This window comes from Eleginops maclovinus, chromosome 23 (assembly GCF_036324505.1).
Source record: "Eleginops maclovinus isolate JMC-PN-2008 ecotype Puerto Natales chromosome 23, JC_Emac_rtc_rv5, whole genome shotgun sequence".
NCBI classification, from domain to species: Eukaryota; Metazoa; Chordata; class Actinopteri; order Perciformes; family Eleginopidae; genus Eleginops; species Eleginops maclovinus.
The window spans coordinates 17,300,947-17,442,577 of NC_086371.1; the positions used below are offsets into that span (position 1 = coordinate 17,300,947).

Below are 141,631 nucleotides of genomic sequence, written 5' to 3' on the forward strand. Positions count from 1 at the left end.
TGTGTGGTATACCAGTCCCTTTCTTATCAGCAGGCCACATCAGCATCTCTATTATACTACAATAAGCATTCCTATTGATAAAGACTGGCAAGGTGTTCAGGGCTAAATATAACCCACAAACCGATACCAGACATTTGGCCAGGTGCTCTTAATGTTATATACCCTCCAGATGTGGTGCTGTAGGTCTTTGAGCTGCCTCTTAAAGATGAAACAGCATTTTGTTCAATCGGGCACATGCACAGCCACAGTCTTAGCTACTGGTCAGACCTCTAATTAATTTTACTGCCATCCACATCAAGGAAAGGGGAAAACACTTTTGTCCCTCTGGACGAACAAATTGGGTTCTGGTTTCAATTACCATGCTCAGGTTTTGATTAGGAAATCATAAAACTGTGTTTTACAGTGACTGGCTCCTCTAACGAGAGGTGAGCCGATTAAGATTTACATTCAGGATAGGACTTCCTCTGCTGCTCTGGCGGTCTGTGGCACCCTCCAGTGGTTTACAGTAGTACAGTGTGCTGCTTCAAATTTACAGCAGACACATCTTTATTAGCTAAATGAATGTTTTCCCTGGATTACAAAAAATATGGAGGATAAACAAGATTTCAAAACCCTTCGTTAGGCTTCAAATTTACACTAGATCAGTACCAAAATCACTGATTGATATAACGTGTAATTCAATGTTGCTGTTGTACAGTGTTTAAAGTTACAGCGCCCTCTAAAGGCTAAAGGCGAAACCTCTAAGGTTTTGCTGCGAAATAACAGTCCTTCCGTGCAAACCCCACATTGTTGCCTTTTTCATATTGTATAATTTTAGGATATTGAAGTGTGTCTGTACACATGGCCAATGAGACACTATTCCCATTAAGAGTCACTCATGTACAATTAAGCCATATCTCTCACTGAGGATTGCATTGTTTATCTGAAAAACAGTGACTCTCTAATAAAGTTTGTGAGTTTGTTTACATATTTTAAGACTGTATAACCGTATCAAGAAAGCTACATAAATGTACATGTGTAGTATTACCTACATAATAGTATTTTAATTAATAAAAATAATAAAAATAAAAAGGTGTCATGGTATTTCATATGTGATAACGTTTATTGGCATTTTCATTGCAGACATCAGGTGCACAAACTCAATCATCCAAAAAACACAATTACAACATAAATATGAGGTTCTTTTAAAACAGTTTTTTCAAGTTTTGTTGAGATGTTTGTGTTAAAGATGACATATCGGTAAATCAGTTAACAAAATAATGTGTAGTGCCTCTGTGCATTACCAGTGATGTTATGTATCAAAAGTGACAAAAAGTGTAAAGATCATTTTAAATTTAGGGAATAATTTTGAGAACACCTCATAGAAAAGGCTAACTTTCTTGTTTTCAAAACCTTAAACTCAAGAATGATATATCGTGCGCTATTAAAACAGCCTAGCACAGAACAAGCAGCAGCAAATACACAACAACCAAAGAATGAATATCTTCAGTTGCAATGTGAAAACTCAAATAACATTACAGGCTAACATTAGACACCCCCTTTATATACTGTGTATTTAAAACCAACAGGCTCCAGGAAGGCGGCCTCTGTCCTCTATTTCAGGACCTTTTCCCCCCTGTTGGGGGTAGGTTGGGGGGGTGTTTGTGGTAATAGTCTGGTGGGGTGGGATTGGGACTTGCATTCATCCCTGTGGGGACATAATACATACTCTCCAGGTAGCTCTGGTCTAGTGGTGGATGGTTTTGGGGTTCTGGCTTGGGCCCCTGGCCGGAGGGATTTCTGTAGCTGACCCCAGGCCCCCCCGGGTGCATTGTTGATGCAGCTTCAGGATATCGAGGAGGCTGAGGCTGTGCCTGGGGGTGGGCTTGGGGAGGAGGAGCTGCATAGGGCATGTACTGCGGAGCAGGAGCATACATGTTGGGGTTGTGGAGAGATGTGTAGGGGGCTGCTGAAGGAGGATACAAGCCTGAATGGGACATTGCTTGCTGCGGGATGAGCACTTCCACATATTGGCCAGTCTCAGGGTCAAACAACATTTTCCTTAGCGGCTGTACAGGCACTTCAATGTAAAAATACTTCCCTGTCTCAGGATCTAAAAGCACTCTGCGAGGTGTCTGTCCATAGTTACTCTCTGAGTATAAACTGGAGCTGTCGCCCCCATATTCAGAGCCATAGGAAGGCCCCAGACTTTGCGGGCCACACAGGTACTGGGGATCCATTGGAGGAAGGCCGGGAGAGTGGTTGTGGCCAGGATCACTGTAAGGTGCCCCAGCCATGCCAGGCGGCTGTTGCTGAGGGGATCTGTGAACAGGGGGTCTTCGAGGGTCAATATGCTGGGTGGGCACAGCAGGGCAGGTCTGCATAAGTGATGGATGGGGTGGGCAAGGAGCGGGCTGATGGAGAGGCTGGTACATGGTCTGGGGCTGGCTTGGACCAAGTGGACTTGATTTAGGAGAGCCACGCTGGTAGCTCATCTGCTGAGGGTCAGGTCTGCACTGATGGGGACGAAGCGGGGGCTGAGCCACTTGGTAAGGTAGTGCCTGGCCTGGAGAGTGTGGAGCAGCTGGAGGAGTGTGGTTATGGGGGCTGTGGTGATGGTGAGAAGAGGTGAGACCAGGGTGGGAAGGGCAGCCAGCTGTGCAGGAGCAGGGAGGAGGGCGGGAGGCGGGTTGATAGCGATTAGACCTCTTAGCTGTCAGATCTGGGAGCATTAGGGGACTGAAGCTCTCTCTTTCATCATAGCTTGGCGGGTCATCGGAGGCGTAAAAACGCAGGTCATCTGTCCATTGAGAGCGCTCTCTGGAAAGCGATCTGCGGTAAGGCTGGTGCATGTATCCTGGCACTTGTGTTGAACCAGCTGAGGGATGTCTTGTATTGTTTGAAGTGACTGGCATAGATTGTTCATTAGAGTATGCTGCCCGGGAATACTGGGGTTGGCTTTCTGGATCCATAACAGCTGGCTGTGTTGGCTGGTTGGCTCCAGCTGAGTCACGGACAGGGACAGGGTTAACTTGTGGGTCAGACACTAGACCTGGACCTGAGGTTAAAACTGGCCCTGTGGCTGATATTGGAGCTGTAGCAAATGTTGTGGGTCTTTGCGTATATCTGGAGTTCTGAGGCAACGCCCCTGGCTTTTGCTGCTGACCTTTGTCTTTGGATGCCTCTGTCTCTGATGGGGCTGTTGAGGGGTTTGAGGGATTTGAGATGGTGGTTGCTGTTGCTTTGCAAGGTGGAGGTTTGAGGCTGGAAACTGCAGACACAGCAAGTTTTCTCGAATAGTTTGATGTTGATGTGGAGTCATTGGATATCTTTCTATAGATTGTTGGTGAGGACACGACAATTGTTTGAGGCCTCTCCTCTCCATGTGGTTTGACAGTAGATGTTGTTCCTGATGGTCTCTGTGCTTGATTTGGCATTGCTCCTAAATCTGCAGGTATAAACTTGCAGCTTGGTTTTGGAGGCACCACTGGCTTTTGAGAATTTTTAGCTATAGATTTAACTTCAATGGCTTGAGGCCTGCTGTTTCCTGTAGAGTTTGTGGGCGTCTCTTGTTTCTGTGTTTCTTTAGACAGTGACGTAACCTCAATTGGTTGTGGTCTAAATCTTCTAACTGCAGGTGACCTTGGGGGGAAAGTTGGATCTTGTCTTTTTACTGCTTCAAAATCTCCATGTTCCTTCGCTTTGGCGGTAGATGTTTGCTCCTGCTTATTCCTCAATGAAGGAGCATTTTTTTGTATTTCAGTGTCTTTCACGGTAGGCTTACTGCTTATCATGTCATTTCCTCTGGTTCTTGTAAAAGTGTCTGTGTTGTCAGATTCTACTGAGGGCCCAGATGTGGTTGATGAGGAGGAAAACGTCCTCTCTCTATGAGACTCGATCCGACCACCATCTGTAGGAGTGGTGGTCTGAAGAGGGATCTCTAGGCAGTTCACATGCTTATGGGGAACACATTTATCTCCAGGTGCATTCTGGTTGTCACCCTCCACTGCTCCAATGTCAGCGTGGAAGCCTTTTTCCTTTAATAACATGGAAACTGAGTGTCCACTACTACCTGTGCTAGTGAGCCCAGGTGAAAGTGAAGCAGCTTGGGCTTGGAGTGGCGTGGGCTTCTCAGCCCCAGCTTGAGATGCAGGTGTTTTGGTTGTGCTGAACCCATCCCTTATTAATACAACAGCAGTGGAAACCTCTCTCTCCTTACTGGGCATTTTGGGGAGGCTCCCGAGCATGGGAGGTTTCCTGTCTGTTCTAACCATCGCAGGTTTGTTATCATCGCCTGGCACTTTATGCATTTGTGTCATAGTCTCTTTTGTTTCTTCTGCCATGTTTGGAACATGTTGACATGGCTTTGCAATTATTTTATTTTCTGAGGTGTACATTTTTGTGTTTACATTCAAAGGGGATTGTCTGCTTACCTTTGTGGTGAGCTTTGGAGAAGCCTCTGGTTTGTCGCATTGATTCTCTGAGTCTTCCTTGCTACATGGTTTTTTATGTTTGCCTTCTTTCCAGCAAACAGCTTTGTATTCTATTTGCATTGGCTGTGGACGAGAAAGAGGACTTCCTTTCCTCTGAAGAGGTGGAGATAAGGTTGGCAGCTTTAGGTCTTTTGCGCCCTCTTTCTGTTCCTTCGTCCTCTCCCCCATTTTTATCTCTCGTCTTGCCTCTCTCTCCCTCTGTGCAATGATCTCTTCCCTCCTTTCCTCTTTAATTTTTTCCTTCCTTTCCTCTTTTAAAATGTCCATCCTTTCCTCATCCCCATTTGATGGCAATACAGCACTAGTTGCCTTGAAGGAAAGGTTATATGTATTTTTTACAAGCCGCCTCACATCTCTAACTTTGTGAATGGGGACCTTAACTTTATTAACATCATTTTCATCTTCTTCTTCTTCTTCTGATTTGTCATCTACTATAGTGTCCAGACTACCCTCTTTTATATCTGGGGAAGAAGCCCAAGGTTTGATTTCTGCCTCAGGTGTGAGACAGACATTTAGGGAGGTTTTCTTTTTTTCCACGGCTTTGAGTGTAATCTCCTGTGTTTGTGACATGTAGGAGCCTTTGCCAGCCTGTTGAAGTTGTTTATGGTCCTCTTTGTTTACACATTCCTGGTCTCTGTTTGTCACCCTGGCCTGCGTGCTGCTGGCTCCAGTGGCAGAATGAGCTACTGTTTTACAGGCGGTGGCATTTGCTAAATCACCATCCGACGTTCCGTCCCATGTTATACTTTCATCTGCTCGTTTTAATCCAGTACTTGACTGTTTACTTTCAAATGGCACTTTCAATTCTGATCTTATTTCAGATTTCAGTGAGGTTGGATTCCTGCTTTGAGAATCACCATCTTCACTCTCAGACTGTGAAAAGTTAACACTTCGACTGCTGCTGGATGAACTTGGCCTATTACTTGATCTAACTCCAAAGCTTTTTGTTGGTTTAGCTTCATCCTCTGTGTTTGGTTCTCTTCTTACAGGAGGACCCTCAGATATATACTCTGACTGAAGACTGGAACTCAACTTAGGTTTTGGTTCATTGTTTTCCTCAAAAGCAGGGCTTTCTTCTTCTCCCGCCTGCTCATTAGAATTTCTCTCAACAATCTGCATCTTCTTGGACAACACACTTTTGATAAGACAAGTGGCCATCTTGGTTTTGGTGCATGTTTCATCCAGAGAAGCAGATTTCTTGAGTTTGGATCTTCTGTCATTTTGTTGAATGGGCTCAGGGCTTGGCTCAGAAGGGTAGCATTCTTGCATTGCTGCTGGTGTACTGTGTTGTCGAATGAATGTCTCTCTGGAGTGACTCTCTAGAGAGAGGCTTTCCAACATGGCTGGTAAAACAGGACTGCTATTTTCACTGCTCTCATCCTGCTTCCCTTCGGCATTATTCTTTTTCTTCAGCTGGATCTGTCTCTTTGGCACTCCCCTTCTCACCCTTCTGGAGTCCTCTCTTTCCACAGCCACGTCTACGCACTCATAGCTGCCCAACTCAGAGTGCCTTGATTGATTGAGGCCCTCTGTGTAGTATGCAGATGGTTGTTGGTGAAAGAGTTCTTCATTGTCCAGCTTGGGAGCAGAACCCCTAAAGTCAGCATAAGCCGGCCAGGAGGAATTGACCCCAGCTGGGCTCTCCTGTGTGGATGGTTGAGAAATGTTGGTGGATGAACGGTGGCTAGAGTTGTACATGTCAAGGTAATCCACCTCAGAGCTTGACAGGCTGCTGAAAGCCAAGTCTGAAAACCACTTCACCTCATCGTCTGCCTCATCAAGCTCACTTCCCATGCTGGAGCTGGAACTCCGTCCGGGCCTGTTTGCAGCCCTGCGCCCAGGGGCAGTGTTCTTGTTGTGTGGTGCTGAAGGTTGAAGCCGTCTGCTGGCACCACCACCCCTGGTGTCTTGTTGGGAAGCAAGTCTGAGCAGACTCTGTTGTTGCTGTAGCTGTCTGGTGGAAAGCAAGCTCTCTGAATAGGAATGCACTGTTGGCAGTCCCTGACGAGCCTCTCTGCTTGTGGGAGCTGCGTTGCGACTCGCAGGCCCTTTTCTATTCCTGGCATTGAATGACAGCTCAACCTGTTCCCCTCTGTAACTGGCGTCCCCCGGCCAACCCTTCCCCTTTTCAGGAACCAGCTCCTCCCTCTTTTTCCTCTCTCTTTCCATCTCCCTGTCCATTTGCCTCTCCTTTTCTAACTCCCTATCATCCTCCAGCTGCATTTCCCTCTCCCTCTCCATCTCCAATTGCCTTCCTTGCCTGACCCAGTGAGCCCGGCTATTATTGTCTACATGGGCAGTATTGGGGCTTTCCCTATTTGTCACCGCTTTCTTTAAATTACCACTTGGGGAGGATGCTACAGCCTGAGAGGGGCTACGGCTTCTGTTCTGCCACTGCCTGTATGGTTTCTCAGGGGCTATAATATGGACAGGTGTAAACCTGGTGATTGGCGGAGAGGGAGTCCGCCTTCTGTTTACATGGTGGGCCATGTCCTCTGTTATCCTCTCTCTGTTTTCACGTCCAACTTTTGCTGAAAGCCGTCTTCTCGCAGGCTCAGGTGTACAAGATGATTTTAATGAGCAGCAGCTCTCAGAAGTTGGGGAATAAGTATTGAATTGAGGCTGTGAGTTTTCCAGTCTCTGTACAGGTGAGTTAGATGAAGCCCTGTGCACAAGTTGAATAATTGGACTCTCAACCTTAGAGACTAGAAGATTAGAGGAGGGACACTTGATTTCTATAGGGAGATTATTAAAAGTGTCTTCTTTCTGGACAAAGATGGGGCTAATGGTTTGTTTTTCCTCAGGAAAAGAAGATAAACTCAAATGTTCCTGAAGGTTATCTTCCTTTGGTGTTGCCTCTCTCTCAGTGTTTTGTTTTTTCAGTGAACTATCTACCTTTTCCTCAGCTAAGAAAGATGAAGGGGATAAAGGTGACTGAACTGCCACAACTGCCAAACTGCTTTTGATTTCAGCTACAACTGATATGTCTCTCCTATCTAGTTCAAATAAGGGTGACACACTTTTGTTTTCTAAATGTGTGGGATATTGAGTTATAATATCAACCGATGTGGTATCCTCCTCAACCTCAGGTGTATTTCTTAGAGGAGGAGTAGGTTGTGTGTAGTGAGGACTGCACCCAGTGGAGAGGGTTGCTGGTGAATGCTCAGGAGATAGAGCAACAGGTGATGGATCTCTACTTCTATGCTGAGATGAGGGACTTTGAGACTTGTCCGATGAAGCAGTAGGATATCTTGGCTCAGGAGAGGGATTGTGATGTTTTAGCTGAGGGGAAGGTGTTTGATACCTGGGTTGGTTCGACAAAGTTTTTTCAGTCTGAAGAACAGAGCTTGTGAAGCCAAATATGTGAGGGGAGCCTCTTGGTGTACCAGTGGACTCTGCTTTACTGCTCTGAATACTGCCTGTGCTTGGGGTAGGGCTCTTTGTTTCAGGGGACACAAGTGTCCTATCAGGCTCAGGGGTGGAGAGGCCAAAGAGTTCAGCAAACGAGGAAGTGTCCCTGTCCTCAGGCTGAACAACAGAATAAGAAATCCCTGTTATATGAGGAGACGAAGTGCGGCTCTTTGGTGAAGCAGAGTCAGGGTGAAGCTCTAGGAAAGGAGATGTTGATGTTGTCTCCACCTCAGAAGACCACTCTCTCCTACTGACCTCAGGTGAGGATGCTGTAATCCTGATTTCAGGTGAAGGAGCACCAGTGTGTCTGTGCTCAATGGGAGAGTTGTTGCTTTTAACTTCTGGTGATGGAGATAAACTGTGACTTACCACAGGTGAAGACACCTGGGTACTGCTTTCAGAATATGGTGAAATTCGTCCTATTTTATGTGAGAGACAGGGAGATGGAGATCTTGTCCCTGAAGAAGTTACACTGAGCTGTCCAGGAGACGGAGCTGTGTGTCTTGATTCAGTTGAGACACTGCTCTCATCAATTTCAGAAGATGTTGATATTGAAATGACAGGTGATGGCGATGTGTATTGTTGGCCAGGTGTAGACACAGTACTTACAGTTTCAGCAGACAACTTTGGATCTTGGCTCTCAGGAGTAGTCACAGTGTCTTTTTCTGGAGGAGAGGGATCTGAGATCAGCTCAGGGGTGAAGGGAGAGTCTTCAATATCGGGTGTGGAGCCTCTGCTGAGGAGATCAGGCAGGGATACCCTCCCTCTTAGCTCAGAAAAAGGTGATGATGTTTGAGTCTCAGGGGAGTAGGGTCTATTATTCAGCTCAGGAGAGGCCAGTGTTTCTCCTGACTGGGATAATAACTCTCTACTACTGGATGAATGTAAAGGAGATGAAAGGCCAGGTCGAGTTTCAAAAGCAGATTCTGTAAAATTTAGAGAAAAATCTTTGGATGTGGGCTCAGGTGAGGGACTGCTGTGTTGACTAAAGTAGATATGCCTTGACTCTGGAGAGCCTGCTGCCCTCAACTCAGGTAACTTGTTGTGTGTGTTCACTGATTCAGAGTGGGAAGATCTGACACGGTTCAGAGGTTCAGAGGAGGGACTGTTATGTCTATCTTTGACAGTTGGAGTGGTTGTCCTTAATTCAGATTCTCTAGCACTAGGAGAGGATGGTGAACATCTTTTTTCAACTGGGGAAGAAGACAAGGATGATGCTCTGCCTTCTGTACTGTGGGTATAGGGGCTGTTTTGTCCAGAAGAGGGGGTCCTCTCACCACAGTTTAGGACTTCAGGTAATGGGCAATCTGTACTAAGCTGAGGTGCCCGTGATTCACTTTTTGTTTCTAAATTTGGGCCACTCTTCTCAGAAACGTCTGACTGTCCTGTGCTTATTTTTTCGCCCTCGAACTGCCTACTCTCTGAAGACTCGCTCTGCAACAGGGGGCTGTAAAACCTTTCTCTTGAATCTTCAAAGCCCTCCTCTCCTTCACTAGAGCCCGGTGCAGTGTGGTAGGAGCCTGAGTCGTTCAGATCATCCACCAGAGGTGATGCAGCAGCTGTCCCGTACACCTCCCTTTGGGAAATGATAAAAGCTCCTGCAGCAGGGCTGCTTGAGAGGGAGGGTGACTCACAGTCGTCTCCAAATATGTCACAAAGGCAGGTTGTCTCAGAAATGGCACTGCGCTGAGGGACGTTTATGATGTCAAAGATTTCAATGTGGTTTGGGGTGCCGTCACGATGACACAGGGAAAAGTTACGATGGGGTGCACTGCGCAGGAAGGAGTAGCTGTCCCCCTGTAGAGTCCAGCTGTCCATTGCTCATCCACAAGCTCGAAGTTCTCACTGTGGCCAGTCCAGTTTGCTCCTCTTGCCTGCTCTGGGCTCTGTTCCTGGACTGGAAATAAGATATGGTAACCTGGAGGGTGTGTAGCTCATTCATTTATATACCCAGTAACACTGTTGAAAATCAAATAGAGGCAAAAGCCTATTTATAGCTAATAGAGACCAAACTGTGCATTTCTCCTGCTTGTTACCTTGCAAACGGCAAATTTGGCTTAATTAATTAATAAATACATGTTCAGAGAATATAACAGAGACATTTAAACTTCCAAAAGTGGATCAGGACAAAAATACAACACTGTCACTATGCCCTTAAAAGCACTATGGAAATGATCACAACAACACAATACTAAAACTCACTTTAAGTTTTCCAAAACATTCATTTGATACCACAAAATCTGTTTATCTTTACATGTGCTTAAACGCTTACAAGAATACATCAATACATTATTTTGAAGTACATTTTAAACATACAGTAAGTGGAAAAATTAGCTCTGCCAAATGCCCTTTCTCTAAACTGTCCACATGGCTTTGTGTAGGACTGACTGCTCCGCATGCAAGAGGAGAGAGTCTAAATGATTGGTACTGTACCTTTGGCCAATGATGAGGCTTTCCCGAGGGCATGGAGTTCCTTTTTGTTGCAATATCTGCCCCTCATTCACAAAACCCTCTCTCAAAATCAAAAGCACATTCCCTGTTTACAAGACCGCTGTGCACATGGTGAATCCAGGACAGAGCAGCTTTGTACAGTCCAGTCTTGCAGAGCCACCCTGGCTAGACAACCTCAGAATGTAAAAGACACTGCCATCAGACTTGAGTAGAAAAAGCAGAGAGGGGCATCTCGCTCAGACCCATTACATCTCTAATGCTTCCATCTCTATTTCTGCCCCTCCCCTGTCCCCTCTTAGCTGGCCTCGGGGCAATTTTTTTACAGTGTCCAACCTGGATCTTTTTCTTTTCCAAGCTGGGGTTTGGTTGGACATTGGCTTTCATGTGTGATCTGGGCTAGGGGGCGGCGCTGGGGGTGGGTGGGTTTATAGTTAGCAGCAGGTGCTGATCCAGCCAGGACGGATGAGTGTGCCTGGAATCTGACACTTACAGCCAGATCACAGGGCTCCTCTATATATAAACCCATACTATCAGGGCCAGATAGCCATAGCTTTAGCCTGGGAATGCTGGAGGGGAAAGAAAGGGGGAAAACAAACCTCAAAGTACAGCCCACACAATGTCCACATAACCTCTACTTGTGAGATTATACTTAAAATGTAACGTTTTTTTAATGTCTTGTGTTTTTGTGTGTCTCTGTGAGTGCATGTGTATGTGTGAATAGTACTGTAAGGGTTAGCTGGGGTACAACAGGTCAAAAGTTAACATAGACCACCCAACTTTGACAGCTCACATGCAGAACTCCTGTGCTACAAGGTCTCACATGTTGTAGTTCATGTTTTTCTTTCCTTCTGCCAATGAAATATTTAAGCTTTCACACACTTCCAAGTATTTGATCAAAGGGGATAATAGTATTTTACTGTACTCATTGCTACAGAAGCCATACCTTCTAAGCCACAGTCTGGGTGTCTGAGTATGTTTGATGGTAGGGAGTTTGGATAAGCCATCTGTCCATAACTTAATTCCTTTTGAGATTATACCATTCATTCTCAGTCATTAAGTCATTACTGGAATGACACCGACTGAATGTGTAAAACTTGATCATTTAATCAACTTTTTCAAAGGTTAGAAAGAAGACCAAGCATGCATGTGAGTGCTGTGAGGGAGATAGTGTGAAGGACAGTGTGTAGAAGGGTTGATATATTTGAAACTCTAGGGTTATGGCACCACTGTAGACAGCAGGAGGACTCAGACGGAAAGAATGATGAGCACCTCAGTTATGGGGAGCTTTATTCTACATCACTGATAGATTATTCACACCAGCCCACTCAAGTCCAAAGACCTAACCCACTCTCAGCAATGCAACACACTATTAAGCAATGTGTAAACAATATGATGTTTGGGCATCTATGAGCAATCATACAAGAAGCTTCTAAATCAAGGGGTTTGGCTGTGGAGAGTTTGATGCTAATCCAAATATTGAGCAAATTTTAAATGCAGTCTGGCACAATAACACCTGTCCAAAGATAAATACAAATGACTTCATTTCAAAATTCATTAATGCTACTTTTCCTGCTTGTGTTCTATCTCTAGGATATGATACTAAACAAAGTTTCAGTTGAATGATTATCATAATTTAGTTGCTGGTATTAATGACAGTAAGAATGTAAACACAAGATCACATTTCAAATCTGTCTTTTTTAAACTGACCTAGTTAGTTAAGGTCAAGCTCTATATAAGCCACTTCTTATAACATTCAGTTTTAGTTTGGCACTTCATTTTTTCTGTCTAAAATACTGTCACATGACATCAGATAACATTACAATTACAAACATGCAAAAACACAACAGTAGAAACAAAACATGCATTATGCATTAAGGCGGATAATAGTACTTGTTAAAAAGCAACATCATTGTTTGCAAAAGACCTAAAACTTTTTCAACATGTCAAGAGTGGGTATTCCCAACTAAAAAAGCTTGATCAGAACTGCTGGGAGACTAGCAATGCTAGCCTTTATACTTTATACTGTTACTCCAGACTTTCAGTAGAAAATATTGTATTTGTATATCCATAACATAGAATTGACGGCTTACATGTTATTTTGTGGATCAAGATTTTAGAACATATGATTGAAAATATGATGCATTGCTAGATATGAAACTACCATTAACTAATATTTTAAAGTAGAGTTATACTGACCAGCTCTAACATTAAAATACGTTACGTGATGATTCATAAGTATCCTTTATTTGCAGACCTTTATAGTATTATTTGTGACAGCTTCATGTGCAAGAGGAACATCACATGCTGAAACTCATTTATGTACGCTAAGAGTGGTCTGATGGTTTGATGTCGCAGAGAAAATCACTTTTATTGTGAAATGTCCAGTTTAGGAAGAATGCGACACAGGAAGATCCGCATTACAACTGCTGGTGAAGTGTTGCCATAACAGGCAAGTGGCTAACGCTAATGTTTGCTAACTAATTAGCAGGAGAGGTGAGTGGCTTTTATTCAGACACACCTTATAATTCAGTTCAAAGATGGTAGATGTTTTTAGCGTTGGGATAGTAAACAATATTGTAGACAAGCGGGTTGTCATTGTCTCCTGAAATGAGTTGGGCCTTGTCAGTCAGCAGCGGGCTAACTTCAACTAGCTGTGTAGCTGCTAGCAATGGCGAGCTTTTGTAGCTAACCAGCCACCGTTTGTTTATGTTAGCTCTGCGGCAGCCTTCTTTTAGTATTCACCGCATCTAATCAAAACACTTGGTTAAAAGTGTGTGGCACTTTGCGTATATCATTGTTAGTGAGTATAACAAATGTGAAATGTTGCGTTTTAATTAAATTAGGAACTATAACTTGCATTTATGTTGGTTAGCTCTATGACGTGAACTGCTAGGTGGACATTTTCTATATTCAGCTTATAAACGGTCAGCTACGGCAACGCTACACTTATCAGGGATTTTCTCTAATAAGAAGGTAAAACTATCTGAATTCAGACGAGATTTTCAAACGTGAACACTGATCAACACTCTCTTTATAGGATTAAATGATATTTTTGTGTGGTTGAGACACTAGTGGTGACTGACGTTAGTAAACACCAGGCCGCGGAGTACACAGTGTGCCTGCATTTAACATTGTTAAGGCCTTGCTAGTTGTTAGCAGAGTAACACCAGGCTAAACTTTTAATATGGGCAGTACTAGGACGATTCGCCAATTACCTCCTGATAATATATAATATCTAGTGCCTGCCAACTGTCGAAGGTCAATTTAAAACATGTCTGAGTCAAAAGACAGCTGTGAGGAAATCATGGTGTTGTCAGTTTTCAGTTTTGTCAAAAAATGGTTTGTGACATTGAATTATTGGCAGGATTTTCTTTAAGGTTGATTCAACTGCAGCCACTACAGCAACATTAATTATTTGGGCTTGACCAAAACATCAGCTGGGCTATTCTTTCACTATTGTTTTGTCTGTTGAGCTAGTTTAAAAGCAGTGTTGCCATTACTATGGACTGACAAGTTTGTTTCTCAACACTAAAGGGTCACGCCCTGGTGTCGTGGTCACAATTGTTTAGAAACATGATTTAATAAACTTTTTTATTTAGGCTTGGGCTTTAAAAAAATAGTATTCTTTATTTTGTAAATCTTTTTTGACAAAAAAAGAATTAGGAAATAACTGGCAAATAATTCTACAATAAAAATAACTAGTTAGTTGCACCCCCCCACAATTATAAACAAGAGGTACAGTCATCAAATGTTCTCATATCTGGAATGGCCTTAAAATAAATCAGTATTAAGCAGGCTAAATTACTAGTTCACCGGCTTGACCTGTTTTTCTCCGTTGACCTGTTTTTTCTTATAAATCTAGGTGTTGTTGTGTGTGTGAGTGTTCCAGTCTGAATCATGGAACAGTGTGCGTGTGTTGAGCGGGAGCTGGAGAAAGTGCTTCATCGCTTCGTGATGTACGGCCACCAGTCGGAGGAGAGACTAGACGAGCTCCTGCGCAGCGTGTGTGAGATACGAGGACAACTAGTTGCTTTTGGTAAGAAAAACTGATGAACACAACGTGACTGAACACCACAAAGTGATGCTATTTAATATTTAAGTGCATAATAGTAATCTTATTGTCATAGTTGTTTTAATATCTTTATATTTGGAAGTAAATAGTTATTTGTTAGTTATGCTTTTTCCACGCTCTATTGTCATCTTTTGGCACATGTTGTTATAAACATGCAGAGTGAAGACTTTTCCTTTTTCTCTTTTGCAGGAGTACAAGATGCCGATTTATCAGTCCTATCCCAGACTATGGCACAGTGTTGTAAGAATATCAAAGAAACAGTGCAGATGCTAGCATCGCGACATAAGGATATCCATGGCAGTGTTTCAAAAGTGGGCAAAGCCATTGACAGGGTAAGGACAGGTAGCAACTTTCGTTAGCATTTAATTGTATCTCTTAAGCATGTACTTTAATTTTTGATATTGTTCTCTGCAGAATTTTGATGCAGAGATCAGTGCTGTGGTGGCAGAGACGGTGTGGGACACCCCTGAGAGACAGAAATACCTGAGTGAGACTATTGTGGAGCACCTGTACAGACAAGGGATGCTCAGTGTAGCAGAGGATCTTTGCCAGGTATGTACCAAGTGCCTTCATCATATTTACACGTAAACACAGCCTGAATGGATACAATTCTTTTAGGAAAAACCTTAAGGCTTCAGATGTAGTTTAATCTTTTTGCTTATAGCTGGATAATTAATGGAATAATTCTTGATAATTCATCTTTACCTTTGTCTGTTTTCTAGGAGTCTGGTGTAGTTATAGATATGAGTATGAAGCAGCCTTTCCTGGAACTGAACAGAATCCTTGAGGCTCTGAGGATGCAGGACCTCAGGCCGGCACTAGAGTATGTATTTTGTTTTTGTTTTCTACGTTATCTAGGCCTGTCAGGTTAACTACCTTTGTTGGACAATATATTGCCATAGAAATAAATGGGATTATTTATATTGTCGTCATTTTAAGACATTTTCTATCACACTGATATAATGATTTTAATAATAATGCAAAAACACCCATTCAAAGAGCTGTTCATTAGGCTTAGGCCATTAAGAAAACAATTAGGCTACACAAAATCCTTTATTCTTTAATAGATTCTGCCATTATCTTGGCCAAACCACACACATAAACACAATGGGCAACATCGAGATCAGAAAAGATGATCAAGGTCATATACATACAGCTTAACAATCTTTACAGACCTATATCTATCTATCTATATATATCTAACATGGTTGACTGTACTCAACTATGTCTGTCCCTCTTCAGATGGGCTGTGACGAATCGGCAGCGTCTCTTGGACCTAAACAGCAGTCTAGAGTTCAAGTTGCACCGGCTGTACTTCATCAGCCTGCTCAGTGGAGGAATCGGCAACCAAATGGAGGCCCTTCAGTATGCCAGGCACTTCCAGCCCTTCGCCTCCCAGCACCAGAGAGGTACACAGTATGCATTGGCATCTAATGCTGCGCGTTAAGCAGCCTAATCTGCTCAATCATTGCTGTGACAGTCCTGGAACAAATGCACAACGATGCTCAACTTGATTTGTTTCACTGTTTTGTTAAAAGGGCACATACAGTGGGGCAAAAAAGTATTTAGTCAGCCACCAATTGTGCAAGTTCTCCCATTTAAAACGATGAGAGAGGCCTGTAATTTTCATCATAGGTATACCTCAACTATGAGAGACAAAATGAGAAAAAAAAATCCAGGAAATCACATTGTAGGATTTTTAAAGAATTTATTTTCAAATGATTGTGGAAAATAAGTATTTGGTCAATAACAAAAGTTCATCTCAATACTTTGTTATATACCCTTTGTTGGCAATGACAGAGGTCAAACGTTTTCTGTAGTCTTCACAAGGTTTCCACACACTGTTGCTGGTATTTTGGCCCATTCCTCCATGCAGATCTCCTCTAAAGCAGTGATGTTTTGGGGCTGTCGCTGGGCAACACAGACTTTCAACTCCCTCCAAAGATTTTCTATGGGGTTGAGATCTGGAGACTGGCTAGGCCACTCCAGGACCTTGAAATGCTTCTTATGAAGCCACTCCTTCGTTGCCCTGGCGGTGTGTTTGGGATCATTGTCATGCTGAAAGACCCAGCCACGCTTCATCTTCAGTGCCCTTGCTGATGGAAGGAGGTTTTCACTCAAAATCTCATGATACATGGCCCCAATCATTCTTTCCTTTACACGGATCAGTCGTCCTGGTCCCTTTGCAGAAAAACAGCCCCAAAGCATGATGTTTCCACCCCCATGCTTCACAGTAGGTATGGTGTTCTTTGGATGCAACTCTGCATTCTTTCTCCTCCAAACACGACGAGTTGAGTTTTTACCAAAAAGTTCTATTTTGGTTTCATCTGACCATATGACATTCTCCCAATCCTCTTCTGGATCATCCAAATGCCCTCTAGCAAACTTCAGACGGGCCTGGACATGTACTGGCTTAAGCAGGGGGACACGTCTGGAACTGCAGGATTTAAGTCCCTGGCGGCGTAGTGTGTTACTGATGGTAGCCTCTGTTACTTTGGTCCCAGCTCTCTGCAGGTCATTCACTAGGTCCCCCCGTGTGGTTCTGGGATTTTTGCTCACCGTTCTTGTGATCATTTTGACCCCACGGGGTGAGATCTTGCGTGGAGCCCCAGATGGAGGGAGATTAGCAGTGGTCTTGTATGTCTTCCATTTTCTAATAATTGCTCCCACAGTTGATTTCTTCACACCAAGCTGCTTACCTATTGCAGATTCAGTTTTCCCAGCCTGGTGCAGGTCTACAATGTTGTCTCTGGTCTCCTTTGACAGCTCTTTGGTCTTGGCCATAGTGGAGTTTGGAGTATGACTGTTTGAGGTTGTGGACAGGTGTCTTTTATACTGATAACGAGTTCAAAAAGGTGCCATTAATACAGGTAACGAGTGGAGGACAGAGGAGCCTCTTAAAGAAGAAGTTACAGGTCTGTGAGAGCCAGAAATCTTGCTTGTTTGTAGGTGACCAAATACTTATTTTACCGAGGAATTTACCAATTAATTCATTAAAAATCCTACAATGTGATTTCCTGGATTTTTTTTCTCATTTTGTCTCTCATAGTTGAGGTATACCTATAATAAAAATTACAGGCCTCTCTCATCTTTTTAAATGGGAGAACTTGCACAATTGGTGGATGACTAAATACTTTTTTGCCCCACTGTATTCTGCTCCCTTTCAGGTTCATACTTGTATTCTAAATTTCTACCAGAACATTTTAACATGCTTTAATGTAAAAAAAAAAAAAAAGGACTTTATAATTGTCTGAAATAATCAGTTTCTGCACCTGTCTCTTTAATCAGATTTTTAGTCTGCTCTGATCTAAGATGTAAATTATTTGTGTGTCTGACCCGTAGCTTCATCAATTCATGATTTGTGCACTTAAGATCGAAGAAAGACTAAAAGTATTTTTCAGGCACTTATGTGATTTTTCCGATGCTTATCACACAAAACTAATCTTTGATTTTGTTGTTTTTCCACACCTGTTCTTTTGGTCCCTGCAGATATACAGATCCTGATGGGCAGTCTGGTGTACCTGCGTCATGGCATTGATAACTCTCCCTATCGCAGCCTGCTGGAGACGAATCAGTGGGCCGAGATCTGTAATATCTTCACCAGGGATGCCTGCGCTTTACTGGGCCTCTCTGTAGAGTCTCCTCTCAGTGTTAGGTTAGAAAACCATGAACAACACACACAACCTCACCTTCGAAGTGTAACTTAATTTAAACCAAGTTGATATTAAAATATTTCAACCACAGTCAGACTCATTTATCGCTGTTATGTCTCTTTCTCTGCAGTTTTGCATCAGGCTGTATGGCCTTGCCTGTGCTAATGAACATCAAGCAGGTGATAGAGCAGAGACAGTGCAGCGGCGTCTGGACGCACAAAGATGAGCTGCCTGTAAGTCCCTCTGAATTCATAAAGAGCATCTATTGCGCCTCTCTCCTTCTTGTTCACCTTTCAACTGATCACACCATGTCTGCTCCTGTAGATTGAAATTGACCTGGGGAAGAAATGCTGGTACCACTCTGTGTTCGCCTGCCCAATCCTCAGGCAGCAGACCTCAGAAAGCAATCCTCCCATGAAGCTCATCTGCGGCCACGTCATCTCCAGAGATGCCCTCAACAAACTGACTAATGCTGGGAAGTAAGTCAGCAGTGCAGCCTGGTTGTTTGATATGTGCAGGATTAGGTTGTATAAAAACGTGTGATGTATTATCTTTAAACAAAGCCTTTGACTCATTATACATGCTTATTTGTGCTGAATGATTCCATGTCATCAACCAGTGGAAAAACATACTAACACTGTTGCTGTAGATATTGCATTGTAATTTAGATCTATTCTCCATTATATCTGAAAATCATATATACCCGAAAAGCGAACATGAACAGTGGGGCTCTGAAAAAAGCAACCATTTTTTAAGCCTAAACTACTGTGGCGAAATGAATGGAAACCGATGGCTTTCTTTAAATTAAGTTATCAATCCAAAAGTGAATTGTTAATGACTGAAAATGGCCAGGTACATTTGTGTACTAGATTAGAGTTAGTCAGCGTAAACAAGAAGTATCATCCTTTATAACAAACACAAACTGTAACATCCTGTTCCCTCTTTCTCGCCCTCAGGTTGAAATGTCCGTACTGCCCCATGGAGCAGAACCCGTCACATGCCAAGCAGATCTACTTTTGATACCGCACACTTTCTTCACGAGTAAGGATGAAGTTCCCTGGAGCTCTTTGCATTTCCAGGACCATTTGCTCTGGCCCTTTTTCCTCTGTCCCTGGCCTCTTGGCCTGTTATTGTAAGCATTAAGGTTTTATCCCAGTGCTCCACTGGACAGCCTTGGACACCCCGTAACCCACCTCGGACCCTTCAACTTTGCGTAGTATACAGAGTCCAGCGGGGATGGTCCATCTACAACCGGTAGTAGAGTGAGGAGCAGTAATGAGAACATCCTCACGAAGAAGCACCTCTGGAAAAGGTTCATTCATTCAAACTCATTTGCAAATGCCTGCAGCGTTATAGGCTTATCTTTTTAAAGTATGTAATACTTTTATAGTGTTTGTTTTCTCAGCTTTATCGACTGTTTGAGTTGGATGACTGCTTCTTTTTTTCTTTCTCCTTTTTTGTGACAGAAGCAGTTGAATGATAATGAATGGGTGCGTGTGGGTAAACGGTATAGATAGGCAGTTTCTCATTTCAGAAGGAATTAACTTTATTATACATGAGAAAACGACGCAGAAAAACAAACCCGAGTTGAAGGAATACTATTTGCTGGTGACAGGAACTGTGGAGGTCTCCGGAATGGAACTCTGGATTGTGTCCCATTACTCCTCTATAATGTAAAAGGCCTCACTTAGCTTCAAAGTCACTTTGGGCTGATGTTTCCGTTTGATCAGTAAAACATTTAACTCATCAAAGGTGGAACAGCTTTTTTCTTTTTGTTTTGTTTGCGACTTACGGCACCAGCAAGATTTTCCTCATTGTAGAAGCCATGTGTCTTGTTCTATGTATGTATTTAACAAACAGTGACAAAAAAGGAAACAAAAATATATACTACTGTGAAATGTGCTTTGTTTCTATTTTTCATTGCAACCGCCACAACGGCTCATGTAAAATAGTAAATTAAACTGAACAGCAACATGCATACTCAACACTACTGCGTAACTCTCAGAACTAGCGACTCTACAGTTCACACCCTGGTTGTGCCATCGCCTCGCTCTGCCCCACATTGTGTATCCTAAGCTTGCAAGCCATGTGATTTGGAGATGTAAAATGGTGTGACGGTAGCCGTTTGGTCTGACTTGCAGTGACTGTAGGCTTGTGATTCAGCTTTACTCGTCGTGGGTGGGGAAGAAGTCCTCTGATCATTGTTGTTTAATATATACTTAGAAAATGCCTCTACTGCGTAGCTTTTATTTCAGATGGAGTCAGAATACAAAACATTAAAATCAATGCATTTCCTCAGGGCTCATTGTAACAGTTCATACCACACCTTGCAGTTAGTATTAAAGTTGTACATTTATATAACGAGTCTTGAACAAAGATGACACATTTCACTGATGGGGCTGATAGTTTGGGTGTTGTTGGAGTTTGTATATATTATTCAGCTGGGGGGAAAGTGTGTCACGAGGTCCAAGGATGTACAATACAGTTAGTTTTAGGTCAGTACTAATAGTGCAAGTTCCCGATGTCCTCTTGAAAAATGGTGATGTCAGCTCACATTCAAGTGAGGCCAATTTGTTTTGCGAGCACCGCACCAGCATAACTCACACTGACAATGCAACATTACACTCATTCAGAGTTTAATATAAAGGCTTTTATTTTGGTTTTTATTTGGAAAAGGGTTAAAGCACATGTTTTGTGTGGACTTTCACTGATTTTCCTCAGTTTGTTTTCCCTTTGGTTGACAATCATTCATTGCTTCTTTGAGTGTTCCTTCAGATAGATTGCTAGCGCTCCGTACTCCTGTGGTATTAATTTTGTTGAATGTTTGCATTTCCTGCTTTTGTGTGTTATGCAACTTTTATTGTAAATATCTATCCTCTAACATGTTTCATATACTTGCATCTGAAATGAAAATAAAAATTTATACTCCAAGTCACATTTGGAGGTGTGTAACTTGGGCATTTGTTGATGTTCCCCCACTATAAATCATTAACCATTTTTCTTTATGGTTTTACAGCTGCTCGGCCCTGCTTGGTCATCCCCACTTGGTGGCACTATTGCTTTATTATCCGTACTCAGACTAAAAACCCTTTAATTCTATTAAATCCTAATCTAGAGGTTTTAATTTGATCATGCTTCACAACCAGGAACTATCTTTTCCTGCACAAATGATACGCTAATGTTCAACAATCACTTGATTTCATCAGATCAACAGCACTGATGGCATTCAGCGCTGCAGCCCTCCTACAGTGATAACATGAGGTAACAATCCTTTATCATCCCACTTTAGCAAACCACTCGGAGATGTGCAGTTATATTAAGCCCCAGTTTATATAATCATGTAAATGCCAAAGTAAGGGCCTTGTGAGTCAGCCACAGCTCATAGCTATTCAGATAATGACCGTTTGAAACCTGGGTTATGGACTCTTATGTGCTATCTCTTACTTTCCTATCATTTTATTTATAAACTCACTTATGTGAAGCCATAAACATTCATCCAAGTGTTAAGCTTTCATCTCTGCCAAGATATCCTTGGGCCTCCGTTCTAGTTCGCACATTTGATAGTTTCCATAGTGGTGCTTATTTTCTTAAGCAAACAGACCCCCCCCCCCCCCCCCACCCCCTGCTGTCTGTCCTACAGGAGATGGTATGTGAGGACCGGCTGGGGTAGAGCAGGGAGGGCCTAAGGGAGAGGCTGAGATAAGGATTCAAGGCTCAACCTCTAAAGGCCACATTAGTCCCAAAAGCCTCTGCCGCTTTGTTGTTCATTCTGTCATAAAGCTCCTGTCCTTGGGTTTTATTGGCACGCTCTCTGGACATGTTAAGCCCTTTCGGAGCAGGCAGGGCATCTGAGCCCTCGGGACAATGCCATCAGTTACACCACTAACATTTTGACAAGTGATTTCTGGTGAGTTTCATTGAGTCAACGGTAGACAGAAAACCACTTTGCAGCCATAATTTAGACCACAACTAAACACATTTCACACTTCATAAATGTTTATTATGAATCCAAAAACAAACATATACATTTATACTGTACAGTTTTAATTCCAGTAAATAGACAAGAGTCACAGTATGTTGAAAGATCGGTTGACAGCTGGCTTTTGAATGTTCATAAGTGAAAAATAAACAATACAAGAGAACCACTTCACCTGTGTCATGCATTTTATTGTTATTGGCTGGGGATGTGCAACAGATCGCACCAGTAAGCAGGGCAGTCATGTTCAGCATCCTGTTGATCGCTTCCATTGCAATCAAAAGACAATATGAAAATGTGCCCATTTTAAGACAACAGTGTTGAAATACAATGACAAAAGGCCAAAACAAATTGCATTATGTACAAAATATATAGAACTCACCTGACAGGAGCTGAAAGGTGAATGAGAAAAAGTTTCCAGTTTCTTCAGTATAATGCACGGTTATGTTGAAGGCAAAGACGTAGCATTAGTACCTTGGCACTAGATCACTTAAGTCCTTGATGCTTAACCCACTGATGCAGCTTTTCTCACAGAGCCCAGGCGAATCCACTTTCTGCACACACCTAACGTGTGCTGATGAAATGTTACCAGCCCAAACTAAATTTCCAAATGAACATAAAAACAGGATACCAATTTGCTCATTTACAGGTTTGTGGTTGGATAGCAGGCAGTGTTTTTTTTTTACAAAATTGACACAAATCGTCTGCTAGGACAGGTTCTAATATTTATGTGCAGCGACCATCGGCATTAGTGTCTTCTGTTGGAGATTATTGGTTCAGTCTTTGGGCTTTGTTAAAATCAACAAGGATTAATAGAGCATAGAATGGCAAACAGACAGGAAACTATGGAAGCCGATTTTTACCAGGAGAAGAAGAGTATATAAAAATAAATGTATGATTACATTTAAAATAATCATCAAAGTCAAAAAGATTGGACATTAAGTCAGACCTTTAAAATATTATTATATTAGCCCTGACTACATGTGTAATCATTTTGAAAAACCTTTAAATATAAAGATCAGGAATTTGAGCTTTGCCCGCCTCATTTTGGTAAAGAAATGATTTTAATAAAGCATTTAAACTTAAATTAGTCCTTTACAAACTTGGAATCTTGTAATATAAAGATGCCTTTCAAAATGTATTGGTGAGTTAAAAAGTTTTACTTTCTCATCATTTTGTTAACTCTATTATTATCCTTTTCCTGGCAGGCACATGGACTCCTGTAGAAACCACACGTCAGGGAGAAAACAGTTTGCATTGTAAATACTGGTCTGTCACATTCAAATTTCAGATGATTCAATTCGGTCTATCCACGGCAAACCAGAGGAAGGTCTGTCATCTTGTTTTGCAGCCTCTCTCTCACTCCTCAGCTCTGGCACTTCTCTTTCCAGTGTCCCATTTCTGCTCCCTCCTGCCTGCTCTTTGCCTGCCCTCAGCTGGTGCAGTTCCTTCTCCAGCGCTTCATTACGGTAGTACATCTCTAAGTAGCTGGCCTGCAGCTCCTTCTGGTAGCGGATGACCTTGTCCTTTTCTGTCTGCCATGTCTGCCTCTCGTCTTCGAAAGCCATGGCCTGGCCCTCGCTCTGGCGTCGCTCCAGAAGGAGCTCTGCGCGCAGACGCTCCTCTGTGGGGCCCCCGCAGACTCCTGCAAGTAAGATGTTTGCATGGCTTCAACTACAGTCAACAGAGCCGTAGTGGAAATATAATAAAAGACACTGGCTGCTTTTAAATGGCCTGCTCCTGACCTGGTTAGTCAAATAACCTGATTTTGGTCCAAGTATGGAGGCTTCATTAGTCTAAAATAACTCATAAGAACTGATAAGAAACACAGCTTTAATGCCGTACTCGCTGATATAAAACAGGCATCCCTGACATACAACTATCTTGCTTCTTTTCCTTTTTTCCCTCCAATATTCCACGTATGTCAGCTTGGCATCTGCAGGCTTTAGCAAGTTTTAGATACTTATTATTTTGGCTTTTTTTTTTACTGTGGTTGACAGGTTGTGAAAATACAGTTAGTTTTATGTAAAGTCTTTTGGGAAGTGCTTTGCCAACAAATAAACTTGAACTCTTACCTGTGCTTGTGATATGACTAAATCAATGATGATGACTATCACTATGATCAAAGCACGTAGTTCAAACATTGTCATAAGACACACAACTAAGAGATAGAAACACAAATCTACCTGTTGCCCCAGCTGACGGATTCTCCTCTACTCCTTTTCCATCCTCATGTGCGGGCTGAGAGGAGCACCTGCCACGCTGTGTCCCCTGCAGGACAAGCTTCAGTGCCTCTATCTGGCCCTCTTTGTTGCGAAGATCTGTGCGCGTCTCCCTGAGCTGCGTCTTCAGCTGGAAGATCTCACTCAGCTTATGGGTCACCTCCGCCTGGGAGTCCCTCAGCTGCTGCTTCAACAGGGAGATCTCCCCTGACTTCTGGCAAACCTGAGAGAAAATAAGGGATAGGGGCAGGAGAAATATACATTTTACTGACTCTGCAGAGCTGTTTGTACACATTTTAAAATCTACTGTCCCCTGTAATCACTACGTGAGTGCACTTTACGACACGTGCTTCTCGCTGTCGTAAAGTGTCCCCTCCCTCCATATCCTCCCAAGGCCTTACCTCCCACTGCGTCTCCTCCAGAGTGGGACTGGTTCTCTTCACCATGGCTCCAGCCTCCTGGCTCCTTTCTCTGTTCAGGCTGTCGAGCTCCTCTTGCAGTCGGTTCTTCTCCTGCTGGGCCTTAAACAGCTGCAACTGCAAGGTGCGCTGAGAGCGCTGGGCATGCTGAGAAACCTGACGCAGCTTGGCAGCATACAGGTGTTTCAGCTCCTCCACCTCCTTCTCCCACAGACGCTGTTTCCCTTCGAAAACCTGCATGCAGCGACCAGATAGGGGTCAAACTTTAAAAGGAAGGCAGGTTGATGTATAGATTGATGATAAAGAGCAAAAGACAATCAGGCTCACCTGGACGATGGCGCCCTCACTCTCATCCAGGTTTCTCTTCATCTGTTTGAGCTCGTGCTCTTTCTCCACCAGCCGCTCCTCTAGATCACGGACCTGGAAAGACAACATTAAGGACTCAGCCATCTGTCAATCATTCTGACCTGCTCTTCCATACTCCCATCTGTGCAGTACTCACCACTTCCTCCACGGAGAGGGAGAGGGTCCATTCATAAGGGGGTGGAGCCTCTCCTCCATATGGAGTTAGACGGCTCAGGGTGGCCATGCTCCGACACGCCATCTCTCCTATGGCCACGCCTCCTGGCCCCACAGCCTTCTGGCCCAGAGAGGTGCGGTCCAGGGAGCCGATGGTGTTGATGTGTCCCATAGATGCACTAGGGTCAAAGGAGAAACCCCCAAAGGCCATTAAGTTCTCTTGCATTATCACCTCCCACACTGTCATTAAAAAAATCAATCATAGCAGCACTTCCTTTGAATACTAAATAGAGCTAAGGAAATGCAGCAGAGACAAACCTGATGTGAGACAGGTGTGGGCGGAAGGGAGGCCGGTATGGCGGCAGGCTGTTCATGGAGTTATGGCCTGAGTCTGACAGATTATCATCCTCCTGGCTAATCCCACGCACAGAGGAGATGGCCTACACATAATTATACAGTTATTAATCATTGTTACATTAATAGTTTTAGGAGATATTGATATAGGGAGCAAACAATAACTCAGCTGCTGCAATCAATGCACTAAGAGTGGATCCAAAATCAAAATACCTTGTTGCCACTGGATGTTGGTGCTCCATGACGGGAGGGTGAGGAAGAGGAGGAGGAGGTTGAGACAGCTTTGGGGACATGGGCGTAGGATCTGTGCAGCCCATTGGAAAGGCCGTGGTCCACATCCTCAGACTTGGAAGAGGGATAGAGGTTTTGCATGGAGCTGAAATTCTTCGGTGTGACAGGCTTGAAGGCAGACCTTAATCGAGCCTGGAGGAAGAGAACCAAGGGGTGGAAAAGTTCAGGACAGTTTGAAAGGATCAAAAGATAAGAACAAAAACATACTCAGAGCAAATGTGGCTGGGCTGCGGAACGATAAATCACATCTGTCCCAACCTCTGTGTTCTTAAAGTGGATCAATTCGAGCAAAAAAGGTGATATTTGATTGCCGCAATAAATTCAGCAACACAGTAAGTGGCAGACTCTGAATCTATGCTGGTGAGCTGGAGGAGGTTTGAGGTTGATTTATGCTGGTAGCAGGCTATGGGGGTGTAGCATCACGCTGGCAGAGATGTATAAATGTGATACTGATTAATTTAACACAGCCCCGTCAGGCTGTATATCCTTTATAAAAAGAAACACAAAGGGAAGCCATTCAGCTGTGCCTGAATCTGTGAATGAGACTTGGTCCCTTTGCTTTAGAGGATACTTTTTTGGACAACAGTGTTTACCTTTTCATACTTGCCCGCATTTGGCAGCGAGTTCTTAGTCAAATCTATTTCGGTGCCGTCTTTATGGTAGACCTTGGCGTATAGGTTGTCCTCATCACGGCCAGTGGCAGAGCTGAGGCCAGGGATAACGTCTTTCTTACCGTCACCGCTTGCTTTAGGCTCTTTCCTGTTTGGAAATACAGTAGTTCAAGTCCTGGCACGTTTTACATTACCTTCCGGACTACTTCTTCTTCAAAATTGCTCCATGTGAAACAGCAACACTCACCTGGTGATGTTGAGGTAGTTGAGTAGCTCTCTCTGGGTGAAGCCTTTCTTCAGAAGGCTGTTGGTCTGTTTTGGTCTCACCTGCGGCACTGCCCGGCTACCTTTAGTCGGAGACAAGTCTGGCCTCTCCACCAGACTGCCTACACTTCCCATGCCGCAACGGGATGAGAGGGGCAGCGGGTTACGGAAGGTTTTTTTGGGGCCGCGGGTCAGAGGAAGTGTTTGGACTGAGGTTGCCATTGGTTAGAGGGCTCGGTGGGGGGGTAAGGTGCTCTGTGAAAAAGAAAGAGGAAAAAGGAAAGCGAAGTTAGAAGACCTTTTCATAGTTAATCATGAGCTGATAATGCTGTTGATGGCAACATTTTGATGGGTTCTCTGATGAGATGGTCTCTACTTTTTTGGTAAATATAATACATTTAGCATTTTAAATAACATGTTTATTCTGGGCTTTTTGCGCTAGATGAAAGGTCAGGGAATCACCAAATTCAGTATGCCTTATCCTCGGGGACCATACATCTTCGTACAGAATTTCAAAACATTTAATAAAATACTTATATACTTATTTTACTAGATATTTAGACTAAAGATGAGAACTGACTGGCAATGTCAGGTCGCTAGCATGGCAAAAAGTTTAAGCTCTGTGTCTTTCCTCCTTTGCTTAAATGAACTCCACCTCTTGCGTCTTTACTACCCTCAGTGGATGTTGATCTTTCAAAGAATAGCATGGGCTGACAGACGTTTCATCAGCTGTGTTTCTCTGTAAGGACAGCTGCTTCAGAGCACAGCTAGAACAACTTAGCTTCCCACAACATCAGAGCAAAGCACTTCACTACAAAACAAACGCACACAAACTGACCTTTATGAAAACCATTTTCAAGAAAAAACAATGGATGTAAATTGATGTCTTTACAAAGAAGACAAATCCCTAATTTTGACAAAAAAAAAATATTTGAAAATGTGTATTTCATAATGTAGTTGTTACAGCACCCCTCTTGCCTCTCAGGAGCTCTTGGTATTCTTTCCCAACAGGTAAATCAGAAGACAACAGGATCATGTTAATCTGGTGGGGTCATGTTGTTTAATTCTAAGGCAGGGCAGCATGTCACTTCACAATCCTACAATGTAACTATTATCCAACAAATAAAGCAGTGCTTGATTTATATATATAAAAAAGGGTAATATAAAAGAGCTTAGAATTCAATGACTCGGGTGCACCTTATTTTGTTTGCAAATTTCCTGCCTGTCATGAAAATAATTTGTTAGTGTACCATTCTTTCAGTTTTGGATTACAAAACTAGCATGGCCTGAATACATAACATACTGTACATAGATAGAGTTTTCTGTCGGTAATGCAACATTTTGTTGAAAAAAAACCCAGAACAAAACAATGACTCATGTTTTCTCCTGACTTTTTCCAAACCCGTTGCCAAGTTACCGCAAACACCTACATAAGAAGCACTATTGTTTTATCAATTTAAGTTTGAGCCACAGCAGATCTTCCTTCAACATAGAACATCAAATCACTCACATATCCCCGCCCTACCTTCTTTTCAGACAACCTCATTAATGCTCTCTATTGATTTCACCCAGTTGACCCTCTCTCTTCACATGCATAAACACCCCCAGCAGCCGTAAAACATTCTCGAGACCATAAAACACACAAACACGCCGCAGTCTCTCCAACTACAAACAGGACCCGAGGGCTGGCTGACGTGGCACTGGTAGAACAGGTATGGTTTAAAAGGCCATACCAGACGTTTTACTTCTTTCTGGACATTAAAAACCAATATTGAACACTAAACATTGCTGCTTACAACTTTAAAATGTATTTCCTAACTTACAAATGTTGCTTTGTATAAATGTATTGTGAAGATAAACCAGAGAAGCTTAAAACTGCTTCAGTTTAGTGATCACAAACACCTTATTGTTCTGTTGTAGTGCATGTTCTAACTGTGTGCATTCACATCTGATATTTGAGAAAAAGCTGCCAAAAATGACTCTACAAGTTAAAGAATGTTGTCGCAAGATCCAACCTGGAAGACATCCAACAAGCAAACATGAAACAAGCTGTTTGAATGACGATAACAGCACTTTAATGGTCACAGTGATTGCATATCATAAGCCAGTTTCAGGTTGGTCACCGCAAGTTATTTGAATTAACCTAGTAACATTTCAATGATTTCTTGGATGAAATATGCAACCTCCCTGACTCCCAGTTTCCAAGTCTCTCTTGCTGTCACACAGAAATATACTATGTATGAGCAGAGACGCATGCAGTGATACCCCATGATCTACTCTTGCTTCTTACACAAACAACATTTATTAAGGGCATTGCACTGCTGGCCGTGACAGTTACAACAATTATGCAAATGGATAAAATAGGCAGAAAAGGCTGAGCATGGGCAGCTCCAGCCCACTCCTCTCAGAGCTTGCAGCCAGTCCCAGATCAAAGCAGCACAAGCTGCTCATGTTTATATTCATGAGGTACTATCTCTCCCAATGTAAAACTTTCCACTAAAGCATCCGGGTCCTAATAAGCCTATATAATGCAGGCTGAACGCAGCCTCAGAAAAGAAACCTGGTAATCAATGGCGATTAATATAACCAAATATAATGTAACAACCTCTCTAGTGCCATTCTACAGGAAATCTTTGCTTGTTTCAGGTCAGGGTAAAACATGATGGATATGAGTCAGTGCCGGTCACGCTGACTGTGTGTGTGTGTGTGTGTGTGTGTGTGTGTGTGTGTTTGACACCACATGAATAAATCAGGAGTATGCCAAACCTAATGGCCACTGGCCAAGGTCTGACACAGTATTTTTAGGTACAGTATTTTCCTCCGTTGTGCCTCGTATCTGCCAAACACATGAGGCCAATCGATGTTTGACTGGAAACTGGGGCCGAGGTGGGGATGGCTGAGGCAAAGCAATTCCTTCTGGGTAAATAGGAGGGTAAAAAACCTTTTAGGCTGCAACCACAAATCTTGCAGGACTGAAGAAATCTTGCATCCAGTTGTTTTCCATAATTGCCTTCTAGTTTATGGGCCCCGAGTAAACCAGGAGACACAGCAAGATTTACAGCCCAGCCACGAGTAACCATAGGGGCCAGAAATGCAACACACATCTTTAAATCAAACACACGCACGCACGCACACACATGCACACGCGCACACGCGCACACACACACACACACACACACACACACACACACACACACACACACACACACACACACACACACACACACACACACACACACACACACACACACACACACACACACACACACACATCAAAGTTGGCTGTGATCCCTACCACCCTTGAACAGCTATGGTCTAATTGAAAAGTGTTCTGTTCTTGATTCAGTGTTTCCTTCAAAGCTGTGACAAGCATTTTCAAAAGCTGCTAACTTTGATCAAGTTAAAATGTTTAACATCAGTGTATCACAGTGCTGCGTAGGAAACAGATGAGCCCCACTTGTCGTTCACGTTAACCTGCATTTACTGCTGTCATATGTTTATGATGGTCTCTTTGAAAAAGTGAAATGCTGTGAGCTCTAAAGGGAAATTAGTCCAGGAATAAAGTACATTTACTGACTATATCTGGTGAGCACACTTTGTCAGCCAGAATGTAGCTGAGTATCAATATAATTATACCCTATGGGACTACACAGCTTGTCTAAAAACTGGAGAAGGGTGATACTGGACACTGCGATTCCCCAAAAAAGAGGTATAAATTCTTCATATTTAAGTCAATGCTGTACATTCCTTGGGACATACTAAAGAGCAAAGACAAGAAGAGGCTGTCTCTGTTCTAAAAGCTTTCAGTGAGGTGATATCTAGAAAACCATACAACTGCTACTTTACTATAACCACAAAGAAAACAAAACATGCAGGGTTTCAAGGACGCTCTCTCCTGAAATATTGTAATCAGGTGTCCTACAGGGAGAAAAAAGCTTTCAATGAAATGCTTGAGCATGAAGAGGGGACATTTTAAACCCTCAGAGAGACAAAGGTCAGCACTGGGACTGAGACAGAGAAGAGAAGGACTGCGAAGCCAAATTCCAAACATGCTTTACACAACACAAGCTCAGGCTCGTCAGTTTTTTGATGCACCAGGCGCTCACTCCCACAGGCGCTCACTCACACTTGTGTGTGTGCAGGTCACTCGACACAGCCCCGAAAAAAGCAAATGCACGGCTCGCAGCTCCAGATCCTCTCTGCTCTCTTCACTCAGCGCTCTCCCTCCCCTGATGTACGATCAAAGTTTGTTTACATTTGTGGGGTAACTTTGCAGGTTACATCCAAAACTCCCACACAGCGCACACTGTTACATTATATAAGCCTTTCCAAAGCCTGTGCACAAGTTTTCATAGCTGTTGGTTGTGTAAAACATTATAGTGTGATTACCAAATCAGCCACTGGCCTTATTTAATCCATTCCACAGAGAGCTACAGTATTTTATTTAACTCCTGCACGGCCATGCCAGGATGTGATGGTGGTGTGTTGCAGTGTCAGAGATGTCTCCTGATATGGAAGATTCTTTTGCCACATTTAAAGACCAGGCGATTTATGCTCATTACATGTACAATGATTTCTGAGAATTGTGATGCAAATAAACCAGAGGAGTGTCTTCTTCTTACCAAACATGTTGCCAAAATAAAACAAGTAAACAAAACTGCCCCCGCAGACTGACAGGTTTAATGCCTCTCCAGTGGAGGACAGACTTTGTTATGCAAGGACGGTTAGATTTAGAAAGAGGTTTACTTTTGATATACTACTCTTTCTACGACAACATACACTTTTTTTATTATAAAATGACTTACATTTATGATGATTTCATGCGTTACTTGGCTTGATGAATTTTAAAATAGGAATGCAGCTACATTTTTTCAGTCTGGATACCGAGTAACAATCCAATACCAGTGGTTGATTGGGATCATTCTTTTATGAAATGTTTGACCACTGCAATTATTTTTTAGGTATTGCAAACCCAAAAAGTTTGCGTAATGTGTCCATGACACGAAAACAATAACAAATAATCATCTTCAGCCACAAAAGTCAATCCGTGCAACTGTTCAGAAAACTGTGCTCAATTACACTAAACAGTGATGGACATACTGAATGAACTGTTTATACCTCAGACATCACAACATGTATTTAATCTAGAAAGGTAAACTCGTAGACTGACTTATAACTGATACAGTACAGTTTCAACTTTATAAATCTGTCAGCAGCAGCAGCAGCAGGATGAGCTGTGCCCGGGGCCGACTGGGAAGGAACCATCCTGGATGTGAAGCAAAGGAGCACTCCACTCACTGATGACTATTAAGATCTAAGATGTAATAAGTGAGTGTGAGAGTTTCCTGGCTGTGGGGCATGACAGCAGAGCAGTGTTTGGCAGCAACCTCTAATTGTTAGCAGGTTATTCATTATGGATGGTAGACGATCCTCTCTACAGACCCTGAGACCTTTCAGGGGAGCCTAAAAGTTTGAAAGCAGGGCCGTGAAGTGTTCCTTTTTCTGTGCGTCTAAAGCAGTCTGTGTCTAATGTATCTGTAAAATTTGACAAGACGCACAGACAAGGACATTTGGTCAAATGCCTCAAGCTTAACTGCCTTTGAGGTGATTGTTGTCTTCTGTTATCTGAATGACAGAGCACAGAGAATTTTGTGTAAAAGGTCAAATTTCAATTCATCACACTCCAGATGATGAGTAGCTCTGTTTGGAACATGGGACATACATAACTCAGCAGCGGTCAGACGTGGTGGAGCTAAACCTAAGAGCCCAGTGTTCAGCCTCACACGGTCTCCATTGATGAGCAACACTTGAGTGTTTACAGAGGTCAACAGGTCATATTTGGTCATTGCCTAACATACAGGGCACTATTCAGCATGCAGACATTTAAGAGGAAACACAGATGTTTTATTCTACAGTCCCGACAGAAAAAAGCAGACACGTTTAGGGAACACGGGACCAGCCAGTACACTATACTATACCATTGTATTCACTCTGAACTCATCATTGTGATTAAAATATAAGCCCAGCTACTTGATGCATTAATGTGAGTTGTTGAAACAATATTTTACTTATATTAATTTCTAGTCTTTGCAATGCAGTTGCTAAATAACTGTCCATACATATAATCTCAAGTTTAAATAGTTTCTGCACAACTATACATTTTCACAAATAAAACGGGACGCAAGAACAGCTGGATTTATTTAAAATATTGTCCATGCCAATACTGACAGTTGATGCCACTTTTCTATTAGTTATATTCCCCCCAAAATTCCCAAACTTGGTTTTCCATCTGTTACATTTGTTTCATTGGATTAACACTCTTGCTTTGACTTCGGATTGATTTGATTTTTGGATAACCTCAAGGTTTATCTCTAAATATGAATATGAAATCAATAAAAAACTGACAGACCATGACCGAAGAAGTTCATTCAACACCAATACATAATTGTTGACAAATCAATTAGCTGATGTGCGATATGTTTCCTGGAAATAATTCATTTAGAATGACAAATAGCATTAAAAAATAACCCATCAACTTAAAAAATCTAAGGGGTATCCCAAAAATACCCCTTAGCGGACTATAGGCCCTATAAATGCAAGACATTTTGTCGGTATATATTTCACAGGAGGTAATAATAAAATGAACAATGGTTGTACATTATTAGCTGCTTCATTCAGAGTCATCATTAGTGTTGTTAGTAACACCTGTGCTTTTCATACAACGACAAGTCAAAATGTGTGCTGTGAGAAGAGTCATCCACCTATTTATCTTTTCTCAATATTTATAATGAACAATGTTCTTCTCCAAATTGTCTTGGTGTTAAGTAGGTAGATAGAACAACATACTGTCAAACTCTCAGTAATAATTTCCACAACAGCCTCTATTATTACAGAGATTATAATATCACCATTTTTATTACAGTCCTTATCATGACCTGAACTGACTTTGCAAAATCAGCTATCTATACTTGAGGCGAACCAGCTGAGCTGGGCTTCCTCACTTTGCATCAGTAAGTCTATTGACGCTGGTCTCCACAGTGCGCCTTAGCCTTTATTGCCTGTGCTGACTTTACATTATTGTATTTCTGCACAGAATTCAATTACTGGCTCTGACTACAGTAGTAATGTTGGGGTTATCTGAGGTGACTGGTTGTACTGGTGTTTCATGGAACCTTGATCTGAACCTAACTGATGTAACGTAAGGCTGCTTTAAAGTGAGAAGATGCCACCCGAGGGAGTGTGTGCACACGGCTACCGGGGTGGAACTTGAAATAATCCCAAAGCTAAAATCAAATTGCCTGAGAACTAACAATGCGCCACACCCCCCTAGCTGTTGTTGTTGTTGTTTTTACACCTGCCATCATTCTTTTCTTGCACAGCACATTAAGTAGTTCACAGTTAGACTGATAGCAATCTTCTCTACTAAAAGTTCTTCAATTAACAAAACGGTCATTGATGACAGACAAAAGCGGCATCTCCATTTCAGAAAGCTGTCGGTCTTAGACCAACTGTCACTAACAGATTTGATCAGCTTTACCTAGCTTGCTACTTGACCCAAATGCTAGCGCCAAGACTTGATTCAAAACACAGATTCTTGCTGAATTCTTAACTAATACTGTTAAAGGGGTCTTTATAGCTAAAAACAGGCTATCGTGCAGACAAGGCAAAACAAATATCATCCTAACCAGTTAATGAAATAGAAGAGATTTATTTTGATGATTAACATTAACTACTAACTATCACTAACCCTGATTGGCTGCTGCATACTTTGTCATATTTTAGAAAACCTGTTTTACTATTAATGTACTGTAACTCAAGGAAAGGCTTACAGTACCAGGAAACATTGGCTTGGGTTGCTGAACGATTACTAATGTTACTTTTAGGGAGTTTTCTGAGGTCCTCTAGAAAGACAGAATTATGGTATGTCCTTGAAGCCCAGATAAATGATACTTTGGCACCATGTTATCATTTTTTTATGATTTTGGCACTATGATGGCACTATCACTAGGTGATAAAATTTGAAATACAATGTTTGGCTTAATGAAAGTGATATCATTTAAAGCAAACGCTTGTGTTAACAATATTACAGTGATGACAGGCTCATTCCATAGCATATATTTGCCCTATTCCACAGCATTGGATTAACACATTTGAATTTCTAGTTTTCCCCTGACGTCATGAGGAAAGGTCAACAACTGCAAAAACAGCAGCATACAGAAATATTTTCTTGCTTAGTTCATTGGAATTTTTGAGAAAGCAAACAGCAGAGCGGGATGCAATTTATTTCACCTTATCCTGAATCCAGTTCAAATTCTGTGTTTGGTTATGTTCACCTTGTTAACAAAGTCCTGTACAGTGTTTGCCAACTGCTGCTATCAGCACAGTGAGCTCATCACAGTGCAGGAGTTCAGATTGAAGAATGTAAAGGGAGAGAGCAATGTGAGGAAACAAAATCACATTCCTTACATTTCTCTCTAGGTAATTATTAATGGGGACTCGCATCAGCTGAACAGCACTGATATGGCTATAACTGTAGACAGGGGTCTGCTTCTCTGCTTTAGGCCCTGAAGTGTTGTGGGATACTAAAATAAAATGTCCTTTATCGAAATCATTTAAGTTCCCATGAGAGCTAAATTGTTAATATCAGATGTTTAATGACTGATAATTCTACCACATAATCAGAGCGGGGGAGCTATACAGAGTTAAATTGAGCTTATAAAGACAAAAGCCTAAGAGCTAGCTACTTATTAAATTCATTAGAGCAAGGAGGATAGGAGGGCTCTCTTTCTCTTTTCTCTCTGTGGCTCCATTGTTTCCTGGAGCGGTTCATGTAGGAGTCACAGTTCTGTGATTACACAGATAAAATTTGAGTGGTTTCCGCATCGACCCACACCTGAACCAATTTTACTTACAACTACAGTGAATGTGCATGCATGCATCCATCCACACACCTCAATGATGGACCACACAGGAACACAAACAGGGAACGGTGTGGGCTGTATTAGAAAGTTAATTGAGATTGAGAATACACATTTATGGATTTACCCAGAGCACAACTACTTTAAATATTAAGGCTTTCAAATGTAGTGCTGGATAAACTGCAAAGATTAAATTCTTCTGCAACGTATCGCCACAGGAAGAGCTGAGCAGGCTGCGTGTCAGGTAGTAAACATTGGTGCTGACGCACACTGATGCCGAGTCAGACGATCAGCACTTTTTTCTCCTGTGGAGTTTCTCTGTAAATAAAGAGTGTTTGTTGTTTTTTGGTGCTGAGCAGCAGCACGGTGGGAACTTGTAAAAACCAGCTTGTTCAGCCAGCACACATCAAAACTTCCCTGTTAACGATGACAGCAAACCAACAAGATACAGCAAGTAAAAAATTACCATGAGGATAATTTCACCTTGTGTGGCTAGGACATTTAGCCTTCAACCGTATAATTGAATAATAACAATACAAGTCAGTCTAATGAAATCTTTTAACCCAGCGGTAAAACATGGAGCCATGAATACTCCTCAGGGGGAATCCCAGAAACACAAATAGAACATGAGATCGACAATTAGCAAACAAACTCAGAAAAACAACGTCATGGAAAGAAATCCAGGCGCACAGCTCAGCGGAGCGGGTAATCCTATATACAGTTCTTTAAGCGCCATGTGGCTTCGTTTGAGTACAATCAATAATTAACTGTTAATTAGCATATTTGCTCAGTGCTGGAAGTGAATGGGGAGGCTGAGGCTGCCGCTCAGTGTGACGTCATTCGCCCTGGAGAAAAGATTCAGTTTAAAAGTTAGCTAATTCCAATTCAACTCCACTGCAAACAAGCATGCCTCCTGGGGTGAGTAATTAACAATCAGGCTGCTTTCCTCTCTCCCTGTGCAGCTCCAGCTGTTCTTCAGACAATCCAGCCCTAAATCACAGCGGGTTCAGTGCAGGTTGAGCATGCTGTCATGTTAATAGGTCAAACTTTCCCTTAAGCAAGTTCAGGAATGTATAAAATAAACACACACACATACACAGGTAACTGGGATCTTGCTTTGATCTGAAGACCAGCAGGACACAGCATTCTGTTGAGTTTAGGTAGTTTCAGTTTCAAAAGACTTACTTTTCCAAACAAATGACAAAACCCAAATAGATCAAAGAAAAATATGGAAAAAGTCACTTGTTTACCTGTTTGTTTGTCCACCTGAAACTTCACTTTGCTGCTCCTGAATCCATGCTCACTCTATTTCTGTCTCAAGCCCGCGCACTGATTATGATGCCAAATGATTTCCTGTTTCTCAAGTCGGTGATGGCAGATGGGAGGGAGCAGCCTGGTCCTAAACACTGACCCGCAAGCCATGACAATATGACTTTGCACCGATTTAAATAGGAGAATACGCTTATTCTACGCTCTGTGTTTCAAGAAAGCACATTTTCTGGAGATTACCTTTGTGTCATATATGAAACTGAAATCAATAAAGTTGACCTTTGTAGCTATAAATCTGTTTTGACTCCCTTGAGAGAATCTGGTGCTTTCCTGCTCACCCTACACCCTCTCCTTTTCTTCCTCACCTGCTTATCTCTTTGTGCTCGTACAGCCTCTTAGGGGCCGGTGTGGTTGGACTTGTTCTCCCAGTTTGACAAACAAAAGCCCCGCATGTATGTGGACCAGCCTTGAGGCGGAAGATCGGGACTCTGCATTGACATACTGGCGAGCCAGCGTCACTGGACAAATACCAACAATACAATGCATCTTGTTTGCTTGCAGGTAATAAGACAATAATGAAGGGATCAGACTTGGGTTAAAAGACAGACAGCAGGAACACAGAGAGAGAGGGATGAGGGTAGGATAAAATAGGAGCGCATACATGAGGAATGAGTGGAAAATGTGGGGGTTGTCTCAGCGTGGACTGTCTGGACAATAGTCTGAGTGTAAGTCACCCTTCCTGAGGCATGGTTACTGGACGGGTTCTACATCATATCAAATTACATCATTCAAACTGGAAATGCTCAAATGTGAGGGAAGAAAAGACAGGGCATTGTCCTCTAAACCAGGAGAAAGCTACTCCTTTCTTCTTTCTTCGCCATGTGATGCAGGCGACAGAGCTGAGGGCAGGAGGTATCTGAAATTCTTAAAGCTGGCACCAATAGGTGGGCACACAGGAATCCATGCTTGTATAGCACCTTGACAACCAGAAATGCACAATATAGCAATTGGCACACTAGTAAAGGCATTCCAGAGAAATAATGTGATTTTCTTTTCTGCCCTTTGGCCCGCTGAGAGCAACTTGGAGGAAAATCAGCTGAAATGAAAGGAGGGATAACCCCATCAAAGCGAGGCAGACCAGTCTCACACTTGAGCAGGTGATGCTGTACCCCTGTCATTACCTCTGGGCCTTACAGGCATATCCAGTCTCAGATTCCACATATTCTCAGTAGTAAGTCTCTCAGCTGGCTGACAGCAGCACCAACAAGAAAGCTCTGTGTTGAAGGTGGTGCATGCGTGTGTGCGTGCGTTTGTGTGTGTTTGTTTGTGTGAATGGAGAAAGGCAACAGCAGGATGGAGGGTATTTCAAAGAGATTATAGGACTATGGAGGTCCAAAGATGGAAATGTGAAGCAGAAAGAAGAGAGAGGGACGAGTCGGGGCCTGCTGACAGTTACTGTACCTGTCTGACCAGTCAACTAGACGAGACAACAGCACGAGCTAGACTCATTTCCTCTGCCTAAGCTCTTCTGGACAATAACATTATAAGAAGCAGCTATGGGAAGCACACTGGATGTCTGGCTCTTGAGAAGTTACATTATCCTTGGTCATCAGACATGCACCTGAGCTTAGTGTGTCTGTGAGTTCTACTTCAGAAAAACATGACATGAAAGTCAGTCAAAGAGGATTTAGAAATAGAGAAACTTTTCTTAAAAGGGAAAGTTTGTAATTTTGGGAAAGTTAGATGAAAACATTGATGCTATCCTCATGTCTGTATGGTAAATATGAAGAAAGTAAACGTTTAGCTTAGCTCAATTAGCCTAAAAACTGAAAATTAGGATAAACTACTAACCTGGTTTGCAGATTACAATCCATTTACAAGCACCCTTTAATCCCACTTATTAAAATGTATGTTTACCAAATAAGTTAAAGTTATTTTGCTCCCTTTGGGCACAGCCAAATCCACAGGCACTACTTGTTTCATGTGCTAAGCTAAGCTAACGGCTGCTAGGTGAGCATTCATATCAACCAAACAAATACAAGCGATATATCAATCTCATCTAACCTTCAACAGGAAAACACAAGAGTGTATTGTTAAAAATGTCAAACTGTTTCTTTAAAAAACAAACAACAGTCCGGGTGAGTCTTAACTTCCACTTTGCTATTTGACCTGAGTGATACATGCAAGAGAATGTAACCTTTAAATACACTGTGCTGAGTTCATGTAAAAGAACAGGATGTTACAGCAAATTGAAAAGCTGTTGGAAAAAGAAGAGCTGCGTCTGCATCGACCAATGCTACTTGTACACGCAGATAAAAATAAACAACAAAGCCCACTCGCAGAGGAGGGCTTAGACTCATGGCCTTTTCTTCTCAACGCTACAACTCTTCAGACTAAATAAACGAGGCAGGGGCTAAGTAAGTTGCATGCACACATACACACACAGGGTACACTGATACCTAAGGCAGGTGAGTGTGGGCTCTTCTCCTCTCACAGAGATTAGACCGATCAATAAAAACACGAGGAAGCGATAAGGCTGGGCTGACTCACGGGGGAAAGAGGCTACGTTCATTAACAAGACAATAGTCCTAGAATGAGATTTTTCCAGAGTTGTCGGCTATTTCCGTGTGACCTCTGCGCTGGTGACATTTATAGACAAAAGGTCACAGCATGGGCTCTGTCCGCCCTCCTACACTCTCAGACCTCTCCCCTCTGCAGGTCATGGGGGTCCTGCTTGTCGCATGAGGATAAAACTATTGTTTAGCAGTCAGGGGGCAGGTCGGACAACCACACAGTAGGTCAGTAATAAAAGGAAATACCGCACACAGTAGACTTCATATCGAGGTTATTGCAGAAGACATTTAGAAATAACCAAGTGAGATTCTCGTTATGCCAAATCCACCCATGCATACTAAGACTGATATACTTACATATCATCGATCTGTGATGTTTCTCACTTTCAATGAGTGTAGTGGTGAGAAAGGTTTTCAAAAGCTGTTGGTTTTCTAGTTGATCATTTAGAAAATCTTCTCCTTATCATTGTGCATTTTCAAGTTGTGGTCAACAACACATAGGCTGACATAATATTACATTATAAACCTGTGAAGTTGCGGACTGTAAAATCAAAACATCAGCTGGGTGATGAGGAAATGTCAGGAATGTCAAGATACTTCAAAGTTCAATCTCCAGCTTTAAGGAAGAACACCTGTCACTTGGGGATAATGATTAACTTAGGTGTGTCCACTGCATTGGAACTTTCAAGGGCCCTGAAACTTGCCCCAGCTAAATTTGCATGAAAATAAATAATAATACACACAAGACTGAGGATGACCACATTTACAAAGGAACTTTTTTTTCTTCTATATTCTCCTAACATGGTCAAATATTTTATTTGGATTCTACTAACATTATTGCCATTCAATCTGTTACCATTTACTGTGCCTGTTCTGAGCTAAACAGCCTAATGTGCAACAGTGGCAGAATCCAGGCAGTTGGCCTGACACGCCTGGCCCGGCCAAGCCCCACGGTGATTTTCTTAATCGTAGCAACAGACGACCCAAACAGCGGATCAGATCAGCCACTGGCAGAGGGATGAATGAGGAGTGAAAGCTCTAAGTGTAAAACTATGACACTTTCTCCTCAGAGCGATCAGGCATGGCCTTGTCTATAAAGAGTCTATGAGACGAGTGCAGACAGGAGGGTGAGAATAGGTCAATGGGATAAGCCCAAGATTAGGAGGAAATGGGTTGAAGGGGAGGGGAATCTGAGGAAATAGTGTTGAGGAGGGGAGACCGAACACAGAATGGCTGATTAGTGTTTGACTAGCTGGCTGGCCTGCGGGGAAATCTCTACCAACCATTATGACTGAGCTCTCCTCGCTACACCATCTGCTAGACTTTCATATGCATGACTGACCTGCAATGCACTTAAACGCTACAATAGAAAAACGTTTTATGCTGTAGTTCACACTGGTGATGGTGGAAGTATAAAGTATTTAGTTGCTACATCTTTATTCAAACTTGATGTGTGCTTATCCTCCTCTACTTGGGATAGTCAACACGAAGCAAATGGTCAACAGGCCGATCAGCAGAATTAATGTTTCATCAGCTGTCAGTCCTTTAAGGAGTCTCTCTCTCACACACACACACACACACACACACACACACACACACACACACACACACACACACACACACACACACACACACACACACACACACACACACACACACACACACACCTCCTGGGAGCTCAAACAGCTGAACTAGGCCATCACCTCAGCTGTCTGTTTGATTCTGCTGAGAGAAGAGCAGCAAAGAGCCAGACCAAGCTAATAGGTTGTTGTCAAAAAAATCCAATAAGCTTTTAGCTAACAGATAGGATTTACTTAATAAATCGAGGATACTTTTGGTTGAACGTCCAAAAGGTGAATAATGATGCAATGATTATTATTGCATTTCAATTCTTTCAAAATATAAAAAATGTTCTTGAAATCAAAAAATCTAAAATGTTCAAAACAATCTGACAAGTTGTGCTGTTACAGGCAGAAATTAGATTTATCTCATTCCTATTTTACTTAGTTGGTGGAAGTCTCATCTGAAATGATCTCAAAACTTCTGCACACAAGGAAACATGTATTTTTGTGGGTGATTGATTTTGGTTAACTGCCACTTCAAACCCTGCAGTCAGTCGTGACCTTTCACCAGCCCAACTAACACAGCACTATTTGATCTGTTTTGGTTGTTTTTTGCAGTTGATGCTAAAGGAGACTTTATTGCAAAATCTCATCTCTCAGTCACCTCTGTGTCATAGAGAAGTGGGCTGGGGGAGAAGGAGAAATGCATTTTTGTGCAGTGACTTGAACCCTAAACAATACTTGAGCTATCTCTATGATTGCCATGCAGAGATCAGTCACACCGGCAATGGCACTATATCACCCCGCTATCACCTCTTAGAATTATCCTATAATTCCTAAATTACAGGGATGGTTACCACGCAGCCACCGACAGCTCACACATCTATTGTCTCGCTATTGTCAGAGATCTCCGTCACTTACGTCAGCACGCACCCACCATCACCACACTCAAAGGACTCTTCCTGCAACGCTTCATGAGTCCTTGGGTCAGAGGTCACCTGTGGCCTCTGGTCTCCACGACAACAGCCTGGCAGTCCCAAAGCCTGGGTCTGTATCTCCCCCTCCACACACTCACTCAGGCTTTTTCACACACAGAACAGCTTTTGTCCCCAAACTCTGGTGCATCAAAGAAGACCCTGGAGTTTGAGCTTCAACCCAAACATTTACTGCCTGCAGGCCAAACACTACTCAATACACTGCAGTCAGTGGAGACCACCAGAGCTGCAAAGTGACAGGAAATAAATGGCCAAAAAAATCATTGTTCTCCTTTAATCCATCCATCAGTCTCTTTTTCCTTCACTCATAAACACACACATTCTGCCAGTAGTCAGTGAAAACTAATTGTAAGTATAGTCTACAATTTAAAATCATGATCCATTTGGGGGAATAACTTCATATGGTCCACAAAGTAAAGTATTTAAGTTTATTTCTCAGGTTTAGTCTGCAGAAAGTTTTGAACATACCATTTTCAAGGAGCACAACAAACTATGCACTAACCAGCTGCAGCTCTGCAGGAGAAAGCGGTTCAGGGAAAGATTGAAACAATTGGCGCTCACCATATTCTGCACGCAGGACATCTCTTGGAACAGCACGGGAACTCTGCTGCAGTTATGTCTCTTGCTGGTTATGTAAGGAAACGGCGTTTACGTGGCTCCACAGGATGTTTTCCAGGACTCAGAGCAGCAGACAGCGATAAGCCTGCTGGCGGAGTGTAGAGAGAGGAGCGCAGACTGGGACTGTCTCTTCTCCCTCTCGGAGGTTTGAACAGAGTAAGAGGAAACTAGAGAGGCAGGGAAGCATGTGCCCGTCCCCCTGTTGCCAGAGCCGTGTGTGGCTACATCCATGGGCTGGACTGAAACACTTCGGGTTGTGAAGGGGGACATCGCCATCTAGCGATTAGGCATGTAGGTGCAATACATAAACAAAAGTCCCACGCTCATTATTTGTCAATTGGGTTTAGTAATTTAATCAGTTTGGAGATTTTGCTGTACTCAAGTACAACATCAACTAAGGCAGATATTTAATTATTATGGCCCGAGCACTGACAGAGTTGGAGCGAAGGACCTATTGAAATTGCTCGATGCTGATTGATGGCCTTAGCATGTTAAATCCTGGAGATTTTTTGTATATATTTTTGTTTGTTTTTTTACAACATGTGCAAGCAAAATGGCTCTATAGCTCCCCCTACAAATTTGCTAACAAGCAGCCCAGTGCATTCACATATGAAATATGCTCATATGTAATGTTGGTACATATGTACTGTATATCATTTATAATATATATATATATATATATATATATATATATATATAGTTATTTAACCAGGTAAACGTCTCATTGAGATTAAAATCTCTTTTTCAAGAGCGACCTGGGCAAGAAAGCAGCATGATGTTACAAAAAAACACAAACAATACAGGCAGATGAATGCAACTGTCGTAAAACACAAAGGAAATAGTAAAAAGCCAGTCAGTATGCAAATAAAATAAACTGTTAAAAGCATAAAACTGGCACAATTTTAAGACAACTTCAGCTAGGTGATATAAGAGCAAACATAATGACCAAGAATATTTTGGTCCCACTAACTTGGAAACACAAATAACCTCAGATTGTGTATTACTATTTCTTTTTTTAATGTTCTTTCATAGTGCTGGTTGATCTCTGGGCACATAATGAAGCTGCCCTATTTAGTGTTTGTGTGCAATGTACTCGATGCTCACTTGTGTACAAGGCCTACACCACAGGGTCAATGGTGGGGGTCAACAGGGCCCCAACATCAAACTGTTGCCACTATGCCCCCTGAAAGAGTATAACTCGCTAATTACACTATTCCTTTGAGGGAAATATCATTATAGTTTGGAAGGTTGCAACTCGTGTTGTTGAATTATTCTAATGATCAATTGCTGAAAAATGTGCACCACATTTCCAAGAACTCAAAATGTCATCACATGTCTTGAGAAGCCTTACCAACAATCAGAAACATACATATAGTAAAAGGACAAAATATAAAACTGAAGAAATCTAATAAATTTAAGAAGCTTGAATGAGAAAATGTTTGTTTGTTAAAAATGGCAAACAATGTGTTTGTCGATTTGACGAATAAGTGACCAAATCTTCAGATTATCAAGATAAAGGCTCATCATTTTGTTTCTTGGTGTAAGAACATTTTTCTATTAATGTAATTGTCCAACTTCCATTATTTGATATGCCAAATTTATCAGAGGATGGTGTCTATGAAAAATCACAGGCCATCACAGTTTAATGTTAATTATTATGATAAGCAACATAATTATCACTTAATATGTCCCAATTTTATGATGATAATAAACATCAAGCTATGTGTATGGAAATCATTTCTAACATAACTGTCTAATAATAATAATAATAATAATAATAATAATAATAATAATAATAATGTTTATTTTATATTATTTTATATGACTTCCTCTTAGGCAGGGTCATGCACAATAAGAAAAATGTAGAAAGAGACAGTTAACAATGTGTATATAAAACCTCAAAAACACAATCTGCTTGATGCACCACAATTTACATACATTCATCTAAACAACAACATCTCTCATAATTGTGTGTGTTTATAGCAATATAAAAAGAATACGATAGTTTGTGTATTTATATATTGATATGTGACTGATTAAATACCGTTCAGTACTTTTGACGAACCATAATGTCGCATCTGATATCCAACCTCTCCCTCTCTTTTCTTTATTATATCACCTAGTCTTTATGGTTTTTGTTTCTTAGGTTTTGCTTTGGGGACCACTTGAACAGTAGTGGAAACTGATTTGGCTCCTTGCAGGTTCTGGGCAGTGCAGGTGTATGTTCCTTGGTCCACGTCCCGCACCTCATCCACCAGGAGGACAGACTGAGTCTGCTGTTGGGCCGTGCCTCCACCCACTGGACTGATGCTGTCCTGAGTGTACAGAGGCCTCCCAATCTGCAACCAACACATGAAAGCGGACAATGTTAATAAATGATTAATAGTTTGCTGTAGGCCTGGATGCTCTATAGTCCATAGGTTGGATGCCTCTTAACTAGTAGTAGACAAGTAATAAATACAACGATTATGACACAGGATGTACACAACTGAAATGTATAGTATAGCAAGCATGCCATATTGTAAAGATTTGAATAAAAAAATTGTAATCATTCCTGTCTCTCTGAGTGTCTGACCTGCTGTCCTGGGTAATCCCAAGTGAACTCCACAGCCACGTCCTGCTCCCCCACCACAGAGCAGCTGACGCGCAGATTCTCCCCCACAGTCACCGAGCTAGGTGAGCCCTGGATCACTGGAGCAGGAGGAGCCATGGGGTCTTGATGGAAAAGGTGGAAGTAAGTAAGTTGTGTAAGGTATAGGTAACCAAACAACAATTAGCAAAATGCTGACTAATAAAACTATGTTGCAATTCTCTGTAAATGTACAAATATATTGGACAACATTTGTCTGCCTTCCTTTCTGGTGCAAATTTTTGTTTTTTGGACAACTGTGTGAAAGCACTCACAGTTAACATAGATGAGCATGTACTTGGTGGAGCTCTGCCTCAGGTTGCCCAGACTGGCGACACAGAACAAGGCTCCAGCATGATGAGGCCGGGGGCGATGAATGGTGAAGCCCTTTTTGACATTAAAGGAGATCTCTTTCCCGTCCACTGCCACCTCAACTGGAGGAAACTCACGGTGCAGAGACACTTTTGCCTCGGGTGAAGTCACCTGGCAGGGGAGGAGCGTAGGCCAGTTGGTTCTCAGCTGAATGGCCTCATAGTAGTCAGCCGACGGGACAAATAGTTCTTGTGGGTCTGATTGGAACAGTGAGAAGATTTCAGATTAAAGATAAGATAACAGGAATGCTAGCAGTAAAATAAAGCAAGGGTCTGTCGTTGTGACAATTACATGTGTAAGAATCAATAAAGTTCACTGTACCGGGAAAGAAGACAAATACTTTCACAGCTTTGTCATACTCCTTCCTGCAGTCGGTGTCTTCACAGTACATCGGATAACAGCTGAACTCCCCAGTGTCTGCACCCGTAGTGTTGACCAATGTCAGGACACCATATCGCGCCTGTTGGACAATACTGCAGAGCCAAAAGAGGAAAGTCAGAAAAGAAAACTGATTTAGGAAAATTGCATGAATATTTAAGGTGTATTTGCAGGTTAGCTGACCTGAGCCTTCCATCATCATCCTCCTCCAGGTATGTGGGGACGCTCCACTGCACAGGTTTGCCCCTGCATCTCAGCTCCAGGGTGTCTCCTGACTGCACACTTATATTGTCTACCACCTTTTTAAACTTCCCTCTGTTTAGCACCTTTATGTGTCAGATATGAAAACACATTGTTACTGTATACACTGATGCAGTCATTTTTCTGTGTTTTATCAAATGATCCTCGGACACACCAAAACGTATTGTTTCCTACCTGTGTGAGGAAAGTCTGTGCTGGGGCTGCAGGTGTAGCTTTGATCTTTGGTTTGGCTGTTACAGCTCTGGGTGATTTGTTTGTTGACCTCCCAAGTTTGGTAATGCTCGGCTTTGGCTTCCTTCCTGGATTAATCTTCTGTTGTTGAGCCTCTTTTTGACAATAAGCTACACAGCGTATGACGCAAGGATAGTTCACAAATAACATTAGATACCTTAATTGATTGCCAGCAAGGACATTTCGTGAAAATGTTGCACTGGCTGGGAATCAAACCTTGGTTTACTGCTTGGAAAACATGTGCTCATCACTATAACACCATTGCTAAATAAGGATACCGGCAATTGTTTAATGTTACGAATCAAGGGATAACAGTTTTATCTTGATGTGCCAAATGGTTTCATGGTGGATCAATGGTTTTTACAACATGTAAACTCCTAGAATAGGCCATTATGCTTAAGGGCAACATAAATGTCCCCTCCTTAGTGATTCTAGGAACACATGTTCAGAGAACTGCTCGGCAAGTGAATCAAATCACTTACCTAATTCGAAGACTATGGCACAAACAAGAAGAGCGCTCAGCACTAGTCTCCCCTTTGATCCAAACAAGTTCTCCAAAGGCATGATTGATAAGTCAAATGATATCAAACTGGCTTGTTAGTTAATGCAGTTCCACACAGTAGAGGTACTGCAGAATCCAGAGAGAAGAGGAGGAGGGCAGAGCTCGCAAAGGGAGAGGTCAGCTGTTTACCAGAATCACACAAATTCCTCCTCCTGAGAGTGGCATTAGTACCCCAAATTCCTCCTGACTGGCTCAATGGAGGCTTTCAAGCCTGTCTGGACCAATCAGGGTCCAGAGACAGGGGCCCCTCCGTGTGGAATCACACAGCCTGTTTGCTTAGCTGCTGGACTGTAAGTGTGTGAGTAGCATTAGTCTGGCCCTCTGAAGCAGACTGAATGAAGACTGTGGCAAGGTTATAAAAGCATTTGGTGCCCAATAAACCCCTCGTCAAAGATGTTTACTGATTTTAGTTTTAGTTTGGTGAAGAAAAAGATTGACTAGCCTTCATAAAAATATGATCAACTTATCATCTATGTTGAGATTTACCATTTTAAGTCAATGTCCATTGTGTTTTGGTGCAGTGTTTCTGTTGTAAACTATTTTGTTAAAAAACATAATTCTGTCTTGAAAATCCATCAACGTCAATATATAATTAAATGTTTCTAGAAAGAGGATTTTGTATCTTTCATTAAAACCACAGAATGCTGTTCCCACTGAAAACAATGTAAACCTTACGTTTGAACGACCTGCTAACACACGGTCTTGAACATGCCACAGGTAAGCTTCAATGAAAGGTCCTTTTGTTCTGATTGAACTCCAGCTCTTTATCAAAGATTGCAGGGGGAACTGTACCTTTTTTTTTAAAGGCCCCACAGAAATTGAACTCAAGATTGCACTCAACTTAAAACTGGATTCTTTCTTTTTTAATCAAGGAATACATTTGAAATGTTTCATGATAATACATGTACAGTTTCCATATATACATTTTAAAACAACAAACATTTAATACATTAAATCTTGAAACAGGCAAAAAAATATATGACATTTCACAAGATTGTATCTACTAATATATAAAAAAAAGGTCATAATTAGAATTGTATACAATTACAATACATTTCTACACTTTACAATTGATATGAAAAATGTAAACTTGTCATCAACGTGTAATGATAAATAATTATCAATTGAACATAGCGTGAGCCCTTTTTTTAAAAACACAAGTATAAACTACTTTTATAGTAGATTAAGAGGCACCATGACAACAGGCAACTTGTACAGGTCCAGAAATATATCAAGCAATGCTGGCAGCAACAATATTTAGATAAATTACAAACTCCATCATAATGTGGAACAAAAGTTAACAAGTTGGCCTATCTGTCTATTCCTCACAAACACCTGTTGCAGATATTTATCAATGCAGAGTCAGATAAGCCTGTTCAACAGTTGTTACACATTTAAAGCAGTTACTCACGGAAACACCTTCAACTATTTCCTCTTCAACTGTGCTCAGAATTTTTCCTCTTTAATGATGTCCATGTCTGTTTGGCCACTGACAGTTTCAATCCTTGGCTGGTTGCCCTTCAGACGCTTCCCTTGAACACTATTACGGATACCGTAGACAAAATAGATGACTAACCCTGGAAAGAGAAGGGTGGGTCATTATACAGTTCAGAAACTAACTCAATACTCAATATAATTACTTTTCAAGCAGATATATGTTCTTACCCACTAGCATCCAAATAGCATATCGAATCCAGGTTTCTCCACCTAACTGGACCATCAGGTATACGTTGATGAATGTACTCACTAATGGCAGCGCAGGGAGTAAAGGCACCTGTCAGAAGAAAATAGAAGAGATGAAATATTTTGTAGTTTATGTTAACTAGAATGTAAACACAAAATGTGGCTCTAGTTCTCCAGATACACAATTCAAATGTTCTCACCATGAAGGATGCCTTGGAGCTATTTTGCGGGTGCCTCCAGATGAGGAAAGTGTTGAACAGCACAATGAAGGCGAGGACGGAAACGAGCACCACACTCCATACTTCCAAATTGGATAGAGCGTTTAATGCTTGTGTCAGAATGACACATAGTGCTACCACACATGCAACTGCAGAATAAATATGAAAAAGACAGATCAGTTCGTGGAGCAGAGGAACAAAGAATTGCCAAAAGCATTAACATTTGGGCTCAAGAAAAAGATCAAGATTGCTTAAAATATAGAAAGCCACTCATGGTTGCTCGTACCAGACAGAATAGTCAGGATGGTGACTCTTCTAGAGGTGGATGAATTGGGGGTTGACGGAGGCTTAAAGAGGGCAAACTTGCTGTTTGTTTCTGTAATATTTATGTCTGAGTCTTCAGATGGATCTGGTTGGTACCTTTATTTAAAAAAAAGAGAGAAATGTGCAACACAAATTCAGTTTTGCTTAGTGTTCCTAGGTAAAGCCCTGTGCGAGAAGAAGCAGTTAAATTAATATACCTCAGTATCAAGATGCATATGGCCACGAGTGTGTAAGCAAACAGAGTGCCGATGGACATCATTTCCACCAAGGCTTCCAGGTCAAACAGCAGCGCCATGATGGCTGAAGATGACAATCAGAGAATACAGAGTTACTTTTAGTCCATACACCTTAGCATATACAACTGACAGCTGTAACATCTGTACCTGCAACAGTTCCAGATGATATGGTTGCTAAAGCAGGACTGCCCTTGGCAGTGACTTTGGTCAAGAATTGGAAAAGCAGGCCGTCTCTTGCCATGGCAAACAGCACCCGGGGCATTGGGAACATCGAACCCAGCAGGCTGGAGATAAAAATGCAAGCAAGCACAGTCAACACCCATCAAAAGGCTTTTAGTACCAAGACAGTTTGAATTGCATAGAATAATGCTGCAATAGAATCCAACATAAAAATGTGTAGTATTATTAGTACTACTACTTATTAGTATTAGTAGTAGTAGTAAATCATCCCGAGGAAAACATGACTGTCTGTATCACATTTCATGGGACTCTATCCAATTGCAAATGTCAATGGAGACATTTCACTCAAAACCATAATTGTTGACCTTCTGACAGCTCAACAGGAAAAGGCAGAGATCACTCAGGTCTCTTTGATAAGTCCTCTGAGGACAATGAATGTCTGCACTAAGTTGAATGGCAATCCATTCAATTGCTGTTGAAATGTTTCAAAGAGAAAGTGGTGGGATGACCAAAATACATTAAATAAAAGGTGTAACTTCCTTTTTTCCATGGTTCTATTTTGTTTTCTCCAACCACCCCATTAACCTGACTTTACACCCAATTGTTTTTACCTGGTTGACAGGGCACACAGCGACCCAACAGCAACAACATATTTGGCTGGACCCCAGCCAATGTATTCAAAGGCCACTGGCAGTGGGCTTTTTTCATTGAGCAAGTAGTAAGGCATCATCAGGGTAAGAGCAGCAGACACAGCAAAGTAAGCCAGGAAACAGATAAGGAGTGAGGCCACAATGCCCAGAGGGATCGACTTCTGGGGGTTCTTTGTCTCCTCGCCTACGAAGAAAGAAAAAAAGAACCTTGAATGCTATTCCTCCTCCAGCTGTTTGGGGTTACATGACAGTACAACAATACAGTCAAAATAATATGACAAATGGCTGAATGACAAACACATTTTTTTCCTGTCCACTTACAGGAAAGGTTTAGAGTTTGTAGTCACATCTGATGTCCTTCACCAGACAGCATTTTCTCAAGATTACAGAGATGATTAATTTGTTATCAGTCTACTGAGGTCAAACGATAACAACTGAACCATCTCCGACAAAAGTGAGCAAACTCCTTGCACTGATGAAGGCAACAACACATGGATAATGAAAACAAATATAAGATGAAATCCTTTTGTCTCATATTTTTGTAGTCAAGGATCTTATAAATCTAACTGTGCCTAACCTTACAGTATACTAATCACACTGGACTGTTACAGGTAGACGTTGTTCTCTTACCTGTTGTAGCGATGCAGTCGAATCCAACAAAGGCATAAAAACATGTTGCAGCTCCGGCCACCGTTCCTCCAAGGCCATAGGGGAAAAATCCACCCTCTCCATATATGCTTGTCACGTTGGCAGTAGAGCTGAAGTTTCTGCATTGAGGAGAAAGCATTATTTTGTGTTTATCTACTGTGAGATAATCAGGGGAGTAATATTACTGTAAAGGTTCCTGTCCACACCCAAACACAGACAGGCTTCATTCTGCTCTTTGACATTACTTGAATTCTGCTGTGGCGTTTATCAGAGCCTCTTCACTGATTTGCCAGTTGGAGATGTCCCCCTTAATGAATCCAGAGATGGCCACAAACAGCAGCACCACGATGTTGACAGCTGTGAAGATCTTGTTTATTGTTGTTGACTCTTTCACTCCAAAGGCCAGGACACCTTCATGGGAAACATGGTAATTGTCACTTCCTTTGTATGCACTACTATTACTACCGTCCAAATGACATCTGTTTCATAATTCTGAGAAGAAGATGAACCCTTATTAATCACCTAGGGGGAAATTCAGTTTTTACTCAAACATGCACATGCATTTTTAGTACACACACAATTTATACACACTTTACCTTACCTGACAGAATCATGACTAGCACAGCAGCAAAGACATCTGGGTAAGGTGCCAGGCCCGGGAGGCCAATCGCTGCATTTGCTTCTAAAAATTTGGATATGTAGCCCCCGATGAGGTCATCAAATGTCCCACTCCATGCCAGGGCAACACTAGATGTCCCTGCAGATAATGAGCGAGAGATGCAATAAATTAATCAGCCTGACTCACCATTTAAGTGAAGTCATAAACATAAAATACTGATGGCGATAGTTCCTACCCTACGTCTTCAACACTTTATGATTTTTTCAAACAACAATCCTGGTTTATATGGTTACGTTTTGACAATAACAATCACTTAAATTATTCATTTGAAAGTGGCATAAAACTGAAGAACAGTAAACCTCCACTGTAGAAAAATTGTCTTGTGACAAGGTAAAAGGTCACAGAGTCTTAAAGAGGGTCATGTTGATGGTTGATCATTTATGGGTTTCAATGTTCTAACAATGAGAAGCATGTTATATAAGTGGAAAATAAATGTTCAGAGGCTGTAAATAACAAGTCTGAGCCAGCGATTAATACTTAGCCACAGATTAAGTCCAAAGATTGGTTTTGTTTCTCTACATTTTTGGTGTAAATAGGCAACTGTTATATTCAAAACAACTATTATAACAGTAAGAAACCTTCCTTACTATGTATAAGATATTATATTATTTTTCATATAGAATTCAAATATAAGTGGATCAAACTTGCCTATGACGTAGGAGAGTAACAGATTCCACCCAGTGATGAAAGCCAGCAGCTCTCCAACCGTCACATAGCTGTAAAGGTATGCTGAGCCAGTTTTGGGAACCCGAGACCCAAATTCTGCGTAGCATAGTCCAGCGAATATGGATGCAAGGGCGGCAATGAAGAAGGAGAGGATGATGCTGGGTCCCGCAGTGTCTCTGGCCACCTCTCCAGACAGGACGTAGACCCCGGCCCCCAGGGTGCTGCCCACGCCGAGGGCCACCAGGTCCAGAGTGGTGAGGCATCGGTTAAAAGTGGATTGCTCCCCATCTGGCTCCAGGGGCTTTCTCCGAGATAAACTCCCCAGAATGGACTTCACACACCCACACGACATACTTCTTTGGGTTTGGATGTAAAGATATGGGAATTCTGATGGAAGAGACAATTGGTGGGAGGTAGGTTAAATGCTCTGGTGAAAGGAGAAGAAAGAGTGAGGAGAGGAGTGGGGGAGAAAGGGAGGATCAGTGAACCTGAGAGTGAATAATTGTCAGGTCAGCCCCTCAGTAAAACCTTTTTTTCTTGAGCAGAACTAATTTCCTCTAAATAAGTTGTTAATTTAACAGCTACAAAGAGATATATTCATCAAGGCTTCACAAGTCCAACTAACAATAGAAATATGGACACATTACATTTTGTTAAAGATTATATTACAAGAATTTACTCACATGTACTTCAAAGTGTTTTGACTCTTTCACTCCAAAGGCCAATTCCACAAAAATTTGGGTTAAAGAAGACTGAATTCACTCACCTGCTCTGTGTATTTCCTTCACAGGTTTGCTTAGAAGAGACAATTAATAGGACCCGTCATTCTCCTAAATCACATTATTCCTTTATACATGCCCTTCTTTATAACCCCCCTGATATGATACTGCTGATGCTTGGAGTTTTCACTGCCGCCCACAGCGCAAAAGCAACGCCCTGCTCTCAAACTGCACTTTACTCAACCTTAAATTACTTACACAATTACTTCCTTTAGAATGTTTGACGAATACCGATTGATTTATAATTTGGCAATAAAAAAAAAGCGGTTTTCTATTTTATAGTGTGTTCTCACCTGGCCAGCAGTATCATATTGTAGATATTCCCTCCTCTCAGATTGGTTTATTGTTTTTATTCCCTGTGTTGACCTGCTTGTTTTAAACCAAAAGGCAGTTTTTATTTTGTTTAGCTAACGTAAATGACTGTAAAATCAGTTTTTGGGAATTAGCTTCTAAACGAGAATTATAATCTATTTGACAGAGAAGGGGCAAAAAGGAAATTAGGAATATTTTGCAGGAAACTAAAGAGGACCAGTGTGGTATTTTCTTCAATATTTTTCAAATGTGACTCTTGTGTTTTACTGATGCTTCTATTATAAATAAGAGATGATGTCGCTTTCATAATAGTTTCATAATTGTGCCCTCAAGATAATCCAAGACTTTAAGGTCCACATTTGTCTATGACTTTGGATTTTGTCCTTCACTAACAGGGACCAATAAAAAATAAAACTTCTGAATAGGGCAACAAAACGGAGAACAGCTCTTCATGACCACCTTCCTGCTATCTGATGTGACACCTTTCAATAAAACTATAATAGAAGTAAGCAGAAGTACGTCATCCTACACTGTTCTCAAAGTGTATTTACATGCAGGTACATATGCACCTTATCACTGTGGCTGTGTTGGAGTTTTGCTGCTTATCTAATAGGAGATGTGACCCCATCACTAACTGGAGGTGTGAGCCTGCCTGCCAGAGTTAATGAAACAGAGGAGGACAAAGCTTCATTCATAGCTTACACATGCAGCCGGCTGCACACTTGTTCTTTGAAAGGTAGCTTTCGCCTTCTGATCTCCCATCAGGGGATTTCAGCTCACATAATCCCTCTCGGTATCTACTTCAGCAGGCAGGAAGCGAGTGGGAAAGCAGCCTGTGTGTATGGTCAAAGTACCTTTGAGCAAACTTAAAGCTCTGGCGGCCTATCTGCAGATCTCAGGGTTTGAGATACTGTTTCCAGAGGAACAATGGGGTAATGCTTAACTCAATAACAGCTACTGCACACGTGATGGGCCGGTTTATGATCAGAGGGTTAATCTGTATCCCAGTGAAGCTCAGTTAATGATCACTGATGTGTTATTTATAGGCTATCTTCTGTGCAATTAAAAAAAACTTAATAGGTGCAGATCACATATACATATTATAGTTCACACTCAAATACACAGAAGTTAAAGCAAAGGTCAGAGATGTAAATCTAACTGGCTGAAGGTCAATTAATTCAGTAGATACATAAGTTGTTTACCTTGTATTCAGTCCCAAGAGGAGTGGCTGGTGGCTGTGTGGTGAAAACAGCGCAAAGCGGCAAAAATATCTGCGCTGTTGACTTGGATGAAGGAAACATGATTTTTACTGCGATATATACAAGACTCTGAGTCTCTGTGACCCTCCCACTGGAATTACTTACAAAGTAGCCTTTCTCACTCTGCACCAGTTTGGATAATAATGTGCTCATTATTGCATGGACGGCACAGGGTGAGAATTGTGACCAGCAAATCCGATTCAGAATGTGAAAAATGCTTTTGTGCTCACTTTGTTTGTTGTTTTGTGTTCACGAGAATATTTTTTTTAATTCATTGATTTGTGCTGATAGAATATTGGCATAGAATAAAGATTAAATGATCAAATATATTCATTGAAATTGCTGGGAAATGTAAAATATATGGTTGAAATAAAATAAAAAATAACAGTCCGATAGTGAAATCATGGATGCAATCATACCATTATTTTTTTTATTTAAACGATTTCTAATACTATCTGGATCAATTCCTATCCTTGGGGATGTTACTAATTCAATTTATTTGTCTGTCATTGAATACATTGTGGTTGGCCTTCCGAAATTTCCAATCTCCTATTCTGCCTATTTTACGTGTGCAATGCAATTTTAAAGCAGGAGAGGTCAGTGTACAGCACTTACTAGTGCCTCACAGATGGAGGTGGGAGGTCCTCTCTCACTCTGAACATCCGCAGAGAGAAAATTAAACAAAGAGGCCAAATATTAAACGAACAACCACCACACCCCCAGCGTACACATACTGTACAATAAATACATATTGGGGCTACACAAGTTGAAAATCATTTGTGATTCCTTACTTAAAAGCAAATGTGGAAGAAGTACTAAAAATACAAAAATACTAACACTAAAAAAGTAAAAGGATAATAGGCTATGATGTAAAAACATGCCTAAAGTACCAAACATACAATTACTATTAATGTATTAATCATATTTTGATATTACTAAATTACAATTACTTCCCATCGTGCTGCTAGATATGTTTAACTATAATTATATTAGTGGTGTATAGTTTGCATTAGCTAATAGTCTGAAAGTAACTAGTAACTAAAGCTGTCAAAGAAGTGTAGTGGAGTAAAAAGTACAATATTGGTTTGCAAAAAGTAGTGGAGTATGGAGTAAGTATAAAGTGGCATAAATTGAAAATACTCAAAATAAAACACTCACCTTAAGTACCACAACATTGCACTTAAGAAAAGTACTTGAGAAAAATGTACTTTACTTTACACTACTGCCTAAACGTTTCCTCACACCACCTCCAATCGGAAACTGTGACTGATGTGTTTAATTTGTATCATGTATAATTCTGTAATCCAAAATGCTAAAATGGCCTCCCCCCACCCCCTTCCCCCTCCCCTTTTACTGGAATAGATGCCGACAGGCCAGAAATAGAGCAGGCAAACTGCCTTCTGTTAAAATCCCATTTCAACTCTCAATCATGTGACAAAGTTCAGACATACAGACAAACAAATTCAAAGCGAAAAGTGCCTTCAACAAACTTAACGTGGAGGTTTCCTTGATACTAAAGCAACTAGCTTGAATGTTTCCTTAAAGAAGTGTACACGTTTAGCAGCAAAGTGCGATAATGCAGAAAACACGTGTGGGTAAAATTGCGCAGCCTCCGTGCGTTAGGTTTCTGATGTTACCACGTCACCCACGTCTGAAGTATGTCTTTACCGTAAGACATCTTCCCGTTACATTCAGAATATCTCACACACCTCTGCGAGAGAGATAGCCGCAGTCGTTACGTCACAGAGGACACGTAACGGGACTGCCTGAGTCTGACCGAAGGAGGCACACAGACTGGGTTAACGGGGACAGAGCAGAGGCAGCAGGACACTTTCACCGGATACTCCACACACACAAGGCAAGCCATATTTAGTATTATTTAGAAAACCTCTTCAAAAGTGATTTTGGAAAAGTTGGCTGACGAGACATTTTCGAATGTGGCAATAAATTACAGTAGACAGCGGTCTAGCTCTGGAAGAAAGTGGTCATTTTATTTAGTTAGTGGAAGAAAACAGAGTTCATTTACAAATATAACTTTCTTTGTATTTTTTGTTTTTTTCTTATTCATTACAGTCCTCAGGAGTGTGCGGGGTTCAGAGAAGGGTGTGGCTGTGCATACAGTAGAGGCTTGAGGCCGACTCCCCCTTAGACCTTCATTCCGATATTAAGTTAAACTGTGCATGCTATTTTGGGAGAGCTTTCCTTATGTCTTAAACAAACAGTGCTGCATTATCACTGCATAAAAAATCAAAGTCTACATTTGTAAAACATTTGTCCTTTCTTGAACTGTTATTTTGCACTGTGATTATTATGAAATAAAATCAGGCAGCTGCTCCCATATATGCTTTCTGATTGGCTGCATTCTACTATATGTAGTGGCAAAGTATAGCAGCATGGAAAATGTGACTAAATAGTTTTCCTTCCAGTATTCGCTTACAGAATGTTAGGTCTCTGTGAGAAGCTTGTCTTTTTAGGCAGTTTGAAGAGGCCACCTTATTAGGTTTACATTGGAACAAGGAGGGATCATCATCACTGCAACACGATGGGGAGGGGGACTGGGGGAAGACAGTTCACTAGGACAGGGATATATTGCAATTCTATTATCCAGCCCTACATCAGCATTTCTCTGTGTCTTTCTCTAGGCCTGAAACTATCGATTCCTGCTCAGTGTTGACACAGAAGACCAAATATAGAAATGGTGAGTTGAAATGACCTTTCTCTCTTGCATTATGTAAGTATGAAGCAGTGTGTATCATACTGCAGAGCAGATCTTGTGTCTGTGATACATGGTCGGTTTTGTGTACCATTGAATGAGATGTGGATAGAGTGAGGTCATTTTTCTGCCACCTACCTCCCTATCATAAAGGCAGCAGTGTTGGGTGACACATCGAATGGACACAGCTGACAGTATCTTGCTAATGGCTTTTGTCTTATCTCCAATTGTATTGTCTGAGATGTAAGTGAGTGTTATGTCATTCTTCTCTTAGTTGAGGTGAAACAAGCATTTGCTATTACTGTGAAGCTGTGCTTTACTCTGCACAGTTGTGGTCTGGCAAATAAGAAAAAAGCCAGAGAGGACTGACATTTAGCTAACAATGTTAAGTCCACATTAGTATTTTTCCTCATCAAACATACAATACGAAATGGGATTACTTTAGTTCAAGGCCTGTTGCTAAGGGTTTGTATTTGCAGCCCTGTTGCTATGTGGGTGAAGCTCTCCAGCTGTCGTGAGGAGAGATGTTCTGTAGTAAAGCAGAAGCAGTGGACCCTCACCAGGGTGGAGCACATATTTTGGCTGACTGCCTTAATGCAGTAGTATTTTCTACAACAGCAGCTGCAGTAAGAGCCTTCAAAATGAAGTCCAAGCTTTCTAGCTTTCTTTTTACCCAAAGTGAATGAGCTTATGACATCACACCTTGGCAGCCAGGGCCTTAATGAAAAAGCAATGATCTTTTCATTTTTAAAACAAAATCCTTGTGCAGATCTTTATTTTTTCTTCTCATGCCCATTGGAGTTTGTTTGTAAACTCTGACATTATTGAGCTGCTGTATGATAGACCCCCCTGCAAAGGGAACGTTATGTGAAACCTGACTCCATACTGCTCCTAAGGATCCACGGCAACCCCCCCCCCCCCCTTTCCTCTGCTCAGCTAGGGGTGGGACAGGTGCAAGCAGTCAGCTGTAATAGCAGACATGGCTTCACCTCCTGTCCCAGTGTCAGGAGGTGACACCATGACCCTGACACCTTTACACATTTACCTACTGCAAGCCAGTGCACTGTTATAGCGGGATAGAGAGTGCAAACTTTATAGGCTGTCTAGTTTAAGGTGAGCGGCATCTGCAAATGCTGAACACAGCGAGTTTCCCTGTGAGGCTGTACCCAGGCAGAGTGCATTTTTGAGCTAATTGCTGCTGATGAAACCATAAATGAATGTGTCCATATAGTTATCATACAATTTAGAAAAAAATCTCAAATTCAAACATCATGCTGATGCAAAAATAGTAGTCTTCAGATCACCAAAGTAATTTCATTGCATCTGAATTTTTAACGGCACATCCCCAATACATTTCTCTGTACTGGGTCAGAGGTTTAGGCAACCGAGACATCACTTTACATTTCACATTCAAAGGCTTTATTGTAATATGCACAGTAGCTACAGTTTAGATATGGCAATGAAAAACGTCCCAGGCATTGTTCCTAAGTCATGAGCACGAACACCTCGTCCATCCTCTGAAATTCCATTTCAATCTTTTTCTTACAGGTGTTCAGAGGCATAATAACAGATGCTCCGGACTTTGATCCCTCCACTGACGCAGAGACCCTTTACAATGCTATGAAAGGCATGGGTAAGTGCCACATTCCTCTTGTGATTTTTGATTGCGGAGGGGAAAAAGCAATCTTTCCTCTTCTCCACTCGTAGGTTGAATTATCACATAATGAATTTCACACAGTGGTCATGGCGGTCCTATATTTTTGTGTCACTGAGATTACGTTTTTGAAAACGTTGCTTTGTGCTCCTCAGGAAGTGATAAAGAAGCCATATTGGACCTGGTCACTTCAAGGAGCAATGCACAGAGGCAGGAAATCATTGCAGCGTACAAATGCAATTTTGGACAGGTCATCTGATTTCTGATTTATATATCATGCTATATGTTAACTAACAAAATATTGAAACTCTAAAACTCTATTATGTTGTTGTTGTTGTTTCAACAGGACCTGATTGAAGATCTGAAGTATGAGCTGACGGGCAAATTTGAGCGCCTCATTGTCAGTCTGATGAGAACCCCAGCCTACCATGATGCCAAAGAAATTCATGATGCACTCAAAGTAAGATTTTTTTTTGCAATTGTACAATTCTTTATGTTACTTCAGGCTTAACTAGTAAAGAAGAAGATGCTTCAAATGTAATCATATGCTCTTTTTTAAGGGAGCTGGAACCAATGAGAAATGCCTTATTGAAGTCATGGCATCCAGAAACAACCAACAGGTTCAAGACATGGTTGCAGCGTACAAGGATGGTAAGGCATGCTAAATAAGTCATTTTAAATCAACTCATTATTTGTTTCGCATCACTCATCATTTGACATTGATGTCTGTGTCTTCAGCCTATGGCAGTGACATTGAGGAGGATATAATCGCAGACACCTCAGGTCACTTTAAGAAGATGCTGATTGTTTTACTTCAGGTCAGTTCACAGAGGAGTTGATGTAATCACAAATGAAATGTGCAATCAGCCACACAGACCGTTTTTGCCACACAGTACCTTTAACCACAGACTGATCGTATTGGTTTGATGTCTCCAGGGGACCAGAGATGAGTCAGGAGTGGTGGATGCAGATCTGGTGGAGCAAGATGCACAAGTGAGAATTTGAACTGAGCATGATTGAGAGTTCTTGACCGTATAGTGCCTTAAAAGTCAAGTAAAATGTTTTGTTTATTGATTTCTTAAATATTTTCATCCTGTTTATAGGATCTGTATGCAGCCGGAGAGGAGCAGTGGGGGACTGACGAGGCCAAATTCATCATGATTCTGGGAAACCGCAGCAAGACCCACCTTCACATGGGTGAGGACGTGGCTCTTTAGACAATTTACACCAAAGTGAGGCATTCATCCATTCCCACTGTGACCTCAAGTCTCTCAGGAGTTAATTGAAGTTTAAAAGTTGCCGTCATATTGTGAAACCTTGTTTACTTTCTCTTTCTAATGCTGAGAAAACGGCCTAAGGCCTGCTTCTTAGAAGTGAAATTTGAATGTGGGCTTCACAAGGTAACAGAGAGACATAAAACATGATCCTAAAACCTGTTGGTTAATTTTTGTTGAGACCAATTGTTGCATCTGTTTAAAGAAAACAGGCCAGAACAATACACATGCTAGCAGCTCTGTGAGGCTGTACTCAGTGGTGGTTTGAGCTAACATTAGCATGCTTACATGCTCACAATGATGATGCTTTACAAAATTCACTGTCTTGATGTAGCCTGGTATTTTACTTTTCAGAATGTTAAGATAATTCAATTCAATGGCATGCAATGCAGAACATGACATCACAATGTCTTATGTTTGCTTAGTTTTCGATGCATACGAGAAGATTGCAGAGACGACCATAGAGGACAGCATAAAGAATGAGTTGTCTGGGGACTTTGAGAGGCTGATGCTGGCTGTTGGTAAGAAACACACTAAAAGTACCAATTGAAGACATGAGTAGTGTCAAGTTGTGAAGTTTACACAGGGCTCTCTTCTGTACTTTTTCAGTCCAGTGCGTAAGGAGCGTTCCCATGTTCTATGCAAAGCGCCTTTACAAGTCAATGAAGGTAAACAAAAAGGACCAGATTGCTGTTGAGTCTAATTTCAAACTATTTGTAGACAGGTATTCCCGGGCAACACAGTTGTTATAACGTGATTTTTCTATTTAGGGGCAGATCGCAATCTAACGTTTTGACATGATATTTGAAATGTATTAGGGCTACTTGTTGTTAGTCTCCATAGCATCCTGACTCTGAACACTTCTTCTCCTTCATTTCCAGGGTCTCGGTACAGCTGACAACACCCTGATCAGGATCATGATTTCTCGCTCTGAAATAGATATGTTGGACATTAGGGAGTGTTTCCGTTTATTGTATGAGAAGTCTCTTTATAACATGATTAAGGTTGGTTAAACACTAATCAAATATTTCCTACTGACTTAAAACTAAAATAGCATCAGCAGAGCAGAACCCCTTAACCTTCATTTTGTTTATAAACCCCTCAGGATGACACATCGGGGGATTACAAGAGGACTTTGCTTAATCTGTGTGGAGGAGATGATGAGTAAGTGTTGGCTGCAAGCAACGGCAGCAACCACACGGGGGAGATAGAGCACCAACTTTCAGGAGTTATGGTTTTCTGAGTGTAATATAATGTTTATTGACTTATGGGTGCAGAATGAAGTTTCAAGAGCGAACTACTTGATAACGTTGATAACAAAAGATTTTCTGAAAGTAAAGCAGTTTATTGAGTAATTACTCCCTTTCCCCAGAAAAGTACCCACTTGGTGCTGGCTTTGCTCACCATGCTGTCTTTTGTCAAACTGATCATTACAGCTTAGCTGGAGAGTTCTTCCCTGAAGCTGCTCAGATAGCCTACAAGATGTGGGAAATAAGTGCCATGACCAAAGTCCAGGTTTGGGCCCCATCTGCTCCCACTTTAGACGTGTAATGCATGTTTGGCTTGGCAGTGGCATGCATCCTAAGTACCTACCCGCCCTGCAGTGACCTGCTTCTTGCATTGTCACAAACTTGTGCTGATAACATTGCCATTTTTTCACAGCGAATGCTTTGTGTAACTGTGGATAGGATCAGAATGCCGCTCGCTCAAATACAAATCGTTTTTGTTATTATGCACTCTCCAAATCGTTGTTTTGCCCCGCTTTGTCCGTCGAGTGAATTGGAGTAGAAATCTCAGCATTTTGGTCAACAATTGATCTTTTCATTAACTCTCTATAAAGCAGTTATTTTTCAGCCTACCCACCTTTACTTGTAGGTTGTGTCATGGCTTTTAACCTCAAGAGGGCACACTCCCCCTCACCAAACACTTTTCTTTTTTACATATGTTATATAGTTCTGCATGTTTAGCGCTTTGATAGAACAATGTAATTGAATATGTATTCATCAAATGAAACTGTTTCGCTTCGGCACATGATGTTTTATGTTATTATTGAATCTCACACTTCCAATGGTGTCATCCCACAACCTTAGCTGAGGCCATCACTCCGTCCTGCTCTCAATTGTGACCCAGCTGCTGATGCACAAGCACTGAGGAAAGCTATGAAGGGATTTGGTATGCAACCCTGAAAAGCACATCTACACTGATACAATTTCACAAAACAAGTTTAACTAATGTTGCTCCCTTCTACTTCCTACAGGAACGGATGAAGATGCAATCATTGACATTATTGCACAAAGAAGCAATGCTCAGAGGCAAGAGATCAGACAGACATTCAAATCCCTCCTGGGAAGGGTAAGGCAAAATTCATTATTGAAAATGTAAACTTCTGGCCGTAGTATAGCTCAGCAGGCGGCCGATATACTGGGGTTTGATCCCCATGCGGTGGACCCGGGTTCAAATCCGGCCTAGGTCCCTTTGCCGCGCGTCTTTCCCTCTGTCTGCCAGTTTCTGACCTGCACTGTCACTATATTAAAGGCACTGGTTGGCCAAAAAATTTTAAAAAAAGAAAAGAAAATGAAAACTTCCAATTCTAGAACAAACGTCTCGTTAGATATTCTTCAGCTGTTCATGTAACTTCCTATGTTTGATGTGTTCTCAGGATCTGATGAAGGATCTTAAGTCTGAGTTGTCAAAGAACCTAGAGCGGCTGATCATCGGGCTCATGTTGACCCCTGCAGAGTTTGATGCCAAAATGATGAAGAAGGCAATGGAGGTACAGTAGTTGCCATTGTTGATGTCATTACATGTAAAAGAAGAAGCTAATGAGTGAATTACACCCCTTCATATAAAAATGTTAATATATTATAAGTCGGTGATAGTTGATGTCAAGCCAAGAGAGGTAGATTTTGTCCTTAAATGTCTTGAAAGTCAATTAATGTGCATTTTAGGTTTTGATAAAAATCTGAATTTCCTTTTGTTGAAACATTTATTCTTAACATAGCAGTACAAAAATAATTTCACAATTGTATGTCCCTATTTAGATTTTAAGGCAGTAGAATAGAATAGCTTTCTTGTTTGAAGGCCTACTCGCACAAGTAGAAATCTTTGAAAGGATTAAATATAAAACCCCTGCATTTCTAAATCTGTAATGTAAAGCACTGAATAGTTATGCGTTAAAGCCACAGTGAACTGTGAATAACATCAGTTTAACTCTTATACTGTATTTCAAAATATACGTCCTTGCTAATTGGTCATTGATACAGTTTTAGGAGGTTCTGTCGTCAAAATAAAAATAAAAATGATAGAAATCAGAACAAAAATAGCAAAACATAGATTTTTCAGTAGACATCAGGAGGCCCCAATAACACACCACATTTGTAAAACTCCCTTGTGCTTTACTCTTAATTTAAACAGGGGGCTGGGACAGATGAACACGCGCTGATCGAGATCCTGGTCACCAGGAGCAATGACGAAATACTTGCCATGAATGCTGCTTATCAAAACGGTGAGTTTTATACCAGAAACAAAAGGCGTAGCGATAATTTTGTTGTTCAGGACACCTTTAACATATCACCTTTTGACATCACAGGATATAAGAAGTCTATGGAGGAAGCCATTCATTCAGATACATCAGGCCTCTTCTGCCGCATCCTTGTTTCTCTTGCGCAGGTATAAGTTGATCATCATGAGAACTTAGACTGGTTGCAGTCTATCTGCTGACTGTAGCAGAGAACAAAAGGTCCATTTAATTTAATGCACAGTTTTCTTTCACAAGGTGTTATGTTACATATTAAAGAGAAACATAAAATGTTATAGATATGATGATATGCAATACATCAAAGCATTTACTGTCTTTATTCTGTTCAGGGTGCAAGAGAGGAGGGCCATGCCGATGAGGAAAGAGCTATTGCAGATGCTCAGGTGATTTAATGTGTGACTTTTTACTGTAACGTTTTACTGTGTTTAATATGAAATTGAAGACTGGGTTTAAGTGTTTGTTCCTGTTGTTCCTCCCTAACTTATCAGGAACTTGCCGATGCATGCAACGCCGACTCTGATGACATGGAGAACAAGTTCATGAGCATTTTGTGCACCAGAAGCTTTCCCCATCTCAGAAAAGGTAAACGACAAGACAAACACAATACAGTTACAATTTATAACATACCTAATGTGTGTGTTTTTCAAAAACAGAATGTATCTATCAAGCTCATGAATACACTTTTTGATATTCACAGTTTTCCAGGAGTTTGTCAGATACTCCAACAAGGACATTGAACAGATTATCAAGAAGGAGATGTCAGGAGATGTCAAAAATGCTTTTTATGCTATAGGTAACCACTGTCTTTGACCTAATTTTACTTTTAAATGGGTCGCATTGTAGTCTGCTGACAACATCTATACTCCTCCTCAGCCATTTCACACACTCTCTTTACCTTGCAGTTCGCAGCGTAAAGAACCAGCCCTCTTATTTTGCAGACCGTCTGTACAAAGCCATGAAGGTACTTATTCACAATGCTTTGAATATTGCAGACATATGCATGTATAATTCAAGCTGCGAGTGAAAAGGTTATTTTTGTTGATGTAAGATATTTACGTATATTTACTACTTTCTTGGTATTAATGCTGAGTGCTCTCACACAGTAACAATTACTAATAAGTCAATCGGAATAAACTAGTCTAACTAATCAAAGAAATTTCCCTGTAAGGGATTAATAAAGTATATCTTCTTCTTCTTCTAATTATATTGGTGTCCGCTGCAGGGCCTCGGTACAGACGACAGAGCACTGATCCGCATCATGGTGTCCCGTAGCGAGATCGACCTATTCAACATTCGCAAAGAGTTCAAGGAAACACATGATGTCTCCCTCCATGAATTCATCCAGGTAGAAACTATGATCGTAAGTCCGAGCTTTTGTCAACTAACACTCTTGGTTGTTTGCAGTGTTTCCTCATCTCATCTGTAAGTCTCTGTGGGTGTTTTGTCTTCTGGCCTTTGAATGATTGTATGTTGCACATCCTTCTTCTGCTGCTGTGTTGGGATGGGGGGTGGTTGGGGGTGGTGATGGGGGGGGGGGGGTATGGTAATGTATAGCTTCCTGTGGTGGACTATGGGTCTGTGGCTATTTCACAGCTGTGTTTAGGAATTCCCCTTGCATGCTTCCTCTCTATAGCTGCTGTCTGATTGGCTGACAGCCACAGGGACAGGAAGCAATTCTATAATGACTTACAGATGAAATCACCTTGACACCAATACAAACAAGCAAGTAGGGTGCCCTGAATTAGCTTTGCAAGAAATATTACCAGTTTATGCAATGGCAAAGATTGCTATATGTTGTGTATTCTGAAGTGTGTATATTGTAGTGCATTTTAGTTGCACAAAAGATTATGATTAAAACAGTTTGTCAATTACAAAGTCTGTCTATTTTCAACCCATTTTACATGTGTTATTGTCACCTACATCCGAGAGAAAAACCCAGATGCACTATGCAATATTTATAAACGACAATCATACAAATCCAAAGTCTGTACAGTAAATCCATCTCCCAGCACCTATAAAGCCATAAACTCCAGCTTTAGAAGTAGCATCAAAATGATTTAGCTTCTTTTGTTCAGGGCAGGGCATCTGTTTCCCCTTGTTTCCTGTCTCTGTGCTAAGCTAAGCTAACCTGCTCCTGACTGTTGTTTTGCATTAACTGCACTGATGTGATCTAACTCTTAGCAAGAAATCAAATGACCAAAGTTCCCAAAATAAGGAACTAGTCCTTCAAAAAGATTTAGCTCAATAATGATGATTATAAACATAAAGATCTGTATCTATGACTGGCAGCTGATATAAAGTGTAATTCCACTTGATTTTAGTTGATTTGAGGCTGGCGAGTTCTGCTTGTCCTCATGAATCCCTCATTCAACATTAGTGAATGATAATCATTGTTCTGCTATTGTCTGACTGAGAAGAATAAACCTGCTTCCCAGTTTCAGCTCTGTGATGACCAAATGCCAGGAGACAATGACACAGTTTTTTTTTTTTTAAACGATCTTTCTGTGTGTGTTGTCTATCATTGTTCAGGGTGATACCTCAGGAGACTACCGTAAAACCCTGCTGATGCTGTGTGGAGGGGAGGATTAAACTCGTCAAGTCCCTGCAGTTCTGTTCACATACTTCAATGAAAAACCAAATGGAGACAAGCTCAAGAGTCAAACTGCTCTGGTTAATGTCAGTACCTGTTGTCAGTGTCCCTGCTTCAACTCCTCAGCCAAACCAAGTGACCTATGACCTCTCAGCCTTGCAAGACAGTTTTCTCTCTCATTTCTGATCATCCTCTCTCTCTGGATGATGTCTTCCTTTTTTTTTTACAGTCATATGTAACATGAAGGGGTTCACGTTGGTGTAGAAATAGAAGACATTGGAAAATTAGCAAATTGAATAGTGCCTTCAGATCCAGGCCTTCAAACGATTACTGTGATTTTAAGATATCATATAGACCTTACTAATTGATTAAAAGCACCAAAATATTCTTGTCTGTTTCTTTTTTGCTTGACAAACATTGGAATACATTTTGTCATTATCATAAACATTAATGTAAAATGTAAATAATTTCCTCTCACTGTTCCGTTGTTGTTTCTTCTTTTTTTTTTACAGTAATGTCCTGGGTGTGGTGCCCTGGTTTGTGTTTGACAGGGCAGTTCAATGATTAACTCTGTTGATATTGGCAATAGCAGGGGGCTGAGCAGAAAAGGAACCAAAATATTTAACAGCAGGAAACTCCCACTCGAATTCATCTGCTTAACAAACTCAATAATACCCACATTCTTATTGTTGATAACCTTTTACTAGCCTACAATGTATTCATGTAAACAAAGGATGATATTACAGAATAATTCAAATGTATTCAAAGACATAGTTTTCTTATAGATATATTATAGATGGCAGCTAGTAGCTTTATGTCAAACAAATCAAGCTTGACATTCAAACAGACTGTAGAAATATAGCTTGACATCATTGGATACATGACGGCCTACCATGGCTGAACAGCTATTTACACGTCTGCACATTTAAATGAACAAAAATAAAATATTTTCTTTACAGTGAACCGATTAAACATGTCACTTAACACTGGATGTTATGTGTCTCAGTTGGACTTGTTTACTTGTAGCAAAGTACAAGGCAGCTGTGTCTTTTCTTGTCAGTGTCTCAGTTCATTGCGTATGTGTGAGCGCAGCTGTTGTCAGGCCATCTTTGAGTTAAAAGAGGAAAGAAGAAAAAAGACGTATGTGGCGAGGAAATCCCCTGCAGTACGCCAAAATCCAAGGCAACAAATAGAGTCTGCAGCAGTCAGTCACACAATTTAATGGCATACCCAACCCTAAATTGCTCCATTTGATGATAATTATGAGAGATTAAGAGATTACTTCAGTAAGACTTTGTTAGATTGCAGACTATGTCAAATATGCATTTAGAATTTCCCTTTTGACAGCTTGGTGAAGTTTGAATTTAGCTGTTGTTCAGAACGGATTACATTTTTCTCTTTTATTGATTTCATCAAGGTTTAAATATTTTTTTTAAAACTGATATGTCCTCAGACAGAATTATGAGTGTGTATTGAGCATGTGACTTTTTTCATCTACAGCTGCCATAATTAAAGTGGCATTACGATTTGATCATGCAATAAAAACACATGCAGTATTGTACATACGAGTTAGTATGTATAAGATGTCATCTGTACATTTTCCTTTATAGTCCTCTCTTTGTGTCATGTGTCATATTGTGTGGTATTCTCTATATTGCATTTTGTAAGCATGCATTTACGTGTGCAACATGGTGAACGTGCAGCAATCCACCGTATAAAGATTCATTAAATGAATTCTATTTTTTTGTACATGTTCCTCATAAAGGCAGGCTACACAGTTGGACAAACAGCAGGTTGTTCAGGCCTAGCATACAGTTTCAGGCCATTTCACTGGGTTATGGGAATTCCCCAGGTCTCAGTGAAATTGCTTCCCCCCTATTCACCAGTTTCCTTAAAAAGCGACTCTGTCCGATAGAAGCCAGTGTGTGGGTGAGTTGTTGTTTATTTATTTTAACATTTGAGGTAACAGAGCAAATTTTATTTATTATTAATAGTTGCAGTTGTGGTTTGTTTCATTTAGTTTTTTTTTTACTTCTAGGGCAGAATAACTTTATGTTGTCATTGAAACAAGTGATGTTAGTTTGAGTTTGGAACCTTACATTATAAAAAGACTGATTTCTACCTTACGATCTTTATTGTATGTTTTGTAATATATTCATAGGCAAATATGGATGTAAATCCATGTTGAGAACCAAATAACACTGTTTAAGCTTAAACCTGAAATGTATTGTTTATCACTCAAATTACTATTAAAGCCTGACAGAAATAAGCTTGCCAATCTGTCACACAGGTTCCTTTGTTGTCTAGGCTTTTCATTCTCAGTAAAAATAAATACATTACAAAAAAAGTAATATGAAGAGCCTTTTAGAATTAACATTTTTTAGGAGAATATTTGGAGCCGGTGCATGTTTCTGGCATATGATACTGTTCATTGAGGATGTCTTTAGTTTAGGGCCCGAGAAGACAGCTGGAGTCACTAGTAGGCTGACAAAAGGACATTTTGTATAAAGCAGCACAGAGCTGATGACTATCAGCTGCATATATCCGATGCTAGAGATTGGAGACTGGTCTGTCCTTTTGTCTTAACAGGGTGGGGTACATACATACTGGTCTGTCTTTCTGCATTCAGAAAAATGTTTCAAATATTTTAAAAGTAGATGGGAGGAAAAAACAACAAGTGCACAGTTTATTACCCGTGAGGACTAAATGATGAGTGACATTTCCTGTATCCTCTGGCTTTTGTTTTTGAGCTTGGTAGGGTCAGAGTCACCAGCCTGTTTGTGTTTTTAGAAGTCTGAGACTGAAGCACTGTGCACCTATAAATAAGAACAAGGTTACGACTGGCATGCTGTGTGAACTGTATGTTTGCTTTATTCTGGCATGGGGCACTGAGAGTCCACATATATGATTATAATTATATTGTTTGTTGTTTTTTTGTTGTATTACAAAAGAGGCATGTTAGAACAAATTTTGTATGGATAAAAGGAATTTACAAATAAGTTTCTCACTAATTCACTTATTGTCTTGTACTTTTTTTTATTTCTTCATGAACTGCTCTGCAAGGCAACAATGCAGACTACATTTTTGGTTAAACATTTTGGTAAAATTCCAATTGGACCTCTTTAATCAGTTCGACAGTATGAAAAATACCATGTAAATGTGTATTTCATAAAAGTTGTATTCAGCTTACCTTTTATATTTCTATGTATTTTATAAGGATTTTTAAAAAAGGAGTAAAACCAACAATCACAAAAAAGGAAACTCACTTTTACTAAGGAGTATAGTGAAATCCTGTTTCAAATACTCTTATCTGTTTTTGATTAGAGTATTTTATATGAGCTTTACTTAAGTATTATTTGATTTTTTTTGGCCTAAGAGGAAGAAAAGGTGGGGCTATAAATAAAATTAGTCATTCTGATGAGTTTGGATACTGTACAGTGATAATAAATCATGCAATCTAACATCATTTGCAAACTGGGTATTTCCTGTGTTAACACAGCATGCCTCCAGATAGGACCTCCAAGGCTGATGCAATGACATTTTACCTTTGTCTTAAAGGTTTTTTTGGACAAGCAGTGGTATTTGTTTTGTTATATAGTAACTCATATACTTTCCTATACATTTTAAATACTTTTTGGTAGTTTGATTCATAATTATGACCCATCATAGATCTTCAGTTAACCAAAGAACGTTTTTTTTGTAAATCATTAAGTAACTATGGGTTACCTGTTGTTTTTTCCCACAAGATGTCACTATTGTTCTAAATGATTCATGTTTGGTAAATCAAGGGCCTGAAATAAAGCTCTGACAATTGTAGCACAGTGCTTCTTTACAGATTCCTTACTTGTGACTGACAAAACCTTTAGAAGGTAAATTGCATTTTACTTCAAGACCAGGAAATCATGTTATTTAAATTTCATCATGTATTATTTGAAAGTAAATATATTCCTATTACATATTAACATATTAAAGTCAAAACTAAAACAATTAATAGATGAATCAATTAGTCAGCAAAATGCGAAGACTCGATAGACACAATAAAAAAATGACATTTTAGTAGAATTGTTGTGTTATATACTAAACAATAATTGATGAAGAGAAAGAATGTCTTATTAATTAGTAATTAAAGTAATAACGTTTTGCCCTTATCACAAGATGAACATTGTATATATCTGAGCAGCTTATATACAACATATGCATGTCTCATTTACCCATAGTGTGGACTCAAACACCTTAGTGTGACTTGAACTAAGCCTTATTCCCCTCCCAGTTCAGAAGAAATGTGTGATGCAATCACAGAAAACCCCACCAGCCCCTTCTCTAAATTCATCAATGAATGAAAAAGTAATTCTGTGAAAAGCGTTGGGTTTGTCCCTGGACTATGAGTTGCAATGAGTTTCAATAGGTTAAAAAAAAGGCTAACAAATTAATTGAAATAAGACAAAAATCAGGCTGCCGTGTTAATCACCCTAGTTTCATTGTGTCATACAAGCCGTTCTTGCCATACATTTAAGTACAGATTTGTAGACCATCATGAGTCATTCCGATCACATCTTTAGCATGAATTAGGAATAAGTGAAGCATTTCGCTCCAATGTTTACATTACGGTAAACGGCTCCTGTTGGTGCCCCGCTGACAGAGAGCTGCGCCCTGATTGGTCCGACGGGCTGTCAGTCAATCGCTGTTTACATCAAACGAGGTGGAAATTCCCGGGTTACAGCATAGACCAGTAGACCACTTCCGCAATAGATGTCTGGGTAGAGAGACGAGAGAGGCCACTGCGAGCTGAAAGGTATCTAGACAAAAGAGACCTCTTTGTTCTTCCGTTTGTCGTTTAACTCTACATTGGGACTGACTTCGTGCATCGATTAAAGTATCTGTAGTGGGTAGAAAAGAGGAGCTAACGGCTTACTGTCCCGCACTGTCATCTAGTGTTAGCTAGCCGACAGCTAACAAGGATGTTGCTAGCAATTTGCATGACAACAGCGAAAACTAATATTAGCCTTTTTCAGCCAATCAAGGTAGCTATCATTTGCTAGATTGTGCTTTATTTGACTCTTGTCTATTGGGTAGATGTTTGTTCGCAGAATTCACCTAACATCTAGTGGTTTTTCCTCTGCTTTTGTCCTTTTTTCCTTCGGATATGAACGTTGTATTTGTGATATTTAGCCATCACAACCGTTAGCACATTCCTACCATATGTTTCACTCTGCCAGGGTAGCATAACGATGCCTCTGTTCCTGCATTTGTCCTTTTTAAAGCTGAAGGCTGATCGGTATTTTCTTCAACGGGCTTTACCAATAGTTTACTCTCGTCCTGCTATAAATGATAAATAAACTGCAAGAAGGGTTGAACGTTTTTTCTTGCTGGGTAACTCACAGAAACAATACATAGAGTGGGTGGTGTTTTATTTAATATGTGACAAAGGAGTATCAGGAACGCCATTTGTTATATTTTCTCACACTGAAACATAACAGGTTCTGATCATTTGTTTCCTTCCTCTGCATGGACATATGGGTTACTTTCGACATTTTATGTTGCCTGTTTGATCAGTGCACTTTTCACTTTTTGGTCAAATGTAACTGTTTAACATGGTTAAGTTTCTTGCAAACAGTGTAACATCACAATTCTTTAGTCTTTCATGTTTAAAGTATTTACTATCAGCACCTATTGTTTTACAAAACACGTGTTTGTAGAAACATAATAATAATAATAATAATCTGTTATTTTAAGTTCTGTTGTCGTTTACAGTACTTTTCAAGTTTGTAATTATGTTGTAATTAACCGTTTGTATCTTCTTTCCACAGTTCAGAAGATCATGTCTAGGAAGTAAGCAACGGCGATGGAAGGGAAAGGCCCGTACCGCATCTATGATCCAGGCGGGAGTGAGGTTAAGGCCAGGGAGGAGGCCGGAGGGGGCAGCAGCTATCGACAGCTACTGGAGGAGAACAGCATGCTGAGGGAGAGGATGAAGGGACTTAAGAGTCTAGGTAAGTTCCTCAAGACGGCTTGGATACCACCCAGTTGTGGACAGCATTGATCATAACACATGAAGATATTATTATTGCAGATTGGTGTGTATATAAAGAGCATTCTTTTAGTATTCGTTTTCAGCTTGCAATTTGCAGCAGCACGAAATTAGTTTTTTGATATTTATTTTTAGTTCACCATTACAAATGACAAGACGAGGCCTCATGTGACTAGCTGACTTACTTAAAGTAAAAATAAACCCATAGGGGAGGGAAACTGTCATGCAGCAAATGTACATGGAATGTTGTAAAACCTGATGATCTTCATTGGGGGTTTGTTGAAATGCTTGCTTGTGTTGACAACGGCCTGATTGCTCCTTGTGTGACTCACCAAAGGAGTGTTACTTCTATGTAATGTCTCGATAAACCTCTTTCGCAAAGTGATGACTGCTCGTGCTGATGGAGTGAAGCAATGCCTCTCTCTTTAAAACGTATAGGTGATTTGCTGGAAGAGTCTCAATCAGAGGCATCAAGGCTCCGGCAGCGAGTGGAGGAACTTGTGAGAGACAACGAGGCCCTGAAGTCCTCCAGCTTTGCTGCCAGTCTTTGTATGGGAGGACCCATTCAGACTGAGACGCAAAGTAAGTCTCTCATACTAGAGGATAACTATGACTTTATTTGTATTACTCGGGGCAGTGTTGTAACCATATGGGATGCTTTTCTACCTTAACGTTGTATTTACCTTTGACTGAATGGCTAATAAACTAGTAAACTATGTTTATACCCCACTGCAGAGCAAAGGGAGGAGCAAGCAAGCTGTTTAGGGAAGGCCCTACAACCAGAGAAGCCTAATGTAAGCAACTGGAGAATGGTTACTTTATTCCTAAAAGTGTAATAATGCAATTAGCACTGCGAGTTCTATGGTGCTACTTATTCTTTGCTCTTTACAGGAGGTTTCGGCGGAATTTGAGGTTTTGAATGTAGATGGAAAGACTTCAGAAGCCTTGACTGTACGTATCTGATTTAAATTGAGACAAATGATGATGAATATTTTCACAGGAACTCGCCTTTTTGTACTTTTACCAAATATCTAACATGTTTAAAATATCAAAATGCTTGTGGTGCTAATTCCCAAAGGTGATTTATTTTTGAGTGACTTATTTAGGCTAGATGAAATATTTCCTTTTTATAACCATTTCCTTTAATATTAGGAACATATCCTTAGTGTGGTGACTCACCATCAAACTCAATACTGGTAGCTCCAGCCTGAGTCAGCCTGGGGAAAGTCCAGGATTTTTACTGGCTGATTCATTCACACTCACACTTCATCCTAAAGGATGTGCTAATAGGACACTATGCTGGAACATTTCAGGCCCAAAGGTTGGCAAAGTTTTGGCACAGTTCCACACCTAAACAAAATACATTTGGTAAAAATTTGACCAATTCCGAGGTCTGTATTTAGATCCAACAAGAAAAACTGGTTAGCCTTTCCAGATACATCAGCTGCAGCTTCTCATGGATAAAGAAGCAACATGACTCTTACACTATGGTGTTCTTTCGGTCTTGTGCTGGTTGAAATACATTTGTAATATATTCAGCCGGAAAATTGAATTGACTGTCTATTTACCTGTATGCGTTATCTCAAGGCTGGGTTGGTGGCAGGAGTAATCCCCGTCCTGCCTCAGGAGAACATAGAGCTAGCCAGCCAGCTTAAGAGACTAGAGAGCTCCTTCAGCATATTCGCCGAGGAGTCCAACCCGAACCAGCTCCTAGCTCACCTCGGTCGCATGGCTGTGGAGTTTCACCATCTTTCCTCTAAGGTCCAGAAGAATGAACAGAGGACTTCCCTCCTACAGGTATGCCACACTGCTGCTGACAGAAATATAAAATGCCAAAGTCAACATCACCCGGTTTTTCTTTTAAGCTTTTTATCCAAAATGACTTTATATGCACTTGAAACTCGGGTTGGTAATAATGGTAAATATAGTTGTTCAAAGGATCTTTATCCTGTCCAATCATTTCCTTTGACCCGAGTTAAATGATTGGGAGGATCGGCCTGGCTATCATATGCATTGCAACTAACGACTTAGCTAGTGCTGCTAAATACTGTCATTGAAAATGAGTTGGCCACTCTGGGCTCGATTACTTTGTTTTGATACTTACAAACCACACAAGATTACCAACCCTAGCTTTAAAACTTTATTTTAATAAGCATTAAACAGTGGGAGCTCATGGCTTTTATAGAAGGATGTATCATGATGAATAACGCTTTTTTAATGTATAAATATACTAACGTTTCTAAAGTCTGAATCTATTTAAATATATTGACTTTAGTGACATTCTGGAACATAGCTTATATTTGTAGACCATTGAGAGAGGATAAAAGTCTTTAGTTTTTATGACGCATGTACAAAGTTCTTCTCTGACTAGTTTTCCCACTGCAACAGCAGTTCTGGTGTCGTATACAGTTATCCGTGTGGGCTTAGCATTTGCTACGTCATGACATTCACAAACAACTACAACAATTACTGCTCATGGCACTCGTCACAAGCTTTCCTTATTTGAGCAAATTTGAACAAATACCATTGTTGGTATGGCACATTTCTAACAATGTTACAAAGTGCAAAAAAAGCATACTTGCAGTTTAATCTTAAAATAACTTCCAATATAAATCTTAGGGATGATATGACATTGTTTTGCACATAAAGAGGAGGCTGCATATGTGTTGCCAGCACCAGTGGAAATGCGTCACGACATGGAACTTCCAAAAACCAATTTGGCCTAATTTAAAAAAAATAAATACAGCACTATTTGCAATGACTTGGATTATGTTTGAAGTCAAGTTTAATATTTATAATCTAAATAATTGTTTCCCCCAAACCTTTTTCCTAAATTGATTGTCGTCTATTTAAAAATGTTAAACAACATGTTGATGTCATTATGCAGAATCAGGCGTTGTTGTAGTGATTGTTTCTTCTCTGGTTTTGTAGACTCTATGTGAGCAGCTCAGACAGGAGAACAATGAGCTTCGAAAGAAAATGGAAGAGGATCATCACATCAGGAATCAAGACTTGGAACAGCTGAGGTAATGTTTTTAGTGTTCTCTTTTTGTCTGACTGCTTTGAGTTACTTCTGCTGGAGCTGCACCTTTATTGTTAGAAAGGTCAAAGGGGAGAAAATGGTAATATCTGCACTGTACGGCTTACAAATAATACAACCCCTTTTGACAGATTATTCCAATTCCTCTATACCTTTTTTGAATGTAATAGAAGCAGCCCTCTTATAATATTTGACACTACTTTTACTTTGTCTTGCATTTGGCGCTAGACCATGCTTTCACTTTGATGGGGGATTATTCCACTGCTTTCTGTTTGCGTCATTGAGCTGAGCGGGGTTCTTCCCAAAGAAACTTCCTGGGGCCTTGTTAAAACTCTGGGATGGGACATTGCTCACAAACGCTATCATTTTTCTTTCTTTGCCAATTCAGACAGGAGAATCAGAAACTTAAGGAGCTGGTCACAGGAGGAGCGGCGGCATCAACCACAGCGCCACCTGACACCGAAGCTCCTGAGGCCAAAGAGGAGCCTGTGAAGGAAGAATCGGCCGCTGTAAGACCCAAGATGGAGGCCACCACACCGCAGAAGGTAGTACAGAGACACTTTTCAACTTTGCCTTATTTTGATCAATCTGTTCCACTAACACAGCATATACATTGTTATTTAAAGCCTTCCCCTTTTTAGAAAAAGTTCCTCAATGACTTTATGACTTACCATGTGATGTTACAGTAATGGAGGAATGTAGAGCATTAAGACATTTTTTGTGTGCCCCCAGAGTGGAAAAGCTGCAGAGAAAACCCCAACTAAGCCTTGTGATGTCGAGGTGTATGAAAAGAAGATCAAGCTTTTGGAGAAGCAGAGAAAGGATGTGAGTCTTTTTTTGTGCTTACTGCTCATCCTCTTTTAGCCATAGGGGAAAGTCTTGGTATGCTTTGTTTCCTATATGTCAATTGTCATTTGTTTCACTTTCTGCCAACCCTTCCAGGTACTGGAGGTGAACAAGCAGTGGGACATTCAGTGGAACTCCATGAAGTCACAGTTTGAACAGAAGGTACAGTAATGACTTTACAGCTGTTGTGAAGGGTGTGGGAAGACATCGCTCTGTGTTCAACTTCTATAGAGATGTCAATGGAGAATTTGTGTCTTATTTCCTCCGGATTCCTCTTAAGAACATGTTATTATTGCTATTTCAATTCTTACTTCAAACAAGTTCAACATGTGGTCCTTTTTTATGAAATTACTTTGTTTCAATTGTTTCATTTTATACACATTTTATAAGATAATTATATTCAAAGCACTTGTACAAGGAAGTAACCATGTACAGTACATTGCAATAAATATCTACACTGTGTTCACTAAATATAAAGTCATGCTTGTGCTAAGATTGAACAGCCCGTTTGTTTAAAATGAACTCTATTCAACACATTTAGCATCGTACCAGTGGAAAAATACTTTTCTCTTTTTTTCATTTTCCTTCAAAGTTGTCATGTGGCAGGCATTTCGCAATTTGGAAATATCTTTAAGGAACAGAGGTCACTTATGTTTGTATGCATTAGTATGCAGTGAACCCCTGTGCGTGTGTCTGCGTGTGTTTTTTTTTTAATACACTTGTCCAGTGGAAAGGTGAATTCTTGCAATAGTTTGCTATTTGAACATACTTACCACAAGGCTTGTCACACCTCGGTGAGAATTCCCCTCACCTCTCTGGTACCCGCTGACTTCCTCCTGCGGTGCAGTCAGAGGGCAGCAGAGACACACATATGCACAAACTCTCACACTGATACTCACACACCTACGCGTGTGCACACCCACAATCATGAACAAACCTACATTCACACCTTGTTACACGGACACCATGTAGCTTCTGGTTTAGACCACAGAACCCTAGGTGCATCCATTTGCGTCACTCGGGTTTGTTCATATTTTACACAAAAACAGAACTGCGTCTGTTTGCAAAGGTCTCCTTGTTGCTGTGATTCAGTTTATAATTGTACTACACATATTTCTAAAGCTGTATCCCAACACACGCAACAGCTGATGTTTATCTTTACCAGATAGATGTTATCAAAAACCCGTTTTGTTTTTTTTCTTTTTGGTTTGTGTTTATGAGAATTGAGTTTTAGAACTGTTTACACGGTGACTTCTGTACACAACTAAATGGTTTAAAACGTCTCTCCAGATCACTGACCTCAGACAACGGCTGGCTGAGTCCCAGAAAACTGTGCTCGAGCTGGAGGCAGAGCGAGAGCAAAGGCAGCGCGACTACGACAAGAAGCTGCTGCTGGCCAAGTCCAAGATTGAAAATGTGCAGGTGAGAGCCACCAAGACTCTAAACCCAGGGTGAAGCAGGTCTAACATTTAAAAACATAGAGGAAGAGGTGTATTTGGATACTTTAAGAAAGGTGTTTCATAGGTTCTGTGTGTGTATGTTTCAGGGGGAGAAAGAATGCCTCAACTCTGAGACCACTGAGCTTAAGCAGAAGGTTCGCTACCTGCAGGATCAGCTGCTGCCGCTCAGCAAACAGAGGGAGTACCAGGAGAAGGAGATCCAACGCCTCAACAGGGTGAGTGCACTTCATCTCTATCTATCACTGCTTCTTTTCCACTGAGACGTTCCATCTAATACTTGTTTGGTCTTCAGGCTTTAGAGGAAGCCTTAAACCTGCACACCCCTTCATCCTCCCAAAAACCACCTGGTCAGGGTAACTTTGCCGATGCAGCCAATAACCTGAAGAAACAGGAACTGCTCACTCAAATTGCTGTACTAAAGGAACAGGTCAGTTCTTACCTGAAATATACATTCACACATATACATAGTTGTTCTTGCACTGAATTTCCACAACTGATGGAAATTGTTATTGTTTTGTGCTTCAGGTGAAGATCTTTGAAGAAGACTTCAGGAAAGAGAGAAGTGACAGGGAGCGAATGAATGAGGAAAAAGAGGACTTAAGGCGGCAAGTTGAGAGACTCCAGGGTCAGATCACTAATTTGACCAATCAGGTAAGCTGTGTGTTGACAGTATAGCTGTCCTTAGTGTGTGGCATGATAAGAAATGCCTTAGCTTTTTCTTTCTTGCATTGAATTAAAATCATAACTGAATTTCTCTTTCACTAATTGTGTTATTGTGTGTTTGTGGTTCAGCTTCACCAGGCACAGAACGAGTGTCAGAGAGAACGTACGGAGAGATGTAAGCTGGAGAGACTGCAGATGCAGCATCACAAACAGGTACAGGCTGCAGCTCAGATCTGACAGTGGAAGTGTTGCTGACATGTTGAAATGTGAATTACATTTGTGCTGTCAGCCTGGAGATGTATAGGTGACATGTTTGGTCCTTTGGCCATACTTTCAAATAATTTAATCAGAGACGATGCAGTCACTGAGAGTTGGGATGCGTCATGCAGTAGGATATGAGTCAAACCTTGCAGACTAGCGCCCCCTTGTGACAGAATGCAGTCATTCAGCTGACTGCAATAAGTTATTACACCAGGACAAGAACCTTACTTGGGTTGTCAGTGCAGCAGGTGGAGCGTTCCCACTCCTCAGTGGGAGGCAGCTGCACTGGTGTTGAAGGTCAGCGGTGGCCCATGCCATGACAGGGCCACAGTGACCTCGCTGAGAGTAGCAGCCGTGCACTGATTGGGGATCACGTGTGTACTTGTGATCCCTCGTAGGGGCAGCAGCAGGAAAGACGTACCTCAGACCCCACGTCAGGCTCAGTGAATGGCCCGCTGAGCCCTCCCTACTGTGGTCCCTTTGTGCAGGTGGGACCGCAGGGCCTTGAAGGCTGGCCAGTACACTTCCCTCCCCGGATGCCCAATGCAGCAGGCGCCACTGCCGCAGCCACAGCCGCAGCACCGCCCCCTGTACGAGACTTCCAGCCTGTTACCCCGGTAAGGGTCCTCCGAGGCCCCTCTGTCTCTGTCCATGCAGCGCCTCTGGTTCACTGAGGAAACACGGCTCTTTTCTCTCTCTCCTCTACTCCCCTTATCTCTTGGGAGGAACTTGTCATTAGGTCTAGCTAAAGCTCAACCTAGCCACGCTTACATTCAATAAACATTGTTAGGCTACGGCAAAGACTGTAGGGCTGCTGTGTTTGATGAATGGAGATACTTAGTGATTTCAACTACATTGGTGCTTTCTCTTTGGTCAGGGTTTTCCTTGGCAATCGTCATTCCCACAGCCCAGAGGGGCGAGAGCAGTAGGAGAAAGTTCAAGACCACCACCAGAAAATGCAGGTATGGTACAGCCAGCCGAGCACCCCCATTGTTTTTTATTCCAAATGTTTGTTGTAAATCTCATGTTATATATCTCAAAGCATACAGCTTGTGTTGCTCTGTGTGTGTCCTTATTGTCAATACAAAGACTTTTTAAAAGAGCAACAATACATTTGTAGCAGTAGAAGTATGCATTTCAATACTTTGAGTTCCCTATCGGTGGCTACACGGATCAATACATTCTGCTGTTGGTCTTACCTGAGATTTGCTGAGAAGATGAAGAATCATCAATTTATAGGATTACATAACACCACAGCTACATTTTTAGTGTGTAAAGCTAAGTTTATGACTGTGAAGGTAACTGAGTCTTGTTTTCCTGTGGCTGTAGATCAGTCCGCAGCGGCGGCGGCAGCAGCAGCAGCAGCAGCATCAGCAGCAGCAGCGACAGCAACGGGATTTGGAAAAAGGGAGCGACAGAACATTGACCCTGGAAAGCACTAAAGCATCACCGTACCCACCAAACGGAGTCTGGGTAGTAGCATGAAATCAGTTTGTTTTTGAGTTGACAAGGTGTGATTTGATCTATAATTTTCCTACTGAACTGTAGATATCCTATTGTAATGTTGTTTATACTTGCGTTTTATAAGGCTATTTGTGAAACACTTCGCTATTCTGAATATATACATGAAATATTATTTAGATTTTTTTTTTTTATCAGGAACTGAAGTCATTTGTTAAATAGGTTGGAATAATTAGCATTCTTTTTTTTCTCCAGAAAATATACCTGTGTGCTTGTATCACCGCAAAGATGTAACAACTGGACGCTTAGTTTGTTACTCGTAGGGTTACAGGAAGCCATTCCCCAATATGACTAAGACAACATACTCATTCCAACAATGAATGATTATATATACGTACATTAAATCATAGAATTTACAATGTGAATGTTGATTGATTTATGAAGATTTCTTCAATACCATTGATGTTTTAGAACTGTCCCATACGTGTAACTGTTCAAAAGTGGTTGTTGAAATACAAAAATTTTGGGAAATGAATTTTGATGGTATCATACCAAAAACATGATTGTGATTATTGATAATTTATTTATAACCTGCTGTTTTGATAGTTGCATTGACTAAGTGTAAATCATTGTCTTTAGTAATGCTGTTCTTTCTATGTTGTTAGTGTAATCCAAATATATTGTAGCTATTGACATTGTATGTTTGTATCAGACACAATACACAATGCACAGAACATACACAGCCTTTTTTTCCCCATGATGATGGACCTAATCTCATTAAACACAACACTTCTACTTGATTACAATTGATTTGACCACTCATTCCACTATTCACACTCACCTAACAGCATCTTGTACCACAGTTATGCCCCCAAATAGAAGTTAGAGCACCAAATCCTTTAGGCAATGGCTGTCTTCTCTTCTTACAGTTAATCCGTGTTCATTTACTGAGTTTAATTGCAACTAGTACTGACAAGTTCAATGTTTGTTTAAGATAAAGAAAGGAAAATATTCTTATCAGTATTTGGAAATCCTAGACCATATATAATGGCAGTTGAGTTAATACAACCCTCTCCCAGGATGTCTGACTGCTCTGTCTACTTCAACCAGCATTACATGCATACTGTCCTGTTGACTGATGTGATACAAAGTCAAGACCCCTGATACACAAGATACACACCCACAGAGATAATATGCTTTACCCTTTTAAAAGGATAATCTCAAATCAAGTCACCGTCCAACTGAATACCCATTGAATTTCCTTAGTACACGTCAGATGAAGGGCTCAAAAATGTGTGCAGATGAACTAGAAAAAGGCTCCATTTATCAAACAAGTTTAGTTACAGGGAACAAAAATCCTGATGGGTGAGAGCTGAAATGAGAAATTGCACTTTTGAATTGAAAGGTATGCTGTAATTACTGGCAGTTGTATTTTCTTGGTTTGTAGACTTTTCTTTTTTTTTTTTGCTGTAGGCAAAAGCACATGTGAGACTTTTTGTATTTGACTGGCTTAATAAATCTATTCTAAATGTCTTCTAGTATCTTACCCTGCTTATTCATGTTGAGACCATCCCCGTTTTTTTTATTGCAGAAATGTTGTTGCCAAAATTTTGCAACCTTATGTTCACCTTTCTATAACATGACACCCAAATAATATAAGCTTCTTGTTGAGAAAAGACTCCCCAAAGCAGTGTGATTTCCATGATTTATTACAATTAATTAATATGTATGATGTAAAAGCTAACAGGTCCTGGGAGGAGAAGATGACATTATGCTGTGTGATTGCAGGGCGGCTCGAATGCACTGAAGAACCGGCCTGAACCCCAGACTCCGAAGAGGCACCACAGATTGACTGTTTTCAAGCCTCCTCTTCATAAAACATGCCATTTTCGTAGATCAGAATCTGTTGACATTACTATCTTTAAGCGCTATTGATCCTGGTACTTCATTGGTTGGACTATATCGTATGAGGTGATCTAATTTGACCTCTGCTGTGTGTATAGTTGCAGGAGCAGATGTTTGCGGACGTCAGCTCGGACCTGAGAAATGCCGATACTTGGGTGCCACCTCATCACTGGCTTCCCGTCTGGGCCCACCAGAAACTTTTCAAAGTTCCACTTGATGTCCGTCAGCTTCATGGGCTCCCAGAACAACCTACTTGGGTCGCCCAACAGGTCTCCTACAGGAGGGCAGGATTTCTGCGTGGCACCCAGGACAAGATGTCAAACAATGCAGGAAGAACTATTCAGATCTCTGACTCAATACAATAATGCAGAAAAACTCTGTTACAAGTCCTGTATTAAAACTGAACATCCTAAAGTATAAGCATGAAAATATACTTAAAGTAGAAGGACCCATTTCAGAATCATATTTTACTCTTTATATCACTGGATTATAATTATGTCTGCATCTTCCCCCTGTCGCAGCTGGTAAAAATAAAGCTCTTTTTAATGACTGCTGGGTTGTTTAATCCACAATAATATATTATAATTTGTTATTTGATTTTTAATCTGTACTTATAATTCACACATTTGCCAAATAAAGAGTAACTTAAGCTGTCATAAATAAAATAAAGTGGCAATTAAAAAACAAGAAATATCACCTGAGGGAATTGAAAGCGTTTCCGAGTGGGTGAGCAAATCATGCATTTTGTCAAGTAAACTAACCCTTTAATAACTGAATTGATGTACAGTAGGTATTTGAGAATTAAATCACACTCAGACGTACCTTAAGGAATGTGAAAACCTCTTGCTCGTCTTTTCCGTTCACGTCACCTTTCTCAAACATCAGGAAGTTTGGAACAAATCCATTGCCTGGTCTAACATGCCTGGAATTCAGGAAGAGGGCAGCTTATCAGTTGACAGGCCTCTGAGCACTTTGGGCTTGGCAGCTGCCCTACATTCACTACAAGCTGAGGAAAAACATGTCTATTGCAGTGGCTTTGCTATGGATACCCCGTGATGGAACCTGAGACATAAATGATATGCGTGAAGCCACTAACCGAAACTGATCTATCGACAAAGGATGTTTTCCCTGACTAAATGAAGCTTTGGTGATTGAAAGAGGATTTACCATTATTGCAAATTCCTCCGTGCATCCAGCTTTGTAGGTTCTTAAGTTCCAGACAAGTACAATGTATAGTGTATTGTGAGAAGCTTGAGACTCAAATACTCTTGGTTTCATGTCTACAAGCTAAAAACAAATCAAGTATCAAGGACTTTAAAGTTTCCTAAAAGAGTTCATTTTGGAGGGAAAATACATTTTACTTTATTTAATTGGTTTGGGTTTAATGTGTTTTTATTTACTGAGTTGTTCCTGTCCTTATACTGATTTGCATTGAATAAAACCATTTCTCACTTTAGACCTGGCAGAATTTCATGTTTTTGCCCTGGTTCCTGCTTCCCAAACTGGTTGCAGGGGAAGCCGAAAATGGTGAGTCCAAGAGCTTTCATCTCTTCGTGAAGTGCATTCAGTTCTGATGATAAAACAAATAAATTAGAGAAGCTGAATTTTTGTAATGTAAAAAACTAAATATGGCTTTCGTGGCGTTTCTTACCCACATACTGGAAGGTGAAACCTCAGTAGGTGGCCACGTTGATGAAGAGGACACTAGTGCCCCTGTAGTCGCTGAAGTTCACAGTGCGACTGTCGTTTAGAGTCTTGGCCTGGTATCTGTAAATATCCCCATCTGTTGATTCACACTGCTGGGAGTGCAAACACAGGTCACAGCAGATAAGTTTGTTTTCACAGGCCAACGCAATCTTTATTTTCTTAAGTGTAGTATTTTTTGCTAATAAAAGATGCTTGCTGAACATGTAGCCTATGCAAAAAAAAAGCATTCAACATTACCATATCTGGCAGGACAGATTATGTCAAGGGTTTGCTTTGGATTTACATTTACTACAACGGCCATACTCTAGTCACGGTTATGCTTTGGCATGGAATTGACCCCTGTTACTACAAACAAATGTTTAATCAGGTTGAATTTCAGCCTAACATTCAACCCAATGCTATCAATGATTCGTTTTCATCTGCGTCACTTTCTGTGAAATTTACAACGACAAAACAACACATTTTAAACACAATATGTTTATAGCAGCCCTGTCCCAAATATTATTAAACGTCATGGTCATTAATTAATACACAGACATACTGAAGATTTAATTTCATTAAATCAATCACACATTTAAAATAAATAGTCAGTTCGCCTGTTGAAGCTTAATGATGTTTAACACAGCAGCTGTTCATCATTAGGAAAGAGAGTGACGTCAACGTATAAGGTCCGTCTCTCTATATCTATCTTGATTGATCAGATGAAGGTGTTGTGGTGGATATCAACAGGTAGCCTACCTGTGTCAGTGGGCATCCAGCGGTGAATGGCCGCAGCAATCCGAGCAGCAGCAGCGGTAATAAGGGCTGCATCATGCCGCCTTTCGCACTCGTTGCTCTGAGTGTCTCTCCGCTTCTCCCTCGGGATTAATAAAGTCCTCTGGCTGGGGGCGGAGGCGCGGAGGGCCGTACAGCTGCTGAACGACGCCTTCTGGTGGCTAGAAGTGTACAAAGTGAGATTGGCCCCTGTATGGATAAACGCAGTCTGTAATTGAACATAAAGGCTTGTCTTTTACTCAGCCATTACTATTTAAAACTTTAGGCTTAGGAAGTAGCCTACATTTTAAATAAAGTATACCCTGATTATTGTTTCAAAATGTATTCTTATAGACTTTAGGTAACATACAGTATATTGTTATGATACTCATTAATAACTGCCATATACATCTGCTATACGTAATATATGCATCTGTCCATACCTCCTCATTCCACAGAGTAAAGTATTTAAATACTTTCAATGTATTCCACATATGTATATATTTCACATCCTCAAATCTGTATTGTTGATATTGTAAATATTCTTCTCTCTTTTTCACTATTTTATTTATCTTTTGCACCATGTATGTTGAGTTGTTGGAGGTGCACGCGACATAAGATTTTCATTGCCAACATATACGCTGTATCTGCTGTGCATATGACCAATAAAACCTTGAAACCTAATATGTCAATTAGGAAATTATACGAGTGATGGAATAACAAGCAGATAACATCTAAGAGGCCTATATAATATTGTATTACAACTGGAAGAATGATAAGGTGGTTGACAAAAACTTTGCAATGGAGGTTTTTTTTTAATGAAATACTGGAATATTTTATGATTCAGAATTGTAAGACCTACACCCAAATGTATGTTTTACAGTAACATTTGTATTTGAGTTGACAAAGATTATGATCCAATGGATAGTGTCGAGTAAGCCCATAACCTACTGGAGTTGAACCTCTTTAGGGTGGTAACTATAGCTTGCCATCTGCATTTTTAGGCCTGGAGAACTTCTGTGGCAGTGTTGCTGTTGACCACATGGGGTCGCCATCGTGCAGATTGTGTTTTTCTTCTCAGCCGACTGCTAGCGGTGACATCAGTCCTAGCAGTGCAGGCTGTAAACTCATAGACTCGGCTGCGCTGCACAGAGATGGCGTCCCTTCTACAGCCAGATAGAGTTGTCTATCTGGTTCGTGGAGAGAAAAGGATCAGAGCCCCTTTATCCCAACTATATTTTTGTCGTTACTGTAGCGAGCTACGGTCTCTGGAATGTGTGTCTCACGAGGTACGTAAACCTTTTCCCCTACTATCATCAAGCTAGCTGTTGTTAGCTTAATTCAGCTATTGTGTTGTTAGCCGGCTTGCTAGTAGCTTTGACAGGTAGGCGGGATTAGTCCGACCACCTTGCCTATTAAGTCGCTACGCTGCTTGTCAATCACGAGTTCTCCGCATTTCATTGGCTAAGAGCGACGCTTAAACTTCCGTTTAAGTGAGCGTATGTCGAGCACAGCAGAAATTGGCGAAGAAGCTAACTAGCTAGCTCTTTCTATTATTTGAGCTAATCACTAAAGCATTCGCCTTTCCCACATTTACGGAATATTTCCAACTAGTAAAATCTATTTTTTACAACGTTAGTCCACTTTAGTCATTGTCTTCACTGTCAAAATCCATGTTGTTAACGTGTCTCAGACACCACACCCTTGTGCTTTAGATTTATCACCTATTGCAACTTCAGATTACCAGGTCATGTTTTTTCTTTGTAATCACAGGATTAAGCTACTTAAAACCAACTCTCAGCTCTCCTTCTGAAAAAAATATACATCTCCGTCATTGTAAAACCACATAAATGCTATCGATACTTAATGATTATCACATTGGTATTTATAGCAGTTACCAACACACTTTCATAATCAAACAAGAACCACACAAGTGTAACACAAGCTTTAAGATGTGGATGCACATGTCAAATGACTCCTCTCCTGAACCCTTTTTTTGGTTATCAGGTGGACTCCCACTATTGTCCAAGCTGTCTGGAGAACATGCCATCTGCAGAGGCCAAACTTAAGAAGAATAGGTGAGACTGACATGCAAACACATTGAAAGCTGTTTGCACAATACAGCAGTCTTGCAGTTCACTTCTTAATATTTATTTCATTAATGACCTGTCATTCATTATGGATTATCTGTACTCTACTGTAGGTGTGCAAATTGTTTTGATTGCCCATGTTGCATGCACACACTGTCTACTCGGGCCACCAACATCCCAGCTCCTCTGCCTGATGATCCCACCAAGACGGCCATGAAGAAGGCCTACTACCTGGCCTGTGGCTTCTGTCGCTGGACCTCCAGGGACGTGGGGATGGCTGACAAATCAGTTGGTAAGTGCTGTTATAATATATTGACATTATATTGTCACATTAAATGTATTTCTAAACTCACAGCAACACAAAGTCCTGTTGTATATCTACAGTTGCTTATTAATTCAGCTCATGAGGACAGCTTTCCTCTGCAGTTGAAGGTATTCATTGTTATATAAAGTCTCATGTTTTGGTGAATTTTGTTCTCTACAGCCAGTGGTGGATGGCAGGAGCCAGAAAACCCTTATACTCAGCGGGTAAGTTTTCCCCTGTGGTCATTTTAGATCCTCACAAGTTGCTCACATGCTTCCTGATCATGCATAACTTGTTTTTAAATAAATGTGTCTTTGAATAAGTGAGACCATTACAGAGCCAGCCAGAGGCAAAAGCATTAAGTGTTTGTATTACTTGTGGGGACACATATTTGCCATCAAATCATAAAATTACCCCCTTTTACGTATTCTGTATGTTTTTCTAGAAACAGCCAATGCAGGAGGCATCATTTTTTTTTTCTTTTTTTCGTGCGTCCCCTTTTAGTGAATAATATTGAAAGCCTTGATTTCAAAAGACAATGTGACCTCACAAAACACATTATTGCTACTTACTGAATTACTATGCATTAAGTGTAAAAAAAAAAAAGTGGATTGTGTTACTTCAAAGTAACTGCTGTATTTCACTCCTTTTACCACTATATTTACTAACTGCAAAGCCCCCAATTCTTCATCCCTCTTATTTAATAACCGAAAGCTGTGTCTCTGGATAATATTTTATTGCCTACAGATCAACAAGCTGATCGAGTATTACCAGCAGCTGGCTCACAGAGAGAAGCAGGATAGAGATCGGAAGAAGCTGGCCCGGAGACGACAGTGCATGCCTCTGGCCTTCTCGGTACTTATTACTCTCTTTTAGTTTTTTCAAAAACCCCACACCTTCTTCATTACTTATTTTTTTAAAGTCTAACAGCTGTTGTCTCGCTGCAATCTGTTACATAATGTGCAAGTTTTGTTGAAGCAGAAATAAGATCAACAATTATTTCCATCTAAGAGATTGTTTGAAACAGAGGGTCAATAACTACCAAAGTATGTGCGATATAGGTTATTATACAATTAGCACACCTTTAAACTAAAGCAAGAGGGAATAAAAAGCTGCCCCGTGTTTGGGTGGATAAATAAGAAATGCTGTGTTCTTGTGCATTAATGTTTTTCATGTTGCTTTCATTACGCCGCCCTGATGTGGACATGGTCTTCGAGCTTAATGAGCTTGTTGGCACATGGTGTTACACCTCTGCATTCTGCTTTTACAATAACTAACATACAAAAATGCAAGCCAGCCTTTCCTATCGTGTAGTAATGGAATCATTCAAACACTTAAGCTGTGATGTCCTGCAGTTGTTTTTCCATTACTGATGCATTTCTGTTGCTGTCGCATGTCACCAAAATGCCACGAATGTTTGCTAAATTGCTTTGGTTTCACCTGGTTCTTTATTCTCTCTCTTTTTCTTTGCTTATGCACTCTGATATTTTGGTTTTGCCCCCCAGCAACACACTATTCATGTGGTGGTGAGTTTTATTTTTCACAACTTGGATAGTCTCATCGTTACGGTAGCACTGTCTTCTCTTTATGTCTGCTCCTGTCTTATCTGTTTCCGAGTGACCTCACAGATCACATGAATGTCTCCTTGGGTAAATGACACTGGGATCGGCTCAATGGGAGCCTTTATGTTGGATAGAGGGAGAGAAGAAATAGAAGACTTTGTTGAAGTCTGTGGAACCAGACAAAAATATTTGTGATACTAATTAAGTCCTGAACCCTCAGTTTAGTTGATTCTCTCCCACTATCCTCGGCAGAAATACTCCTGTTATTGTCTCTTACCACAAGATAAATGGAATTGTATATTGGCTTATTTATTATTTTAATTAAGATATGTTGTTAAAGTAGTAATAGTGTGTAAAAAAGTGTTTGTAGATTGTGTCATTTCATAAATTGTCGTGAGTTATGTTTTATTTTCATTCTGCAGACTGCTTGATCTTGTTTTCCCCCCTAAATTCACTCAGGAAAAATATGGCCTTGGAACTAGACTTCAGAGGCAGAGGTCTGGAGCCCCCATATCAAGCCTGTCCGGCCTTACGTGAGTGCTTTTTTTGTCATACAAAGGGAATTACAGCTGCTTTACTTCACTACTGCATGCATATTATTGGTGACTTAGATAAATTGATTTCTTACCGTCCAGCGGCCATTGTTTCATTCATTTCAGTGTGCCATGAAAATCAATTTGTAAAGCCTTGAAACTTGGCTTGGGGAACAAAGGTAATCCATCACAGCGAACGGTCCGTCATCCTTATTGTTTCTCAAAGTTACATCATCGCCTTGTAGTCATACAGTTATGAGGGATAACCATTTTCATATTACACAACCGGGAAACATTCAAGGACCCTGCTTAAAGATGAAAGTTAATAATTGGCTGACAAAAGGCACTTTTTTTTGACAAAATGTGCTGTCAGATCCAAGAGATGCATGCAAGAAAAGGAACCATGAACATATTTGTGTGCAGTAAGTCTCTTGTCTCAAAAAGGTTGCCATTTAGTAGTCATGTTTAAAATCTTGGACGTCGAAATGTCCTATTAGTTGCCAATACTGAGTTCCTATAAGTTAATTTATCTTAAGTTTATTATTAGGTACAGCTGCTGGAGTGTTAATGGCTTAACTTGCCTCTGGTGTTGTTTCAAGCCTCCTCAGTGGCTCCCTAGATTGTACTAAATAATCCTAAAGCCTTACTTTCTGCTGTTAAAATGTCTTGTAGCTATGTAAGATACATATTTGTAGGTCATAAGTAGTTAAAGGGTTACTTTACCCACAGAATCACCATTTGCATATCAAATATTCACATTGTGTTATCTTGAATTTGAATGAAGACACAATCAATTTTGTTAGAACCTTACTATTAAAACTCTTATTTGCATAAATAGTCTCGGAGTTCTGAGTGTGTGCATGTGTTTGTGAAGTAGTGAGCAGACAACTGGATAAATGATCCTTAGATTGTACTACACAAGTTGGAGTACAGTTTGTAAAGAGATGTTTGATATAGATGTCCTGTTGTTAAACGCGGTCCCTTTTTACTTTTACATTAAAGCAACATTTTTGTAGTTTTAGGATTAAATGCCACCATTGTCAAAGATATAACAGATTGTTTATAGCAGTGTTTGTGTATCTATCCAGCCTTAAAGAGGGTGAAGACCAGAAGGAGATCACCATCGAACCTGCACAGGCCCTGGATGAAGTGGAGCCCCTGCCTGAAGACTGTTATACCAGGCCCATCAGCTTACCAGAGGGTAACACACAGTTTGGAGCGTGTTAAAGACATCTGATCATTTGTGTTTCTCTAATTGAGTTGAATCTGAGCTGTGTTGTGTCCTCACAGTCACCACGCTGCGCCAGCGTCTTCTGCAGCCGGACTTCCAGCCTGCAGGAGCGTCTCAGCTCCACCCAAGACACAAGCACCTGCTGATGAAGCGCTCACTGCGCTGCAGGGTCAGTACCACTCCAGGGTTTTACTCTAAAGTATCTTTCATAGGCTGTTGTTTTTATGAAGATTATATTGAGATTATGATCTTTTTCTTAATTTCTTCCTCCAGAAATGTGAGCACAACTTGAGCAAGCCAGAGTTTAATCCTACTTCAATCAAGTTTAAAATCCAGCTGGTGGCTGTGTGAGTATTAGATCCTTAACACGTGTCTTCATAATGAAGCTGATCCTTGTTCAATTGATATAAAAATACAATCCAGCCTGAAGCTTCATGTACTTCGATAAGATTAAGTTCCTAAAGTTACAGTGTGGCCAAATGTAACTGCTAACACATGTCCAGGAAGTCATCCATGCAAGATGATCCTTATATTTTCAAAGTAAAATAACCACACTGTACCTGATCCATGTAATAATGTCTTGGGTAATACATCTGTCTTGTGTTTTCATTATGGTTTGCTCCATTCTGTACAAAAAAACATGAGTATGATTTCAGTAGATCATGCTTTGTGAGTGGTCAGATCCTAACTGTAAATGATTGGCATCTGCCGGTTTGTTCCACAGGAGTTACATCCCTGAAGTGAGAATTATGTCCATTCCAAACCTCCGGACCATGAAGGTCAGTGTGTGCACTGCTTCTGACATCTTGTGTATATCTCTGACATATTTGATTCATTCTGTTTATATTTAAAACCTTGAAAGGGTGATTCTATAACACAGTGTTAATACCAACTATTCAACTTTGTACTGTTTTCAAAGACGCTGCACTTAAACACAACTTTCTCATCAGTAACTCAGCTTTTTGAGCATTAGTCAGTCTGTTTCTTTATTGGCCTGCATTGCTTTGCAGTTCAGCTATTAAATGGAAAAATGCATAATTTAATAAGATAAAGAATGACATTTTCCCCCAGTACAGAGGCTTGAAGTGAATTGTAGTATCTAAAGGTGAGGTCATTTGTTTAAGACAAGGTAAGCCAACATTGCTTTTCCTAGTACATGTCAGCCTGATGTCCAGAGTTTGAAGTGCTAACACCAGCGTTGGTCACAAAAGCTTGATTGGGAAGCAGCTGCTCGCTACAGCCTCTCTGATCAGAAAAAAAACATAGTCCTTTGTTCGACTACATTTAATATACGGGATATTTTAGTGATCAACTCGGCTTGAAAGGTCATTTTTCTTGTCCCCATCCTGTCTATCTAGGAGAGCCAAGTGCTGCTGACCTTGACCAACCCTGTGGAGAACATCACGCACGTCACACTGGCTGCTTGTGAGGACGAGGATCCTGACGATATCAACAGCACTGCTAAGGTAGTAAAGTAGTTTGATTTGATTTAAACAGTCATTTTTGTAAATCCTGATCCTTAAGATGTTGTTAAACTAAAAGGGGTTTCTCATGACAACCTGAATAGCACTGTCACCACAGGTAAGACACTAAAGATATTATAAAAGCTATATATGACATTCTGTGCCGGGGTTCTCTGAAAAAAGGCTCTCACCTACGATTGCCCTTAAGTGCAAGTCAAAACAACATTTCAAAAAACACAGTGACATTTCAAACATTAAGGAAAGGGTATTCCTTTAGGGAAAACACTTTTTGTTTGTGATTGGACTGAGCTAACCGGAGAAACACTGCTGTGATTGGCTGTTTGACAGTGCTATTCTTTCCTGTTTGGTACTACTCAGCTGTGTCTGCACAAATGTTGAACTGAGTTGGAAAGAATAGCAGATGGAAATCTTGAGGGAATATTTGAACAAAAATATAAACATATGAAGTTCCTCGACAGCCCATCAACATGTCCCTTACACAACCCTGAAAGCGTGGTTGAAAGAGTTCGGACTGGGGAGACGGGGCTACTACTCGTCAACAAGTGAAGTCAGGAGGGCCATCTTATCGGAGCTGGGGGTGTTACTGATTAACTGGTGGGGCTGAATTAACTGGTGAGATTCCAGTGTGTTAACAGATGTGTCCGAGTCGTGTACTTTGAGGACCCATTGTCTAAGCCACGCTTTCAGGGTTCTAAGGGACATATTGATGTTGTGATGGGTTGACAGCATGTCGAGGAATACTTCACATGTATATCCTTTGTTAAAAATATTCCCTTACGAATTCCATCTCTTCTTCCATTCTTTTGAACTCAGTTTAAAATTTGTGCAAACAGGAAAGAAGTGCTGTCAAACAACCAATCACAGCAGTGTGTCTCCGGCTAGCTCTGTCCAATCACAAACAAGAAGTGTTCTCCATAAAGGAATACCCTTACCGTAATTTTTGAAATGTCGTTGTGTTTTGTGAAATGCTGTTTTGATTTGTACTTCAGGGCCACCATACTCACCTCTAATGTCACAACCAAACATGAAGATGGCCGAGCCGAAATGGCGACACCCAGCATTGCTAACAGTGCTGACAGAGCAAACAGGGATAACCAGGTTGGGCCCCGGAGCTCAGTGATCGTGCTTGGTGCAGGGTGGTGGCCATTAGTGAGTCAGTGGGACATGCTGTAAGTGTGTGCACTGAGTGAGGGTTATGGGGGTTTATATAAGGAGGAAAGGAAAAGAACCAAATTGGAACAAAAGCTGCTACAGAACAGGTGCCTGCTGGGAAGGGGAGTGAGATTGTTAGTAGGAGCCAGGGCTCTATAGACAGCAATGCCTCCTTGCCACCAGGTATCTGGAAAACAAGTCGACAGATTGGCAGGGAGAGGCAGGGATCGTCACAGATGATAATTTTGTTCCATGTCGACTGCTGGGTACACAGTTGTTTACTAAAACCACTTTATGAGGCAATAATAATCCAGGGCTGTTTGTTTATTAGCTTGTTTTGAAGTACTTCTGCCCCACATGGTGCACATGGAGCTGTATCTGCTGGAAAGAGCATTATGGCTGAAATACAGAATATAAGCAATGTGCACAGTCACACAAGGTGGCAGTAGTTTACCACCTGCTGCCTACTCTTAAATCTTGCTTATTATATAAAGCAGTATTCCTGCAGCCAGCCTCAGCGAGCACACAGCGTTCTGCTGCTTCATCCGCCTGTTCCTTCTGGAGGAGCTAGCCTGGTCATTATCTCATATGCAGAGCAGTTGGGTCCCGTTTTCACCTCCATCTGTCAGCTGTCACACGCACAGCTAAGAGAGCCGTGTTCCTGCGGTAAAAGGTCTGCTGAGCTACCAGTTGCTGCTAGGCTCTCTGTGACTACAGGCTGTTTGTCTTGGCCTCTTTAGCGATGAAGTCATCGGCCAGGCCTGGGTAAGAAAGAGCTCCTGGCCAAAATAGAGCATCTTCATGACCCATTTCCATTCACATCGAGGCCGAACTGAGTGTGCAGTCCTGCCATTCTGCTTGATCAGATATTCAAACACCTGAGGTGTGGCATAAACCACAGCAGGCCATGCTTGGTGGTTTTTTATCGACCAGCTCTTTAGAAGGCCTGCTTCGCTCTTCTCTAACATACATCTTGAATACTACAAAACAGTATGTAATGTTTGCTAATGACTATAGGGGAACAATTTATTTTACAGGTAAATGCAATCCAAAGTACTTCTATTCCCCCAACACAAATAGCAGCAAATGGACTGGTTGTCTGGGCAGGACTACATAAATCCGTTTTGGACACTTTAACCAGAAGTCTGCAAGTAGCAGCAGCACACAAAGACCTGTAGTTGGAGCTTTTAGAAACTGAAAGGTGAAACTTAAAGTGGTTAATAATTGAACCAATGTCAAATGGGCTGAGAAGATAGGATCAGAGCCAACATTGTAAAGAGATTATTTGGGTCTTTATTATAGCTATAACCTCATCTTTTATTTCCTGTCTGTGCTAATTGCGATGCATCTGCTCATTCAATAATAATTTCTTAAAGTTATCCATTCTACAACCTTAAGTCATAAAATGATGCTCAAACCCCCCCGTCACCAGATGAACTTTTTTAAACAGCCTTCTAGTGACAGATTCTACACATCCATCACGCTGCACAGTGAAGGTCAAACTTTCAAGTGAAGCAACGAGTAAATCCCATTTCTGAGTCGAGGGGGATTTTTATATTTGTTTTTCCAAAACACACACATTGACATTGCGTGCTTCAAAACAGAGACGCTTTATGATGTTTTGAATCTAGGTTGAAAGTCACTGAATGGTGAAACCTTTTGGGTTTTTTTTCAGGTTATGGTACCCGGCAAAGAACTGGTGTTGGCGGGAAAGGATGCTGCCGCTGAATACGATGAGCTGGCTGAACCTCAAGACTTCCAGGATGACCCAGAGTAAGTTAGCACACACTCACAAGAATTAGAAGTGTGTGTGTGTGAGGTAACTCTTAACCCGATCCCTCTGTTTTTTCTGCAGTGTCGTTGCCTTCAGGAAATCCAACAAGATTGGTTTCTTCATCAAAGTGATCCCCCAGAAAGAGGAGGACGGGGACGTCACCGTTTCATTTAAGATCCGACACGACTTCCGCAACCTCGCGGCACCCGTCAGGCCGAGCGAAGAGGGGGCTGAAATCCCTGCTGAGGCAATTTGGCTCACTCACCACGTGGAGCTGAGCTTGGGACCGCTCGCTCCCTGAACACAAATACTTCTACTATCACACAGTCTTAGTGTTGGGTTCTTTGAACTACTTTCTGTAAACTGTGGGATGCTTTTAGTTTTTAAATGATTTCTGATTCTGCTTATTGTCATGTAAGAGCTATTTGTGATCTGTTTGGCATACAGTTGTTTCGGATCTTTAGCTCAAGGTGCGTCACCAAATACATTGTGGGACATTGAGATAGCTGAGTTTATAAAACTACCTGAAACCATGACTGACTGCAGACTGATAATTGCTTAAGATCTTACTTGATTGACTGATTTATTTTTCTTGTTTCCAAAAAAGCAAGTGATATACTGTATTTTTACATCATCATTCTCCACAGCTTAAACACTATCATTTTCATAAATAGCCCCTTTACTTTGAGTCATCTACAGGATGCAGAACCTTATATATATATATATATATATATAAACTTAAAATTACAAATAAAAAATGTGTATGCATACAGTGCAACTATGTATGTTTTGTGTTCATTGTAATGGCTCTGGATGTTTCCTTTAGTGGTATGGTTGATCTTTTTATTGTATGTGGAAAACAGTGATTATATTATTATAACACCATTGACATTACAGAAACAGAAATTGTGCGATGAGCAGAATCAGAAATCCTAAATGAGAAAAATCTGAACATTTCCCGCCTGAGCAGTAATCTCTTCTGCGCTTTCAGCTTATGTATCCCCGTCAACATCCTTTAACGCAGACTGTAATATTGTATTAACTCGCATGCTTCAACGTTAGTGAATATCGCACATGTAAGACAATATCATCAGTTACTGTTTTCTTCTTTGAAAGGCTTTTTTTGAAGGTGACACCTGCTCATACAGTAACCCTTACTGGCACTTTGGAGAAGAGGAAGCTCTGTAAATGACATTAAGTGTTTATTATTTAAATGTACTCAGACACTATCTTTTTTTTTTTTCTGATTAAAAAAAAAAAGTATCCTCCTGGTTTGTAGAAGTCACTGACCTCTATCGGTGTATAAGTAAACAAGCTGCTGTCATATTTGGTCTCCAGTGTGTTAGTAGAACAGAGCCTTACAACACAGTTAATCTTCTGTACTGGCTAATAAAATAAAGTGATACTGAAACACACCTTGTGACTTTTGTTGTTGAGGTGTGATGATTTTAAGCAGGTGAACGTTTTTTTTAAATGATGTATTAGGACTCTGAAACACATGACTTAAAACTCTCTTTGTGGTGTTATTTCCACTCTGACCTCAGGGTGGCGCTGCAGGCAAACAGTTTTTAGCTGCATGGAAGTGCGCTTTGACAGGAGGAGAGCATACAGGGACATGATAGTGTGATCTTGAGCTACCCTACGAGCAGAAACTATGTCTGATTGACTGAGGAGACATTTGGATCCAGACAGAAACATTTGGATAACAATCCAAACAACGCTGGATGTTTCTCCTTGAGGATGTGAGTCATGGGGATAAAATGTCAACACTAGGAGTAGATAATAATGGAATGTGTGTTCCAACAGGAACCATTTGTATTTACCAGATATCAGTACCGTTCAGTGATGCCTCGCACACACTGGGACAGTTTATCGTCTAAAAGGCAGATCAGATGTGTGTGATGCCGGCCTGTTGAAGCTCTCCAATGAAACACGTCTGCTGTGTAAACAGACCCACTCCCTCTGGGTAATAAAGCCATGATTTTCTTTTATCTTTCGGCAGATATAAACAGCTCAGAAGAGTGGCCTGTGTGAGTGCCATAAATCACCACAGAAGATGAGGTAATAAAGCACACACATGGGGCGAGTCCGTACCACTGAAACAGCCCAGACTCCCACTTCAGGCTCAGCTGATGAAAGCAGTAGCTGACTGTCAGTGCACAGCAGCTAAGTGTTGTACCTGCTCTTGCTTGGAGGTTCCTTTAATTCCTGCTGGGAATATCATATGTTATTAAAAAAAGATGAACGCTTGCTTTGCTAAACTTGTATATACATACTGACAGCCAGAGGTGGGAGAAGTACTCAGAAGTACCAGAGTGTAGAAATACACTGTTAGAAGTATAAGTCCTGCATTCAAAGTGTTACTCAAGTAAAAGTACAAGAGTATTATCATTAAAAAATACTTAAAGTACTAAAAGTACTTATTATGCAGATTGGTCTATTTCAGAATAACATATATGATATGTTTTGATCATAATTATGAAAGTGTTATCAAAGCTGGTAAAGCTGGAGCTATAGTTTTGATGACGTATACTGCAGGGTAGCTTGTGAATTTAATCAAGGTGTAACTAAAGTCTTATTTAAGTGTTGATTATATTTCACATCATAATCCAAATATGTAAATCAACTAAAGGTACAAAATAAATGTAGGGGAGTAAACGTACATGATTTACCTCTGAATTGTAGTAGTGTACAAGTACAAAGAAGCATAACATGTACATACTCAAGTAAAGTACAAGTATCTCAAAATTGAATTTAAGCACAGTACTTGAGTAGTCACCTCCCACCTTTGCTGACGGCCATCATTAATTTGTAATTGCAGTGTTGAGTATAGGTGAGTGAAAGGGCTTTCATGTGTCTCCTTTCCTCTTCCTCTGTTTTTCACTCTTCTTACATCTTTATTTATAAAGACAGACCCGGCCAGCCTTGACCAGATGAAAAATTCCTCACTGAATTACAAGTTTGACTGCACCCGGGACCTTTCCACAATTACGTCAGCAGCCCAAACCGCAGTTACTCACCCACAGAAGAAGCATGACACAAACGAGCAAAAGAGAAGAAAAACTACACCATAACAGAGGCAGTAAATTCCCTCCGTCTCATAAAAAGATGGCAATTTGAAGACTGCACCACCGTCATTTCTCTATGTATCACAGTACATGCATGAGTTAAGGTGTGCTTCATTAGATCTGCATGGATTCAGCTAATATGACTGTCAGATGACTCTTTATTTTCTCCTGCTTGTGATAGGATGGTCTAGTCCTGTTTCTGGCCATGAGGAGGAGAAGCATAAAAAGACCTAAGAGAATGCTTTCGTCCACTTGCCCATTTTATATTTAGGTTGAACAGTCAGCCTGGAGGTGCTGTGAGTGATTAATCGCCTCCTTCATTTTCTGCTCACCAGACCATCATCTGGTTAATTAGAGGTAATGGATTATGTCTACCCAGATGAATAACTGTAGGCATGTCAACTTCCGAAGCTGGGAAAGCCAAACCTGTGAAACATTAGCTCTTCAGGAGAAAAAATACCCTTCTTTTGTAATTTTCTCTCCATCTTCCTCTATTTCCTCTCACTTTCTTTCCATCTGCATTCTGATGGCTGTAGGTTAGCTGGAATGTTGATTTTGGACGGCTGGTTGAAAAAGATCGCTCTGAGAAAGCAGCTGACCCTCGACACCCCCTCTGAGCCCCGTCAGACTGCAGACTGAGGCTCTTTGCTTTCATTTATTATTTGCTCAATTGCTCACCGGGTGCATTACGTCTGCAAGGGCACATGGGTGCCAGCACACAGGCTAAGGGCAGTGCCACAGGTTGGAGGCCCGGGGGAATCGCCGGAGCCAATGGAGCTAATGGAACTAATGGAGCCAATGGAGGGCTAAAAAGTCTGCTTTTTGCTCTGAATTTTCCTACTCAATGTAGAGAGCAGTGTTGAATTGGAATTAGCCAACCATTGTTGGTCTAGTTTTGTAAAAGAGATATGGATAGCCCCTTTTTTCAGCTTTTGAGTTTTGTGATTCTGTCATACAGGGTTCTCTTTGCAAAGCTTAGGAGCAAAGTCAAAATGTGTTTTACTTTCAAGAGATTTTTGGAATCACACAGATGTGTTCTCTCTGACCAAAGAGACAACATTTATCACTAAGTAAAATGTTTAAATATACATCATATAACATATAACAGCAATGAATGAGTCATTTGAATACACTAAGTTAGTGTGCTGGCAATCAATTATCCTTGCTTAGCACAAATATCAGAAAAAGCAAAACAGCTTAATTTACTGATTAATTAAACTAATGTATTAGTAAGTTGGGCAGGCTGTTGAATTTCCTTTTTATGTTAGGACAGAGCCAGCTTAATCCCCATTTACAGTCTTTATGCTAACCTAAGCTAACAGGCTGCTTGTGGGTCAATACCCTCTCAATATCCTCTTAATATGAAACATTAACGAGGAACTATTTTATGTTCCCATCAAGTTTTTAACAGAGGTCAAAGGTCCAATGTGGGTTTTGCTGGGAAAAAATGTTTATTTGCCCACAGCTAATAGCTTACTGATGTTATTCTCCTCAAAATGTTCCTTTACTTTTGACATATAAATATCCACATTGGCTGAACATATTTTGGCCATCCCAGCTGCAGTTAAAACATGAATTTCCCTTTGTTCTTTTGCACTCTGAACTGCACATTTTTTGCATTCACTTTATCACTATATTCATGTTCTGAGAAAACTGGAGAAACCCCTGATGTACAAATATGAATGTTGTCAATCTTCCAATGTAACTCTTTGTATGAAAGCCAATTAGGGTATTTTCCAAAATAAATACGAGGGGATTTTTACAGCATATACACTTTTGTGCTGAGTTGTCTTGACACTTAAAGATCAGCTTAAGCTTTTTTGCCCTAGACATGCCGAGGCCCCACTTTCCCAAAAGGCTTTAGGTCTCTTTGCACAGACGTGTAATTTCAGTCACAGGACATTTCACACCGGAGCTGAAATTACACTCATGTATTTGCTTATATCAGCAAATAGAGCCGAGCTTGAGATCCTGTGACATTGAAAGAAAGACTAGAAAATAGAAAAAAGGGACATGCATCTCTGCACCTGCCACAGTAAGATCTTAATGCTGTGCACAAGATAATCCTCTGTGGTCCACAAGTATCCTCCCAAACAAGGTTCATTAATTGCCAAAATGAATTACATGCCCCAAAGATACTCAGCCACACGCCAGCAATAATGCAAGTTCAATAAGTAGAGGATTTCAATTAGGGCAGCACTTGTAATAGAAGCACTATTGTTGTCACATCTGGGACGGTACAGCTGAAGGCCTCTTGGGCAGCTAAGCCCCATTAGGTCTCACTGAGAGTCCGCTGGCAGCTGAGGACTTGTGGATAGATGCTGAAGACAGAGGCGACTGGTTTCCGCTGTGCAGCCAGCCCTGGGGCATGCAGCCAAACCCACAGAAGCCCAGCACAAAATGACCCAGCATTGCACCACAAATACTGTATATCCACATCCAGTACATACACACACGTTCCCATCACTGAGCAGTGCCGTATTTCACCCCAGAGAGGCTGAGTTAAATCAATGTAGGGAATCAATGAGAGCTTCATTGGATTTACCGTGCAGGAATATGAAATGTCAAACTGTCTCTGTGGATTTGTTGTAGACTCTATCAGTGGCACATTTTTCAGACTGAAGAGGCCCCACTGAAGATAGACATGAGGAGTAAATAGCAAGATATTTGAAAGCCTTTAAATCCACATACAGTGTTAATGTCTTTTTACTTGCAGGATTACTGCTTAACACATGATTATACTTTTCTTATTGCACATGAGAGATATTCATTATTGTAAATGTCCCTGCTGTGGGACTAATAAAGGATTTGTGATTATATATGAGATGTATGGGGAAGTTCCCAACCCGAAGCATTTCAAGATAAGTCTTTCTTGTGGATTATCGGATACTTTCACCTCTTCAGGGCTTAAACAGTTCATCAATTTAGACAAATCCCAAAAAACAGACTAGAGACTAGAGGTCACAAGATGGTCACCAAATGCTACTCCTCTAGTGCTGATTTGGGTTTTGTTACTGCTAGCTAGATCAATCTGAATCTTATTTCAAAAATGTTCAATTAAAAGAAAATCGCAAATGCATTTAAACTAAAGCCATCACATATTAAACAAGTTTACTTTATATTATAGTGCAAAACAAAATAGAACTGTTTTGACATGCTGCTAATCATATTTATTTACCTTCATTTTCTGAATAAGTTTTAAGGTAGTGAATGAATGATCTATGTAATTGCATTGTTGACACACTCGGTTTGTTTTCCACTTTCTCATGCCATACCATTTACCCCCTATACAAATAATGGATCAGTCCCTGACATCAGCAACAAGGAAGTGATTCCACATGTGTGTGGGAGAACATGCTGCTAAGAAAGGCAATTGTCAGCATCTTCTCTATACTATGCATTATAGTTTGCTGTTTTTATTGTGAGAATGCGACTTTCAAGCTCAACATTTAAACAATGCAAATTATCAAGATCAATGTGGTGCGTAAACGTAATCACAAAAAAATGCTTAATAATGATTGGGATTTCAGGTCAACCAATCTCAAAGATTTCATTCTGAATAACTTTTGATTTACTGTACTAACTTCAACTCTTAATTAGAACGCATCCATCATTATAAGATGAATGACTGCTCTTTGCTTTCTGTGAGAACCTAATATTTGTTATTGTCTGGCCTGAGGGACAATGCAACTAATAAACAACAACTTTTGTCACCTTTTGTTTATGTTATGTCTGCTTTCTCTGACTTTAAATCATTTATTTCGCTGCTAATGCTGTTTTGGTTGTTTTATTGCTTCCAGTTGACATTAAATTACCAGCTCTAGTCTGCTGCCTTCTTTGTGGGAGGAGTGTTAAGATGATTATACTGTATATATGCCACTAGATGCAGCATATGGTATTATTCTTGTAGATTTCGATTGCCAAACTTTTTTGAGTGTGAGCTGTCATTAATGAATAATACCTGATGCCACAGATGCAGGGGGGTGCATTTTGATTCAATATTCATTATGTTTAAGTAATCTCGCCACCTGCACACACTTTTTACAAACTCTAGACCTTCGCCCACTGAATTAATGAGAGCATGATCTGTAAAATAGTTTTATAGATACTAAAGCTCAGCTGTGGAAACAGAGTCAGAGTTAAGATCCCACAGCGACTGTCGGCAGAGAACTGAGGGATAACATTCACATTTCTGTCATGCCTTAGGAATTTAACAAATTATACTTTGCTATCCCTGCTCAAACAACAACAATGAGGAACATATAAAGTGATCATCATAACATAGTCCGTGTTAAGGCTAATTGTAGTCAGAGAGAATGATCGTGAAGTAGAAAACAAGCCAAATTAACTGAGCCTTGAAAAACAGAAAACCAAGATATAAGGCTTGCAGTTAAGCCTGACGAGAGAATGGAGATTTTATTCACGAGTGTTTGTGAAATTTCCAAAACAACTATTATTTACATAAGGATATCTGCCATCGGAGTGATGTTTATCTGCAGACAGGGCTGAGGAGTCTTTCGTCCCTGTCAGGACATCCTTAAGCATTGCCAGGCCGTTACTGCTAGAAGTGGCTGCTGGGAGGATCTGGGTAGAACAGGGTTTGTTGGGCCCTTGTCTAAACCATGTTTTCCCTTTAATTTCCTGTTGATGGGGCTCACAGATCTGATTTCCTGCCGACGCATGAAAGATAATCTTGCTGCCAGCCCTGCTGACTTCGGTGGGGGAGTATCAATGAGCCACGGCGACTTTATGTAAACCCCCAAAAGATCCCTCCATCCTTCCACCCCCATTGTTGAAAGGACCTTGCTGTATGATTTCATTATTACGTTTTTTTTATAACTGTCGGTGGGAGAGTGTGCATTGAAGAGAAAGAGAATAAGAGTAAGTGTAGGCAGAAGTACATAATACATTTTACAACTGAGGTAACAATATAATCCAGTTTTTACAACTAACACTGGCAGCAACAACCTTAATAAAAAGCTGGTTTCATACACTACGTCTTGCATTGGCAAGAAGTGATATTGCAGTGCATGAAGAAGTGGCTTGGCCTGGTCACAGGGTAGAAGGAGATTAAAACAATTGAGGAGGAATAAGGAAGATCAACAGGGAGGGAGAGAGAGAGAGAGGACTCCTGAGGGAAGAAAAATGTCTTCAAAGGAGGGGAATATTTTGGTCTGGGACCAATCTGAAGCATCTGTCACTCCTTTCCTGCATCCTCTGATATTGGTGGAGACTAAGCAAAAAGGACTTTTCATAGGATTTCACATTTTCTGTGTTTACATGCATCTTCCTCCCATGTGTGTCTGTAAAGTATTTGTGTTCAAACAATATGCTAATGGCAACATTCAATCTACCATCATATTAGCAATAGCAGGGCTGCAAAATGGAAAGTGTGTGCACACAGCAGCTCACCCACAGCAGCAGGTATGGGACATGACTCCAGGCCGTGCAGTAGTAATACATCCCTGACATCTTTCCATTTGCTGGAGGATGGATGAGCTTGACCCCTGAGAACTTGACCTTGTTCACCCTGTAGCAAGAGCAACGCATTCCCCACTGTAACAACTTCACTCTGTTCAGCATTAGAACACTTTCTGCTTGCTGGATGTTGAAAGAGGGACCACCTCTGAGGTGTAGTTTCATACAGATTGGAGTCACATGTAGACGTTTGTGTTTCTGTTCCGATATTCCTCTAAATGAGTAAAACAACATGTGGGTGCAAGCCTTAGGTTTGCAGTGACTTGGTGTTTCGGGTGTAACTTGCACAACATTGTTAGCAGGGATTTATGTTCAACATGATCTGTTATCAACCTTTTTTTTTTCTCCCTTTACTTCACTGAGTTCATAAGTATTTTCATGCTGAGGGTTATCATAACGTGACCTCATGAAAAGCCAAACAGAGCATTCCTTCTGCGCAGAGAAGAAACATCTCTCCCCACGTATTATCGTTTTTTCCCCTCATATTCAAAGCTTTTATTCGCGGTTTTACTCTCTTTTACTTTTCTATATTTCTGTAGCCATCTTTCCATTTATCCATCCCTTCTTTTTTCTCTCCTCCTGGTCCATCCAGCCCCTAATTAGAGGGAAGTTAAAATAGGAATGCCGTGCTAAGCTTTGGCAGACCAAAAGTCGGCCAAATCGGGTTCGCTGCCAGATGAGAAACCTTTTGGGAACGTTTGCCAGCACAATGCCTTTAAGTGGGTCACGAAACTAAAACCCAGACACGACTTTTTAGTGCTTAAAACAACCCTCTGGAGGCAGAGAGCTCCAACCAGAAGGTCAAACATCCCCTCAATCAGGACTCCTAAATCCCAGACACCTCCGGGGCCGTGGTTCTGAATTTATTAGTGAGCTTTACTCTGGCTTGATCACCTGTGGGCTGGAACAGGAGAAGGCGGTTTTTCTTGAGTCAGCCTGAACAGGAACTTGGTACCGCTAGCTATTTATTTTCTCATTTTCTTATTCAGCACCGTAACTGGAGAGGCCCAGATGGCTGCCGCTGGCTCGATTGGCAGGCGTGTATATCAGGCTGTTTATATTTGGGTGTGTGTCTCCAGGGATACTCTCATAACGTACATGTCTCTTATACCAATACCCGATGAGATTACAAAAACAGTGCATTGCCAAAGAGGTTATTGTTGTTTTTTTCATTAATTTTCATAATGCCGTGATTGTTTTTCCTGCTCAACTTTAAGCGATAAGGACATTTTTCAGAGTTCTTGTTTATCGTGTACTTTTTCTTTTTTTGGATGTTCTGTGACATTTTACCCTTGCATTTGTCCTTTGCCAGTGAGAAAGAAAACTCAGTACTTTTTTTTAAAGTGGCAATTCTTTGTTTTGTGACAATATGACTTTAAGTTTTGCAGTTAAAACCTGAGCTGAACCCGTTTCTGTGTTCATCAGGCTTTGCAGTTTATGGAGGTGCAGTTTTTGAAAAGGGAGGTAGTTGTCACATACTTGTTTTAATGGGTTGTGTGGTGTTGCATTACATTACTTAAGGTTTATGAGGGGAAATTTGGTGAAGCCCAAACTGACAGTTAACCTTGGATGCAACCAGTAATTAGACTTGCCATTGGAAAGCACACACAATGCTTACTGACTCAGATTTAGGAGGCAGAATGCTGGTTTGGATTTACTCCCAGAAGAAATGGTCCTCTCTTTGATTCTACAGACAATAACATTGTGTCGCTCTGGTGTGGGCTTTCAGTCTTGTGTCGACTTGATTGCTCACATCCTGCATTTAGTACGGTTCATGCTTTGTAGTGTGATGCTCTCAAGCTCCTTCCACAGAGGAACAGCCAACATATTTTAAAGGAATAGCAGGAGATTTCGGAATTCAAGCTCTTTTGCTTTTTTGTTAAAGGTTAAATGAGAAGATTAATACCCTTTTCAGGATTTTACACTAAAGCTGCTGCCAGTTAGATTAGCTAAGTATAAACACAGAATCAGGGGGAAACAGATAGCCTTACTTAAGGAGAACTAAGTCTACCTATCGGCACCTTTTACAGGTCATTAATTAATACTTTGTATGATATTTGTTTAATCTGTACAAAAAAAACGACATTGTAGAGTTTCAGCAGGGGGGATGAAACTATTCGATGGGTGAAATGTTATCATACTTAACCTTGAAATTATATTAAGGCTTTAAGTTATGCAGAATTTAAAAGCTTTGTGTGCTGTCACCGGTCGTCAGCTATGTTGCGGCACTCCTCATCTCCACCAAAATTTAGCCAATTTGGTAAGCCGAAGTAAGGCGTCTTGTAAAGGAAGCCACATACTTTACTACAGAGTATGCTCAAGCTTCATACTTAACAGAAACACTTGAGAGTGATAATTCCTAAAGCAACCAAGAACATTTCCCAAAATGTTATGAGGACAGCTCAATTACATTTTTCTTTCAACACCTAGCTGTCACTTTTTCATCTGCTTCTAAACTTCTGATCAACTTCTAGTCCCCTTCTTGTAACTTCCTGAAGGATTCATTCTCTAACTATTTGTTGCAGCATAAAATATAAGGGTTATGAGACATATTGCACTCAGCCGAGAGTCTCAAAATGCAGCCCACACAACATTCAAACTTTGCTCCCTTTCTCAGGCAATGCTTGATGGAAAAATGGTGAGTTACTTTTTTCCTTAAATGGAGTCCGACCTAACTTGTGCTAGAAAGCTCAGAAAGGAAAAGGAGGAGGAGGAGGAGGAGGAGGAGGAGGAGGAGGAGGAGGAGGAGGAGGAGGAGAGGGAAGAGGAAGAGGAGGATGAAGGGGTGTTTTAGGGGATGCTTCTTAGACAAGTACAGTAACTTTTTATTCATGCTCGCTGGGAAACAGGTGGTCAGGAAGTGACACATGGAAAGTGCTGCTATCACACCTAACACAAACCTATTTTATTTCAGCAAACCACCACATCCTCATTCATCTCTCAACACACACACCCACAGCCTATCATCAGGGTTTGAGACACACACCCACACCCTGTCTATCCTGTCCAAGTCGTGTGTAATATATACGCTGTCACATATAACTAACATCACATTGTTGTAGGTGTGTACCTTGGCTCGTGGTCATAGATTTTTGTGAAATTTTAAAGATTTGCTACTCTAGCTAATGTACTGTATGTCTGATCAGCAAGATTGCACAGTAGTACACTAGAGGATGCTGTTTTCGTTCCTTCACGTGTTAATAGATTCATGATGTGGGTTGTCTTTATGAATCTGCGTTTTGGCCTTGATCAGAGCAAAAGAAAATTGATTCAAAGAGTATGATTTCGGGGGCAAAGAGAAGCTGGATGTGGATTTCACCATGACGGTTCCCTAACTCAAATACAAATGAAGCAAAGGGGCATAAAAATGGCAATGCACGTCGCTGACATCTGTTTCAGCATCATGTTGAATAAATATTTTTTGTACTCAGCTGCCATGACATAATGTAGATGTACTGCCTGTAATCAAAGTCAACTCTGTCTGCTTTGATGTTCTCTGTATCACTTTTCAACGAACAGTAATGCCCACCATGACTTGTCTGATCAGAGAGATGTTACACTTTTCCAGATTTTTCAGTGGTTTTCATGATGGCACCAGTCTGTCAATTGCTCACAAGTAATCTTAGGGGAAATTTAAGTGGAAAGAAATTACATTCTTCATCAAACCCCTTCTCTACTTCTGTAGCGCATTAGGACAGAAACCAAGAAAGACAACATCAGGGCTGATAAGACGCTTGGCTGTCTGCCCTGCTCAAAACAACAAAGCATCCAAACTCTACCATATCAGTTTTGGAAATATCCGCGAGGCCTTGGATGTCTGAGTTCTTTGTGTGTTGGTTTGCTCCAAGCTTGTTTTGCAAAGAGAGAGCAAGCAGACGAAGGATTCATCAGGCTGTTGTTGAAAGGCAGATTTAGCACCCCGCGTCCAGTTAGTCAGTCATCCCAGCCTGTGCCTGCTCCATGCCTACTTTCTCCACACATCTGTAAAAGCTTAAAACTCAGTGGGCTGGATTGCACAGACAGAGCTGGGCTTTGTCAGACATCAGATTCTCTGCCAGGACTCGACCTAAATGGATTAGACTCTGTCAGAGAGCACCAGGGGAGGACCGAGTTCACTGCCCCCGACCAGCAGCCCCAGCCCTTTTTAGTTCATCAGAGCACTGGTCTGCACAGTGCCAGCGACTGGGGGACTGCTCTCCATCCAACTGAAGGGGTTTTTCTTTGAGAGCACTAGAGAGTGAGGCAATGCAGCCAACAGAGTCATGGGCATAAGAACACTCCAAAAGACTGAACAAAGGCAAAGAGGGTGGTCTAAATAGACTACACAAATGCCTCTCTTCATTTGATGACTTTGGCTTTTAAGCAGTAACAGCTTACCCTGGTATTTCTGTCTAAATACATCCTCCTTTCTTTCCTCATTCTGTCACCTTCCCTCTCCTTCTTCTCAGTTTTGTTTTCATCTCCAGGCCTCTCACTCGGGTGCCATATAATGGCATGTGTTTTGATTGGTGCAGCACAGGGAAGCCGGGCATTGTCTGGACAGGATCTAGGCTGAGATCAGCAGATAGATCGGATGGCGGTTTAGGGCAGTGCTCGAGCTACCAGCGTCATCTTTGTTTTACTTGGACCTTGCGAACACTTAGCTAATCCTAGAAAAGGGCCAGACATGCAGGAAATAGGAACTTATGAAAACAAGCGACCAGTCCGGCATTATTATTATGTCGAACTGATTCATTAGAAATATGTTACTGTTAGTATGTGTCCAGATGTTATCAGACATTGTGTTTTCATTTTGGGTACACTGAAATGGAATGTAATCAAAATGATTGATAACTGGAGAAAATAATATCAAGTTTAGTCATTTTTTCCTGCTACCTCCCATCTGTACATGTTTCATTTTGATGGTTTTGGACTTCACCTTTACCCTTTCTAGTATATGTTGTCTGAGCGTCCTAAATGGCTGATTTCATGGTTGGTTATGGCCTACCCTAGTGTTACAATTGTCAGAAGCTCACAGGCCGGGCTGCCTTTGGCTTTGCAAAAGGGGGCTGACTCTGAAAGGATGCAGACAACTGATTTATGTTTTTTGGCAAAAAAGTTGACAATTAATTCCTGGCTTTGGGATCAAATTACAACACGCTTGGGCTGTTGTGGCAGGGGTGGCTGACCTGAAATAGCTGGTCTGTCACTGCCATGAATCTGCTGTGATATAGAGGGGTTGGTAGCCAATATGAAACAGAGCGTGAATGTTAATATATCCCATATGGTGTTCCACACTTTGATCAGTGCAGAGAGAAGTCAACATGTTTCAAGACTTCTGTTCAGATTCATCAAATAGGCTTGCAAGATGCATATTCATTATTTAGAGTAAATGTATGCAATATAGCCCCAGGCCGCTTCCGAAAATGCTGACCAGACAGTCATATTGTTCAGTCAACATATTCTAATATTTTGAGTAAACTTTATTTTCCTACACGTTGTCTTACAGCCTTTCCCACACAATGTATTGCCAGGTGTTGGCTTCTATTTAAAATGTATTACGTTTTAAAACAATACTTGAATCAATATGTAATACACTTGTAAGTTTGAAGTGTACGTCATTTGTTTGGTGAAACTTCTGCAAAGTGATGTCTTCAATGCTCACTTCATAATATGCTATTGTACTGACATTAGCAATGCTATCATACTGATGTTTAGATTGTGTAAACTTAACCATTTTCACCATCTAGCCTTTTAGCATGCTAACATGGCTAATTACTGCTTAGCACAGTGCAGCTGAGGCGGATGGGATTTCATAACTTGCAGGTTTTTGATCATAAACTGAAGTACTTGACAGTCTGAAATGTTGACCTGATAATGGCGTTGAATGATAAGATTCAATTCATCTCGAAAGGAACATGAACATTTGTACAAAATACAAATTGGAATCACCAAGGCCAATAGGATACATCACCTGGAAACCTTGATGTTCTGCACAAAATTGCATGGCAATCCAAAAGGCTTGATATACAGCAAGTCAATGTGAAACCAAAGGTGAGGACTGACCAACCAATAGACCAACATGACAGAGGCAAAGACACTCGTAATTTATAAGCGGTTTTATTTTTTCACAAAAAGGGTAGATGGGAAAGTACATTTTGGTAGTGGTCAAACAGTAGAATTACAAATTAAGTGTCTGTTACGTGATGCCATGCCCAAAAAGACTTCCTACTTCCATCCTCATGCCTTACATTGGGGAAGATATGTCTCTAAAACAGCATATCATTTTTTGAGGTAGACCAACTTTTGAACATTTGTATAGCCCTTATTCAAATCTTTGAGTGCTAATACTTGTGCAATCTCTACAATAGGCAAATCCAGATTTATTTTCCCTCTTCTAATTATAATAGTTGATGCGCAAGATTGCTTGAAGGTTTAGCAATCTGGGTATTTCTCTACTGGAATGTCAATCTATTTTTGCTTCATACACCACTGATCAGCTCTAGTAGGAATGAATGGGGCGCTGCCCTACATGCTTAATGCAGTTCTCTTAATACAACCATGCGGTAACCAATAGAGGAACATCTGAAAATCCTGAGTGTAGTTTTGCAGGCTGCCAATTCTTCTAAAAGCTAATTGCTAATGATGGTAGATTGGCTATTTAAAACGGTAAGTCTGTACAGGTTATCCCGTGACATGCTAATGATAATTTTCTCCGACCAATCGGTGGTCTGCAGTGTTTAAACTCCACCAGCTAGTATCGGCTCAGCCTTGTTTGTAAAGTCCTGCCATACCATGCAGCGGAAAAGCTGCAATCAGAGCATGGAGGGACAGACTTCTGTCACGAGCTGTCATGATGTGTTGTCGCCTTGTCTTTTCCAGCTATATTAATCATAGCACTGCTGTCAGAGTGACGATCCGACCACAGAGACAGTAACACTGGATTTAGAATAAATGCCCAGGGTGGACTCCTCCTGGTATTCTGTGGGATTCAAGGTCTCTGAGGCTTTCCACAGTGTGTCATTTCCTCCCTGGAATCCGTGGATTAGTCATATCACTTCCTAATGTCCTTGCCAGGCAGTGGCCCGTTCGGCTGCAGCGCTTCTTTATCCCTGGCTGCTTTTATGGCCTTTGGTTGTGCCACGGTCAGCACATGTCCACTGCTGTCAAAAACATTTCCTTTGCTTTTCTTTTTCCTTTCTAATTTAGCAGTTGGAAATTTATACATGCAACTGTAATCCATTTCAATCTGTTTCCCAGGCTTTGAATGGCATTTGGCGGAGGACTTTATTGTGCGGCCAAAGGCAGACAGCACTTATCCAACATCTTTCCAAACCATACCCGTATATGGTGTTGATTAAACTGCTAAAGAAACATTTAGTGGCTCTGCTTTGATGGTTAATTCAACTCTGAGTAATAAAGGCCTAGAGTATGTCACTAAAATTGGAGAGTGTTAATGAGAAAGCAGTCACATTGACACTTTATTCCCTAAACTGAAACGCTCTCTGTGAGGCAGATACTGCTCTCCTTCCTGAAGCATGATTTGGCTGCTGGTTGCATGAAAAAAAAAAAAGTAAAGAAAGAAAAAAAAAAACCTTTCCATCCAGCTCCGAGGCAGGCCCTGGATGTGCTTGTGGAAGTTTTAATGGGAGTCAGATGTGCCCCTAATCAAAGGAATACGGCGGGAAATGTTAGTGAGCCCAAGCAAAGAGAAATGGCACTACAGGAACTGTGATAAGATTCTAACGACAGTAACAAATTACATCCCTTGACTTCAGAGCCAACAAACAAGCTCACTGTTTGCCTCAAGTTGTTTTTACCTCTACTGGGAACACAGTCATATGATAGTGCTAAACGAAATTTTACGAGGTGCTGTACATTATGGGACTCAGGACCAAATTGCTTTTGAACAGGCTTTTTTATAGTGGCTGGAATAACGGTCTCCTTACATATTTATGTTATATCAGCAATGAAAGGACATTTTCCCAATACATTATCTGTCATTTAGCTGCTAATGAACGAAACATCTGTCTTAAGCACTGGTTGGGACCAAAAACAGAGCTAAAGGGAGTTTACATTTGTCACATGCCCAAAATCTGACTCCAAGTTGGTGATATTGTTGCTCCATGTTTGCTTGATATGTAAATCTGCATTTGCTCGCTAATGACTTGGCCTTATGGACTTAAAGTGTTGTGTTATCCCCAAACAATGTGTTAGTGCAGGTTTAGGCGACTCTGCCTCTACCAAAAGAATATACAATTTAGATAGCAAAATATTAAACTGCATGATGATATACTGTTTGTACTTTAGTTAGCAATAAAGTACAAACATTACTGGTGTTTAGTTTAGTTTTGACTGATATTAACCAACTGCAGTCACAGCTTCTTTTTGCAATTCTTTGTCACTCCCAAGAGCGTCTTATATTTTCAATGTAATGACTTTCTCTGCATAAAAGAAACATTCACTGTTGCTCAGCGTTTTTTTTTGCGCTGATGTTGCACATGTACTAAACACTCTGGTAAGACCACAGTAGCTTACTCTATCCTGTCACAATGGCATACCGCCTATCCAATCACCCACTGAACCCAACCTCGCTTTGTCTTTCTCTCACTCCCACTGTTTTCCAATCATGCATCCTACTTATTATACATGTCAGTGCCTGAGCATGCCTAGAGCACGTTTGACCACCAGTTAAGCGACAGCAAGAAAATGGAAGTGATGATGTAATGTGCTGAAACGTGTTCACAGGCTCGGCTATTTGTATTTGTCAGACCACAAGCTCCTTTCCTCTGGCTGTAGACTAAACACAGTCACACATCGAATGGCACGCACAGGGTGTTTGTGCACAAAATCAAATGTCCCCACGGACATAAAACACATATGCAACAACAGACCAACAGACTCACAAACTGACGTGCCAAAGTATTGCACATCCAACTTGTCACTCATGTGGCGGTCCATGGGGTAGCTCTCTTCTGTGGTGACTTTAACTGTTTCTGAAGCTTCATTTGCAACCATCTGACTCTCACCGACAGACGAACCGCAGAGCTGTGACGACTTTGACTTTATCTCCCATAAAATAAGTCTAGGTCATGCAAAAAGAGAGATGGGGAAAGTAGCCCCTTCTCAGTGATCAGGCTTTGGCTCATTCATAAAATGACCTTTAAAAATCAATTCTGTGCTTGAAGAGTACTAATTAAAAAGCAAGTAAGTACCTCAGAAAAAAGAAACTGTCTCAAAAACAGGACACCGTGTAGCAAGCCTGTCGGAGCAAGTTTTTCTATTTACAACACACTCATTGCTGCTGTCTGGAATGCCTGCTTTTCACTGGAAAAGCAATAATCAAGTGAGCTGCAGGCTGTGGCATCCACACAGGAGAGGTTATGGGTATTTGACGGTGTGCATGCACTATACTTCTTCCTGAGTCGTGCATTGCAAAAGCTTGTGTGGGATGCGTTTGATGTCTGTTTTTATTTAGCCCACTGCACGGAAGGGCCACAGCGGTATCATCATCCAGGTGGGTGGCTTGTAACAGTGGTCGAGGGGTTTTCTTGAGGCATGGATAGTTTTTCCATTAAAATTGTATCTGCTGAAAAAACAGGACTACTTAATTGGTCATTGTAAAGAGCAAAAACGGTTTCCTTCTCGAACCCATATGCTGAGCAGATGGGGTTTAGACTAACTGGCATCCCAGGCAGTTATGGATAAACAACTTGAATGGCCTAAGGTGTAACCTCCTCTTTACAATAACAAATTAGTTTACTTAAAACTGAAAAGGACACTTCCTCTGCACGCTGTGTGAATAATTTGGCTATTGATTCCACATTGTCCTGCCTTTTTGTAAGCGCCTGTCAGGGGTCATGTGCAGGAGCGGACATGATGGAGGGTCTGGTATTTATGGGAAGAGACAGTGATGTCAGCGCAGCAGCGTCTTCTCCAGACATCCGGTTGAGACGATGTCTGCTGTCAGTAAGGCGCAGCAGGACGAATACACCTGAGGCTGATATTAACAGTTCTGGTTAAGGTGTGTAAGTGTGTGCGTGTACATGCAAGTACAGATGTATCCACACATATGTAGAGAGTGTAGAGTGAAGCTCCAGTCATCTAAATCTAACATAGTCTAACAGCTCATGAGGGAATTTTGTCTACCAATTTAAAAGAGTTAATGTTCCTCCACACGCTTTCCTGCTTTGATAGACTGAATCACCCATCTGTGGTATAAAAGAATGTTTTCAGTCTGGTTTTCAGTTTCCCGAGTGAGCAATTTCAGGAAATATGTGTCATTAACAGTCCCAGTTGGTGGATAGGAATTGAGAAAGAGCTTCAGTGGCTTTGTTACTTTTTCTATGTTTTGTAAAGAAAAAACAAGACAAAAAAAAAAAGAACACCAAGGAATCATCCCGTGAGACTGTATTTCTCATAACGCACCAGAAAACAGAATCGTGGAAGGATAAAATACAGAGACTAGCGTTCTTATATCCTTCCTAGTTCTGGGACAAGTTGGTCAGGACAATACTTTAGTGGATCCTAAAATATCGGTATTAATAGCTTAATCTACAAAAAAAGGCCAAAATGTGGCGTACAACAGACAAAGGCTGGTTTTTATAGCCTAGTCGATAGCTGGAAATGCCTGTTGCTTTAGCAGTTGTGATTCACACTGGCTTCATCAGTAATGATAACACTGTGCAGAGCGAGGTAATCGCTAAGATCTGAGAATATAAATAGCTCCAACTATCGACCAGACAATCTTACAGACATTACAGGTGCTCTTTTAGCTGCTTCCCCTTTGATTGTTGACTTTGTTACCATATTTATTTTTTGGCAATGTATTCATGTTCTCACTCCTCAGCAATTATTATGGCAACTACAATACATCCAATGAAACCGGTGTCTGGAGCAAACAAAAGGTATCATACCATAGTTTTCCTCAAAAGTTTATCCTGTGTACAGTGACTACTGAAATGTCAGGCTCAACTCGAAGCTGTCGTTTATGGGCTTTAAATCTTTTTACACAACAATGGTAAAGAATAATCTTATGTACCCTTTCCAGGAAGTACTGATATACATGCTTTTGTTTGGCCTTGGCTTTGGTTCTTGACTGATTTAAGAGATGAATGCTGTCGAATACAACAGAACAACCGTGAATACCTATGGAAATGGAAAATTCCCCAAAGTCCATTTTTAAGAGTAAATAAGCAAACCTCTTCAAGAGTGTAGTAGTTCATAATGCCATCAGTGTGTACGTGTGTGTACGTGTGTGTACGTGCGTGTACGTGCGTGACCACTGAGCTGGCACTGGCATCAGCAGGAGTTCAGAGAGGACACTGAACACCACAGGATCTGAGTCCTCTCAGGATGAGTCGACAGTAACACCGCCTCTCAGAACACGGCATATAAAGCTGATTAGCCAGCTAATTAAACAGATTAAACCGATACTAATTCTGGGTTTGAATAATAGACCACAAACCAACAGATACAAGCCAGAATAATGACCATGATTTCAATATATCCCTCCTCTGCAGGGGACTTATAAGTCTATCCAGCTGCCCCGTATTCTCTCATTCATCCCGTAGTAGCCTCTTTTTCTAATCACATTTTAAAACTTTTTCTACCCCTTTTATTTAATTTGAAATGGATTGAATTTGTAATAATGTTTGGTTGGAAAATATTAAGGTTGTGAAAAAAAATCAGACGCTCTTCTCACTTCCTCCTAGTCCTCTTTACTTTTTCTTATTGTTTGTCTAAAACTACAACACATTGTAAGACAATTTCTATTGGAACAAAATTATTGAGAAGGTCATTTGTAACATATTGGGGCTATATTATCTTTGTTTGTATTGTCTTTTATCCAAAACAGAAGTCTTGTGAAAGCTTTCTTCAAGTGATAACATAACTTTCCCAAGAGTCAGTGAAATCCAACCAGTCATGTGCTGTGAATGGGATCTCTACCTGCTGGGATAATCCGGGTGCTTAATCTAGAGAAAAGTGCACAACTGTATTCTCGCAAAGGGCAACTGGATTTAAATCAGCCAAGTTTTATCCGAACAACTGGCGGACAACCAAAAATGGGCATAAACTGAGTCCAAAAGTTAAATGGCCATTCAACTTCAAAGAAAAATTTGAACTACAAAAACAAAGCTCAGCAAAACATGCGTCATGCAGGCATCTTTTCAGGGCAGACACCCTCTACTCAAGCAGTCTGTAGATCAGGTACCGATGGACCATTTTGTTTAGTCTGTGATATCCATTGGCTAGGCTGGGTATGATGCACCCTGCCACACAGCAGCCTTGGTCCTCCACAGGAAAATAAACACCACCACCTTAATATCAGCATTTTGACAACCAGATCATGCATCGGTCCTATGATTTCTCCTCCCTTCACTCTCCCCTTTTGAGATTTGATTAAAGAGAAGTGTTGGGTAACACTGTTATTACATTCATCTCTGGTCACTGCCACCCCAACCAAGCACACTCTGTAACACCAACCTCCCTGATAACGAAGACGACAAAAAGAGAGAACAGCTCTCTAATGCCTGGACTGTCGAGACTGATGAGACCAGCAAGGTCACTAAAATGTTCCTCATCAGGCTCTTGATTTCAACTTCATGTTCCTATTCCTGTGTAGGGTAGAATGTACAAAATGCCATATTTCTGCACATTTTATTAAATATGATATAATCTCTGAGTACCGAATGCCAGGCTGCATTACGAAACATTTACAGGCCTGCTAAATACTCTGCACTTTTTGGATGACTTTGCCAAATTGCTGTGTAACCTCTACATTGATATTGACTGGGGAGCTATTGTTGATGGTTTTAACTACTGACTAAACTCGTGTCGGGTTACAATATCGGTGCATTACGTCAGATCTTCCTTAAAATAATCAACACTTCTTCTCGATTTTCCACAGGACCTAAAAAGTGCTGTTATTAAGCCACTCTTTAAAGAACAATCCCTACTAATAAACAATTACGAGCACCCAACAAACCCTCTATTTTTAAATGAATAATTTAAAAGAGTGTTTACAACAGCCTCACACACACTTCGCCCTAAACACATGTGTTGTTGTTTGCTGTGAGTATATGTACAGGACCACAGTTCCAGGACTTCTCTTGTTAAGGTCTTGAATCACGTCTTGGTATTATTAAATGCTGCAATCGATATGACCACACATATAACCAGACTGGAAACCTGGGCTTTTTGGCACTGTGCTAAACTGGTCCCTTCTGTTCAACATCAGCATGTTCCCAGTAACTTAGGTCATGGAAAGAAAGTAAATATCTGCCCCTTGGTGCTATATGCTGAGCACACAACTTTCTGGTGGGATGCTTTAAAAACAGTGTGTTAAAATGTGCAATACAAATAAACGTGCCTTGTCTTCAGGTGTTACAGAATAATTACCAAAATCTGTCCAATCAGACCAGCCTTCAGACTGTGGGATGGAAACATAACAACAGCACATTATTCTCATCCTAGGGCACACATATATAAGAAAGTGAGCATGAGCACCAACATTCACTCCACACACACACACACACACACACACACACACACACACACACAGACACACACACACACAGACACACACACACACACACACACACACACACACACACACGACTTAGCATGTGAACTCTCCTGAACGTGTCAAAACTTTCCCTTACGTACAATTCTCATCAAGATGCCAGAAACTGTTGCAGGGTAAATTCTTTCCTAAAACTTTCTTGGGATTGAATTGGAGATTTTTAATCTCTTTTTCTGACACACTATTGAGTAAGTCATTGTGGTGAAACAGACCAATCTCTGAGAGCAATAAAAAGAGTTACCAAGCTCCCACTGCTTGTGGGTAGGTTTCATGACACTTACTAGAGTTTTCATCCCAAAATGACATGTCCAGATGTACAATTGTTCCAACATTTAAAGCATAATGTCAAATCTTATTAAATAGGCTTTACATGTGTGCTGGTTGTTGCAACACCTCTTCTTAAGCCTTGTGGAATTCACACCTTTTCTGATGGCAGGGCTGAACAAAAACAGTTGTTATTCCACACTGTTCATGAAGGAAGTGAGAAGCTGTTGAGAGTGAGGTGTGAGATGTTGTCGCTCATTATCAGGTATGATTTTTCTAGGATGCTGGTTGCTATAATTCCTATCTGTCAGACGGCTGGTGCAAAGCTCAGAGAGATCCTCTATTAGATACAGCATGTCCCCTGTGGTCTTTCAAGCCTTTCCAAAGAGGATAAATGACGATGTGCAGCCTCTGATGAAACAGTTTCACCATGACACGTCCATTGGCCTCCATGGACTCTTTTACCACTTTCTCCTTAATGGAAAAGGCATGTCCTTGCCAGTATCTGCAATGGGCTCAAAGTAATGGGATCCACTGCAGGCCAGTGAAAGACCACAGTGACAGTGATGAGCAGAGCATACCAGGGAGATTCTGCTCAAATGTGAACAGCAGGAACACCTATTACAGCCTGACTCAACTTTTGGCAAACGTTTAGGCATTACCTGGCATCTAAAATGACACATGAGCTCCTGCTTTTGCTCTTTGGTGACATTTCTCTCTGAATAAGCCCTGTGAACTGATTTTACATTATGAATAAAAACATTCAAAAGAGTATGGCTCACTATGAACCGTCTAACAACATCATTTAACATGAATGTTTGTGCAGCTGCGTTACTTGTACATTAACTGGGGAAATCTTGTTACAGTAACTTATTTTCCGGTCAGGGATTGAAATCTACTCCCGTGGCTTATTTTCCCTGAGAAATTCAGAACGAAACTAACATACAAAGCCTCTAGTGTCTTGAGAATAAATATGAGCCCACAGAATGGAAAAAAAGGATCTAACCTCGTCTCTTAATTCGGAGTAAAAAAGTGAGAAGGCCATGCAGAGCCCTGATGTTATGAAGGATGTATGATCGTATGAGTTGAATTGCTTCAGACACAATACAGAGGGGGTACCTGGTACTGCACAGATACTTCTTGAGAGACTTCCGATGGGGATTATTACTTCAAGTCAACATGTCTGGAACTGTTAAAATGACTTGTGGCAACAGAATGATCAGCAGCATCACACTCATTGACCACGGACCCATTATCTCTGTTAAAAGTCAAAACTGTTCATGTCAGGTTTTGCGACACATAGATTCCTTATTAATGTCCGCTTATGTAGAAAGGCAAAGTCATTACAGCAGCAACCCGGGAACAAATCCGACACGTGTCCATTTGAAGCAAGTCATCCTCTCTTGTCTCCTTTTCCTTTCTATCTTCGGATGATCTGTAATATAAAGGGAAAATTCCATTGAAATCTTACAAAAGGAAATCAGGACAGGTCAAAAAAGAGGGAAAACTTAAAAGTTGCTCTATTCGTTTTCGCTTTAATGTGGCATTAGAAGTTTCATACAATACAACATACAGTATAAAACAGTACATTGCATCATGTTTTATGCCAACTATGTTGACCATATTCCATGGTACGTATTTTACTCAGTACAAACAAGTAACAAGCTAACTTGTCTGAAGTCCAGTTAGCTATGTAACAGCTTCAGAACTTTCTATCTGAAAATGTACATCTTTTGTTGTGCTGCTCATTTTAATTTAGTGATGTGCGAATTTCCACTAAAAATAACATACTTTTTTATCATGAACCTATAAAAAAAACTGAAGCCAAAAATAGGATCATTAAAAATGTTTGAATTTCTCTCACCCTCTCTTTTACTTTTCGTTGACTCTTTCCCTCCCTCTAACTCATACAACCCACAAGCTGAGGCCTCTGATTTCCTGGCATTTCACTACATTACACATTCACAATGATTGCTGCTGATATTTCGGGCTCATGCACTAATGTCATTTGCAGGAGGCAAGACGACTAAATATTTTGTCAGGACCTTGCATTGTGTGAGACACAGATTAGGTCCTTAGCGTGGCAGTGAACCAGATCAGTGTTTGGCGCTTTGTGTTTGTCTCCCGGTAAATGTTGATTAGATTCTGCACGCCGTTGATCCAAACAAAGAGTGAGCTTCTTGTTAGGAGAATAATTCTTGCCTTGTTCCTGTCCCATCTGCAGAGAGGCCCGGGTGCTAAGCAGAAAGGCATTTAGATGGAAATGGGAAGAACCGAACAGAATCGGACGGGATGTATTTATCCATATGTTGCATATCAAAGACTGACATTATTTGGTGGCTGTAACCTAATTAACTGGAAATAGGCAGCATAGATAAGATAAAGCCTGGCTGCAGCAAAGTGACAGATAACGTGTGTGTTTGTGTGTGTGTGTGTGTGTGTGTGTGTGTGTGTGTGTGTGTGTGTGTGTGTGTGTGTGTGTGTGTGTGTGTGTGTGTGTGTGTGTGTGTGTGTGTGTGTGTGTGTGTGTATCCTCCCACCCATTTCCCCTTATTCTCTAACAGTTAACCTTTCAATCTAATGAATGAGGAGTTAATATGTTGCTTGACATTCCATTGAATTAAGTAATGTCCTGCACAGATTACAGCCTGAAATGTATGTGAAAGACTTTATGTTGTGCTGCTCACACCTAAATCACTGATCTGTCATGACCTTTTATATTAATCTAGTTTCACTCAGCAGACCCTCATTTCCCTGTTAGATTGTGACATAAATGTTTTTTAGCGTTACATTTTCCATATATTGGTTTATCAAAAGGGCAGTTAGGTCTCCCACTAACAAACCTAGACAATATCAACCAAACTGCTTTTTTTTGCAACATCCTGTGTTTGTTTGTTTGATTTGGCTGCCAGAGCCATGTGAACACTGATGAATGTGATTTTAAACTGAATCAGAAACCAGGAATTTATTACATTAAAACATTACAAATCAGAACCAGATGCGCTGGCAGTGAAGGAAACAGTGATTGTGTCCTCTGCAAGCCCGAGAGGTTCATTTGCTGTTCTGATTCCCTCATGTCTGAGCAGCATTGTTACCAGGAACATTATTAGGAGAGTGGTGATCCTGCCATTTAGCTGATATGATTTTTTGTTATGTGTAAATAGCACTCTTGGCGTATGTTTCAACATTACACAGACAGACAGACAGACAGACAGACAGACAGACAGACAGACAGACAGACAGACAGACAGACAGACAGACAGACAGACAGACAGACAGACAGACAGACAGACAGACAGACAGACAGACAGACAGACAGACAGACAGACAGACAGACTCACTGACTGACTGACTGACTGACTGACAGACTGACTGACTGACTGACAGACTGACTGACTGACTGACTGACAGAGCCAGCTGATTGTGGTTTGGGCTCTGTCTCAATCTGTGTATTAGTGCATGGGAGCTCCCACCATATGCTTATGCTGTTGTGGGTACTGGCACGAGCATACAGTTAATAAATGAACACACAGACACACACATACAGATGCACACAAACAACAAAAAAAAGGACTCCATGGTCCAAAAGCATCTCAGATGCCCTGCCCAGTCTGTGGAAGCAATTTAGACCACTGAACTATGTCGTAGTGGGATTTCTGCCATAAAGTATATTTAGTGTATATTGGATTTGGGGAGTTTGTGGGAGTTTTAATATATTAGCAGGCGCCAGGCTGGCTCCCAAGCCAGAAATTAACAGAGGCGGCTGACTTCCTCAGATGTGGTACTAACTAAATTGCAAACATTTTAGCATGAAAATATTGCTAAATACTAATAAGTAAAAGTTCTTAAAATGCAACACAATCATTGATGCATTATTGTGTACTCAACTTTAATGTTAAAGCTTGTATTTGTTTTATTAATATGAAATGCAAGATCAATATTATTATTATCATTATTATTATTATCATTATTATTATTATTATTATTATTATTATTATTATTATCATTATTATTATTATCATTATTATTATTATTATTATTATTATTATTATTATTATTATTATTATTATTATTATTATTATTATTATTATCAATAATAATAATAATATAGGCCCCGGCCGTGGTGCAACTGGCTGGGGCACCTGCACCGTACGCCGGCGACCCGGGTTGAATTCCCGACCCGTGGTCCTTTCCGGATCCCATTGAAGTACAGTATTTGAGTAAGTGTACTTGCTTACTTTCCACCACTGCAAATTAAATTGTTGTATCTTCTTTTTCTACTGAAGCTTCACAGTAGTATTCATCATCAAACCACAAGCGGACACGCCCTCATTCTGCCAGATTTTATTCATCTTTGCTTCAGACCACAACACCCTCTGAGGTAGTTTATGAGAAACACAGATGTCTGGATGAAAATAAACAGAGGCTGAAACATGAGTGTGCCTTTAACCAAATTAATTCTCCACACAAACTGTATCCCAGAAGATTGGAAATCAACCCATTAGGTATGCAGTAGTGCACAATATGAGACGTGATCTTGACTGAGTTGCACCAATAGAAATCGGCTCATTATCATTGAGGAACATCTACCCATCAAAACATCCGCAAGCATGGTGAATATTCTCTCTTTTCTGTCTGCCTTCCTCTGTGTTTATACTAAAGCTGAGCCTTTGAACAGCCCCATGGCTGTATCCCATTACATCCAGAGGGATAAGCTGAGGGTTGGTATGGTGAGCATAAAGCAGAGAGGGGCTGTGTGTGTGTGTGTGTGTGTGTGTGTGTGTGTGTGTGTGTGTGTGTGTGTGTGTGTGTGTGTGTGTGTGTGTGTGTGTGTGTGTGTGTGTGTGTGTGTGTGTGTGTGTGTGTGTGATTATAATCAATTCAGGCCTCGGCCCGTAGCAAACCCGCTCTAATAACTTCTGTAGATGGATTCGACTTGAGAGGGAATGCAAACCAGATCACTTAGGAAATTCCACGACGCTCTCTTTGTAGCAAAAGCCCCTCTTCTTCTGAAGGAATGTGTGCTAACATTTCCCCTCAGCTCCCTGCTCTCCCACACACACAGCTGCCCCTCAGAGAGTCACGCCAGAAGAACGCAGGCCGCTAGAAAAGGCAGAGAAAGAGAAGAAAGAAAGATAGAAGCAGCGGCTAATGGCTGCTCTCCCAGCTGCATGGGGTCTTACACACATAAACATGTCAGGAGAGGTTGGGTCAAAGGAGAGAGCACACAGGAATTGTGAGGGAGATTGAAGGGGTAAATAGGAATAAGTAGCCTAAAGTGGGACTATAAAGAAAGAAAATATGGAGATAAGGAGAAGGAAAATCGATCTGGGCTGGCAGTCGGTGAGGAAAGAGGAGAAAATGATAAAAGAATACGAAGAGGGGGAGTGTGAGCACGAAGAAAGGGGTGTTGAAGGAGGAGAAGAGGCAGGGCTGAAACGTTACTTAAAGTAGCCTCGAGGTGATGGATTGTCTGAGCGGTTTGGCAGGACTATCCATCAGGTGAGGAGAGGTGGTGAAAAGAAAAGTTCAGATAAACACATGACATCCAAATCAAACCAACAACGCCTTCAGAATTACAAACGACGCTGGAAATGTTTGAAAATTATCCTAACTGATTTGGGAAGTAGAGGTTTGTACACTTTGTGTGAACTTGTATTTGAAAAGTGGTGAACCACAAGAAGAGTAACTGTATCATTAAATAAAGTAAGCTTATCCTATGTCTTAAAGAAGATTAAGATGTTACTCTTAAATCTTGGCAGCCATTCAAGTGGGATTTTATTTTCCACCATATGACTCAAATGCAGATCCGACTACCCAGTGCCAGTCTTCATCCCGCCTTCAGTTTCACAATGAAAGATTTTCACACGTTTTTTAAAGCTTTTCTGAAGAATAACTGCGGATATATAAATCTAAAGATCAAATGATTTGTAACCCTCAGACTCAATTACACTGAACCAGATTTTACTGACATTTTTTGGGACTATGATTTCCTGGATATCATAAAAGATATCAACAAGCATTATAATTTCAGGATTAACATCCCTGCATAGAGGCCCAAATGTGTGTACACTACAACAAATATGGATGTGACTGTCCATGAGTCTTCAGCAACACATGACAAAGAACTTTATACTTTATGTTTCAAGTCTGATTGATTTAAGTCTGTGTTTCGGTGCTCGACTTCTATTATTCCAAAGCAACCATCGACAGCATCAACAAATTCTGTGGGTTTAGCAGGAACTTCGTCTACATTTTTCTCGCATACTTTTCACTGTTTATTTGGATTTCTCTGCCCCGTGTGCATGGCGGGAAAATGGGTCAAGAAAGGAAAAGAAAGGAGGGGGGGGGGCTCAATGGTCCCTCAACATCCCTGTGTTGAATATGAAAATATATTATAGCATAATGTGTTCAGTATGCAAGCTTGAAGGAAACCATATGAAAAGATCTCACACAAAGAGCCTTCTGTGTTCCAACTGACCCCCTCCCACCCCCATCCTTCGTCTGCTTCAATTTGGAGAGAGGGAGAAACAGAGAGAGGGAGAGACAGAGAGAGGGAGAGACAGAGAGAGTGAGAGAGAGAGGTAAAAGGGGAGGTGTGTGCGGAGTCGTTGGAACTGAAAAGGGGCAGTACACACACTCGATGCCTCACACAGCCAGACCCACCGGAGTACAGGTGAGCAGCATGACTAACACCAACATAAACAAACAGGAAGGAGCAGAAAGTCCTGGGATTTTATCTGTCGATGTGATTGAACTGTGATTGCAGCACACTTTGTCACCTGCAGCCCATTATAATTATCTTTAAAGGGGTAAGACACTATCTTTGTTTGTAGAGGGAGAGAGAGTGCAGTGGACTGAAGCAGAAGAGGAGGGAAACTTTGAAAGTCTTTGTTTGAGTAGATGACAAACATCTGTGGCCGCTGTTTTCCCCTCGGTGCAGGCTGCAGGCTTACAGAAGGGGCTCTGCTGGCTACATTAGCGCTGTGGTCACTGATACCGGAACCCATTGTCTTGACTGCATGGAGCCTGCTGTGTCACCAGGTTATAGACTTGAACTGCACTGTGTAACATTAGATGGTGTATCCAATTAAAGACCTTGCTGGAGTCGTATTGACTTACTTATATAAGTAATTGCTTCCTGTTAACTCAACAGGTGAAGCCCATTTTCTGCTTTACAGGAGGTCAACTGTAGGTTTCCTTCAACCATATGTTACCAAACATGTTTAAACTAATGATACCCTTTAGTTTGCTATGACAGGAGAGGCTTTGAAACTGTAGAAAACTAATTTTGCCAAATGCTTTGCTTCGAAGAGAATAACGATTCTAAAACCACTTCACAAATAATCCATGCAGCATTATTTGCAAACACATCTTACATTTTTTTTAAAGTGCTTGTACTTTCTGCCTTTGATGTCTAATAGCTTTCAGATTGCGACTGATTGTTTTAGAAGGTTCCCCACTCCTGGCATCGGATCATACACACCTACTTCAAGTATTTGTCTCTGCCTCTTAAAGTTCTCCACCTGTGACTCTGAGAGTAGGATGAACACCACATGAAGCAGACACTTTATTACAAGGTTTTCCTCTGCATGATTTATGATAGCACTTACACGATTTATGAAAGGGGAAAGACCAACAAAGAGAAAGAGATATTTGGGACTTTCATTAGAGTCGCTGCCTTCTAGTGTGTGTCAGTCATCAACCAGCACAAGCTGTGGCATGTTGAATATCACAGCCTCCTGAGGATTTATGATCCAGGAATGCCAATTTTGGAGCACTACCCAAAATTATTTCTTAGTGCTGCGAGGGCCCTTGAATGGTTCTTTGTCTGAGCAAGAGCACGAGAGAGCAAAGGGCCCAGCTAGGCTTTTAGCTTTTACAGCTGAATGATTTTTCTTGCCAAACTGTAAAGGATCCAGGCAAAAGGAAAGAGATAACAGACACATACCAGCTCTGCCCCTAAGGCATTCAATCATAAAGGCTTGCCAGTCAATGTCCTGACCAGATGCCTCATTATAAGCTCAGTGACTGATACACCTTTAAATCTTACAGTAGGTAGAATGCACACTTACCTGACATCCATACATCTCACATACCGCAACACATGTGCGCCCAGAGAAACTGATGATGTACAGATGTCATACCTGAGGTGAACATGCATGCAGTGTTTGAGTTATTAGGTGGCTGACATGCTGTCTACAAGTTGGCTATTGATGCAGATGTGTAATAAATGTACAAGACAACGGCCACGAGGGACAAATGAATGATTACAGTTTGTTCGGCTGCCAAAGCCATTTCTTCTCTGCGTCATTACTATGTGAGGTAGAGAGCTGTGGGATAGATTTGCTGTCTGAGTATGGATCAATCATATGTGGACAATGTACAGGAATTCTGTGATTACACACTAAATCGGCCTACGGGCCTGACTGTAAATGATATCGAGCTTCCACCCCACACAGGAAAACTGTGTGAGGGGGAAACTGAGCGGGACAGATGAGCACTTTGAAAAACCTTTGAACTTCATGATAATTGGAGGGTAGAGGGAGGAGAAGAGATGACTTCAGGTCTCGGGTATGACATGTAGTGTAGACCTGCAACATATCCTCATACAGCGGTTCCTATGGGAACGGTTATATATTTAGCAAAAAGGTTATTCCTCTTTTTTGTGAGTTCTCATTAAATTAGGATAAAAAAACAACTAGAATTGGGTAAAATAACAATTGTGACAAAGTGGCGTTACTTTAGGACAGAAGTTTTGTGACAAATACAAACATTTTGGTTTATATTGGACATGAAAAGCTGTCTCCTGGATAGAAGTCCAATTCTAGTCCAACTCATCCACCCTCCTACCTATGTAACATTACGCATCTTTGTACTTCCTTGTTTACAGTGACATGAATTACATAACATTAGATTTTTGGGGATATATACGAAACAAGGTGGGATCAATTTTGATTGGTGTTGAAATAATACACTCAAGCTGGATATTAACACACTAGAACCAATGGGTAATAAAACCAAAAAACTTGTTGTGGCAGATGAGGATTTTTTTAGAGTCCATATGTTGGTATTTTATATTATGACTTCAATCCGCATCTGTGTTCACGTCAATTTTGAGTATCCAAAATCTGTTCTTTGTCTGGTAGATAATAAATATTTGCAAGACAAGTAATCAAACCACATTTCAATCAACCGGGACAGCAGTGTTAGGAAATGCCCTCAACATGTGTTCACATCTGTTACCATGATAACAGAAAACATGAAGGCTTGGAACAAAATCGGCTGTGAAAAAAGTAAATGTAGCAAGATGGGGTGCTAATCTAAAAAGACATTGAGATTCAGATAAATCCAAACACATCTGGCGTAATCAAAGGGCTGTTGTCAGAGTGTTGAAACAATAACCCGCCTTCATCTCTTCTCACTTGACACAATCACGCCAGTAAGCAAGAAGGATTTTTGTGTCTTTCTGCAGGGAGGTGGGGCAGGGATTGTTTGGGTTGATTGTGTTCATGGGACTATGAGCAGTCCTCCTTCAGACTGTCATGACTCAGCTGTCATGTCCGAGGGAGAGTGTCTCCACAAAACACTTTTTCAAGAGATGCAAACAACTTTAGGCTTGCAGACCTGAGATGAATGTGAGCATGGTTGCTAGGCCTCTGAGGAATTTAAAAATAATGATTATGTCTCAGCACAGCCTTCCCACTCCTCAGTGTTACAGTGATGACTCACAACAGAAAACAAATTCAACCGTGATCAGCTTCTCGGAAAGGCAAGTCTGATCAGGGAAAAGGATGTGTAAACACATCATTATCATCACAAATGTTGTCAGTTGGTATTATTAGCTTTGAAGAGAGAACATGACACTGCAGATCTAATGAAATGCTATATCAGATAAGAGGGACGGGTGCCATAGATGTAAGACAAATCTTTGTCTCTTTACCTCTTGCTGCTTGAAAATCTTAAATACACATTTACTTTCTCAGCATTCTGTTTCATATCACAGACCCAAAGGCAGAGATAAAGTTCTTTTTTTGGCAGGTTTAATGCATACATACATAAATTTCCAAACGTATCGCCTATGTAATCTGACCTTTTTAATGCATTGAGTAAATTGGGCGCAAGATTTTATAATGGTGTCTCTTAATTTCTGTTACCACATTTTTAACCTGCATACTGCATACTAGAGTGAGAAGCCTGATCTTTATCTTTTAAGGCAGGAAAATCATATCTAATTGTCTCAAAACTGGACAAAGGTTTAGATTCATGCTTTTTGGAAGTCAACCAACGGTCATTAATAGTCTCAGATGAGAACTGAGTATTTTAAAAATGCTCTTTAAGCCACTTTTCTTTTTATCTGAAAAAAACTGCAGACTCTCTGTGGGCACAAAGGTGAGGTCTTTTGGACCGCTTTCTAAAAAATATCACTGATAATATTTCAGATCCTGTACAAAGTATTTGGTTTGAACCCATTACACAAACAACGATGATTGAAAATCAAGTAGGATTCTTGTTCCAGCTGATTGCCAAACCTACAGTTTGCCATGCCAAAGTTGTGGGTAGATGAAACATCTAGCCTTTGTCATATTTAAATTACAAAGCTAAAGAAGAGTTTGCATAACCTAGTTTTAACCTACATATTTTTCTTTTTTTGCAGATGGTTTTGCATACAAAATGGACATGGAGAGGAATTAGATCAAACACACCAGCCTTTCATCCTTTTGTCTACAGCTGAAGCTTGGTCCACCACCAAAAAACGTTTTTTTTACAGACTGAACAATCAGAACAACGATGTTTTCTACAAGGAGCCAAATAAACCAACAACAATCTGAATGGTGGAGCTGCTGACCGCAGAATTACTGTATTCATGACAATTTCTTAGTCTTAGTGTGCTGTTGCATTTCAGTATTAATCGAAACTACCCTCAGAAGAAATAAGAACCTTCCTTTTCACTTGTGGTTTTGTGAATACTAAAGAACAAAATTGATTATCCTGTCCTCAGAGGCTGTGTCTGGCTTTTATCTGTTATATAAAACACAGAACACCAGAGTTGAGCAACTTTAGTTGAATACATTGTAGCTCTGAATACAAACATGTTTCTGGACTGACCTTTCCCGAATTAAATCTTATTCCTTGCATGCATCTAACAGCAGGAAGCTGACATATACACAGTTCCCCTTCACGTCACTGTGGAGTTATGATCTCCAAGATAAAGGGCAGATCCTTTTCTCTGAAAGAAAAATAATCTGCGGGCTGGAGATTGCGATGCAGACGAAAAGCATGTTTTGGTGACCAAAATAGCAGAGGAGGAAGAGCGACGTCTGAGAGAGAAAAAAAAGGAGTATTAGAGAGATGCAAATAGAGAAAGTGAACTGTTTCTCAGCCCTCTCTGCCAGATTTTCAACAGAGCGCAACAAACTTGTGCAATTTTCGTGGCAGTTGTCCATGGGAACTTATTCAAGGCATATCGGAGCTGACCCTCCTAGGAGGTTCTGTTAGATAAAGAATAATACTTTATGAAGACCAAAGTAAGAGAGCACTTTCACCCAAATTTCAGCAGACTACAAGACAACTTTTGGATTATAGCTGGAAAAGGACCGGAAGCAGCCACTTGGAAAACTGAGCTACTCCTTTCCTTGTCCTTCTTTCTCTGTGTTTCCTCATGTAATGTATTCACTGCCTGCCAGTAAGTACTAAAGTTCCATCTTCCAACTGGACCACGGTTTCATCTTATCAGGAGAGAGGATTGAGCTAACTGGAACGAAACTCTCACATATTGCCCTGCCAAAGGCTTTTGTTTTTGCTGCAGCTGATCATTTTACCGCGGGTAACATGGAGATGGACAAGGGACATACGTCTATCCGGAGAGGAGTGAGCTGGAGTCCAGGAGGATTGAGGAAACCTCTCCAGGCAACCCAAAACACTCCTGGGACTGAGTGCAATGCATCATGGGATACTACAGGATTCAACAAAGAACAGATGAGCCGGAAAACAAGTAAGTGTTTGTTTATCTGGCATTTGCTGTCCTTTTTTGGGAAGCTCAAGCGGCAGCCAGAATGTGTATTGTTACCAGTGGTGGAAGAAGAACTCTGATCTTTCAATTGGAGTCTACATTTATTGTTTTATAAGTTATTGTCATGCATTTAAATCCTTTACTAAGTTTAAGTGCATCAAAAGATATTCAACTTCCGAAAGTACATGTACTCATAATGAAGAATATCTTAATTTAGAATATTTAAAATTATACTTCGTCACTTAATGAACAAGCTTAAACAGCTGGTAAAGCTGAAGCGTGTGGGGCTATTTTAATGACTTGATGAACTACTGGGTAGTTTGTGAATTCACTCCCCAGGGATCAATAAAGTCATCAAGTTATTCAGTGAATATATTTTGTAATGTTATTCTTAGCCGTGAAAGTAACTAAATGTAGTAACGTTTCTCACTGAGGTGTAATGTAGTACAAGTGTGCATTGCATATAATGGAAAGACTCAAGAAAAGTACACTTTCAAAACACAATCATACCATTAGTAAAGCATTTGAAATATTTATTTACTTACTTTCCACTCCTGATTGTTCCTTTTTTACTTCATAAGAAATGTAGTTGTGAACACATTTCCGGTGGTTGTTTGTAGTGCTGCCTTAAAGCTACAGTGTGGCTTGAACTGCAATATATCATCATATCAGATAACCTATAACTTAGTGGAGTAGACAGCAAATAGAAGAAAAAAAAGACAGCCCTGCCTCCTCAGTGCAACTTGACACAGTGAAGCTCTCTATGAAACATCTGTTTCCATGCTGTAGAAATACAGGCAGCCCCAACAGCAATGGAAATGCAATCATGCATCATTGCTAAAGGGCAGTCTGAATATAAAACACAGCCACTGAAAATAATGGGCTAACCTGTGGCAAAGCTGTTTGGAAAACTTCTTTAGAAATCTCTTTTTACATTCACAACTGTCACCCCCCCCCCCCCCCACACTCCATAATAACAACAACAACATTTTGTTGGTAGATGGAATATGGAAAAAGCACTCAAGCAATCCTTAGCTCGACAGTTAATTAGGCTGGGAAAAGTCTGTCAGACGCATTATTCAGAGGTTTTAAAATAGGAAAAAGACATTGTGTATTGAGGAAGTATTACAGAAAGGTCATGGCCATCAGATAAATGTCCCTGATATAGATCTAAGTATAGCCTCTGTACTTTCAAAACTGTTCCCTTCACTCATTACTCACTAATTAGTTTCCTCAAATGGAACACAGATCACCGATAATAACACTAACGACAGCAATTAGTCGACTACAACTCTGCAGAGACCTTTCATAACACCCAGATGCAACAATACGAGCAGCAGAGCTCTGTCTTTTATTTCCCCCATGGGATCTAGTGAGAGTTTGAGTCACATTCAGCAGGGTAAGATCCCAGGACCCCTCTTAATCCTTGCCTTTCCATACCACTTCACACATCACCCACGGGGGCTGGTGCTGTCATCCCGCTCACCCCACAGCCATCGCCCGGAGAAAGATAACATCCGACAGGGTAATCTGACCTTTGATACACAAATGCAGAGTTGGCCCCCCTGACTTAAATCCTCCTGCTGTGGGGGCAGTTAGCCGTCTGCTCTCACCCACGCAGGGATGAGGGGATGGGACAGAGGGCAGGGGGATGAGGTAGGGAAAGTTAGAGGTAGGGAAAGGGGGGGTTCAACAATGAGATTCTTGCATCATTTTTGAGATCTGACTTTTGTCTCTGCTGGAGGACAGGAAATCCCTATCCTGCCCTTGCAGGTTGGAGCTTAGGGCCCAGAGGGTTCAGAAAGGGCAGACACTCGGTTGGGGAGAGTGCACCATAAACACACACACTTACATGGTAATTTCCAGACAGACACAGAGGGCAGCAAAGGTCAGGAGCTGAATCTCTAGAGTCTTAGCGTCTAATCCATAAGCTGCAAATTTACGGGAGTATCTCTGCTCTTCCCTTCCTCTTCAAAGACTGCAACAAGGGATCACACCCTTCCCTGCCATCACAGGACATTAGACAGAGATAAGCCGCTCAATACTTGCCATTGATTGGACAACTCTCCAGAACTGTCAAAACAAAGTGCAGTCTGTGTGTGCATCAATACTTGAGCTTTAAAAGCCCCTGAGCTCTTTTCTCTGAGGCATATGTCTCCGTTTTTATAATTAGTGGAAACCCTGGAGGTGGTGGTGCAGATTTGAAAAAGTGAAACAGAGCTGGAGGCTGAATGACAGACAGCACAGCCTCCAGCTACAGACCACCTCCCTCCCTGCCTGTCTGCCTGTCTGTGTGCTGGGCTGCGGAGAAAGAGAAATCTGATCCTGTGTCCCGCTACAGAAAGGGGGTGTGAAACAGACGCAGTTAAATTTAAAAAACTCTTGTGGAAGTACAACAAAAAAGCGGAGCTCTGAATTTGAACATTAAAAAGGTAAGGGAACAGGCTCTAAACTGAATCCAGCCATGTCATTTAAACTTCCAGTTAACTTTCGGATCTTTATAACCTTGACTCAAAACTTCTTCTTGACTTTTATGACATGTTAGTAGCAGCATGTTGTTTTTGGAACTGGAGTAATTGTTACCATCTAAAAACTTTAAGGTTATTTGTTTTTCTTCATAAATGAAAAGCTTTTAAACAAACCAAACCATTGAACTTTTAAGCTTTACTGTGATTGTTGAACGAAACGGATCATTCAGAACTGTAATATCGTAGCTTTAAAAACATTAATTCATTTTGGTAACTGATTTATTAACATTTATTGGTTGTTAATTTGGATCTTTATTAGTTTACAATGTACAGGTTTGCTGGGAGTTAAGTGACTTAGTGGTTGGTGGCATTTATTCAGATAATAAAAAGTACTTATTATTACTATCAATGTTGCAATATTGAACAAAATGTGACTATGATGGGATTTGCACCTGTGTGTTTCTTAATAACCACTCTGGCTCCCACTAGAGGTAACTAGATGTGTTCAGCTGGAGGACATTAGATTTCTAGCCTCACTGCTCTGGTTGTGGTATATCCAAATAGTCTGATTTATAAAATTAAATAGCTAATAAAAATGTCAAGACCTGTGGTGGTGTTCGCAACCACATTAATAAATAATATGGTAGGTTCTCTCCGGCAGCCTATAAAGGAAAGAGATTTATGTTTATGTCAACAGGACTGCTTGTTTAAAGGGGTTGTGTGATAGTGCTTTCATCCCGCTTATATTGTTGTCACAAATATGTGAGGTGGTTGATATATCCCCTTCTAAGAGTGTCCTGTTCTTTCTTTCCTCTCTCAGTGTCAGGTTGAGTGATTTAGTAGACGCTGACATTGATGTATTTCCAGACATAACCCTCGTCATCAACAAAGGGTATAATTGTTTGCATCTAAATGCACTGTTTAAAATCCAGAAGGGCCTATAGTTCCCATTTTATATATTAAATTAAAAAGACGATAAAGATATGCTATTGAACTTTGGATGGGTCCTTGTTTTAAAGGAACTCATGGATGACCTACAAGGAGTTAATTCAATTACTGCTGAGGGTAGACTGAAAGTCTGTAAAATCAATGACAGATGCATATTATTCCCTTTCAGTTGGGAAATGATCATGTTTGCTTTATACTCTGTGCCAGGAAAAAATGCATGCAGAATTAGCTCTATAGGAAAGCTTTACAAGTGATTGATTTACGCATAATTGTTGTGATTGGCCCATGATAAGGTCAAATAATATAGCTCTCTGGATACATGACCTTATTAAAGGAAGAAGGAGTCATGGCTGTGTGAGAGAGACGTTGAATTTCTTTCACAGGACAAAGTTACATAAATAAGATGAATAATTTACCAGATGTGTCGCCAAAGGCAGTTTTCTCCAATAAAATACCCATCAGAGTTTGTTCTTAAAAAGGTTTGTATTATGTAAAAGGAATATGCAGCTTTGATTTTCCTCTTATAAACTTTAAAGTATGACGTAGTCACTATATTTAAGATGGGAACACTTGATTGTATACTATGTTTATAGACAGCAGTAGAAATATGTCATTTTTAGAAGCCATACATTTAAAGAAAATTGTCTATTAGGGGTTTGAGCTGCAGCACAAATTAACTTCAGAGAGAAACCAAAGGCATTTTGGAAGCTCACTCGGGGAGTTTTCTCAGCGGTGGAGGAATGCTCAGGGAGGGACTGCTGCAGATGGCAGAGGAAATAGCTCTGCTGTCTGGAATGGAGCTCTTAAGCTCCAAAAACAAACTTGTCAATTTTAACATAGCCATAATTTCAAGGTAATCAGCATAACTGCAGTATCAGTTAAAGACATGATTGATAACAATTTATTTTGGTTGGAACAATGACCCAGATCTTTTATTAACTTTAGTCAACAAGCTTATTAAAATGTTTTTCCTCCTACGTCTGTTACTTCTTTGTCTAAAGCTCCAGTCTGCTGAGTCAAGTGTCCACAAAGCCCTATTTTTCTCACTGGATTGGTTGTAATCAAAAGCAAAGCAGAGTCAAAACCAGATGGTGCAGAAACAATTATGTGGGTTTTTAAAGAGAATATTTAATCCCTGACTTGTTAAAAATGTGTCCTTGCTGGTTCTCTCTTGTACTGTACATAAAAGTGGTTTGGTGAGCTTTAATAAGATGTTGAGGGAGTTGTCTTTGTTTAGGCAGTAGATGTAGCCCATTATTAAGTCTGCCAAAGTTAGGGGTCCCTTTCATCACAAAAAGACAAAATCCGTTGTTTCTCTCATTAATCAGATTTCCAACTTTGTCTCCCTTTCTCTTATATTCCAGATCTGACAAGGAGTGCCAGTTTGTCAGAGAAGGAGCTAAAGGAAGCCCGTGTCAGGAGTCAGATCATCGCTGCTCAGCTCACCGTCCCTTCAAACTCCAGCTCCAGAGGTGTGCAGCTCTTCAACCGGCGCAAGCAAAGGGTCAGCGCTTTTACACTCGAAAGCTGTGGAGAGGGGTCAGCGGGTGACGGGCCTGAGAATGTGAAGACAGACACCTCTACTAACAAAATAACATGGGCAGAGAAGAGCACTGAAGAAAAGGACAGAGACCTGAACTTTAAGAACAGCAAGCCACTCTTGTCACCACCTGGTAGGGTACATTCGGTAGGTGATATCATGGAGGAACCAGGTAAAGATTTCTACAAGGAAGACAACATGGAAGACAGTGTTATCCAAGAGAGACATTTCCTCCCTGTCAAGGAAGAGCAGGAGGAAGAGGAAGAGGCAACAGATAAACTCGCAGAGGAGCTTGAGGACAAAGTCAAGGATGAGATTCCCCCTGGAAGTAATAATACTGATCCAGTTGTGATGAGACAGGCTGAGTGCGAGGCAGAGATAAATGAGGGCCATACAGGGCCAGCTCCCCCTGGAAAGCTTCATAATGGCTGCCGCAGTGCCTCTGGACCTGAGAGGGTTTCTGTTCCAACAACCAAGCAGACTAACACCACCACCAATCGAACTGCCAGGCCTTTTTTCTCTCCACTGACAGTGCAGTCACCAAAGTCCTCCAGCCCCGTCATGGACATTCCCCCTCCTCCTTCTTACGACACTCCTCCCCTCCCTGTTTACACTGCTCCTCAACCTTCGGCGTTCTCACCTCTGCCTCCGCCCCCATCATATCCCACACCTCCTCTGCCGGCCTTTACAAATCAGCCTCCACCAAACTACTACTCCAGTCCCGCTCTGATGTCTCCTGTCTTGTCTCCTCCACCCCCCCAGTTCCCGGTGTCTTCTGTCGCTCAGTTCCCACCCATGCCCCATTATGGCCCTCCAAAAGTCCCAAAACCCTCCACATTTGTTCCTCAGCCTGCTCGAGAGAAAGCTAAAACACCGATCAAAACGGGAATACTTGAGGAGGGTGCCGCTAGAAGAGGGAATAGGAAGTCAATGTTCACCTTCAAAGAGAAGATAGTGGTAGCTCCGAACCCTGAGCTTCTCTCTCTGGTGCAGGGGGTGGATGAAAGGAAGAAACATGGACATAAATCTATGCCTGAGCCAGCATCTGAGGAAGAGTTGCTGGCACTGGGTGCTGAGGCCTCCAACTTCCTCGCCAAGGATGAAGACAGGGCAGAAGAGGAAATAGCTCCAGAGTGGGCTTCCTGCCTCAAGGCCTCCAGTACCCGTCCAAGGGCAGAGCATGTGCCAGATCATAGCCTCACCAATGTATCAGGAAAGGGGGCTGAGCTGTTTGCAAAGCGACAGTCCAGGATGGAGAAATATGTGATTGAGAAGCAAAATTTGGGACAAATGAGGTCTCCTTCTCCGACTATGTCTCTGCCACCATCTTGGGTGTACCCAGCAAACATGCCTGGCAGGGTGAGAGCCATTGCTAAAAATTCTGACATGGGGGCTGAGCTTTCAGAAAAACTAAAGGCCCAACAAGCAGTCCAGCAGAAACCGAGACAGAAAGCTCCAGAACCAGAGCCAATCCCAGAGCCTCCATTAGAAAATGGTTGCTCCAAGATAGAGATGGACTTGTCAAGGCACCGGCCCTACCAGCTTTCCTCTTCACTGTTCATCTTTAACCCAGTCAAGGACCCCCTTAGTACCTTACCCAAAGCAGCACCTCAGTCCAAGAACCTGATTTCAAACCAGCCTTTCTCTAGACAGACTTCCTTACCTCATAACCCTCCTTCTCACTTCCATACGCAGAGTATGTCGCCACAGCTGCCCCTCAGCCCTACCAGAAGAGAAGCTGAATATCCACCAAATCCATCCTATGGGCAGCCAAGGATCAGCTCCCCTATGTCGGCCTTCTCTCCAGAGCGGGTCTCCTCTCCTCGGTCAGGCGTCCAGGCACCAAGGCCCATGTTTTCTGCAAAGAAGGCAGGGATTGCACCACAGGTGTGGAGACCCTCTCTCTACCGTTTCTAGAAAATGTGTTTACATCTGTGTAGTTGAAAAACTGAAAATGAATTTTGTAGGACAGTTTGCTGCAATTTTCTGTTTAACTTGTGCCTTCTAGTACTATTTCTTGTATTGTAGGTAAATAACAGAGCAGTATATTTTATAGGTGAAAAGTAAAATGTTTTAGTAAGCAATTGATTGTATAAGAAATAATTAATAATAGTTGAAATTAGGGCCAGACTGTGCCTGCTTCTTACTGGATTATCTAAGTGAAAACAACTTAATTGTTCAGTGAATCTATAATTGTACTTTTCCGCAGTAACAAACACCCAACAGCACTAATTACCGGCAGTTAAAATGAAAATGTGCCAAATACGTCAGCACTAAAATCCTTAGATTCTTTGTTCATTTTGAAATATGATCAAAAACACCCTCATACTTTTTCCACTTTTTCTCCCAGTCCTGTGGGCACCAGGGTGATGCTGCTTCACAAAGCACTTTAACAGATGGTCTGGCATCTGCTTTATGATCTATGGTTTGCAATTTAATTCTGCTCACTGACATGAAAGTTGCAGCGAGAGAACTCCTTTTATGTCTTTATGTCTTTGGGGTAATTTACTCTGCTTTCCAGCGTTTCCTACATAAATATATAGTGTGTACTTGGATTCTTTGATGTTTCAATTCTACAGGCTGCCATACTAATTTGCATCATGGACCGACATATATATTGGTTTCGTGACTTAAAGCTGTAATTCCAGAAGTATTTTCTCACAGAACATCATCAATCACTGTTGTTATAGACTACAGGGTTTATGTTTGTTTCATTTCATAAACTTTGATTCACTGCTCTCTTCTGCTTTTTTCCTGTCTGTAATGATTGATTTCTTTGTGTTGGAGTGAGGCTTTCCTTCTCTGATTAAAACTTTGTGTGACCTTTTTCTCCTTTTTCTCATTTCCTGACTTCACTTACTTCTTTCAACCATTAGTTTGACTGTCTACTGTTTGTTATTTCACCTTCCTTTCTGTCTTGCAATCACTCCAAACACTTGAACATGCAAATAACTGTTATGTCTCTGTTTAGTGCAAAGATAATATGCAGCAGGAGACAGATCTATTTTGGAACACAGCATGTGACTTTGAAATTAAAATATTTATATAATCTTGCCATTGCAAGATATTTGACTCTATAATAAGAATTTGAGTTATGTGTATTCATGTTAAGATCTGATCCTTGTTGATGTAGGGGGGTCCAACATTCAGACACATGAAGTAACCTTTGACCCGGGTCTGTTTCTTTAACTGATGAACATTAATAATGTGATCAGTGACATTAATCTTAAAAGACCATACATTTTCAGGATACTTAGCCGAGCAGTTCAGTCTATAACACCAAAGACAGTGTTTGTATTTTGATTGCGAGTGGAGCTTGTTTGCTCTTAATTAGTACTTGCATAAGAAGGAATGCTGTCCTTGCTTAAGTCGAGTAACTTCATATCCCCGTAAAGGTTAATCACCTCAGGAAGGCCAAATGACAGTAACTTGAGAGAGACACTAAAGACTGGGCATGTGTACTGGCAGCCAGGCTTAATGAAGAAGAAGGGAATACACAGAGATACACTGGATGCCACTGGGGCTCAGACTTAACATTTAAAAATATCTGACCAAAATTCACCAAGTATCGAATAGGCTTAATGCCTGTTTGACTGTAAACTGTTGGTCTTTTGCAAGTTTAAGCAAAACCAAACATCTCGCCATGGTCAAATCAAAACCCTAGCATTTACAGTATGAAGACATTTACTTATTCCAAATTATTATATAACCATTTGTTATTTGCTTGTTTGTGTGTTGTATTTTTGAATGTATGTCTAAGATATATCATTTGTCATGGTCCAACAGACACCAAAGGATTCCTCACCAGTTGAAACCCGCATTCAGACTCCAACACCTTCCAGGACGCCCAGCCTCACCAGACGTTTCAGCAGCCCAGAGGGCCCTACACCTGGGACCTGGGCTCCCAGCCTTCAAACTAACCGGCCCTCCACTGCTGTCTCTAGCGGCTCAGTAACTTCCCCTGTATCCTCTACCAGAGGTACCAGATGCCAATCCCCTGTGGCCAGTCAGAATATCCAATGTTCAACAGTAACCTCCAGTATAACACCCAGAACCTCTCAAACATTTACAGCCACCTCTTCACGCTCTTCTCCTTGGGGTTCAAGAAGTCAGTCCCCAATGGTTAGCCAGAATACACAGTCTTCCAGCATCACCTCTATTCCTAGTTATAGACCATCCCAAACACCCACAACTACTTCCCCTCTTTATCCTCCTTGGGGTTCAAGATGCCAGTCCCCAATGATAAACCAGTGTCCACAGTCTTCCACTGTATCCTCTACGTTCAAACCAACCCAAACATCTACAGCTGCATCACCACACTCTCCTCCTTGGGGGTCAAGGTGCCAGTCCCCTATGATGAGCCAAAATACAATTTCCCATGTTCCTACTTCCAGACCCTCCCAAGCATCTACAGCTACATCCCCACGCTCCCCTCCTTGGGGTTCAGGGTGCCAGTCCCCCATGGTGAGCCAAAAAAGTCATTCTTCTGCAATTTCATTTGTTCCTACAGCTAGACCAACCCAAACATTGACAGCCACCTCTCCTGTTTCTCCTCCGTGGAGCTCACGTTCCCAGTCTCCTGCACTCTCTCAGACTAGTTTATCCTTCTCTGCCACTAAACCTCTGCACACAATTTCTGCAACCTCTCCTATTTCCCCACCCAAAGACAGTCGCTGCATGTCCCCCATTGTTGATAACCCAGACTCTAAAGCCAACCATCGCCTCCTGGCCAAGAACATCATCAATGCGGCGAAACGTAAAAACAGCCCATCCCCTAGAGCATTGAGTGGCCACAGCCTCCCCATCTCACCACTGGGAAATTCTCACCATGGCTACGACTGTAATAAACCACCCATCAGTCCTTTCCAGTCACGGGCATTTGGGGCCCAGTCCCCTACCTTCACCAGCCCTCCTCCAACCCCATCACAGAGGATCTGTTCACCTGTGAGGCTCTACAACACTCGCTCCCTCACCGACTCTGATGCTTCTGTTGAATCTGAAGACTCAGGCCTGCGATCGCACTCCTACAACACCTGTCCCCGTGGCTGGGGCGGCAGCCTGAGGGTGAAGAGAGGCACCGTCTCCACAGACCTGTGAGGGTATTTTTGGAAGGGAATTAAAGCATGATTTAAGTTTTCATAGATTTTTGGGGCATTGTGTTAAATTGTTTCTTATGGCGCATCATTATACTTTTCCTTTGAAGATAACTTTCTATAACTTTGCATACTGATCCTTGACAATGGTAAATATTTTATTAAGGTAGAATTAGTACTTTATATGACTCACATTCAAAGTACGTACTGACAAGGACAAGCTTTTTACATAACCCAGTTGCTGTGGCGTGTACGCTTCTTACATACCAAAAAGACTTAAAATAGAGTAACCAAAGATATTTGAATTCACTTCAAACAATATTATTCCTTTTTACACAAAACATACATGCACACTGTTCCAGTTAAATTGTGTATAATTAAATCGTTTTTAATGTTATAAATAAGATATCATTATGTTTGCTGGTGTGACGCAAGTCAAAATCGAATGAGACTTAAAGAATTGTAAGATATAGAAAGGACACATGGAATGAATAATGTATAAATATTTAGCTGACAAAAGCACAGTAGTGAGTGGTACACATGCTAATCACATTATCATACAGGGTCACAGTATTCACCACAGTTTATTATCCATTTTAATCAATGGGAAATAACTCATAAGCATAATTATCGCAGTGCAATAATCAATTTAACACAGCGAATGTTATGTATGTTATATGTTGATTTATGTACTGCATTTGCTCAAATGAATGTAAGTTTTACTGACAGATTGAGGGGGAATGACGAGGAGATGAAGAGACGAAGAGTTATGTGGAGGTTGGGGCATTGACGCACATGTTCAATCAAGCACTGTTTCCCTGATTCAGGACAAAAAAATATTCCAAAGATTCCCTATTCCCTAATGTTAAAACATTGATGATGATCAATTCAATAAACAAATATTAGCGGTCAAATTGCAAATGTAATGGCATATTGATTGTAATAGCCGCATTGGAGATTGATGTTTTGTTTATGTCATGGGGAACCTTTAAACATGTTCTGTGCCTGTACTTATTGTACAAAGTGCCTGTTTGGATGAACAAATGCGTATGTTAGAAAAGGTATAACAAATTGTTGTTAAAAGGTGAGAAGAATGTTGTATGTTGTGAAATAATAATCTAAGTGTTTGTTAGGAAATGATAAGATGAATGGATTGTATTTTAAATACATACATGTCTCTAATGTACATTCTCTTTTACTTCTAAAGTTTCTTTTTATCATTGATTTGCACTTCTGTTCATTCCATTTCAATGGCTCAATTGGCATTATGAAAACGTGATTTTCTCAATCAAACAGGTGTCATTCACAACAGAAATAGCAAATACATTTTATTTTGTAAAAGCACAAACATATGCTGACAAGATGGTGACAATTAGTTGTAAACCTGACTGCTGCCTTCAAACGACATCTGGCTTTTTGTTTACACCATTCGCACATTGCCCTATCCCGTACCATCACACACACAACAGATCAGTCTTCACTCTCTGACATGTAGGCCAAAAGCATCAGCACATTTATAAATATTTACTTCTGTGTGTCTTTTTGAGTGGCAGGGACACCTGCTACACATTGACCTGGCTCTTTCAGCAGGATTAAGCCTATTACTGTCATGGATAGCTTTCAACTTGGGTCACCTCTGTACCAACCAAACACCGCCAGCATCCTCAGACACAGAACATAATCATTACGTTATTACATTATGTTTTTCATTTAAATGCAGCTCATTTTTCTTTCATTTCATAACAGTATGATGTCTGAAAATAAATGCAAATAAAAAGTAATGACACACTAATTCAAATAATGTATGGTTTGACTTTTATGTGCTTATTATAGTTACCCTAAACAGAAAATAGTGCTATACTAAAATGATGTTGGCAGTATTAGTAATTTCCCCATATTTAGAACATACATTACTGAAATAAAACATTATGTTTGTTATTCCAGGGATTCTTGAGATGAGGGACAAAACATGTCCGAGAGATAAAACTCATTGTAATTCTTAAAATGTGTTTAAAAAATGTCCAATAATTTGATTAAACAATAAAACAAGAACTTATTTATACCACAAAATGTGAATTAATGCTTTTTTACACATATATTTTATTTTACATCACCTAGTGTGCTGCCTGAACCCCAAAATACCCTTGTCCGAAAGCAAGTTCCATGACTTTACAATACTTAAATAATTGTTAAAATTAAAATAAAACAAACACAATAGCTACTGTGATCATGTATTTTAAGTAATTATTCAAACTATATAGAAATTTACAATTAAAAATATATATTTATGTACTTTTTACGTGATTGAAATCGCGTCCGGAGTTTCTGTCAACACCATAAGATTTTTCTAAAAATGCAAAAAAACAGCCATTATATTGGCCAACTCATACTCTAAGGACCCCTTTTCCACTTGCTGTTTGGTGGACATGCCATGAGGCCACTGCTCTGGTAAGTA

At 40.9% G+C, this 141,631-nt stretch overlaps 10 protein-coding genes across 24 annotated transcripts; 5 read left to right on the plus strand and 5 right to left on the minus strand.

The window, feature by feature from the left end:
• Positions 1-1,099: 1,099 nt before the first annotated feature.
• Positions 1,100-9,701, minus strand: si:ch73-43g23.1 (uncharacterized). Its single transcript, XM_063876718.1, has one exon. The coding sequence runs from the start codon at positions 9,699-9,701 to the stop codon at positions 1,599-1,601; it is 8,103 nt and encodes a 2,700-aa protein (XP_063732788.1). The 3' UTR covers positions 1,100-1,598.
• A 2,978-nt stretch (positions 9,702-12,679) lies between these two features.
• rmnd5b (required for meiotic nuclear division 5 homolog B) lies at positions 12,680-21,011 on the plus strand. Of its 2 annotated transcripts, none has more exons than XM_063876251.1 (10): positions 12,680-12,783; positions 14,197-14,370; positions 14,596-14,738; positions 14,821-14,958; positions 15,129-15,229; positions 15,649-15,815; positions 17,896-18,061; positions 18,190-18,292; positions 18,384-18,538; positions 19,016-21,011. In XM_063876251.1, the coding sequence occupies exons 2-10, from the start codon at positions 14,232-14,234 to the stop codon at positions 19,077-19,079; spliced, it is 1,176 nt and encodes a 391-aa protein (XP_063732321.1). In that variant the 5' UTR covers positions 12,680-12,783; positions 14,197-14,231; the 3' UTR covers positions 19,080-21,011. The 2 variants fall into 2 exon arrangements, with proteins under 2 accessions (XP_063732321.1, XP_063732320.1); XM_063876250.1 differs by having other exon boundaries at positions 12,699-12,827.
• Positions 21,012-22,037: 1,026 nt separating this feature from the next.
• Positions 22,038-42,800, minus strand: n4bp3 (NEDD4 binding protein 3). 3 transcript variants are annotated; one of them, XM_063876248.1, is made up of 10 exons: positions 42,594-42,800; positions 26,699-26,970; positions 26,434-26,599; positions 25,763-25,972; positions 25,514-25,635; positions 25,179-25,374; positions 25,004-25,096; positions 24,659-24,910; positions 24,222-24,480; positions 22,038-23,680 (listed from the first exon to the last, which is right to left on the minus strand). In XM_063876248.1, exons 2-10 carry the CDS (start codon positions 26,935-26,937, stop codon positions 23,316-23,318), a joined length of 1,902 nt encoding a protein of 633 aa, XP_063732318.1. In that variant the 5' UTR covers positions 26,938-26,970; positions 42,594-42,800; the 3' UTR covers positions 22,038-23,315. The 3 variants fall into 3 exon arrangements, with proteins under 3 accessions (XP_063732318.1, XP_063732319.1, XP_063732317.1); XM_063876249.1 differs by lacking the exon at positions 42,594-42,800 and adding an exon at positions 39,833-40,046; XM_063876247.1 differs by lacking the exon at positions 42,594-42,800 and adding an exon at positions 36,884-37,248.
• Positions 42,801-43,411: 611 nt separating this feature from the next.
• LOC134859971 (platelet-derived growth factor receptor-like protein) lies at positions 43,412-47,224 on the minus strand. Its single transcript, XM_063876780.1, has 7 exons — positions 47,004-47,224; positions 46,465-46,631; positions 46,213-46,355; positions 45,973-46,124; positions 45,555-45,848; positions 45,226-45,365; positions 43,412-44,989 (listed from the first exon to the last, which is right to left on the minus strand). Exons 1-7 carry the CDS (start codon positions 47,083-47,085, stop codon positions 44,777-44,779), a joined length of 1,191 nt encoding a protein of 396 aa, XP_063732850.1. The 5' UTR covers positions 47,086-47,224; the 3' UTR covers positions 43,412-44,776.
• A 706-nt stretch (positions 47,225-47,930) lies between these two features.
• Positions 47,931-53,235, minus strand: LOC134859369 (cationic amino acid transporter 2-like). 3 transcript variants are annotated; one of them, XM_063875831.1, is made up of 12 exons: positions 53,134-53,235; positions 52,350-52,754; positions 51,624-51,779; positions 51,268-51,433; positions 51,005-51,141; positions 50,336-50,558; positions 49,692-49,828; positions 49,506-49,608; positions 49,271-49,404; positions 48,967-49,133; positions 48,749-48,857; positions 47,931-48,660 (listed from the first exon to the last, which is right to left on the minus strand). In XM_063875831.1, exons 2-12 carry the CDS (start codon positions 52,717-52,719, stop codon positions 48,530-48,532), a joined length of 1,833 nt encoding a protein of 610 aa, XP_063731901.1. In that variant the 5' UTR covers positions 52,720-52,754; positions 53,134-53,235; the 3' UTR covers positions 47,931-48,529. The 3 variants fall into 3 exon arrangements, with proteins under 3 accessions (XP_063731901.1, XP_063731902.1, XP_063731903.1); XM_063875832.1 differs by having other exon boundaries at positions 52,350-52,794; positions 53,134-53,193; XM_063875833.1 differs by having other exon boundaries at positions 53,051-53,186.
• Positions 53,236-56,399: 3,164 nt separating this feature from the next.
• anxa6 (annexin A6) lies at positions 56,400-68,088 on the plus strand. 3 transcript variants are annotated; one of them, XM_063876076.1, is made up of 25 exons: positions 56,400-56,575; positions 57,360-57,415; positions 58,979-59,063; positions 59,240-59,334; positions 59,431-59,544; positions 59,645-59,735; positions 59,823-59,902; positions 60,021-60,077; positions 60,188-60,281; positions 60,784-60,879; positions 60,968-61,026; positions 61,240-61,362; positions 61,464-61,522; positions 61,795-61,873; positions 62,449-62,530; positions 62,616-62,710; positions 63,018-63,131; positions 63,773-63,863; positions 63,948-64,027; positions 64,226-64,279; positions 64,385-64,478; positions 64,594-64,689; positions 64,799-64,857; positions 65,119-65,256; positions 66,426-68,088. In XM_063876076.1, the coding sequence occupies exons 2-25, from the start codon at positions 57,413-57,415 to the stop codon at positions 66,483-66,485; spliced, it is 1,998 nt and encodes a 665-aa protein (XP_063732146.1). In that variant the 5' UTR covers positions 56,400-56,575; positions 57,360-57,412; the 3' UTR covers positions 66,486-68,088. The 3 variants fall into 3 exon arrangements, 2 of the variants coding, with proteins under 2 accessions (XP_063732146.1, XP_063732147.1); XM_063876077.1 differs by having other exon boundaries at positions 65,119-65,241; XR_010165115.1 differs by lacking the exons at positions 61,795-61,873; positions 63,018-63,131; positions 63,773-63,863; ... (5 more) ...; positions 65,119-65,256; positions 66,426-68,088 and having other exon boundaries at positions 62,616-62,684.
• A 221-nt stretch (positions 68,089-68,309) lies between these two features.
• tnip1 (TNFAIP3 interacting protein 1) lies at positions 68,310-81,778 on the plus strand. 5 transcript variants are annotated; one of them, XM_063876073.1, is made up of 18 exons: positions 68,310-68,415; positions 72,294-72,476; positions 72,953-73,096; positions 73,250-73,308; positions 73,406-73,465; positions 74,102-74,311; positions 75,446-75,540; positions 75,943-76,099; positions 76,287-76,379; positions 76,497-76,562; positions 77,691-77,822; positions 77,947-78,075; positions 78,153-78,287; positions 78,386-78,511; positions 78,653-78,736; positions 79,183-79,401; positions 79,662-79,746; positions 80,114-81,778. In XM_063876073.1, exons 2-18 carry the CDS (start codon positions 72,329-72,331, stop codon positions 80,224-80,226), a joined length of 2,055 nt encoding a protein of 684 aa, XP_063732143.1. In that variant the 5' UTR covers positions 68,310-68,415; positions 72,294-72,328; the 3' UTR covers positions 80,227-81,778. The 5 variants fall into 5 exon arrangements, with proteins under 5 accessions (XP_063732143.1, XP_063732141.1, XP_063732144.1 ...); XM_063876071.1 differs by lacking the exon at positions 68,310-68,415 and adding an exon at positions 71,158-71,278; XM_063876074.1 differs by lacking the exon at positions 68,310-68,415 and adding an exon at positions 71,158-71,278 and having other exon boundaries at positions 79,273-79,401.
• A 160-nt stretch (positions 81,779-81,938) lies between these two features.
• gpx3 (glutathione peroxidase 3) lies at positions 81,939-84,817 on the minus strand. Its single transcript, XM_063876081.1, has 5 exons — positions 84,596-84,817; positions 83,802-83,949; positions 83,603-83,720; positions 82,973-83,072; positions 81,939-82,443 (listed from the first exon to the last, which is right to left on the minus strand). The coding sequence occupies exons 1-5, from the start codon at positions 84,668-84,670 to the stop codon at positions 82,222-82,224; spliced, it is 663 nt and encodes a 220-aa protein (XP_063732151.1). The 5' UTR covers positions 84,671-84,817; the 3' UTR covers positions 81,939-82,221.
• An 826-nt stretch (positions 84,818-85,643) lies between these two features.
• dctn4 (dynactin 4) lies at positions 85,644-96,155 on the plus strand. 2 transcript variants are annotated; one of them, XM_063876079.1, is made up of 14 exons: positions 85,644-85,899; positions 86,618-86,688; positions 86,814-86,992; positions 87,185-87,228; positions 87,752-87,859; positions 88,510-88,530; positions 89,026-89,099; positions 90,188-90,300; positions 90,390-90,499; positions 90,604-90,677; positions 91,055-91,109; positions 91,689-91,796; positions 94,642-94,739; positions 94,822-96,155. In XM_063876079.1, the coding sequence occupies exons 1-14, from the start codon at positions 85,765-85,767 to the stop codon at positions 95,039-95,041; spliced, it is 1,410 nt and encodes a 469-aa protein (XP_063732149.1). In that variant the 5' UTR covers positions 85,644-85,764; the 3' UTR covers positions 95,042-96,155. The 2 variants fall into 2 exon arrangements, with proteins under 2 accessions (XP_063732149.1, XP_063732150.1); XM_063876080.1 differs by lacking the exon at positions 88,510-88,530.
• A 27,597-nt stretch (positions 96,156-123,752) lies between these two features.
• Positions 123,753-140,968, plus strand: LOC134859759 (synaptopodin). 3 transcript variants are annotated; one of them, XM_063876443.1, is made up of 4 exons: positions 123,753-123,790; positions 127,772-129,109; positions 133,908-135,970; positions 137,870-140,968. In XM_063876443.1, the coding sequence occupies exons 2-4, from the start codon at positions 128,947-128,949 to the stop codon at positions 139,178-139,180; spliced, it is 3,537 nt and encodes a 1,178-aa protein (XP_063732513.1). In that variant the 5' UTR covers positions 123,753-123,790; positions 127,772-128,946; the 3' UTR covers positions 139,181-140,968. The 3 variants fall into 3 exon arrangements, with proteins under 3 accessions (XP_063732513.1, XP_063732514.1, XP_063732515.1); XM_063876444.1 differs by lacking the exon at positions 123,753-123,790 and adding an exon at positions 123,840-123,926; XM_063876445.1 differs by lacking the exons at positions 123,753-123,790; positions 127,772-129,109 and adding an exon at positions 131,445-131,559.
• The last annotated feature ends 663 nt before the right edge of the window (positions 140,969-141,631 follow it).

Bases quoted from the DNA above. Each gene is read 5' to 3' on its own strand.
- anxa6 (XM_063876076.1), top strand. The intron at 60,282-60,783 runs GTGAGGACGTGG...ATGTTTGCTTAG, and splicing joins CAAGACCCACCTTCACATGG to TTTTCGATGCATACGAGAAG. The intron at 64,858-65,118 runs GTACTTATTCAC...TGTCCGCTGCAG, and splicing joins GTCTGTACAAAGCCATGAAG to GGCCTCGGTACAGACGACAG.
- LOC134859369 (XM_063875831.1), bottom strand. From the start codon at position 52,719: ATGTCGTGTGGGTGTGTGAAGTCCATTCTGGGGAGTTTATCTCGGAGA. The intron at 51,142-51,267 runs GTAATGTCAAAG...TCCTCAATGCAG, and splicing joins AACGCCACAGCAGAATTCAA to AAACTTCAGCTCTACTGCCA. The intron at 49,609-49,691 runs GTACAGATGTTA...TGTCATCTTCAG, and splicing joins ATCATCTGGAACTGTTGCAG to CCATCATGGCGCTGCTGTTT.
- tnip1 (XM_063876073.1), top strand. From the start codon at position 72,329: ATGGAAGGGAAAGGCCCGTACCGCATCTATGATCCAGGCGGGAGTGAG. The intron at 76,563-77,690 runs GTACAGTAATGA...ACGTCTCTCCAG, and splicing joins AGTCACAGTTTGAACAGAAG to ATCACTGACCTCAGACAACG. The intron at 79,402-79,661 runs GTAAGGGTCCTC...CTCTTTGGTCAG, and splicing joins ACTTCCAGCCTGTTACCCCG to GGTTTTCCTTGGCAATCGTC.
- LOC134859971 (XM_063876780.1), bottom strand. From the start codon at position 47,085: ATGCCTTTGGAGAACTTGTTTGGATCAAAGGGGAGACTAGTGCTGAGC. The intron at 45,849-45,972 runs GTACAGTGAACT...TGTTCCAATCAG, and splicing joins AGTATTTGTCTTCTTTCCCG to ACCCACAAGAACTATTTGTC. The intron at 44,990-45,225 runs GTCAGACACTCA...TGTTGGTTGCAG, and splicing joins GGGATTACCCAGGACAGCAG to ATTGGGAGGCCTCTGTACAC.
- dctn4 (XM_063876079.1), top strand. From the start codon at position 85,765: ATGGCGTCCCTTCTACAGCCAGATAGAGTTGTCTATCTGGTTCGTGGA. The intron at 87,229-87,751 runs GTAAGTTTTCCC...TATTGCCTACAG, and splicing joins AAAACCCTTATACTCAGCGG to ATCAACAAGCTGATCGAGTA. The intron at 90,678-91,054 runs GTGAGTATTAGA...TTTGTTCCACAG, and splicing joins AAAATCCAGCTGGTGGCTGT to GAGTTACATCCCTGAAGTGA.
- si:ch73-43g23.1 (XM_063876718.1), bottom strand. From the start codon at position 9,701: ATGGACAGCTGGACTCTACAGGGGGACAGCTACTCCTTCCTGCGCAGT.
- LOC134859759 (XM_063876443.1), top strand. From the start codon at position 128,947: ATGGAGATGGACAAGGGACATACGTCTATCCGGAGAGGAGTGAGCTGG. The intron at 129,110-133,907 runs GTAAGTGTTTGT...CTTATATTCCAG, and splicing joins ACAGATGAGCCGGAAAACAA to ATCTGACAAGGAGTGCCAGT. The intron at 135,971-137,869 runs GTGTGGAGACCC...ATGGTCCAACAG, and splicing joins AGGCAGGGATTGCACCACAG to ACACCAAAGGATTCCTCACC.
- rmnd5b (XM_063876251.1), top strand. From the start codon at position 14,232: ATGGAACAGTGTGCGTGTGTTGAGCGGGAGCTGGAGAAAGTGCTTCAT. The intron at 14,371-14,595 runs GTAAGAAAAACT...TCTCTTTTGCAG, and splicing joins AGGACAACTAGTTGCTTTTG to GAGTACAAGATGCCGATTTA. The intron at 14,739-14,820 runs GTAAGGACAGGT...TGTTCTCTGCAG, and splicing joins TGGGCAAAGCCATTGACAGG to AATTTTGATGCAGAGATCAG.
- n4bp3 (XM_063876248.1), bottom strand. From the start codon at position 26,937: ATGGCAACCTCAGTCCAAACACTTCCTCTGACCCGCGGCCCCAAAAAA. The intron at 25,973-26,433 runs GTAAACACTGTT...CTCTTCCTCCAG, and splicing joins ATGCGGGCAAGTATGAAAAG to GCTCGATTAAGGTCTGCCTT. The intron at 25,636-25,762 runs GTATTTTGATTT...AATTATGTGTAG, and splicing joins CAACATCCAGTGGCAACAAG to GCCATCTCCTCTGTGCGTGG.